The sequence below is a fragment of the Nomascus leucogenys genome, chromosome 21 (assembly GCF_006542625.1).
Source record: "Nomascus leucogenys isolate Asia chromosome 21, Asia_NLE_v1, whole genome shotgun sequence".
NCBI classification, from domain to species: Eukaryota; Metazoa; Chordata; class Mammalia; order Primates; family Hylobatidae; genus Nomascus; species Nomascus leucogenys.
In genome coordinates, this window is record NC_044401.1 from 33,506,617 (window position 1) to 33,650,795 (window position 144,179).

Consider the following 144,179-nt stretch of genomic DNA (forward strand, 5'->3'; position numbering starts at 1 on the left):
AGCACTATAGTATCTGGTCGTGCAAGTTCAATTTATTTCCAACTTGCATTAGATATCAACTAAGCACCATTTGGTCTGACAACCATGTGGGAGAAATGAATCCTTTTGAAATAATGAAAAAGACTATCTTGAAAAATGTCTGTATAATATCTATATTGCTACCAGGTGTTGCTCTAAAAGATGTTATTTATAGTGAAATATAATTGGGTCACTTCCAGTGACGAGAATTTAGTCTTCTTATTATCCTAGACACTATGGCTCATATCCTATTTCAAGTGTTGGCTGGACTTTCATGGTAATGCCTTCATAATGATCAGAAGCAATGGTTCAGTTAATGGGTTTATCAGTACGTTTGTAGATGCTGCCAAAATCTTTTGGCTCCAAATCAACTGCTGTTAACTGTGTCCAATTTCTTTTCAAATATACCATAAAATATAAAGGAGGAGAGCAATGCCATTAACATCTGAAATTATAAGGAATATATAGTATGACTGTACATGCAAAACTTTAATGTGCAATTGTTACCTAAGAAATAAATTGTCCATAGCCACTTATTTTTTTACAAATGAATCAAGGATCAATACATGTGGGAATAATTTGATCTTAAATAATCAGATAAAATAAAATTTGCTTAATATTTATTTAATATTGATGAGTTAATTTTTTATTGAATAAACAAAAAATTACCATATTAACCAAGTATTTTTATTTGTTAGTCATTTTAAAGAAGATAAGAAGTAAAAGTTTCACTTCCTTAGGTTTTATGAAGCATGGAGGATTGAGAACAGAGTCACAGGGACTTTCCACCAAAAGCGTAAGAGGTAATCATTCCTGTTTTCATGATGGATGCTTTAGAGACCAATCAAGAATAAAGCCTCTGATTTCTATAAAATATTTGAAAACAGAACCTTCTTGGAATATGTAACAGGTATTTATTTATTCAATTTGGACAAATAGAAAAGGAAACTCTTAGGGGGGATACTGGTAATAAGTTGCTATCTTAATTTTATCTTAGATCATTAGGTTTAATCAAGCTAGTTGCAAGAAAGGATGCCTTCTTTTTGTGCTTCCTGCTGATCTACTGAATCCCTGTAATCTTTTTTATGCCACAACTCAGTTGGAATCCTTGTCTGAAGCCGTATTACTCGATGCAGGAAAGGGCTTTTGAGAAAATAGGATAATGTTATTCACATAGAATCTTTGAACAATTTTTTTTCCAAGAGGGAATTATTGATTATGTCAGCATCCTTTACACTGCATTGCAAAGATTCAATGCGGAACAATGATTCATTCTATAAAGGAACACAGGACACGATGGCCCTGCCTCCCACCCTATTAGTACTTTAACGTTGAACTGTTTTGCCCAGCTGCTTTGACATACAAATCACCCCAATTGGTTTCTAACAAAATAAACTATATTAGTATGCTGCTGTCATATTATCTTATCCTATTACATTCACAAAGCTTATTTAGGTATCGAAGTTTGTGACCAGATCTCTTGATATAGGTTAATTGGAAAAAAGAAATCCAGTACTTATCCATGCTCTGGTTCAAAACTCGAACTTAAGTGTAGCTTACATGAGAGAACATATTTTTGTTGTTAATATAAAGTCAGCAACAGAATTAAAAAATAAGGGCACACATAATCTGCATGCCAGACATGGACACTTTTAAAGGTTAGACATTTCAAGAATGTTAAGTGTATGAGGTCATACACTGAATGAATAACCAAAATAAAATTCTATTGTGCATTAAAATGTTTACCATAATAGATTTTATGCAACATAGAAAGTTGATTAAAACCTGTTCCTGTGTATGAAATACACTGGTCAATGATGGTAATGAGAAAATTCAAAATAAGATTTAATTAGTTTTTCCACAGAGGATCTTATGTTTTTTATTAGTTATATGTTCATATAATTAAAACAATTTTTCAACCCTTTACTTTTCAGAATTTGAATCGCTGATATTCTCTCTCTCCCTTTCTCTCTCTGTCTCTGTCACTTTTTTTCATTTTTGGAGAGAGAGGATCTTGCTGTCACCCAGGCTGGAGTGCAGCAGCGTGATCATGGCTCACTGCAGCCTGGACTTCCCAGGCGCAAGCCATCCCCTCACCTCAGCTTCCCTAGTAGCTGGGACTACAGGCATGCACTACCATATCCAGCTAATGTTATTTGTTGCTGTTGTTAGTTTATTTTTTTGTAGAAATGGGGTCTCATTATGTTGTCCAGGCTGTTCTCAAACTCCTGGGCTCAAGCAATCCTCCCCTCTCAGCCTCCCAAAGTTCTGGGCAAGCCACCATGCCCAGCCTTGAATCACTGCTTCTCTAAGGCTCTTCACATATATTCTTTTTTAAGGAAATAAATATATTAATTTTCACATGTATACTTAGCTGTTAATAGCAATTCATAACAACTTAATATTGTATCATTAATTCCAGTAATGCTTTCTAAAACTGCCTTATCATATTAATATCCCAAGTAACTTAACTAAGAAATCTAAACAAATTCCCATTTCTTCTCAAAAGATATATGAAGGTATACAAAAGAAACCAAAATAATTTGTGAACATTTACCAGAATTTCACACAGAATGTTCAAGATTTAATGGCTAACTTGAAGAAGCAGCAGAGTGAAGGTAGAGCATTAATATAGAAGCCTTCTTCTAACCATGTGCTTGGTCTTGTAACGTGGATTAAGGTATTCCAAGGAATACTTTCACCACTATATTTCATTTGTGTCTGTGCCTGTGCTTGCATATATGAGAATATGGTAAAGATCCCAAAGACAATGGGCCAAATCAAGAACATGTTCTTATTAATCGATGAGACATGCATTCCTGAGACAGCCAACTAATGATTTTTTTTCAAGTATAAAAAGTTTATCTGGAATTATCCTTTATCTTTTTCAAATTTGACAACATTTAATTTTACAAAAGAAAAGTAGAATTTAAGTTTACTTGATATGTGTGATGATGCTTTAGAGAAAATGAGCTACAACCAAAATTGTATTCAAAATGGCTGCTGTTGTAATCATGTGAATTTGGCTCAAGGCTCTGCCTATAAGAAGACAGAGTTTAGATTATTTAATAATGTGCTAAATGCAGAATTGCTTGTAAGTTTTAGCCAGCTTGCAGACAAATTTATAGATTTCAGCAATACACAATATCTTTGGCAACAACTTCAAATCAGAATCTGGCTCTCAAAACTGTCAGATAATTCTCAAGTATTCTAAATGAATTCTCTTCAACTTGTTTTTGGGGATCACATAAAATCTTAGTTCATCATATTGAATTGTGGCTTCTACTGAAATTACAGATTTTCTCACCACATTCTTTATAAGCATCTTCATAGCCTCATTTATGGCCTAACCTAAGTTGTCTATTTTCTTTAAATACAATTCTTTCTTCATCCACATCTTCTCACCATGCATCATTCCATTATCATTTTAATCAAGAATGTTCATCTAAGAATCCATGTGTATTAAAAATAAGATTCAGTAGTCAACAAATGCAAGATGATACTTTCTATCAATCCCCCATTTGTGTACCACTTAGGTCAAAACATGACAGCTGATGTGACTTGGGCAGTACAGGCGGGTGTACCATAAAGGAATTGCAGCTGTGCTGAGCAATTGCTCCCTTTAGCATCCAGATGGAAACTAGTGTGGTCCTGAATTGATCCAGCTACAAGTTCCATTCTGGAACCCTACCTTAACCTGCCATAAACATCATCATTTTTGTGAGTGCTATGTGAAAAATTTGGAACATAATGTTTTAAATTCTTACTCATATAATTTTCATTCGTTAGTGTTTAAATATTTTCCTAATTTTTCGAATCCATATCTTTTATCATCCTAAATAAAATGTAAAGATCTCAAAAAATGGAGACAATTTCTGTATTTTTCTGTATGTGGGAAGAATATCATAAATTATATACTCATTACAGTTTCCAAATCCATTTTGGCTGAATGAATAGTATATAGATGAAAAAGATTGCAGTAGAAGTAAAATAAAAGCTTCATATTGCTCTTTGTATTCATAAAAAACATTGGGAATATTTAGTTATTTGTATATTTTTCTGACCTCGTGTCATCTGACGTTAATAGTAAAATATTAAAAGTTATTTATAACAGAGAGACAAAACAAATCCTGCAGTTCAGATTTCTATGTGTTTATGGTGATTTCTTAAAATAATTTATATATAGCTAATGCTGTTTAAGATTTTATAACGGGGCATTTTCCTTAATTGGTATCCTGAAATAGTTACCAATCATTATTCTACTTTGATAAACTGAAGAATCCTGCTTTCTCGTTTTCACTTCCTATGTGCAACTCAAACTAATTTACATTTTCAAAACTGGATTTATATTCCAGTTTCTGTAACTTTTAGTCTTAACTTTTACTCTCCATTTTAAAGATGGTGAGCTCTTTAATCACGTGAAAAGCTTAACTTCCCAATAACTCTCTTTAATTTCCATTATTTTTATTTTATGTAATACATTTTCAAAGATGAAATAGGAGGCCAGCCATAAGAATTGAATAGTATCAAGTCTGTTGAGATGCATTTAACACCTTTGTTGGAAATCTCAGTAGAGAGGCCTATCATTTGCCAGATATATAAACTGCCATTCTTTCCTTCACAGCGAGAACTACAAAATAGTTTCTTGTCCTGCTGGTGTAGTTGTTTCCTTTATTTAGTAGAAAAAATTAATATCAGGCATATTTGAAAGAACAGTTGATATGTGGCCAGAAACAACTTGGAGAGCTCCATGACTTCAAGAGATTTTGCTTTTTTCTACGTAGAGGAGTTACAAAATAGGGTATGAGTAGCAATATTTTATAATTGTTCTCTGCAGGTCTAGGATAGGAATTGGGAACTGGCTGCTACTTCTTTGGTAGAGAGTTATACTCAGCCAAAATATTTACCGTAGACGAAGCATGCCAATGAGAGAGTAAAATCCTAGAAATGTTATAAAGGACTTTAGCTCTCACGTGTTCTTAGTTATCAGACACCAATTTCAATTAGAAAAAAAAAATGAGTCAAAATTAACTCAAAGAGATATCCTGCAATGATCATCACAGAAAGCAGCATGTTGTCTCATGAATTAAAAAGGATCATGCTTTTGTTTTGCTTATATCTATTTTGCTTCTGAGAAGTTTTGGTTATTTTCCGTAACCGTATGAGTATAAACATCAAATTCGAAGTTTCCTTTCTACTATATAACATTGTACATTACCGGATCTTTTTTTTTTTGAGATGCTTGCTCTGTCACCCAGGCTGGAGTGCAATGGTGCAATCTCGGCTCACTGCAAGCTCCGCCTCCCGGGTTCACGCCATTCTCCTGCCTCAGCCTCCCGAGTACCTGAGACTACAGGCGCCCGCCACCATGCCCAGCGAATTTTTATTTTTAGTAGAGACGGGATTTCACCATGTTGGCCAGACGTGTCTCGATCTCTTGACCTCGTGATCCGCCCGCCTCGGCCCCCCTGAGTGCTGGGATTACAGGCATGAACCACCGCACCCGGCACATTACTGGACTTTTAAACTCGTTATTGAAGAGTTTCTGGGTACAGATAATGAAAGAAAGAATTGAAATGATTGTCTATTTGTAAATCCTGATCATTTTCTCTTGACTTTTTCTCACTTCTTCTATTGTCACTATTATATTCTTTACACAGAACTAGCCATGATTGAGGGAGATTGGAAAAGGGAATAATGAAAGGAAAGGAAGTGATATTTCACTAAATATAAAGGTGGGACAAAGTACATGTTTAAAGTCGTAGTGGGATGGAGGATGCCCTGAATTAAGGTTGTTAAAAATCAATAAATTCAAATCTATTAAGCAACCATGAGAATTGAATGCCATTTTTCATGAGACCTTACTAATTGGATTTTTAGAAAGGATGGTTTCTAAATGTTTATACATTCATTAATTAATTCAACAAATTATTTATTCACTTAGTCTTTATTTAGATCAGTTGCATGTCAGATTTTTTAAGATACTGGAAACAGAATGATAAAGCCATAGTGCCACAGGAAACTAATATTTTAGTGAGAGCATCTGAAATAAAAATGTAGTAAATAAGTAAACAAATACATAACATAATGATGGCTATAGGTACTATTAAATGAAAGTAACTGTTTCTTCAGTTAATTTGGAAGAGCAAATGTTTTCAGGAAGACACTATTTTCAATATCACCAAAAATATTAAATAACTTAGAATAACCTAAAATTATACAACACTATTGAGAAAAATACCTAATTAAGTGGCGAGATGCAACCAAACACATTGTTGCTTGATTTATGATCAGTTTAGCTCTACATAGCAATGGGAAAAAGAAGAATATTTCAATAACTCATTCATTGACAACTGATTATTCAGAAAAAAATGAAACTACCTCTAGCTCACACTGTACAGAAAAATATAATTTCAGGTGGATTGTACATCATCCATGTACATGGTATATCTACTCATTTTTTTTTTTTTTTTTGGATTTTTAGTAGAGACGGGGTTTCACTGTGTTAGCCAGGATGGTCTCGATCTCCTGACCTCATGATCCGCCCACCTTGGCCTCCCAAAGTGCTGGGATTACAGGCGTGAGCCACCGCGCCCGGCCTACTTATTATTTTTTAAATGATTTTCACATTGATATTCCATTTAATGATATATTTAGTGATATATTTTAATTGTTTTTATGTTTAAAACTTTATTAATGTTTATTTTATTCATTTTCTTGGATTTTTCTTTTCATATTTAGCAAGCGTTAATTTGTTTCTCTCTTCATCACATCAGCTAACCTATCGTTTTGTTTGTTTTCTTTTCTTTACTTTTTGTCTTACCTTTTTTTTTTTTCATCTCTATAGCCTCCCCCTAGACTCTGATTTTCCTCTAAAGAAGCAGCTCATTTACAGGTGGTTTGATGTTGTCTGCCCACAATGGTAAGGATGGGGAATAATGAAAACAGAGTCAGCTGGACTTGCCTTTCTCCTGCTTGTATAGACGAACAGTTCAGGGAAAGTCGATTATAGATTGGTTCGACCTCCTTTCTGAGCAGAGGAGATCAACAGCAGCCTCTGGTTTAAATGTTGCCTGGTTCCAATATTCTGAATAACTAGAGGCAGCTTTATTCTAAAATGAATACAACTCTAATTGCTTGTGCATGGACTACACCCTGGTAGTCCTAAGACTGCAGTCTTCATTGCTGCTTACATTTTTCCTTGTGTATCATGGCCATAATGATATTTAGCTTATGTTTTTTTGGTCTCTCTCTCTCTCTCCCTCTCTCTCTCTCTCTGTATAAATTACTGTTGTTCTCCTGGGAGGCTGAAGCAGGAGAATAGCTTGAACCCGGGAGGAGGAGGTTACGGTGAGGTTAGGCGCCATTGCACTCCACCCTGGGAAAAAAGAGTGAAACTCCGTTTAAAAAAAAAAATTACTTTCGTTCTTCCATTAAAAAGCTAGTATCAATTTCTCCTTTAGTTTAAAACTGCAGGCCGGGCGCAGTGGCTCACGCTTGTAATCCCAGCACTTCGGGAGGCCGAGGCGGGCAGATCACGAGGTCAGGAGATCGAGACCACAGTGAAACCCCGTCTCTATTAAAAATACAAAAAATTAGCCGGGCGTGGTGGCGGGCGCCTGTAGTCCCAGCTACTCGGAGAGGCTGAGGCAGGAGAATGGCGGGAACCCGGGAGGCGGAGCTTTCAGTGAGCCGAGATCGCGCCACTGCACTCCAGCCTGGGCGACAGAGTGAGACTCCGTCTCAAAAAAAAAAAAAACTGCAGATTTTTTCTGTTGATAACATCTTTCAGATACCTCAGCATTAAATAGTACTATATCAGTTATGTTTATGATAGGATTTGACATAGAATTGATATTGCATAAAAATACAGATAACCAATTTTTTCCAGTAATAATTTGGAAAATACACAATCCAAGAAATAAATAATAAATAAAGCTCATCTTTCAAATATTATCTATAGATTTAACTAACAATTTAAAATGGACTAGGTTATATATTTTGTGGCAAGGCATTTAATAACAAGTAATTTAAAATTTGAATTGTTGCCATTATACTTTATGATTTTCATTCTAAAATAACAGTCTAACCTTTTTAGCTTAATATTTATTATCTTGCCAGAAGTTTTCAATTTTTGGACTCATTAAGTTGATATAGCAGAGAACCTGACCTAAGCTAATATAGTCATTATCTATTTAGAAATTCCAAGTATAGTGTATGCATGCTTTCCTTCCTAGAATCATTTACCATTTCAAGTAGAGCCTTTATTTCATTCTTTATTTTCTAGGACTTCATTATCTATGCTAAGCCTGACATTTTCCAGATTGAAGATACTAAATTTGTCTTTTTTTTACCATCTGTGTTAATTCTTGTGCTAAAACCATCACTTATCACTTCGCCCTAATTAAATCCAACTGTACATATCATATCATTCAATGTCCTAATAATGCCTTCTTTCCTCCCTCCTTGACAAAACTAACTTGTATCTATCCTGAAAGTTACTCTAGCTCAATGTCTCCAATATAGATGAGCACATGTTGTAAAAAGGAGCTCCCTCCAAAAGGACTTTTTTACTTACCACTTTGAGCCTTTCTGTTTTTATCCATTGTGAAAAGTTTTAATTTTGAACTTCCTTCTCCTGCGTTTCTAATGAAAGGCATTACAGCTGCAATCATCTTCAACTTTTCCTTCTTTGCAGTTTGTTATCAGTGTACTCCTCAGTCATCTTTTATATATTTTACTTGGCCATTATTGTTGCTGTCATTAGTATACCATCTACATAACTCATATGTCCAAGAGGCAGTGTGCCTGATTTTTAATTTTATATGTATTATTTTATTTTATTATATTTCTGTGAGAAATGTAACTCACTTGTGAAGTGATTGTGTCTTTTCTATGTTTACTACGTTTTCTAGACAATTAACTCTCTGCAAATCAGAGGCAATATTAATCCTGCTCTAGTACCTCCAAGTCCTAGTCATTCAAGCATATTGCTGCTGACTGCCTGCTCTGATGTGCAAGGAATGATTCTTCTATCACCACATACTCAAATAAACAACTGCACTGATTGTTTGTGTATGGTTAAAAATTCCCCTCCTTCAGGTTACGCATTTTTGGAACTGTACCATTGTTTATATTATTCATTTTTACATTGACAAAGCAAGCTTGTAACTAAGTCGAATGTGACTCTACTTGTCCAGCACAGACAAATATTCAGCACAAACATTTTTTGTTTTGGTTTAATCTTAATACATTTTATTTCTTTTTTGCTCAAAATAATAATTTTTTTGGTTTACAAAGATATTGTACAGTAAGAGTTCCCATAAATACCTTAATACCCCCTCTTTCAGTTTCCACTTTTGTTAACATCCTGCATTGTTGTGATACATTTGTCATAATTGATGAACTAACATTGATATATTATTATTAACTAAAGTCAATAGATTACATTAGGGTTCACCCTTTGTGCTGTATTAGGTTGGTGCAAAAGGTATTGCATTTTTTGCTGTTAAAAGTAATGGCAAAAACTGCAATTACTTCTGCACCAACCTAATACATTTGATGGGTTTTGATAAATGTACAATTACATGTATCCACCATTATAATATCATACAGAATGGTTTCACTACTTTAATAATTTGCCTTGTTCCACCTATTTATCTCTTCCTTGGGAGCCTTGGAAGCATTTAATTTTTTTTCTGTCTCTAGAGTTTTGTCTTTGCCAGAATGTCATATAGTTAGAATTATATAGTATATGCAATTTCAAATGGATTATCTCACTTAGCAATATGCATGTAAGTTTCCTTCATGTTTTTGTCGTGGCTTTATATTTAATTACTTTTCCACTCCATTGTATGGTTTTACCATACTTTGTTTATGCATTCACATATTGAAGGACATCTTGGTTGTTTCCAGGTGTTGGCAATTATGAATAAAGATGCCGTAAACATTTCTGTGTAGGTTCATTTGTAGTCACAAGGTTCAATTCTTTGGGTAAATATCCAGGAGCACCACTGGTGGGTCATATAAGAGTGTATTTAGTTTTGTAAGAAAGTGCCAAACTGTCTTCCAAAGTGGCTGTACCATTTTGCATTTCCATCAACAAAGAATGTGAGCCCCTGTTGCTTCTCATCTTTACCAATATTTGATATTAGTATTTTGAATTTTAATCATCCCGATGGTGCATAGTAGTATCTCATTGTTGTTCCCACTTGCAATTCTCTAATGACATATGATGTGAGAATTCTTATATACTTATTTGCCGACTGCTTATCAATTTTGTGAGTTGTCTGTTCATATATTTTGCCTGTTTTTTTAAAAAAGGCATCTCTTGGTAAAAAAAAAAAAATAAATCTGCTCCTAAGCTCTTGCCCTATAAATCGTCCTGTGCCCCCACCACTGATTCTTCTATATTTTAAGTCTTTTTTTGGAAACTTTTGAATAAAATATTCCTTCTTATAATATTACTCTAAATGTATAACATATACATATTCATTTTTAAAAACCACATAAAATTTTACGTATACTTTATTCATGTAATGTTAACTACATATCGCTATATAGTTTATTAAATAACAGAAAACCCTATTTTTAAAAACTATTTTGTCTATAATGGCCACTTCAACCATTTGGTTTTATTCCATTTTGTTTCATGAGATATAATATGCATACCAGAATGTTAATCTTTTTATTGCATATATCTACAAGTTTTGATAAATCCATACAGACATGTAATCAGACCTCAATCAAGATACAGAATAGTTCCAATACTGGGCAAGATTTCCCTGTCCTATTGTAGTCAAACCCTCTCCCCACTACCAGTTTGATTTTGTGATACATTTGCTGTTTTTAGATACTAGAGTTTTGTTATTTTTAGGACAATATGTATGTAAAATCATCCAATATGTAGCGTTTTAGGCCTGCCTTATTTCACATAACATAATGTGTTGCAGAGTCATCCATATTGGTATGTGTATCTGCTGTGTGTTTTGTTTAGTTTCTATCAGATAAATTTATTTCATCTGTTTATCCATTCCCCGGTTGAGGGGCATTAAAATTGCTTTGGATTTTTAGCAATGAAAGTCTAAAACTGCTGTAAACATGTAGATGTAGGTTTTTGTGTACATATAAGTTTTTAGTACACTTTGATAAATGACTAAGAGTAGTGTATTGGTCCATTTTGCATTGCTATAAAGGAGTACCTGAGGCTGGGTAATTTATGAAGAAAAGAGGTTTATTTGACTCATGTATCTGCAGACTGTGTAAGAAGGATAGTGCTGTCATCTGCTTCTAGTGAGGGCCGCAGAAATCTTTTACTGATGGCAGAAAGCAAGGGGAGCCAGTGAGTCACATGGAGAGAGAGGGAGAAAGAGAAAAGAGGGGTGCCATGCACTTTTAAACAACCAGCTCATGTTTGAGCTAACATACCAAGAACTCATTATCACAGGGAGTGCACCAAACCATTCATGAAGGATAAACTTCCATGACCCAAATACCTCTCACTAGGTCACACTTCCAACATGGGGGGGTCACATTTCAACAGGAGATTTGGTGGGGACAAAAATCCAGACTAAATCAAGTAGGATACCTGGTTCAGGTAATAAAAGTGTATGTTTAATACAAGTTTATTAAAAACTGCCAAATTGGTTTTTAAAGTGACTGTCATTTTGCTTTGCTTTCAACTAATTGTGAGAGTATTAGTTCTCTAAACCCTTGATAGCACTTGGTATTGCCACTTTAATTATTTTTACTTTTTAAATTATAGCTATTCTAAAAAGTATGAAATAGTATCTAATTGTGGTTTCATTTTATTTTTTATTTTTAATATACTTTAAGTTCTGGGATACATGTGCAGAACATGCAGGTTTGTTACGTAAGTATACACGTGCCATGGTGGTTTGCTACACTCATCAATCTATCATCTACATAAGGTGTTTCCCCTAATGCCATCCCTCCCCTAACCCCTCACCCCTCGACAGGCCCTGGTGTGTGATGTTTCTATCCCTGTGTCCATGTGTTCTCATTGTTAAACTCCCACTAATGAGTGAGAACATGTGGTGTTTTGTTTTCTATTCCTGTGTTAGTTTGCTAAGAATGATGATTTCCGGCTTCATCCATGTCTCTGCAAAGGACATGAACTCATCCTTTTTTAAGGCTGCATAGTGTTCCATGGTGTATACATGCCATATTTTCTTTATCTGGTCTATCTTTGATGGACATTTGGGTTGGTTCCAAGTCTTTGCTATTGTGAATAGTGCCGCAGTAAACATATGTGTGCATGCGTCTTTATAGTAGAATGATTTATAATCCTTTGGGTCTATACCCAGTAGTGGGATTGCTGGGTCAAATGGTATTTCTGGTTCTAGATTCTTGAGGAATCCCCACACTGTCTTCCACAATGGTTGAACTAATTTACACTCCCACCAACAGTGTAAAAGCGTTCCTATTTCTCCACATCCTCTCCATCATCTGTTGTTTCCTGACTTTTTAATGATCACCATTCTAACTGGCGTGAGATGGTATCTCCTTGTGGTTTTGAATTGCATTTCTCTAATGACTAGTGATGATGAGGTTTTTTTCCTATGTTTGTTGACTGCATAAATGTCTTCTTTTGAGAAGTGTCTGTTCATATCCTTTGCCTACTTTTTGATGGGGTTGTTTTTTTCTTGTAAATTTGTTTACGTCCCGTGTAGATTATGGATATTAGCCCTCTGACAGATGAGTAGATTGCAAAATTTTTCTCCCATTCTGCAGGTTGCCTGCTCACTGTGATGATAGTTTCTTTTGCTGTACAGAAGCTCTTTAGTTTAATTAGATCCCATTTGTCAATTTTGGCTTCTGTTACCATTGCTTTTGGTGTTTTAGTCATGACGTCTTTGCCCATGCCTATGTCCTGAGTGGTATTGCCTAGGATTTCTTCTACGGTTTTTATGGTTTTAGTTCTTACGTTTAAGTCTTTAATCCATTTTGAGTTAATTTTTGTATAAGGTGTAAGGAAGGATTCCAGTTTCAGTTTATTGCAGAGTTTTACATATGAATGCTATTTGTTTAATAAATACAGGATCTTTCAGTTTATCAGTTGTTCTTGAGTGAACTTTGGCAATTTGTGTCTTTCAAGGAATTTGTCTATTTCTCATAAGCTGTCAATTCATAGGCATATAACTGCTCATAAAATATTTTAATTTTATTTATTTAATCTACAAGTTATGCAAGAATAATTCATATTCTGTGCTATTATTTATACTTGAAAGCTCCTTCACTGTTAGCTTGGGCAGTCTGGCTGGAATTTTCTCAATTTTATTTATCTTGTCAAAGAACCAGCATTTGGTTTCATTGATCTTTTGTATATTTTTTATCTATGCTCAGTTTTGTTGATTTCTGCCCATGTTCCCTCTTTTTCTACTTGCATAGAATCTTTATAATTTTTTTCTAGTTTCTTATGCTAGAACATTAGATAGTCAAGGGATTTTTTTTTCAAATATAAGCATTGAATGTTACAATTTCCCTCCAAACTGTTTTAGCTACATCTCACACATTTTAATATTTTCTGTTTATATTTTTATTTGATATGAACTACTTTCTCATTTTCTTTCTGAGCTCTTATTTAACCAATGGATTATTTCAATTATGTTGTTTAATATTCAAATATAATTTTACTCTGATAATTTTAAAATCTATTTTGAGTTTTCATATAATTCAGTAACATACCTTCTGGGTTTTAAATTTTTCAAACTTCTTATATCTCATTGTCCAGATATGGTCCATATTTGTGACTGTCCCATGTGCACTTCAAAACAATGGCTATTATGCTTTTGTCAGGTAGACTATTCTGATGTTATTTAAGTCAAGAATAATTGAAAGTGTCATTTAGATCTTTTATATCCTTAGGGGTTTTCTGTCTAACTTTCTATCAATTACTGTGAGAGGAGTGTTAAAGTTTCTGATATTATTTTAATGTTGTATATTTCTCCTTTAAGTTTTCTCTGTTTTTGCTTTATGCTGTATTATAACATCAGTTTTCAGGGATATATTCACTTAGGCTTTTTTGTCTTCTTGGGAAATTAATGCCATTCGATTATGTATAGAAATTCTTTATATTTCAGTAGTAATCTTTATTTTGAACTCTACTTTGCCTGCTATTAATATAGTTACTTCAGCATTCTCTTGATTATCATTTGTATAATATACATTTGCTTTTTTCTTTTTCTTAATTTTGTTTGAGACAGAGTCTCGTTCTATCACCCAGGCTGGATTGCAGTGGGGCAGTTGTGATCATGGCTCATTGCAACCTCAACCTCCTGAGTACAAGTGATCCTCTCACTTCATCCTCCCTAGTAGCTGAGACGACAGGTACACATCACCACACCTGGCTAACTTTTAAAAAATTTTTTAAAGAGGCGAAGTTTCACCATGTTGCCCAAGCTGGTCTTCAACTCCTGACACAAGTGATCTGCTCACTTTGGCCTCTCAAAATGCTGGGACAAGCTACGTTTTTCTATTGTTTTACTTTATATGTCTACATTTGTATATTAAAATTGGGTTCTTAGTAGACAATATATATACTGGGACTACTATTTTTATAAAATCTAAAAATTTCAGCCTTTTCTTTATGATGTAGTAATTAGACCACTTACATTTAAGATAACTATATGTTTGAAAGTAAATATGTCATCTTACTATTTGTTTTCTATTTTTCCTATCTGAATTTTTTCCTCTTACTTTGTAATTTTTGATTTCTCATGGCCATTATTAGTGTTTTAGAAAAAACTCTTACTCATAATGTGTTAATAATCGTTCTATGGTTTATAATATACATATATACATAACCACATTGTACATATAAAAAGTATTATTTCACTTTTTAAATAATGTGAGAAACAACTTATAATAACATTATACATAATAGTTAATTTTTATATTTGCTTGCACATTTAGCTTTCCAATGCTTTTCACATTTTGGTATAGATACCAACTTCCTACTTGGTCTTATGTTTTTCTGTCATGAAAATTTGATTTAACATTTCTTATGTAAAGTTCTGGTGATAGATTTTGTTAGCATTATTTTTCTATGAGAATATTTTTATTTTGGCTTCATTTTGGGATGACATTTCTACTGGGTAAAGAATAGCTTACCAGTTTTCTCATTTGAGTAATTTAAATGTATCTATTATTCTACCTTAACAGTTTTCTCATTTGAGTAATTTAAATATATCTATTATTTTCTGGATTTATGGTATTTGGCAAGAAGTGTACTGATTTTCTTATATTTGCTATTTTCTACAAAAATATTATTTGTTGGTCTATTTTTTATTTTTGTCTGACTGTTTTCAGATTTTCTCGTTGTGATTAAGCTAAACTTCCAGTTCCAAAACAGTGGCACAGAAGCAAGCTGGATTCATTCCCCCCACCAGAAAACAATGGGTGTGTGTGTGTGTGTATAATTTACATATATAGATAGAAGCATTTATGTAAAATTTATATAATTTATATCTATAGATATAAGTATATATGTAAATATATAATTTAGATAGATATAATTATAATTTAGATAGATATAATAGATATAAGCATTATGTAAATATATATGTGTGTATGTATATACATATGCCAAGATTATCACCAGCAATATCCCAGAACTGAAATATGAGGAGCAGATAGCTCCCAGGGCCACAGAGAAATGAAACAACTCCAAGCAGACAGGAAGCAATTTGGAGTTTAATATACATGACACCCTGCCCCTAATCTTAATCACATCAAGCATGCAGAAAATTTATCCCTGACTTAAGGTTTTTGCATTACAATAAATGAGATTGACACCTTCCCCATCATCTTGGTTTTCTGGTAGGAGACCTATCCCTGACTCAACCCACAGAAAACTGTGGGAGTGCCTCAAAGGGGAACTATCTCTGTGGATAGACAGAGAAAGTCTAGAGGCTGGATACCATCTGCAACACAGAAAACTCAGCTCTATAACTCAGCCAAAGAGAATGCTAAATCAGTGTGACTATTAAGCAGCACTTGTAAAGTATTTGTTCCACAGGTATCCTCAGTACAAACCCCTAGATGGCCTTTCCACACTACTGGAATATCCACTTTGGGAGCTCCCACATATGAAAATGGTGGCCTCAATAGAACTGATACAAGCCTGGGCTCAAGGAGCCATCTATTGCCAAAAAGAAGAGAGAAATCTAACAGAAGAAAATGAGAAGAAAAAAAAGAAAAAGAAAGAAAGAAAGAAAGAAAGAAAGAGAAAGAAAGAAAGAAAGAAAGAGAAGGAAGGAAGGAAGGAAGGAAGGAAGGAAGGAAGGAAGGAAAATTTTAAAGAATTTCTAACAAATATATTCAATAAAATCAAATAAGCCAGACAGAGAAGACTGAAATAAATAAATAATACAAAAATAAAAAGATATAGATGTATATCCACAAGAAACAACAACAGACAGGGAACCATGGGCTCCCCAAACAGACAAAGCAAGGAACCTCTGTCAGACCCCAATGAGGCTGCAATATTTGAACCTCTGACCAATAATTCAAAATAGCAGTTTTTGATTGAAAAATAAAAGGCACAGAAAGGCAATTAAAAATTTGTCAGATAAATTTAACAAAAATGTTGAAATAATTCTTAAAAATCAACCAGAAAGCTTGAAACTAAGAAATACATTTGCTGAACCTGAAAATTCCTTGGAGACTCTCAACATCACAATAAATCAAGCAGACGAACAAATCAGTGAGCTTGAAGTCTAGCTATTGGAAAATATACAGTTGGGGGGAAAATGAAGAATCAAAAGGAACCAAAATTGCTTACAAGGTACAGAAAATTATCTCAAAAGGCTAAATTTAAAAGTATTGGTGTCAGGCCAGGTGCGGTGGCTCACGCCTGTAATCCCAGCACTTTGGGAGGCCGAGACGGGCAGATCACGAGGTCAGGAGATCGAGACCATCCTGGCTTACACGGTGAAACTCCGTCTCTACTAGAAATACAAAAAATTAGCCGGGCGTGGTGGCGGGCGCCTGTAGTCCCAGCTACTCAGGAGGCTGAGGCAGGAGAATGGCGCGAGTCCCGGGGGGCGGAGCCTGTAGTGAGCCGAGATTGCGCCACTGCACTCCAGCCTGGGTGACAGAGTGAGACTCTGTCCCCACCCCCCCAAAAAAATATATATACATATGTGTATATGTATATATATATATATATATATATATATATATATATGTATATGTATATATATAGGTGTCAAGAGGGAGTTGAGATAGAGCGTAGAAAGCTTATTCAAAGAAGTAATGACAGAAAACTTTGAAGTGCTTGAGAAAAAGATTAATATCCAGATACAGGAAGGTCAGGTAAAAAAATATTAGATCACGAAAAGGCTATGACGAGGCAAAAAATACTCGAATCAGAAAGATCAAGAGCAAAGAGACAATGCTAATAATGTAAAAGAAAAGAAGCAAATAACATAACGGAGCTCTAATTCTTCTGGAAACAAATTTCTCAGTGAAAATCAAACAGGCCAGGAGGAGGTAGGACAATGTTTTCTGAGTGCTGACAGAAAAAGAAACTGTTATCCAAGAATACTGCATCCAGCGGAGTGACAGGTGAAATATGAAAAAGAGGTAAAGTCTTACCAAGATAAACAAGAACTGAGAGAATACACCACCACCAGATCCATCTTACAAGAAATGATTACTGGAGTTTTTCAGTTTGGAAGAATAAAACACTAATATATAAGCAAACAAGCAAAAAAATTGAATATTTAAAACCTAATAGAAAAGCTAAGTACACAGGTAAACCCGTTATGCTCTACTACTCTAATTGTGGTGTGCAATCCACTTATAACTTTAGTATGAAGCCCAAAAGACAAGCCTATCGTAAACTTTAATAGCTATAGAATCTGTTTAGTAATAAGCAATAAGAAAATGTGTAAATTGAGACAAAATAAAGTCAAAATGTAGAATAGATGAAGTTAAAGTATAGAGTTTATTGTTTTCATATATTTGTTTTTAATCTTTTCTTTCTAATGTGTTAATTTGTCATCTTTGTAATAAAACATTATTTTTATAAGATGTTTTTTGTAAGCCTCATGGACATCACAATGGATAACCTTATAATAGATTAACTGAAAGAAATGAGAAAATTAAAACCTACTGCTATAGAAAATCACCTAACAACAAAATTACTAAGAAAGAAAGAATGAGAGAACTTACAAAATGAGAACACAGGCAAGATAATGGCAATATTAAGTACTTATTTGTCAGTAACAGTAAATGCAAATTGACTCAATTCTCTCGTTAAAAGCCATGGAGTGGCTGAATGAATTGATAATAAAGCAACAAGATCCAGCGATGTATTACCTACCAGAAATCCACTTCACCAATAAAAACCCACATAGACTGAAAGTGAGGGAATGGAAAAAGATATTCTATTCATCAGGAACATAAAAAAGAGACTGGGTAGCTACAATTGTATCAGCTAAAGTAGACTACAAATAAATGACTGCTGAAAGAGACAAATAAGGGTATTAAATAATGATAATGCGGTCAATTCATCGAGACAAAATAACAGTTATAAACACTTATGTACACAACACCAGAGTTCCCAAATATATAAAGCAAATATTAATAAATATAAAAAGAGAGATAAACTGCAATACAGTAATAGTTGGAAATTCAACACCCAATTCTCAGTAATGGAGAGATTATGCAGGCACAAAATCAACAAAGACAAATTGGAGTTCACCTACTCACTATACCAAAAAGCATAACTGTCATTTATAGATTTCATCCAATTGCTGGAGAATACACATTCTTTTCACCAGCACTTGAAACAGTCCCTGGAATAGACACTATCTTAGGCCACACAACAAATCTCAACTAATTAAAAAATGTAGAGATCAAATCAAATATCCACTGTGGTCTTTATTGACCACAATGTAATAAAAATAAAAATCAACAAGAAAGGGAGCCTATAAAGAGACACCAAATCATGGACATTAAACAACACGTTCCTGAATAACCAATGGATCAATAAAAATATTAAGAGGAAAATTAAACAGACTGTTGAAACAAATGAAAATACAAATACAACATACCAAAATCAGTGAAACAGAACAAAAACATTACTAAGAGAGAAGTTTACAGCAGTAAATATTTATTTAGAAACAGTAGGAAGACTTTAAATAAACCACCTAGTAAAGGTCATCAAGGAACTAAAAAAGAAAGGCGGGGTGTGGTGGCTCATGCTTGTAATCTCAGCAGTTTAGGAGGCCAAGGCGGGCAGATCACTTGATGTCTGGGGTTTGAGACGAGCCTAGCCAACATGGCAAAACACTGTCTCTACTAAAAATACAAAAATTAGCCAGGCATAGAGGTGCCCACCTGTAATCTCAGCTACTTCGGAGCCTGAGGCAGGATAATTGCTTGAACCCAGAAGGCTGAAATTGCAGTGAGCCGAGATAATGCCACTGAACTCCAGTCTGGGCAACAGAGCAAGGCTCTGTTTAAAAAAAAAAAAAAAAAAAAAAAAGGGACTAGAAAAGGAAAAACAAACCAAACTCTAAATTAGCATAAGGACAATTTTTTTTAATGGAGCAGAAATAAATGAAATTGAGACTAAAACAACAATAGAGAAGACAGACAAAAATAAAAGTTGTCAAAGGCAATAAAATTGACAAACTTTACCTGGAATAACTAACCAACAAAGAGTGAATTCCAAAATAAACAAAATCAGATACAAAATAAGAGATTTGATAACAGATCACAGAAATAAAAAGAATCCTTAGAGACTATTATGAATAACTAACTATACACCAACAAATTAGAAAACCTAAAATAAATGAATAACTATACAGCAACAAATTAGAAAACCTAAAATAAGTGAGTAAATAAATGCCTGGGCACAAAACCTACCAAAATTGAACCTTAAAGAAGTAGAAAACCTCAATTAACCCTAATGAATAACATGATTAAAGCCTAAGGAAGTCTCCTATCAAAGAAAAGCACAGAACTTAATCGCTTCAATGCTTAATTCTACCAAACATTTAAAGAAGAATTAATACAAATTCCAGTTAATATTTTCAAAACTATTGAAGAGAAAGAAATACTTCCATATGCATTCTACAAGGCCAATATTACTGTGATACTAAAACCAGAGACAAGTACAAGAAAAAAAGAAAACTTTAGGCCAATATCACTGACGGACACATGCTGAGTCCTCCCGCAGACCCTGGCAGAGCGACGGATGAAAGTCCTATGCAGACACAGGTATTTTTACCTGATAGCCTGGCTAAGGGACCACACAGCTTGGCACCCTCCAATGAGAGTGCCGCATCGCTAACGATGTGAGTGCAGCCCCAGTAAGCTGGAGCCGTTTGTATTTATTTAGTACAGACTTAATGAAGAAGGCCTGGAGCAAGCGCAATTTGTCAGTAATTAACATAGCTGACTCCCCGAGTGGAGAGCAATCCTGTGCGCCAATGATCACAGGTTGGTTTCCAGAGACATAAGTAAACCAATTTACCTAGTAAGTTTCTTTACATTCCCTTGTTATCTACCCTTCGCCCTCTGCGTCAGGGTAAGAGAATTAGCCACCTTCAGCTTAAATTCTCTACTGAAGCTTTTGCAAACCCTCCTGGCCTTCCAAGAAGGTTTCCGTCTTTCCCTATAATTCTTCCCACCACCCTGACCGATCTCCTACAGACACAGATGCAAAAATCCTCAACATAATACTAGCAAATTAAATTCAATAACAAATTAAAACCACCATTCACCATGATTAAATGGGATTCATTTCAGGGATGAAACACTGTTTCAACATATGCAAATTAATAAATGTGATACATTAAATTAACAGAACTAAGAACAAAAATCATATGATTCTATCAATAGATCCTTAACAAGTATTTAATAACAAATCAACAACTCTTTATGATTAAAAAAATTTGACAAACTAGAAATAGAAAGAACTAACCTTAAAATAATTAAAGTCACATGATAAACCACAGTTAACATCATAATGAATCAGAAAAAAAATTGAAAGCCTTTCCTTTAAGATATGGAGCAAGACAAGGACGCCAACTTTCACCACTTTTTTTTCAACATAATACTGGTAGTGCTGGCCACAGCAATTAGGCAGGAGAAATAAACAAAGGGCATCAAAATTGGAAAGAAAGAAGTCAAAGTGGCTTTATTCACAGACAATATAATCTTATAGTTAGGAAAACCTAAAGACTCCACCAAAAACTCTTAGAAATGATAAACACATTTTGTAAACTTGCAGGATACAAAATCAACATTCAAATATTAGTAGCATTTATATATACCAACAGTGAACAATATAAAAATGAAATAAAAAGATATCCCATTAAAAATAGATATAGAAAATATAAAATACCTAGAAATCAATCTAGCCAAAGAAATGATAGATCTATACAAAGAAAACTACAAAATGAAAGAAATTAAAGAAGATGCACAAAAAGTGAAAGCCATGCTCATATACTGAAAGATTTAATATATTTAAAATAACAATCTGACCTCACAGTAAATTACAGATTCAATGAAATTTCTACCAAAATATCAATGACATTCTTCACAGAAATAGAGAAAGAACTTCTGTAATTTATGTGGAACCACAAACAATTGAAATAGCTAAAGCAATCCTGAGCAAAAAGAAAAAAGCTTTAGGCATCAAACAAACTGACTTCACAATATGCTGCAAAGCTGCAGTTACCAACTCAAAATGGTATTGTCACGAAAACAGACACATAGACCAATTGACAATTGACAACCCACAGATAAGTCTACGCAGTTTTACACACCAACTAATTTTGACAAAAGTGCCAAGAACATACAATGGGAAAAAGGCGATGTCTTTAGTAATTGGTGTTGGGAAAACTGGATAACCATATGAAAAACAGTAACTGGATCCATATCTCTCAAAATATGCAAAAACTTAATGAAAATAGTTAAAACTTATATTTAAGAGCTGAAATCATAAAACTCTTAGAAGAAAACCAGGAAATGTTCCAAGACGTTGATCTAGGCCAATGTTTTTTGTGTATAAACTCAAAATCACAGGCAACAAAACCAAAAATAGATAAATGGGATTACATCAAGCTATAAAACTTCTGCACAGCAAAGGAAATAGTAACAAAGTGAAGAGACGACTCAAGAATAAGAGAAAACCTTTGCAAACTCTCTAATTAATAAGGCATCAGTCATCAGAATATATAAAGGTTAAACAACTCAATAGCAATAAATCAATCAAATTTAAAGTGAGCCGAATATTTGAATATACATTTCTTAAAAGAGAAAAAGCAAATGGCCAACAGTTATATTTAAAAAGGCCATCACTAATTATCAGAGAAATGCAAATTAATACCACAATGAGAGGCCATTTCACCTGAGTTAAAATAGCTTTTATCAAAAAGATAAGGAGTAACAGATTCTGGCAGGGATGTGGAAAAAGTGGCAGCCTCACATACTGTTAGTGGGAATGTAAATTAGTACAGCCACTGTGGAAAACTCGGTGGAAGTTCCTCAAAAACTAAAAATAGAACTATTATATGACCCAACAACTCCACTACTGGGTATATAACCAAAAGAAGGGAAATGTATATATCAAAGAGATATAAGCACTCCCACCATTATTGTAGCATTATTCACAATAGCCAAAATATGGAATCAGCCTAAATGCTCATGAGTGGGAGAATAAAGAAACTGTGATACACACACACACATATGTATGTGTGTGTGTATGTGTGTGTGTTTATATGTGTGTATATATATACACACACAGAATGGAATATATATATATGTGTATATATACATGTGTGTACATATATATGTGTGTGTATATATATATATATACACACACACAAACACACACAATGTATGTGTGTGTATATATATATATATGTATGTGTATATATATATATATATACACACACAAACACACACAATGGAATATTATTCATCATTAAAAAGAAAGAAATCCTGTCATTTGCAGCCACACGGATGAGACTGCATGGATGGTGACCATTATGTTAAGGGAAATAAGCCAAGTGCAGAATGGCAAATACTGCATGTCCTGACTCATATGTGGGAGGTAAAAAAGTGAATCTTATGCAGATAAAGAGTAGATTGCTGTTTACCAGAGTTTGGGAAGAGTAGGGGTAAGAGTAGTTGAAGATAAATTGATTAACAGCTGCAAATATACAGTTTGATAAAACAAATAAGATCTAGTGTCTTATAGATAATTAGGGTGACTGTAGTTTTCATTAATCTCTTGTATATTTCAAAATAGCTGGGACAGAATAATTAAAAATTTGTTGTAGTATGAAAAGAAAAATATTTAAGGTGATGGGGTTCCTAATTACACTGATTTAATCTTTATAAATTATAAGAATATATTAAAATATCATACGTACCCTGACAATATGTATATCAATTATGCATCAATAAAAACAAATAAAGAAATATTTTCTGTTGCACTGATTTTCAGAATTTTGGCCATTACATGTCTTGGCATTTTGTCAGGTTTTTCTGCTTAATGTTCATTGACTTTCTTAGTCCTGTGAGTATATAATTCTTATCAAATCTAAAAAATTTTATTAATTCATTCTTCTAAGTTTTTGCCATCTCTCTTCCTTTTAGGGCCTTTTTCTCCGAGGTGATTGATGGTCCATTTATTTTTTCTTAATATATTTTCTGTCTTTATTTCATTTTGAGTAACTGTGGCTTTGTCATCAAGTTTATCCATTTGTCTCCAATTTCTAATATGTTATTAATAAGGTTGGTGCATTTTTCAGTTAAGATAATTATTTAATCTCTAGACTTCTCACTTAGGTCTTTGTTGTAGTTTCTGTGTATCTCATAAACATTTTAATGTCATACTCTGATAGTTTTTGTCATCTCTGTCATTTATGGGTCTGTTCACATTCATTAAAATTTCTCTAATTCATTGTTACATCATATTGCTTCTTTGCTTCCCTGGTAATTTTTCATTTAATGCTTAACAGTTTTGATTTTATGTTGTTACTTGCTGTATTTTAAAAAATTCCCATGTATAATTTTGGTCATTCTTTTGGTGCACATGACCCTTAGAATAAGCATATTTTTTCAGTCTTTGCCTTTAAGATTTGTTAGAATACATCCAGGGAAACCTTTAGTCTAGGGCTAATTTCCCCCTACCACTAACATGCTAGCTCTTTGCATATTCTACCCAACCCTCTGTATTTTATGAGGCCTTCCTATTTCAACTGGTGGTGCTACAAACTATTTCTAGTAATTTAAGAACTCTGAATTGTTCTCTCTCTTCTTTATGGTAATTCTTTCCCTTCATTCAGGGAGTTTTCTCTCACTGAGATCTGTACTTAGCCAACAACTTGATGAACTATTGCACATATATTTGAGTTTTCTATCTGTGTAGTTGCATCCTCTCTAGTACTCGGTCCACAAATTCTAGCCACCAAAGACTCCTCAAACTATGATCATTTTTTTTCTTTTTAGTTTTTAAAAATTAACATATAGTAATTATACATATTAATAAAACAGTCTTTTTTTATACATACAATGTTTAATGATCAAATTAGTGTACCTAGCATATACATCACTTCAAATTTTATTATTTCTTGTATTAGGAACATTAAAAATATTTTCTTCTGTTTGAAGATATATAATAAATTACTGTTAACTATAATGTTCCTACACTGCAAAACACTAGAAATTTTTTCTCCTATCTAGCTCTAATTTTGTTCCCTTTAATCAATCTTTTCCTATCCTCTTTCCCCTCTGCCTATAGTAAACATTTTCTACGCCCTAATGCTATGAGTTCAAGCTTTTTTCTTCCACAGTAGAGTGAGAAAATGCAATATTTACTTTTCTGTTTGTAGCTTATTTCACTTAACATAATTTCCTCCAGGCTCATCTTTATTGCTACAAATATCAGGATTTCTAATTTTTTATGGCTGAATAGTATTCCATTGTGTGTATATACCACATTTTCTTTAACCTTTTATCTGTTGATGGACAATTTGATTGATTTCATATCTTGGCAATTGTGAATAATGCTGTAATAATCATGGGGGCAAGTATCACTTTGATATATCAATTTTCTTTTACTTTGATACAGGCCCAGCAGTGGGATTGCTGAATCATATGGTAGGTCTATTTCTAGTTTTCGGAGGAATTTCCATGTGGTCCACCAAAATAACTTTACTAGTTTACGTTTTCACTAACAGAGTATAAATGTTCCCTTTTTTCTACACCCTTATCAGCATTTGTTATTTTTGGTGTTTCTGATATTTTTGCTGACAGTCATTCTAATTAGGATCACGTAATATCCCATTGTGGTTTTCATTTGCATTGCTCTTATGAATAGTGATGTTGAGCATTTTTTTCATATGTTTGTTGGACATTTTTATGCATTCCTTTGAGAAATGTCTCTAGATCAATTGCACATTTAAAAATTATATTATTATTATTATTGTTATCGCTATCATTTGAGATCCTTGTATATTCTAGACATTAATTTCCTGTGAGGTGAATAGTTTGCAAATACATTCTCACATTGTGTAGGTTGTCTCTTTACTCTGTTAATTGTTTGCTCTGCAGAAGCACTTTAGTTCGACATAAATCATTTTTCTGGTTTTACTTTTATTTCCCGTGCTTTTCAGACCTAAACCATGAAATTTTTTCTCACATAACTGTCCCAAAGCACTCCCACTAAATTTTCTTCTAGCGGTTTTATATAGTTTTAAATCTTGCATTGTGTCTTTAATCAAATTTGATTTTATTTTTGTATATGGTGAAATATTGGTATCCAGTTTCATAATTCTGCATATGGTTATCTAGCTTTCCCTGCATCATTTATTAAAGGGACTATATTTCTCCATTTTATGTTTTTAGTGTCCTTGTCAAAAATTATCTGCTGTGAAAACATAGATTTGTAGTCTGTTTCATTGGCGTATGTGTCTGTTTTTATGTTAGTGCCATGCTGTTTTGGTTACTTTAGTTTTATAGCGTATTTTGAAATCTCATAGTGTGATTGCTCTAGCTTTGTTCTTTTTGCTTATGATTGCTTTAGCTATTCTGGGTCTTTTGTATTCTGTATTAATTTTAGAATACATTTATTTCTATTTTTGTGAAGGATGAACAGTATGTTTATAGAGATAGCATTGGGTCTGTAAAACACTTGTCATTTTAACATTATTAACTGTTTCAGACCATTAACATGTGATGTCTTTCCTTTTTTTTTTTTAGTCCTCTAGAATTTCTTGCATTAGTATATTTTAGTTTGTAGAGATCTTTTACTACCTTAAATTTATTCCTAGGCTTTTTTAAGTTATTGCAAATGAGATTGCTTTATTTTTTTTTCAGCTAGTTGATGGTATATGGAAACACTATTAATATTTGTAGGCCGATTTTTTTATTCTGCAACTTAACTGAATGTGTTTATCAGTTCTAACAGTTTTTTGGTCGTGCCTTTAGGTTTTCCTATATATAAAATTATGCTATCTGAAAACGAGGCTAATTTTACTGCTTTCTTTCCAAATTGAATGTCTTTTATTTATTTCTCTTGCCTAATTGCCTTGGCTAATACTTCCAGTACTACATTGAATAAGAGTATTGAGACTGGGCATATTAGTCTTGTTCCAGTTCTTAGCAAAAAAAACTTTCAGCCTTTCTCCATTTAGTATGATGTTAGCTGTGGGTTTATTATAAATGGATCTTATTGTGTTTAGTTATGTTCCTTCTATACTTAATTCGTTGAACATTTTTATCATAAAGTTTTATTGAATTTTATCAGATGCTTTTTTCTACATCAACTTAGATGACCATATGTATTTCATACTTCATTCTATCTGAGCTATTATGTTTATTGATTAGTGTTTGTTGGAGCATTCTTATATCCTATAGTTTAATCCTTGTTAATGTGTTGTTCAATTTAATTTGCAACATTTAAATCATTTTAAATGAGCCATTAAATTCATTATTTGTTTGAAGTTTTTTTTCATCGATGTTTTTCAGAGATACTGATATTAGATCCTGGGGTTTTCTTTTATGGGAGACTTTTTATTACTGCTTCAATTTTGTTAGTTGTTATTTGTTTCTGAAGTTTTTCTATTTTTTCATGGTTCACTCTTGGTAGGTTGTATGTGTCTAGGAACTTATTCATATCTTTTTAGGTTTTAAAAAATTCTATTTATCAAGTTTTTCAAAACTTTTTGATTTGTTCATCTTTTGTATTATCTTGCTCAAGTTCATTGTTTTTTTCTCCGATCTTTACTATTTCTTCCCTTCTACTAATTTTGGGTTTGGTTTGGTCTTGTTTTCCTAGTTCTTTGAGGTATGGTGTGTCATTAAGTTGGTTATTTTAAGTCTTTCTATATTTTTATGTAGATGTTTATTACCATAAAATTTTCTTTTCAAACTGCTTTTACTGTATTCCTAAGATTTTGATTTTTTTCATTTGAATTTGTCTAAAGAATATTTCCAGTCTTAGTTTTTTTTTCATTGAACCATTCATTGTTCAGGAGAATGTTGTGTAATTTTTATGAATTTTCCATTTCCGACTTTCTTGTTACTGATTTTTAGTTTGATTCCAATATGATTAGAAAAAAATACTTGATATATATTTTATCTTAAAAAATTGTTAAGGATTACTTTGTTACTTAATATATGGTGTATCTTGGGGAATGTTCCATGTGCTGTTGAGAGAAAATTGTATTCTGCCGTAGTTAGATGAAATATCTTGTAAATATTTATTAGGTTCCTTTTGTCTGGAGTATAGTCTAAGACTGATAATTTCTTTAATGATTACATCTGTCTGGATGTTCTCTACATTAAGTGGAGAGATGGTGCTCCCTACTATTATTGTATTGCAGTTAATCGCTCCATTTAGTTCAATTCATTCAATTCATTCATGTATTTGGGTGCTCTAGTTTGAGATGCATATATATTTACAATTGTATTATCTTATGATATTGACTGCTTAATCATTATGTAATGACCTTTTTATTGTTATTAAGATAAAGTCTATTTTATATTATAAAACATATACTCCCACTCTTTTTATGCTTTCCATTTGTAAGAAACATCTTATATCCCTTCACTTACAGTCTGTGTCTGTCTTTATAGGTGATGTGAACTCATCATTTTTTCTGGCTGCATAGTATTCCATGGTGTATATGTGCCACATTTTCTTAATCCAGTCTATCATTGTTGAACATCTGGGTTGGTTCCAAGTCTTTGCTATTGTGAATAGTGCTGCAATAAACATACGTGTGCATGTGTCTTTATAGCAGCATGATTCCATCCCATTACTGGGTAAAATTACTTTTTATAAATGTTTAATTATGGTAAAAGTATATAATGTAAACATTTTTGACATATGAAAACAATGAAAGAAGAAATTTGCTGCCATAATTACAAATGTGAGTACATTAATTTACAACTCTGAGTGACATCTATCACATCATAGCTTAATTGATTCTTTCTTCTTTATCAATTGTGGTTAGGATATGGTATAATAAGGTGACTCAAGAGCTTACAAAAATTAGTTAGAATCAACATTTAAATGGTGTCATTATAGAAACAACCATGGCAAATTGTTTTTAAGGAAGAAGCTCAGGAGGTTTTGGAATTGCCACGTAAAATAAGGTAAACTTGTCTTTGGAAACTAAGACAAATAAATGAAAAATGTAATCTAAAAGATTGTTTGTATCTTGTTTAAAGAAATAATACATTACAGATTTGTGATTTTCATTAAGTTCAGAAAGACTAATTCATCGTACCAGTATTTTCTTGTGTTCATCCAGTATGGTAAAGATAAAAAGACATCTGATACATTCAAACTTTTTATTACCACAAAAGTCTACCAATTGTGTGGCAGAAGGGTACACTATATTTAATCAGGGCTTGTTGAGAGTAGTTTTTAATATCACTCTTCCTCAATGTATGCTGAAATATTCTGTATATTAATTGGGTTTCAAGTGACTAAGTCCATAAAAATGCTCCCTCAGACTGATAATGATAATTTTGGAAACTGAGAATGCACACTATAAGTGAATATATATTTTGCTTTAATGAAATTAGTAACTACCATTTAATAATAACTTCACAAGGGTCAAACTCTATATTATATTTATTACAGCACCACCTTATTAGATCATCAAAACAAATCTGTGAAACCCAATTATGGAAGTGAAAAATGAGCCTTAAAAGGGTTTAGAAACTGGCTCAAGGTCATACCACTATTAAATGTCTGAGAAGCAGAGGCTATTTGATCTTATTATATTAGGTTATTATAAGAAACAGTGCAATAAAGCTCATTTCATACATGCTTGAAGTATAATGTTGAAAAGTATGTATACAAAATCACAAAATATATTTTTGGTCTTATATATGATTGTAACCTTGAAAAATGCTAAGAGTGGATGTTAAATGTTCTTGCCACAAAAATATAACCATGTGACGTAGTGCATATAATTAGTTAGATTTAAAAATTCCCTGAAATACACATACTTCATTTTTTACATGATAGATACAATTGTGTCAATTTAAAAAAATTATTTAAAATAAAATTTAAAAAGAAATTTTTGTCACATCAGCATGAAAGCTTGTTTCTCTTGAACAAATGTAAATGGTTTGCTTTTAATTTTTGGAACTTTGGAAAATTAATCTTATTTTATTTCAGAGCCACATTTGTGAGATATGTTTTTATAATAAATTTGAACTTGTCATTTGAGGAAATAGGTGTTTTTAGGACTGTTGTTTATTCTCTATCTTTATTGGCCAAAATATTTATGCATTGTTGCCTTTCTAACAAATTCTGTTTCTCTAAGTTAGGTGGCACCCCGCAAATAGTGGAATTAGTTCAATATGTTCCCCAAAGTAAGTCAGGATATGGTCTAGCTTTTCAGAAGGAGAAAACTGCTATGCAACTAACAGCCATCATTTATGTCAGCTTTACCTGTCATGAATTCCAATCTATGTATCTCTTGACATTTAGGAGGGACCCTTGGAATATTGTACATGCCACATATTCTCTATTTTTGAAATACATTATGGTAAATACCTTCTAAACCCTGATAAGCATCATGGCCCTAGTAATAATACACCTAGGAAAGAGGAAACAATGAATGAAATTGTATCCCTGAAAATTCATATCCTCCTGGTTCCTCAAAATGTGAACTTATTTAGAAATAGGATCTTTTGCAAGTGTGATTATGTTGAGGTCATACTGATTTAGGATGGGCCCTAAATCCAGGGACTGGTATAATTTTAATAAGCGTAGCAATGTAACTCTCATAGAAACTAGAATAATAAGCAGAAGCTATTTATTGAATATGAGCTGAGAACATGGGCACTGCATGTTAATTAAATATGCCATTACAGATAAATGTTGAACATACAGATTAATTTAATTATTTGATTGCATGAAACTGTGATAGGCAGCCTCATCCACTCCACAATGGGAGACAATTGCAGATGGCAAAAGGACACTGGAAGACTGCCAGTTTTAAAGTTCTTTTTCCGTGGATGGCGCTGTAGCAGGGTGTGACAACATTTGTCTCAGTGATTCTTTTGTTCTGTGCTTCCATATCTGATAAAATCTACATTCTGATTGTTTTGGGAGGAATATTAACACATTTAATAAGTAAAATTTCATTCTTGGAGACCCAGAAATATTTTAAGTGACCTTGTAGATCTCCGTAATGATCCATTATGCAGAGTCTGACATTTAGTGTACTACGGAAACATTTGTGTAGTCTCTGACTTTTTTAGGGATGCTTTATAATATTTTTAATAGAATGAAAAGATACTCATCTTAAAGAAACATATGATAATTGAAATTATAGAGTAATTAGAATTAAACAACCTCTTTAATTTTAGCCTAAAACTAGCTCTGGAGCCTCTATGATTCTAAAACAATAATAACAATAATGATACTAGTCTTGATTCTATTTTGTTCAGAGATTCAAAAATGACTTCCTGTTTCCTTTTTTTATTAACTAAAGTTTAAAGAGCAGGTCAGTCACTATGCTGACTAACGCTATGAACTTTTTACAGTTCCACTTTACGCTTTTGGAAATTTGTCGTAATAATAGCAAGTTTGAGCTAGCAGTTCTGCATACACTCACATTCAGAGAAATGGAAAAGACTTATGACTGAGGAAAACAATGACCTATTACTAACACACATAGTGATATGTAGTTTTATTTCTCCCATTGGAGAAACCTGCAACTTCCTGCTAAATGGCTCTGTGTTCAGTACACATTTGCTGGACTGAGATGTGATATAATTAGAGCTATCACTAAATCATGATCACATTAGACCACTTTCTAGTGCCCCATCCAAAACTCAGTAGGGCAATTCCATCTCTTCTCTGCTGGTGGAGAGCCACCGTAATATCCTACAAGCCAGAGCTGCTCAGCTTCCTACTTGAGAACACTCTAAAAAGTGCTCTCTGATAAAGGAACAACTGGTACTTGAATGTGGGGATGCTTCCTGATGAGGAAAAGAAAGAAAGAAAGAAAGAAAGAAAAAGAAAGAAAGAAAGAAAGAAAGAAAGAAAGAAAGAAAGAAAGAAGAAAGAAAGAAAGAAAGAAAGAAAGAAAGAAAGAAAGAAAGAAAGAAAGAAAGAAAGAAAGAAAGAAAGAAAACTTTCAAAGGAACTTGAAGCAGCTTGGAGCAGTCTTTTATTACTCAGTTAGAAAGGCACATATGAGGAGACAAGCGAGAAGGAAAAGTTGATTTTAAGTAATTTTGGGAAGAAAATGTGAGTAGAGGGTCTGAGTATCTTAAAATGAGAAAGATTCAGTACCTGATGACTGAAGGGCTGAAAAATAAAATAGAACAAAAACAATTTGCTACTCAGGCAGAGTTTTGCATACAGCTGGAAGAAAAGAGTAAATTATAGAAACTGATTACTGAGGTTTACTTTTGCATCTCTCTAATTTGCTGTGTATTCCCACAATGAAACTGTACTTCTCCCTTTTCATTTTGTAATCCGTCCCGCCCCACTTAGACCTTCATCCCCAAACTCTTACCTTAAAATTCACACTCCCTACTTCAAAGTTCCAGAAATCAGAGTACAGTTGCCAGAGTAATGAAAGGGCTCAGGGTTTTAGAAATGTAAATGTAGCTGTAGTGTTTAAAGTGGTGTTGTAGTATGCAAATAACATTGCATGGGAATTTTAAGAAGACATACCTTGACACCCCGTATCACTGACTAATATTTCCTGGGATCCTCAGCTTTCTCATATGTCAATTAAAGATATTAATACTGGCCCTTTCTACTTCACAGAAGTGTTATAAGGCACAAGTCATCAAGATAGCAGAAGCCTTTTAAAATGACAAATTCTAAGTCAGGAAACAACAGATGCTGGAGAGAATGTGGAGAAATAGGAACGCTTTTACCCTGTTGGTGGGAGTGTAAATTAGTTCGACCATTGTGGACGACAGTGTGGCGATTCTTCAAGGATCTAGAACCAGAAATACCATTTGTTCCAGCAATCCCATCACTGGGTATATAACCAAAGGATTATAAATCATTGTACTATAAAGACACATGCACACATATGTTTATTTCAGTGCTATTCACAATACCAAAGAACCGGAACCAACCCAAATGTCCATCAATGATAGACCGGATAAAAAAAAGTTGGCACATATACACCATGGAATACTACTCAGCCATAAAAAAGTGTAAGTTCATGTCCTTTGCAGGGACATGGATGAAGCTGGAAACCATCATTCTCAGCAAACTAACACAGGAACAGAAAATCAAACAACACATGTCCTCACTCATAAGTGGGAGCCGAACAATGAGAGCATATGGGCACAAGGAGGGGAACATCACACATTGGGGCCTGTTAGGAGGTGGGAGGCTAGGGGAGTGGTAGCATTAGGAGAAATACCTAATGTAGATGATGGGTTGATGGGTGCAGCAAACCACCATGGCATGTGTATACCTGTGTAACAAACCTGCACGTTGTGCACATGTCCTAGAACTTAAAGTATAATTTTTTTTTTTAAATGACAAACACCATACAAAGATGAAGTACTCTCCAGGTGGGAAGGAGAGTAAAATTATATGCATGACTAAAACAAACTTTTTGAAAGGATATAAAACATAGTCATTGATTTAATAGAGAATGTGTCTTACCTGCAGCACATTTGGTTAAACACTTCGGCTTGTTTTCACCTCTACAGCCTCTCTGTGTTAAGTCCTGCTGACATTTTCAGGCTTTCACTCTAGGAAACAGGAGCATGCTTGCTGAATGGTCGCTATCCTTTCTGTACAGATGTTGACTCATCTGGAATGAATGCACTATAAGAAGGAGAATTGGGATTTTAATTTACTAAGCAGGGAAGAAAATTATGTAATTAGCTGATAAGCAGTTAAGCAGAAAAGTAACAGACGTAATCTTGTAGGGAACACATTGGAATCACATAAAACTTATAAATATTTTCTTACATAATTTCTGAATTTAAGAAACCTGCACTCTGCATAGACTTACTGAATTATATTCCATAAAAATGGAACATAGGACCTGCATTTTTCATTGTTTCTTTATATTTTATATTTATTTTTATAATCCACTTTTTAATTTATTCTTTTATGTTTTATTTTTTGAAGACAAATTTGAAAATTTATTTTTATAAAACAATGGTAAAAATCTAAAAGCATGTCTTCATAATCCAGAATTTTCAGAGTTAAGACACCATTTTGTAAGAATTTTACAAAAAAATTATGTAGAAGTTAGTAACAACAATGGGAATATCATATTTTCATAAATATGATAACAGTCTTGCATATGAGTTATATTGCCCACCTGTAGAAAAGCAAATGGCAAGCCCTAGTGGTCTGACTCATTACATTTAGTATATACATGAGCCAGAAGTTGTAATGTCTAAAGTTCAGCGAGATGTATATATTTCTTATGCCTTAAGGTTTTACACACTAAACTCTTTCAAGCTCACACTATATTGTTTTTAATAAAATTATTGTGCCACTAATAAAAATGTTCAGCATTTTTTATAAAGCTTGAATTTCATTTTGAATACACTTAAAAATTTTACAATGAGTCTTCAAGTTTCCTTTTAAATGTGACTTGGTGCTGTTTGTTGTTTTAATATCAATGGCCTGAAATGTTCCATCATTCAAGAATACATGCAGCGTGATGGAGAATAGTTAGACATCGAAAAGAGAGGCTTGATCTAACTCAGAACTCACATCAGTGGTTCTCAGAGAATCACTGCAAAGACTCTGGGGAAGACTAGTGCACTCATTCTGATGCTATTTTTATTTAGCCCTACCTTACTTCCAGAGATCAGAAACTGATGAGAAATGCAATTGCTTTGGAGTTCAGTGTCACAGCGTTCTGACCCTGAGAGTTGAAGGCTCAAGTTCTAATGAAAGTGTGTGTCTCTGTGTGTTATATTAACATTATTTAGACCAATGGATATTTTTAAATGGATGGCAATAAGTTAGTGCAGGAAACTCATCATGACGATTAATGTTGATTTTATACGGCAGATGTTTGCTCAGTGCCAAATAAATCTGTTCAATTTACCCCATGTCTTAATGTACCCTATCTATTATTTACATGTGAGTACATGCACCACTGAGGAAAGGAATAGCAAGGGCATGGCAGCGGTATGTCAAGACAGCTGGTGAGGTGATTGCTTACAAAATCAAAATTCTTGGCTGCAACTCAAGATTGAAAATAATTTAGGTACAAGAAACCTTCTCTGTTTCTTTCTTTGTTCTCCTTGCCTTGCATGTAAGACCTTCAGCTATAAACTTTCTGATTATCTGCACTGATAATCTGAATTAAAATAATATGACATAATAAAATTATTTCTAATATGTTCTAAATGTTCTCATTATCAGTAATATGCATAACTCACCAAGTACTTGATAATATTTGTACATAAAGCATTATTTTTACAATAAATTTCTGAACATTTTCAACTCCCAACTACTTGGTGCAAATAGTTTTGTGGACTTTCTTTTATTTGGACAGTGATTGTCATACAGATGTAAACTAGAATCTAGAGCTTCCATATCAGAAACTGCAGATGAGTAGGTAGACATATCAGACAGGATAATATTTTAAAAGATAAAAAAAGCCTAGGGGGAATTACAAAGGGTCATAAAAAGGTAGTATGCTGACCTTAATTATTTCTATTTTCTTTTCCTCTCATATGCCAGCTATTTCTTCCACCTGCTAAAACTGTCTCAGAATTTCTCCAAGTCCAGGTAAAGTGTCTTTCTTTATCCTAGACAAAACAGATGTACAAACTGAGAAAAACACATTAAGCTTCTTTGTTTCTTTAACATCTTGGATTCAATTAACTTCTAATAACATTTATGAAGACTTCTACAAACAGAGTCTTGTGCTGTCTTGAACGGTAAGTTGTAAGCCCATGAGTACTCAAGTATGATACAGATTGTACTACCTGCAAGATGGAAGGTATTGTTATCAAATAGGGAGCTGTTCCTGTGATAATGGAAAACGGGGATCTGAGGAAAAGGAATTTACAAAATTTAAATTGGGTAGGATAAAAATACCATCGAGGCTTGAATATCTAGTGCTGATTAGAGAAGGCAGTCCTGGTTTAACGGTGCATTAAACCTGCCCTGAATGCATCCTAGCCCTTAGGTATCAAGAAAATGGTTAAACTGGATCAACAAAAAAATAGCCAGACAGAAATGAAGAAAACTACAAGGCCTTATAAGATCTATAAGTTTGAAATTTTGCCCCAGATTAATTCTGTCATTAGAATGGAAATCTCTTCAAATTTAACCCAGACTTTAAAATATTGCTGCTTTGAATTATGAATTATCAAAGCAGTCAATTTTGATAGCAAAACTCAAAGAGAAAAATGTACATTTTTCATAAAGCTGAAGAATATTATATTCTCCAGACACTTATTTTTCTCACAAAGTATTAATTCCTGCAAGAGGGTTTTTGGAGACTTTTAACCTGTTTGGGTTAACTCTTCACTAATGTAAAAAGCATACACATATGTGTTCAATTTATGGATCTGAGACTTTTTTGTTACTAAGAGAGATAAGACTGCGCCTCTTCAAATTTCTTTAGCTTGCCAGAAACACTTAATTCAATTCAGAGACGTGAATATTACATCATTTGGAGCAGTTTTATTAGCTTATCGAAAATGGGAATGCAATGCAATATATCTTAATTTAGTCTAGCCTTTCTAATTGCAAGATGATTCTTTAATATATTGTATTTTGAATATTCTAATATATAAAACTGTGTTCTCTTCATGGGAGGTTGTAATTATTTATTTCAACGAGAATTTATCATGAAAGTACTTTTGAGCTTTTCAACTAACCTACCAAAACTAAGTCCTAACTCTCACATGCAAATTTGTAAAACATGTTAGAACATGATGCAGATTCTAAAAGTCTTTTTTGTTTTTGCTTTATTATTAGAATTTAAAAACAAATTTCACCAAAGTGCCTGGCAGCCATGAATCTAGAAGTGGATTAGTTTAGCACTGCCAAGGTATTTCATGTTCTGTGACACCACTTTTCACCTTCCACTGCATCATCAGGCTGGCAAGAGTGATCTGTGAAAGGCTCTTCTGGTGATATTGGTGGAGCAGTGTATTTCCATTGAAATCAAAAGCCTGAAGAGGGAGCATCAATATACATATGTTTCTTTCTGTATAAAGCAATTGTTATCCTATTACATAACAAAATCTAGTTTTGATGATTTAATCTTACCTTTTACGAAAGAAAATCAAAAATTGTTTTGTTATTTGATGCGCTGCTTAATTTAAAAAAAGCACTTTAGATTTTGCATCATGAAGCACTTAGGTATTTTCAGGAAAGAGCCTACATTTTGAAATCATTTTTATCTTAAAACATTTAGTATTAATGTGTATCTGTACAATTATAATTAGTAATTTTCAGCCATGTCCAGTACCAAAAAGTTCACTTGGAATCTGTAAAAATGGATTTGCATACAATTCCCTACTGACCAGCAAACCCTTCTTTTTTGTCTTTATCAATTAATAATTTTATTTTTAAATTAATAATTAATTTTCTTAATAAAAAATGGCATCATGTTTCTCTTTTTACTAAAGTGTATTTCCACCATTAAGAAAACAGTTAGGTAGAATAAATAGTCAAACATTTTTAGCACAGCTCCAGTCATCTTTTAAGCCAATTATACCCTATACAGCTACAGTTAAAGGGGCCTGGGGGGCTTACTCAGCATCCTTCATTATGAAATCTGCAATGATACTATGAGTAGTTGTCTTCCAGTGTGTTCTGATGAGAACAGCAAGGAAATTAAGAAAGAAGTTCACACATGTCAAGGCTGTTTTCCTCATATATTGCTTGAGTACAGCCTTATTTACTTGTCCTTATTTTTTCAGTGCCTCATTTTATACCAAAAATTCATTTTAATCTACGATTTTAAAAAGATTTTTATTGAAAGCTGTTTTACTTCACCTATAAGTCAGAATGATAAGAAGGCATTCCCTTTTATTTTTACTTCTACCCTTCTAAAACATTATGAAACAATTCTATATTTTACTATGATGCGCTTTTAAGTCAAAAATTACTTTCAGAGAACTACTAGAAATATGTATAAATAGGAAGTTTCTACTCATAAAACTGATAAATGTTGATGAGGTAAAATTTAAACTTAATGAAAAAAGCTTGGAAATACGAAAACAAAAAAACTACTTTTTAATTTATCTTTACCTCAATAATTAAAATATATTTATACTGTTTATTGAATAAGTAATATATGTTTATACAGTATAAAATGAAACATCTCAGCAATATTAGTGCTCAATATAAGCACTTTTGGTTGTTTCATGGGTTTATCCTCTTTAATGGCTACTCTGTTTTACATTCCTAACAGTGTACAAGGTCTCTCGTATCTCCACATCATCACTAACACTTGTTATTTTCTAATTATTTGATAATGGCCTTCCAAGTAGGTGTGAGTTAATAATCTCATTGTGCTTTTTATTTGTATTTCCCTGATGAATAAAATGTTCAGCATCTTTTCATATACCTGGTTTGCATTTTCATATTTGAAGAAGCGACTTTTCAAGCCCTTTTCCCATTACTTTAATTGAATTACTTGGATTTTTATTATTGAGTTCCAGGAGTTTATTTTATATCATAGATACTCCTAATCCCTCATTAGATATATAGTTTATAAATATATTTTCCCATTCCATTGGTTGCCAATTCATTCACTGGTATTTCCTTTGCTGTGTAGAAGATTTTTAGTTTGATGTTTCATTTGTTTTTGTTTTTGCAGCTTGTGTTTTTAGTGGCTTTCTTTTTTTTATTTATTTATTTTTATTATTATACTTTAAGTTTTAGGGTACATGTGCACAACGTGCAGGTTTGTTACATATGTATCCATGTGCCATGTTGATTTCCTGCACCCATTAACTCATCATTTAGCATTAGGTATATCTCCTAATGCTATCCCTCCCCCCTCCTCCCACCCCACAACAGTCCCCAGTGTGTAATGTTCCCCTTCCTGTGTCCATGTGTTCTCATTGTTCGATTCCCACCTATGAGTGACAACATGCAGTGTTTGTTTTTATGTCCTTGCGAGAGTTTGCTGAGAATGATGGTTTCCAGCTTCAACCATGTCCTTACAAAGGGACATGAACTCATTATTTTTTATGGCTGCATAGTATTCCATGGTGTATATGTGACACATTTTTTTAATCCAGTCTATTATTGTTGGACATTTGGGTTGGTTCCAAGTCTTTTCTATTGTGAATAGTGCCACAATAAACATACGTGTGCATGTGTCTTTACAGCAGCATGATTTATACTCCTTTGGGTATATACCCAGTAATGGGATGGCTGGGTCAAATGGTATTTCTAGTTCTAGATCCCTAAGGAATCGCCATACCGACTTCCACAATGGTTGAACTAGTTTACAGTGCCACCAACAGTGTAAAATTGTTCCTATTTCTCCATATCCTCTCCAGCACCTGTTGTTTCCTGACTTTTTAATGATGGCCATTCTAACTGGTGTGAGATGGTATCTCATTGTGGTTTTGATTTGCATTTCTCTGATGGCCAGTGATGATGAGCATTTTTGCATGTGTTTTTTGGCTGCATAAATGTCTTCTTTTGAGAAGTGTCTGTTCATATCCTTTGCCCACTTTTTGATGGGGTTGTTTGTTTTTTTCTTGTAAATTTGTTTGAGTTCATTGTAGATTCTGGATATTAGCCCTTTGTCAGATGAGTAGGTTGCAAAAATTTTCTCACATTCTGTAGGTTGCCTGTTCACACTGATGGTGGTTTCTTTTGCTGTGCAGAAGCTCTTGAGTTTAATTAGATCCCATTTGTCAATTTTGGCTTTTGTTGCCATTGCTTTTGGTGTTTAAGACATGAAGTCCTTGCCCATGCCTATGTCCTGAATGGTATTGCCTAGGTTTTCTTCTAGTGTTTTTATGGTTTTAGGTCTAACATGTAAGTCTTTAATCCATCTTGAATTAATTTTTGTATAAGGTGTAAGGAACGGATCCAGTTTCAGCTTTCTACATATGGCTAGCCAATTTTCCCAGTGCCATTCATTAAATAGGGAATCCTTTCCCCATTTCTTGCTTTTGTCAGGTTTGTCAAAGATCAGATAGTTGTAGATATGCAGCATTATTTCTGAGGCCTCTGTTCTGTTCCATTGGTCTATATCTCTGTTTTGGTTCCAGTACCATGCTGTTTTGGTACCAGTACCATGCTGTTTTGGTTACTGTAGCCTCGTAGTATAGTTTGAAGTCAGGTAGCCTGCTCCCTCCAGCTTTGTTCTTTTGGCTTAGGATTGACTTGGCAATGTGGGCTCTGCTCCTGAGTGACTGTTGGGTACATAATGAAATGAAGGCAGAAATAAAGATGTTCTTTGTAACCAACAAGAACAAAGACACAACATACCAGAATCTCTGGGACACATTCAAAGCAGTGTGTAGAGGGAAATTTATAGCACTAAATGCCCACAAGAGAAAGCAGGAAAGATCTAAAACTGACACCCTAACATCACAATTAAAAGAACTAGAGAAGCAAGAGCAAACACATTCAAAAGCTAGCAGAAGGCAAGAAATAACTAAGATCAGAGCAGAACTGAAGGAAATAGAGACACAAAAAATCCTTCAAAAAATCAATGAATCCAGGAGCTGATTTTTTTAAAAGATCAACAAAATTGATAGACCGCTAGCAAGACTAATAAGGAAGAAAAGAGAGAAGAATCAAACAGACACAATAAAAAATGACAAAGGGGATATCACCACCGATCCCACAGAAATACAAACTACCATCAGAGAATACTATAAACACCTCTATGCGAATAAACTAGAAAATCTAGAAGAAATGGATAAATTACTGGACACATACACCCTCCCAAGACTAAACCAGGAAGAAGTTGAATCTCTGAATAGACCAATAACAGGCTCTGAAATTGTGGCAATAATCAATTGCTTACCAACCAAAAAGAGTCCAGGACCAGATGCATTCACAGCTGAATTCTACCAGAGGTACAAGGAGGAGCTGGTACCATTCCTTCTGAAACTATTCCAATCGATAGAAAAAGAGGGAATCCTCCCTAACTCATTTTATGAGGCCAGCATCATCCTGATACCAAAGCCTGGCAGAGACACAACAAAAAAAGAGAATTTTAGACCAATATCCTTGATGAACATTGATGCAAAAATCCTCAATAAAATACTGGCAAACCGAGTCCAGCAACATATCAAAATGTTTTTAGTGTCTTTCTAAGAAATCATTGTCAAGACAAATGTCATGGAGATTTCACCCCGTTTTCTCTTAGTCGTTTTACATGTTCAGGGCTTACATTTAAGTTTTTAATTTACTTTGAATTTATTTTTGTATATAGTTAGAGATGAGGATTCATTTTCATTCTTCTGCATAGTGGTGGGAGTATCCAGTTTTCCCCCCACCATTTATTGAAGATTGTCTTTTAATTATTGTGTGTTCTTGGCACCTTGTCAAAGATTGGTTGCCTCTAAATGTGTGGATTTAATTCCAGGCCTTTCTATTCTGTTCCGTTGGTCTATATGTCTGATTTTATGCTGTTCTATACTGTTTGGATTACTGTAGTTTTGCAGTATATATTGAAATCATATAATAAGATGCTTCCAGCTTTGTTCTTTTTGCTAAAGATTTATTTGGCTGTTTTGGGTCTTTTATAGTTCCATATGAACTGTAGCATTTTTCTACTACTTCTGTGAAGAATACCATTAGGATTTCAGCAGAACTTGCATTGAATCTGTAGATGACTGAGCAGTATAGATACTTTAACAACATTGTCTTCCAATCCAAAAACATAGGACATCTTTCCATTTATATGTGTCTTGTTTAATTATTTTCAGCAATGTTTTGTGGTTTTCAGTGTAAAAGTCTTTTGCCTCCTTTGAGGTTGTTGTAAGTATTTTATTATTTTTGATGCTATTATAAATGATAATATTTTCTTAATTTCTAACTTTTCTTTTGATATAGTTCATTTTTAGTGTATATAAATATAGCTGATTTTTATATATAGATTTTGTATCCTACAGCTTTACTGAATTAGGTTATCAGTTGTAACAGGTTTTTAAATTTTTTTGTGATATCTTTTGTATGTATAACATCATGCCATCTATAAAAGGAGATAATTTTACTTTGTCCTTTCCTATTTGGATGCCATTTATTTATTTATTTATTTATTTATTGCCTAATTATTCTAGTTAGTACATCCAGTACTGTGTTGAATAGAAGTGATGAGAGTGGGCGTCCTTTCCTTGTTTGTAATAATAGAGGAAAAGCTATCAGTTTTCTACCACTGAGTGTGATGTTAGCTATGTGCTTGCCTTTGTTATTTTGAGGTACATACTTTCTATACCTAATTTGTTGAAAGTTTTTATCATTAAAGGATGATAAATTTTGTCACAGCTTTTTCTACACCTATTGAGATGATCATGTCATTGTCATTCTTCATTTTGTTAATGTGGTGTATAACATTCAAACATTTCTTTTGATCTGTTTTTTTTTCTTCATCTTCTGCTTTTGGTATTACATGTGTGTTAGAGCATTTGATATTGTCCCACATATTTTGAATGTTGTACACTTTTTTAAACTCATTTTTTTTCTGTTTTTGTGTCAATATGGTTAGTTTTGTTGATATCTTCACGTTTACGAACTTTCTGCTCATCTGTGTTAAGCCAACTAATAATTTCAGGAAAAACATTCTTCATATCTATTATTGTTTCATATTTCTAGTACTTCCTCTTAACGTTTGCTTATATTCTTTATAGCTCTGCTAAAATTATGTATCTGATATAGTATATTTTCCATTAGAACCATTAACATATTAACCATACTTATCTTCAATACTCTGTCACAGTATCTGTGCCATATGTGAGTTTGGTTCAGTTGATTGCTTCATCTTTTCACAGTGTTGATTTTCCTGACTTTATGTATGCTTGATAAATTTTTGTTGAAATCTGAGTATCTTCTATCAGACAGTAGAGAGTTATTCAACTAATTTATGTGCTTGAAATGGACACTCCTTTCCTTCTGCTGTAATGAGATTTCAGTTAATCTACACAGCAGTCTAACTAGGTTTGAGTTTGTGGTTAACAAGGTTACTCTCAGTGCACCATAGACTTCAAATGTCTATAGCAATACTCCATCCTATTTTTCTTTGTTTATGAGACAGAGTCTTTTGTTTTTGAGACAGAGTCTCGCTCTTGTCACCCAGGTTGGAGTGCAATGGCACAGTCTTGGCTAACTGCAACCTCCACCTCCTGGGTTCAAGCGAGTCTCCTCCCTCAGCCTCCTGAATAACTGGGACTCCAAGCGCCTGCCACCACACCCAGCTAATTTTTGTATTTTTTGTAGAGACGGGATTTCACCATGTTGACCAGGCTGGTCTCAAACTCCTGACCTCAAGTGATCCACCTGCTTCAGACTACCAAAGTGCTGGGATTATAGACGTGAGCCACCGTGACCGGCCTCCATCCTATTTTTCTTGTGACTTCTTTTTCGAACCTGAGAGTTGTGCTGAATATCTCTTCCACCCTCAGATTTAGGACTTTCCATTGAACTGAAGCACATAATCTGTTTCCAATTTTTTTCTGCTCTACTAGAGAGGAGGAAGATTCAACACATGAGACCATTTTATAGAAATCCAATATTCTATGCTAATGAAAATTAAGGAATAATATTTATTGTGCCAGATAATGTGTGTCCAAATCATTTGAGAAACTTGAACAGTTTCTTTCCCACCCAAGTCCACCCATATAAGGCAAGTCCCTTATGTATAAATTTATAATGTATAAACTTATAATGTATAAAGTTATACATTTATACCCATCTCCCAAGTGTTCGCACATAATTACAGATTATAAGAAGAATGATTCAATTCCAGATTTGTTTTCTTCAAATGGGCATAGTCTTCCCAATTTCCCATATACAATCCTGCTTTTGAAAAGTTTAGAAATGTGTTATAGTATATATGACTGTTAAGAGGATAGAAATTACTGCCTTTCATAGGCAGCTTAACTTGGATTCATAGGAAGAAGTATGTGTGTGTTGTGAGTATATGTGTGTAGGTGTCTGTGTGTATATGAAATAAGATATAATCACTAATTTATTAATAAGTAAGAAGGTAATATTTTAACAGCCTTTTTTTTTTTTTTTTTTTTGAGACGGAGTCTCGCTCTGTCACCCAGGCTGGAGTGCAGTGGCACGATCTTGGCTCACTGCAAGCTCCGCCTCCCGGGTTCACGCCATTCTCCTGCCTCAGCCTCTCTGAGTAGCTGGGACTACAGGCGCCGCCACCACGCCCGGCTAATTTTTTGTATTTTTAGTAGAGACGGGGTTTCACCGTGGTCTCGATCTCCTGACCTCGTGATCCACCCGCCTCGGCCTCCCAAAGTGCTGGGATTACAGGCGTGAACCACGGCGCCTGGCCTAACAGTCTTAAATAAAAAATAAACAATTGTTTTATATTTAGAAATATCTATGTTTGTAACATTGGTCGAAAACGAAAATTTTTAACAAACAAGTGATATTATAGTTCTACCCAGTGGCAAATAATGACCTGTGAGTGAATGAGAATCTGAAAGACAATATTTCAAAACACTTTTCTACATGTAAGACTAATTTTAAGACCAGGGTGCCACTGTTTTTCAAAAGAAAAGATAAATGTGCAAATATATATTAAGAAGATATGCACTTGAAAAGCATCTATTTAATTTTTATAATGCAAAGAAACTATATTACACAACATAATGAGGAACTATGCTTGTCTCTATTCTTCAGGCTTTGACTAAACTATTCTGCTAACAAGATACTGATATGTTGCATATTTAAACATATAAGGAAAATGTTATATCTTCTGTCTTGATGCCATGTTATGTTGCTTGTTATCAGTGTTTATAAGATTTTAATAAGAAATCACTTTCCCATCAGCAGAGAGGATGGTTTATAAACTGGGATGAATTTAATTCGCATCAGTTGGTCATTGTGGCATAAAAACATAGATTACTTATTTTGAAAGAATTTGTTTACAGTAAAAATTCATAACTACCTGCTTATAAAATTGTACCAGTTGATTTAAATTTATTTTCTCCATATGTGGAAAAAAACTCCACAAATTATATATTAATCATAAACCTAAAATATAGGCTTTGTAAACCTATATTTTAGGTTTATGATTTAAGGCTGTTTTGGAACTGCTGCTTTGATGTTTGGTTCTGTGTAATTTGTTTTGACAACTCTTTTAATGTTGAAAAACATGCACTTATATTGGCAATTTGAAAGATATTATGAAATCTTCTTATAAACAAAGAATCTTCCCCCAAAAATGTGCATGTGTGTTGTGTGTATATGTGTGTAGGTGTATGTGTGTATATGAAATGAGATATAATCACTAATTTATTGATAAGTGAGAATATTATATTAACAGCCTTCAATAAAAAGAAACTATTATTTTTTTATTGAGAAATGTCTATGTTTGTAACTTTAGTTGGAAATACAATTTTTAAGAAGCCAGTGATATTATAGTTCTACCTAATGGCAAATAAGCTTTGAGTGAAAATATTAACCATTAGTTTTAAATTTAATTTTTTCTGAAGATTAATTCCAAAGCATGTAATTATTTTTCAAGAAAATAGGCTTTATGTTGGTTCTTAGTATTATCTTTACATTTATGATTTAATAAAAAATAACATAAAGAGAGATATTTAAGGCACATTTGGAAAATATTATTGATATTGAACATTAGTTTTATTTAATGATGGATATATGTTCCACATAATTTTGTGCTGTCTGGATCTTAATTTCAGTAAATTTTAAATATACATACGATTAACCCTGAAAAATGCTGAATATGTGTCTCAAATACATAGTTTCAAAGTTTAATATGAATTGGAGAATAATCAGTTATGGTATAGAATTACATTTTTCTATTTTTAGGCAAGTTTTAAGAATTCAGCATAACATTAAAATGTTTTGGCAAAATAACAAGATTTCAACAAATGCCCATTTAACACAAATATTTTGGCATATAATCTTTAAATTTTGGAAGCATTAATACACAAGCACATAGATTTAATCATATTCTTTAAAAAATTAATATCAATATTATTGATAAATATTAATATTGTATTATAAATTATTCTATAATAAAATATAGTTTCATTAATTATACTAATATAGCTGTATTATTTGTAATATAAATAATAATACAAATAACATTATAATTGATATTAAGAATATTAATCTTAATCTTAGGAAGAGTTTAAAATCTCCTTACTCACTACTTCCTTTTCAGCACTGGATGACAAAATAAGCCCCAGTTTGCCTAGGTTCTAGGAAACAATCAGAGGGCCACTTGTCCTGAATGGAAGATGTACCAAAGGGAATATCTTGGTAGTATGAGAAGGCTGTCTAGGGGCTCATGTTCAGGAAACCTCTGAAACAAACCTCCTTTAGCATGATGCTATGGAACTGCCATTTCAATTTGATGTCTCCTTTGGCTAAATCACAGAGTAGAGTTTCCAAGTCTGGGGCTAGTTGCCTCCCCTTGCTTCCTTTGTTTCTGGCTGTCTTTGGGGATATTGCTTTCTTCAGATACCCACAATGCTTTCTGTGGGTTGAAGTAGAGATAGGTGTCCTGCCAGGCAACCCAAGATGATGGGGAAACTATTTGTCCAACTTAATATTACCTTTTTAAGTTAGAAACTGTGAGTCAGAGGAAAACTTTCTGCACTCTTGGTGATGGGTAAACTTGGAAGAGAGGCGTCATGGATATGGTAGTCCAATTCTCTTAGCATCTGTTAGGTTTTTTACTTCTCTGTACCATAGGAATTGTCTCCTTATATTTGAGTATTTAACTTCTAGGATATTGCTGGTGATAATGTCAACATTGCACATTTGATTTTGGTTTTCTGTGGGAAGGATTGAAGACAGTTTGCCTCTATATTACAGTTTTAGAACAAGGAGTCCTCTTTATTACATATTCCTTTTCAATATGGTGAGCAAGTAGCACTTTTTATTGTATATATTTATAAGGTACAGTGTGATTTTTGACATATAAATGCCTTGAATAATAAATAAATCAAGCTAACACAGAAGTTTAATATTATGAATTCTTCCCCTAATTACTGCTCTAATAGAATCAATAAAAGCTTACAAAATTGAATTTTTATTCAGTTCAAAATATTTTCTAATTGCTTTTGGAGTTTTCTTTTTGACCACGCTGTTATTTTGCAATGTGGATTTAGTTTTCAAATATTTCTCTAGTTCATGGAGATATTTCTGTTATTTATTCCAAGTTTAATTTCATCATTGTTAGAAAAGTTTGGATAATTTGTTATTTTAAACATGTAAAGACTTATTTTATAGTTTACAATATGATCCATCCTTATAATTATACTGAGTACACTTGAAAACAATATGAACTCTTGGTTTTGCATAGTATCTTCTGCAATTATCAGTTAGGTCAAGTTGTTCAAATTTTTGATATGCTTAATGATTTTCTTTTCATTTATATAAATTTAAGGGCTATGAGTGCAGTTTTGTTACAAGGATATATTGCATATTGGTAAACTCTGGGCTTTTATTGTAAGCCTCACCCGAACAGTGTATCTTGTACCTATTAAGCAATTTCTCATCCCTCACTCTCCTCCTAGACTCCTACCCTTAAAAGTTTCCACCCTCTATGTCCATTGTACACCTTATTTTGCAATTCTATCAGTCTCCATTTCTTTTAATTTTAAACTCTGTCATTGGTTGTATAAAACTTAAGAATTTCATATGTCTGTTCAATAAATTGACTACTTTATCAATCATAAAATGATCTTATTTAACTTAATTTCCTTTCACCTGAAATCTACCTATGGTGGTATTAATATAATAACTCCAGATTTCTTTATAAAGTATTACTTAAAAATAAATTTTATTGTGTATAAAGTATATAAGATACTGTGATATTCAAATACTGAAAAATTACTATAGTGAAGCGAGTTAACATACAACATTGCACTTTGTTCTACATATTTTTGTAAGTGTGTGCGGCAATAATAGCTATAATCTATTCAGTTAGTCAAAATCCCAAATATACTACATTATTGTTAACTATAGTCCTCATATTGTAGCTTAGATCTCTAGAACTGTTTATCCGACATATCTACTGTTTTATATTCTTTGACTTACATTTCTCATTTCTTGCCACTCCCCTACCATGCCCATGGTAACTGCTGTTTTATTTTCTCTTTATATATTACTTTTTTTAAAAATGCACTATTTTTCTTCCTGTGTCTGGCTGATTTCATTTAGCATAATGTCTTCCTGGTTTATTCATGGCATGTCAAATGGCAGAATTTCCTCTTTTTATAAGAATAGTGTGATGGTTAATATTAGGTGTCAACTTGATTGTATTGAAGGATGTTGGGGTGATTGGACCCAACACCAGGTCATGGGGGTGACGAAGTCCAGCGGAGTCAAAGGAATGAGAAAAGACAGTTTGAGAGAGAAAGTGGGACCAGGGGACCATTGCTAAGTATGGAGGCTGCGAAGGCCCTGAGCTCTGGAAGCCCAGATTATTTATTGGTGATCAAACAAACAGGTGGTGAGATTGTGGGGTTGAAAGGGAGCATTGCAGTAAGCACATGATTTACAGCTGTAATGGTTTAGCATATGCTCTGCTACATGAGATGATGGAGAGCAGGTTCTTTTAACTCAGGATACAATCAATCCTGCGAGAGCAAGGAGCAAGGAGCCAGCAAGTCTATTCCAGAGTCACGAGCCCTGGATTCTATCCAAGCCACGAGGGGTTTTATGCCCTGGGCTTATATTATGGTGTGTCAGGGTAGCCTTCCACCCTTTAGCACAGAGCTTGGTGTTCCAAAGGCCATGAGGGGTTTTAGAACCTGGACCCCGGACATGTTCCAAGACTCTCTTACATTATGTCAGACATACAAGCCCCGCCTCAGCTTCTCCCAACACTCAGCTTTTCTCTCAACAAAGGATGCCTAGATAGCTGATTAAAGTATTGTTTCTGAGTGTGTCTGTGCCAGAAGAGATTAGCATTTGAGTCAGTGGACTTGGAGAGTTAGACCCACCCTCTTTCTGTGTGGGCACCATCCAGTAGATAGCCAGTGGTAGAACAAAACGAGTGGAAGAAGGTAGGAGTTAAGCTGGTTTGCCGAGTCTTCTGGTTTTTATCTTTCCCTGTGCTGGATGCTTCCTTCCGTTCTTCCTGTCCTTGGACATCAAACTCCGGGTTCTTCAGCCTTTGGACTCTTGGACTTAACACCGGTGGTTTGCTGAGGTGGGGTTGGGGGGTCTCATGTCTTCAGCCACAGACTGACGGCTGCACTGTCGACTTCCCTACTTTTGAGGCTTTTGGACTCAGACTGACCCACTTCTGGCTTCTTTCTCCCTCAGCTTGCAGATGGACTGTCTATGATGGAACTTCACCTTGTGATCAAGTGAGCCAGTTCTTTCTAATAAACTCCCTTTCATATATACATATATCCTATCAGTTCAGTCCCTCTGGAGAACCCTAATACAGATGGATTATATAGATATGTTATATATTTACATAGTTACATATATATGATTAATATAATACTTTTTAATGTTCTAACTTTATTTCTTGTTTATTTAGTCATAACTTTTGCTATCTGAGCGCTTGGTATAATGTTTACAGTATACACTTCATTGTTTTAAATATTTCAGCACAAGAGATGCATGAAAATGCTTGATATTAGTTGTAATTCAAACACTATAAGTTACTATTATAATATAATTTTGACATAAAATTGCTTTTTTCTTGTCTCATATGTGCCTGTGTATGTGTGTGTTTGTGCGTGTTTGTGCATATTTCAGTTTCACCATTTCTTCATCTATTGGTGGACACTTAGGTTGTTGTTATGTTTTGGCTATCGTGAATAAGACTGTCGAGAACATCGGGGCACAGAATTATTTAAAGGCAATACTTTTATTTCTTTTGGATACGTACCCAGAAGGATTGCTGGATTTTATGGTATTTCTATTTTTAAACTTTAAAAGACCTTCCCTTCCATACTGTCTTGATAATAGCTGCACCAACTTAGACTCCCACCAGCACTGTTCAAGGCTTCCCTTTTCTCCACACCTTTGCCAACCCTTTTTAACTCTTGTGTTTCTGATAACAGCTATTTTAATGGATGTGAAGCAGTTTTACACAGTACTTTTGATTTTCATTTCACTGATGATTAGTGATATTGTGTATGTTTTCATATGTACCTGTTGGCAATTTTTAGGTCCTCTTTGGAAATAAAACTATTTATATGTGCCTTTGCTCATTTTTTGCTTTTGGGTCATATGAGTTCTTTATAAATTCTGGATAGTAACTCCTTATCATATATATGGTTTGTACATTTTTCTTCAAATCTACTGATCACCTTTTCATTTAGCTGACCATTTGCTTTGCATTTTGTAGGTTTGTTTTTGTAGACTACCATAGTACCACTTGCTTATTTTTGTATTTGTAGCCTGAGTTTTGATACAATATTCAAAACATTATTGCTAAGGCCAATGTCAAAAACCTTTTCTTCTATGCTTTTTTCTAAGATTTTTATGGTTTCACATCTTAGGTTTAGATACTGAATTCATTTTGAGTTTATTTTTGAGTATGGTGTAAGATAGTAAAATAAGGATCTAATATTATTTTTTTAATATGAATATGCATTTTTCTCAATACAATTTATTGAAGATCCTAAGCTTTCCCTATTATGTCTTCATGATGCCTTTGTGGAAAATTTGTTGAATACATATATGTTTGAATTTATTTATGCGCTTTCTTATCCATTCCACTGGGTCCAGATGTCTTTTCATTTGTTTTATCACAACATATGTTTTTCCATTCTTCTACTTTCTATCTTTACACTTAAAGTGTTTGGTTTTGGCAGCATATAATTTAGTCTTGCTATTTAAATCTATTTTGAAAATGTATGCTTTTTAATTCTGGAATTAATGCTATTTATATTAATGTAGGTTCTGTAAGGTTAGATATGAATCTATTGTCATGTTTTTGTTTGCCAATTCCTTATTTTTTTTAATCCTCTTCTGCTTTTTAGGATTAGTTGAATATGCTTTTAATGTTCAATTTTTTTCTTGTTCACTTAGACATAACTTTTGTTGCTTGAGTGTTTACTATAAAGTTTATACTATAGGTCTTATTGTTTCATATTTTTACTGCACAAGAAATGCATAAACAAGCATACTGTTACTTGTAATTCAAACAACATTGCCTTTTAAATGACTAGATCCCAGAGAACTACAAACTACCATAAGAGAATACTAGGAACACCTCTATGCAAATAAACTAGAAAATCTAGAAGAAATGGATAAATTCCTCAACACAGAAACCCTCCCAAGACTAAACTAGGAAGAGGTTGGATCCCTGAATAGACCAATAACAGGCTCTGAAATTGAGGCAATAATTAATAGCTTACCAACCAAAAAAAGTCCAGGACCAGATGGATTCACAGCCGAATTCTACCAGAGGTACAAGGAGGAGCTGGTACCATTCCTTCTGAAACTATTCCAATCAATACAAAAAGTGGGAATCCTCCTTAATTCATTTTATGAGGCCAGCATCATCCTGATATCAAAGCCTGGCAGAGACACAACAAAAAAAGAGAATATTAGACCAATAAATCCTCAATAAAATACTGGCAAGCCGAATCCAGGAGCACATCAAAAAGCTTATCCACCATGATCAAGTGGGCTTCATCCCTGGGATGCAAGGCTGGTTCAACATATGAAAATCAATAAACGTAATCCAGCATATAAACAGAACCAAAGACAAAAACCACACGATTATCTCAATAGATGCAGAAAAGGCCTTTGACAAAATTCAACAGCCCTTCATGCTAAAAACTCTCAATAAATTAGGTATTGATGGGACGTATCTCAAAATAATAAGAGCTATCTATGACAAACCCACAGCCAATATCATACCAAACGGGTAAAAACTGGAAGCATTCCCTTTGAAAATGGGCATAAGACAGGGATGTCCTCTCTCACCACTCTTATTCAACATAGTGTTGGAAGTTCTGGCCACGGTAATCAGGCAGGGGAAATAAATAAAGGGTATTCAATTAGGAAAAGAGGAAGTCAAATTGTCCCTGTTTGCAGATGACATGATTGTATATTTAGAGAACCCCCAGCATCTCAGCCCAAAATTTCCTTAAGCTGATAAGCAACTTCAGCAAAGTCTCAGGATACAAAATCAATGTGCAAAAATCACAAGCATTCTTATACATAAACAACAGACTAAAAGAGAGCTAAATCATGAGAGAACTCCCATTCACAATTGCTACAAAGAGAATAAAATACCTAGGAATCCAACTTACAAGGGATATGAAGGACCTCTTCAAGGAGAAATACAAACCACTGCTCAGTGAAATAAAAGAGGACACAAACAAATGGAAGAACATTCCATGTTCATGGATAGGAAGAATCAATATCATGAAAATGGCCATACTGCCCAAGGTAATTTATAGATTCAGTGCCATCCCCATCAAGCTACCAATGACTTTTTTCACAGAATTGGAAAAAACTACTTTAAAGTTCATATGGAACCAAAAAAGAGCCTGTATTGCCAAGTCAATCCTAAGCCAAAAGAACAAAGCTGGAGGCATCACACTACCTGACTTCAAATTATACTACAAGGCTACAGTAAACAAAACAGCATGGTACTGGTACCAAAACAGAAATATAGACAAATGGAACAGAACAGGGCCTCAGAAATAACACCACACATCTACAACCATCTGATCTTTGACAAACCTGACAAAAACAAGAAATGGGGAAAGGATTCCCTATTTAATAAATGGTGCTGGGAAAACTGGCTAGCCATATGTAGAAAGCTGAAACTGGATCTCTTCCTTACACCTTATACAAAAATTAATTCAAGATGGATTAAAGACTTACATGTTAGACCTAAAACCATAAAAACCCTAGAAGAAAACCTAGGCAATACCATTCAGGACATAGGCATGGGCAAGGAATTCATGTCTAAAACAACAAAAGCAATGGCAACAAAAGCCAAAATTGACAAATGGGATCTAATTAAACTCAAGAGCTTCTGCACAGCAAAAGAAACTACCATCAGAGTGAACAGGCAACCTACAGAATGGGAGAAAATTTTTGCAACCTACTCATCTGACAAAGGGCTAATATCCAGAATCTACAATGAACTCAAACAAATTTACAAGAAAAAAACAAACAACCCCATCAAAAAGTGAGCAAAGGATATGAACAGACACTTCTCAAAAGAAGACATTTATGTAGCCAAAAAACACATGAAAAAATGCTAATCATCATTGGCCATCAGAGAAATGCAAATCAAAAACACAATGGGATACCATCTCACACCAGTTAGAATGGCGATCATTAAAAAGTCAGGAAACAACAGGTGCTGGAGAGGATGTGGAGAAATAGGAACACTTTTACACTGTTGGTGGGACTGTAAACTAGTTCAACCATTGTGGAAGACAGTGTGGTGATTCCTCAGGGATCTACAACTAGAAATACCATTTGACCCAGCCATCCCATTACTGGGTATATAGCCAAAGGATTATAAATCATGCTGCTATAAAGACACATGCACACGTATGTTTATTGTGCCACTATTCACAATAGCAGAGACTTGGAACCAACCCAAATGCCCATCAATGATAGACTGGATTAAGAAAATGTGGCACTTATACATCATGGAATACTATGCAGCCATAAAAAAGGATGAGTTCATGTCCTTTGTAGGGACGTGGATGAAGCTGGAAACCATCATTCTCAGCAAACTATTGCAAGGACAAAAAAACCAGACACCGCATGTTCTCACTCACAGGTGGGAATTGAACAATGAGAACACTTGGATACAGGAAGTGGAACATCGCACACCGGAGCCTGTTGTTGGGTGGGGGAAGGTGGGAAGGATAGCATTAAGAGATATACCTAATGTAAATGATGAGTTAATGGGTGCAGCACACCAACATGGCACATGTATACATATGTAACAAACCTGCACATTGTGCACATGTACCCTAGAACTTAAAGTAAAATAAAATATATATAAATATATTTTAAAAATCAAAAGAAAAGAAAGAAAAGAAAAAAACTGCTATTTTCAAATTATCTGCTCTACTTTACAGTTTTCAAACTTAGGTATAAATCTCTAGACAACATATAGTTTGATTTGACCTAACTGATGTGTGTTTTTGAAGTGTATTTCCTTTCATTATGATATAATAACTAATTGTAATACAATAAAATACATTATATATGAAACAATAAATAAATGACTATTATGGTATAACTTTTAAATAAAATAATTGTTTTTTGTATTATTGGTCAAATTTATTCAGAAACATCACCACATCTATAGAAAAAGCTAATTTACTAGGCAACTTAGTATTCTGTAATAGTAGTTGAGGTCATTTTTTTTCATTCAGATAAAAAACATTAAGTCATCATAAAATTTTAATACTTCTAAGCAGCAAAATTCTGTGTGGTAGGGCAAGTCAGAATATTTATCTTCTGTTTTCTAGAAACATTTCTGTAGCTGATGATGGTTAAGTATATGAGAACAAATGAAATTCATCATTAACACATCTTATTCTATTATAATTACAGATAAGATATTGAAATATTTCTGCAAAGCACTTGCTGATGAATAATACATTGAATAAGCAAGGCTTGCATTTGAATGAGCTTTGCAAATTTGCTTAACTAAAATATTTTTTGATCCCCACACATATTAACACATCTTAGTAGATCCCACTCTAGGTTGTAATGAATTAGTGTTTTCTCAACTACTTTGAAAATATTTTTTTCTGTAGTTGTTCCCAGATTATTCATAGAGGTTCATTTCTAATTCACTTTTAATTTTGGATTGACTCTTTGGATATACAACAATTGAGAAGTATCAGAAATATTTGCCAGTTTATTAAAAGCCAAAGCAAACAACTTGAAATTGTTCACCTTAATTTTAGCAGATTATTGATGTTGTCCCCAACATTCTAAAATAAAAAAAAATTCCTGCAATGGCTCTCATTGGAAGGCTCATAGTCCTTAAAAAGATTTATTTTCTCTGGCTTTTCTAAGCTACCATGATTTAATTAACTAAGCATCAGTCAACGACTTCCTGGCTTGGCTAACAACTCTGGCACTTAGAATACTGGTTACATTTCCTATTTATTTATTTATTTATTTATTTATTTATTACACTTTAAGTTCTAGGGTACATGTGCACAACATGCAGGTTTGTTACATATGTATACATGTGCCATGTTGGTGTGCTGAACCCAATAACTCGTCATTTACATTGGGTATATCTCCGAATGCTTTCCCTCCCCACTCCCCCCACCCCACAACAGGCCCCGATGTGTGATATTCCCCTTCCTGTGTCCAAGTGTTCTCATTGTTCAGTTCCCACCTATGAGTAAGAACATGAGGTGTTTGGTTTTTTGTCCTTGCTATAGTTTACTGAGAATGATGGTTTCCAGCTTCATCCTTTTTTATGGCTGCATAGTATTCCATGGTATATATGTGCCACATTTTCTTAGTCCAGTCTATCATTGATGGGCGTTTGGGTTGGTTCCAAGTCTCTCCTATTGTGAATAGTGCCACAATAAACATACGTGTGCATGTGCCTTTATAGCAGCATGATTTATAATCCTTTGGGTATATACCCAGTAGTGGGATGGCTGGGTCAAATGTTATTTCTAGTTCTAGATCTTTGAGGAATCGTCACACTGTCTTCCACAATGGTTGAACTAGTTTACAGTCCCACCAACAGTGTAAAAGTGTTCCTATTTCTCCACATCCCCTCCAGCACCTGGAAATTCTTAGATATTTCATTTTTACTTTTATAATACTTCAATTGTTGTTTTTATGTTAGTTGAGAATACAGTGAAGGATGCTTAGTCTGGTAATATCAGCATATATTGTATTCTTTTAGTACAGATACAGTGATATTGCATAATGAACGCAAAGGTTTGTTATAGAATTGAATGATAAAACTATACACACTCTTATTTGCCATAAGAGTATGAGATTCATAGTCCATATCTCTCTCTCTCTCTCACTCTCTCTTTTTATGACATGATGATTATAAATTAGTAATATTTTTGTCAAGTAGTCAATTTAGTCAGGTATAAAGGAATGCCTGATGTTGGGTAACTTACCAAATAAAGAGGTTTATTTGGCTCACAGATGTGCAGCCTCTTCAAGGGACATGGCATCAGAACCTATTTCTCATGAGGGTTTCCAGAAGTTACTCATGACTGAAAGTGAAGAGAGAGAAAGTATGTCATATGGCAAGAGGGGAACAGAGGGGGATGAGAGGTTTCAGACACTTTATAACAACCAAATCTCATGAGAATTCATTCAATCCCACAGGAATGGCAACAAGCAATTCATGAAGGATCTGCCTCCTATGACCAAAACTTCTCCTACCGGGCCCATTCTCCAACATAGGAGATTATATTTCATTACTTTACATTACATTTCAACATGAGATTTGGAAGGGACAAACATCCAAACTATAGTAAGTAACAAATAGAAAATAATGGTATGGTGATATGCATAGTACAATAACATCACTCAGTTATAATTACATTACTGATATATGTAATGTGCTGATCAGCAATACAAAGTAATAAGAGTATTATATATGGTCCCTGTCACAGGATTTAATGCTGCTTTTGTAATACAGATGTAGCTATAGACAATACATGAATTAATGAACATGGTTGGATTCTTAGGAAGATATTTTCGATCACTGGAATTTGTAGTTCGTATAATTTTCACAAATAACACAATATTATTATTTTAAATTATTTTTAGCCATTTATGATATCTATAAACTATATTTGCTCATGAGCTATGGAACAACAGATGATGGGACAGTTTTAGCCACCAGGCCTTAGTTTGCCCAGCCCTACTTGTACTTAAAGTAGGTTCTTGTATATAGCCCATAGTTGGGTTATTTCTCTATTTTTCAACTTGACAAACTCTATTTTAATTAATTTGTTTATACCAATTATATGTAATGAAATCATTTAAATGTTTAAAGGAGGATGTAAATCTTGTCAATTGTTTTCTATTTTTTCTGCCCGTTATTTTTTTTTGTTTTACTCTTGCTATTTTACTACTTTTTCTGCTTCATTTTGAGCAAATTGTCTTCCAAAATTCCATTTTATCTCAGCAATTGTTACATTATTTATAACAATTTTAAAATATATTAATTTTCCTATAATTTGTAACATACGAATTTAATCACAGTCTGTTTTGTAATAGATATATACGACTACATATGTAGCAGAATGACTTTTGAGTAATATGTATGCAATTCTTCTCTCTCATCTTTTGTACTAGTTTGCCATATATTTTCTTTGCTAAATTTTGTAAACTTGAAATACATTGCTACCATATTTTTCTTTAGTGAGATAAAAATCTTATATAACCTTGAAATATTTATATAATCTTTTAGAACCATAGACAAAACTATGTCTTTTATATTTATCTCCTTTTTAGCCACTTATGAAGATCTTCATTTCCTTGAGTAGTAAGTTACCATTTCTAACAGGTAATGCTCTGTGGAAGCAGAACCAGTATAATGGGAAGGGCAGTGTGAGTAACTGCTCAGAAGAACAATGATCTTTCCAACTATACTTTGAATAACAATGAAAATATGACTACTTATGGTAACCTTTTGCTGTATATCTAGGGAGATCATTTTACTTCTGGAAAAGAAGAATTATCCTTTCATGCTAATTATCCTAAAATACAGGTAGGTAGCTTAATTTATTGGGAAAAGAAAGAAATTTACACTGGCTGGCAATACAAAAATTAAATGCAATTTATTTGACCTGCTCACTATTAGCATTTACTGTGAAGCGAATTAAAGGTAGAATATGGGAATATTTCAACCTCCCCTTGTAAAAAAACAAGTTTATTAGTTACACAGAGCCTTTTACCTTATATTCCAGCAAAATTTTATGAAGAATAAATAGTCAAGAAAAGAACATTGGTCTTTGTGCAGTCACATGCCAATAAAGTGATTGTCTAATTTTTACCATAAATACTTTTTATTCTTACAATTTAGTGATGTATTATTGTCCAGAACTTAAGGCATTTTATTCTAAAGAGAGAGAGAGCACGGTGGAAGAGAATAACACAAATCCATGTTTCTGAAAAATCAGGTTGAGAACGGTGCATGTGGATTTGGGAATAGAAGAATCTGCATGGATAGGTTGGTGTGATTCAAGCAAACTGCATCCTGAATGCATGTAGACATATATGGAAAACCTAAGGACCTGTGGTAGAATCTGTTCATAAGCAAATAAGGGTAGCAACAACATATGAAAATGTAAGATCACAAAGTGTTATAACTGTGGGGACCTGCTACATCTAGTCCTACCTCTTTCTTCTTAATGTTTGTGTGTTAGTAATAGAATGGTCAACAAATATTCACGAGCTCACCCATATCTTCTAATATTTACGTGACTAGTTGGAGGTCATAATGTGTTAAATTTTGACAAGGAGCTATGCACAGAAATAATGTTACTAGCCAAAGTAAAAATAATCTAGCACACACCTTTTCAGTTGTCTCTTCTAATATATAGTTCTAGTTGTTCCAGATTCTACAGGAATAAGAAGGTGAAGCTTATGTCAGTTTAGTGCTCTGTGGGCCTGTGTGGCACAGAGCCTCCATCCAAAATATATGAATAAGTAACATAATCAATAAATTAATCTCTATTGTGTTAAGCCACTGCAATTTGAAATATTGTTTTTACTGAAGTGCAAACTTATCCTATACTTATGAAAATATAAATGAAGAAATAGTGACAAAGAGAAGAAAATTATAATTTTTTTGTTCAGTTAGTAAATCTTCAGGTGATTAATCAGAAAAAGTGATGCTTTTTAAGAACGACTTCATTATAAATTTCTCCACTGAGAATAATAATTTATTATGTTTTTAAGTATGCAAAGTTTATAAAATTAAATAAACATCTTTGCTATCCATAGATGATGAACCATAATGCATTCTAGATTTGCACTTTGGAGTATCTTTAGTGTAGTACAACTGACTCTACTACATTCTCCTCTAAAGTGAATTATATTTTCTGTCATTTTTATTAAAATGTTGCTGGATTCTAATTTTTTGAGGATAAAAAGATGGAAAAGTAAATACTCAGGCTATAACATCTGTAGGAAATCAGAAATATTTGTTATTAAGAAATACTTTGTAAAGCCATGAACTGTCTTTTAACTATTACTTTGCAAATATAAAACACACTCTCTTTAGGAAAAAAATGAGAATACTGAAGATACTCATAGAAATAACACTAGTTTCAAATGATTTCATAAATATTTGCTATGGTTTTCTCGTATGCCCAGAATAAATGGCTTTTGAAAATAATAGTTGAAGTGAGGCTAAGGCATTTAATCATTCTGAAAACCTATTTATTGTGTACATATCACATAGCAATAGAGATGATTTCTATTATAGCACAAACCAAAACACAATTAAAACAAATGATTTTCTTCTTGAGAGTTAGAAATTCTTGCTACCCCTTTATTTCTAGAGACTTCTTCCTGTATAGGGGGTGAATTTTGTAGGGCTAGTGTGTGAAAAAAATTACTGAGATTTCTGCAGCCAGCAATTCAGGCAATCTCATATCCTTGAAAAGACAGTGCAAATGAATTCTGTGATAAAACCTATTCCTGGGGATTGGACATGACAATTGTAGACTACACAAATGCTTGCAGCTTTCTCTGGGGCTTCAGGGTGGGAGCTAGTCTGTAGCCTTCAATGGGAGTTAACCTGCATATCTAAATTTTGTAATACAAAGTAATACCTAGATAAACAGGATCCCAAATAAGAATGGATATAATTTCTATGTAAATTGGATATCATGGCATGATATTCTTCTCTTGTTACTTGGCTTGTATAACTAAGAAATTGTGTATTCAGTAATAATGAAGGAATGATCAATAAAGACGTCCTCTGCTTTTTCTAAAATTTGCCTATAGATAGATACAAATTGAATAGGCAATTCTCATTACACGCTGAATTTCATGAATATAGCAAAGCAATGTATATCCTTTTACACTCATAAGCAAGTGAGTATTTTGAAGGTTAGTTGCATTCAAGACATAGTAAGAACTCATTTTAGAATATCCCTTAATGATTTCAAGATGTAACAAAAGTGAAATCAGCAGATAGCTTATACACTATTTTTTAAGATGCTAGTTATGCCTTATGATTGGCAAAATTCAAAACATTCATAAAAATTTCTTCATGCCTCAAACAGCCTTTAGGTTTGGAAGAAATTAATTTATAATTTAAATTAAAAATAAGGTTTGATAATTTGCAAAATTGTGAAAGTTCTTTTTTTCAGTTTACTTGATAATGAATCAAAATTTAGGTGTGTTTCTCATTTTAAACCTTCTGTCTCCAGTGTTTGTTTTTATGAAAGAAACACTTCTTTTGTATTTCGCCAAATTTGGATTGGCATTTTAAGAATGACTCTATATTGAAACCACAATTGTGGCATTCCTTCACAAAGTGTATTATTAGAAAGAAATAGGGAGAACCTTACTATAGGAATCACAAGACTGTATTATTTAATATTGGACAAAAATCTCTTAATTTTTATACTGTTTGTATAGCTGTTGAAAAATACTTACCTTCCTATTTTGAAATATCCACAACTAATTTTCATAATTTATCAGTACATGATATCATTATGCTCGATAAGCCTGGCTAATTGATACGGGAAAGTACATTTAATAAATTCAGGTCTCACGTGACTTGCCCACTACTTGCCTGTTACTTGCCTTCATATTATGAAACCAGCCAATTCTCTCCTCATACCTATCTCTAGTTCAAGGGGAAATTCCATCATGGGTGGGGAAGAAGATTTTCAAAGGCAGGATATTATTCTAGCATATTTAGATCAAAATATTCCTCCATTAACTAAATTCAATGTGCTGCTCTCACTCTATTCCTAATGTCTAGTAGATATTTTTAAATTTTATTCTTTAGTATCTGCTCCTCTATATTTGTCACATCTTTTCTGGACTTTTGCCACTGACTTCTTTCTAATTACAATTTTTATCAACTAATGCCATCCATCTAACAATTCTCCACATTACTAACAAAGAAACCACTCTAAAAAGCAAATTTGACTTAAAAACTTGTTAAAAACTATCATCAGAGTGAATAGGCAACCTACAGAATGGGAGAAAATTTTTGCAATCTATTCATCTGAAAAAGGGCTAGTATCCAGAATCTACAAGGAACTTAAACAAGTTTACAAGAAAAAAACAAACAATCCCATCAAAAAGTGGGCAAAGACTACGAGCACACTTTTCCAAAGAAGACATTAATGCAGCCAATAAAGCTATGAAAAAAAGCCCATCGTCACTAGTCATTAGAGAAATGCAAATTAAAACCACAAGGAGATATCATCTCATGCCAGTTAGAATGGTGATCATTAAAAAATCAGGAAACAACAGGTGCTGGAGAGGATGTGGAGAAATAAGAACGCTTTTACACTGTTGGTGGGAGTGTAAATTAGTTCGACCATTGTGGAAGATGGTGTGGCGATTCCTCAAGGTTCTAGAACTAGAAATACATTTGACCCAGCAATCCCATTACTAGTATATACCCAAAGGATTATAAATCATTCTACTATAAAGACCCATGTGCATGTATGTTTATTGCAGCACTATCCACAATAACAAAGACTTGAATCCAACTCAAATGCCCATCTATGTTAGACTGGATAAAGACAATGAGGCCCATATACATCATGGAATACTATGCAGCCATAAAAAAGGATGAGTTCATGTCATCCCATCACTTTGGGAGACCAAGGCAGGCAGATCACAAGGTCAAGAGATTGAGACCATCCTGGCCAACATGGTGAAACCCCATCTCTACTAAAAATACAAAAAGTTAGCTGGGCTTGGTGGTGCATGCTTGTAGTCCCTGCTACTTGGGAGGCTGAGGCAGGAGATCGCTTGAACCTAGGAGGCGGAGGTTATGGTGAGCCGAGATCATGCCACTGCACTCCAGCCTGGTGACACAGCGAGACTCCGTCTCAAAAAAGGAAAGAAAAGAAAAGAAAAGAAAAGAAAGAAAGAAAGAAAGAAAGAAAGAAAGAAAGAAAGAAAGAAAGAAAGAAAGAGAAAGAGTTCATGTCCTTTGCAGGGACATGGATGAAGCTGGAAACCATCATTCTTAGCAAACTAACAAAAGAACAGAAAACCAAACAGCATCTTCTCACTCATAAGTGGGAGCTGAACAATTAGAATACATGGACACAGGGAGGGGAACATCACACACCAGGGGTTGTCACGGGATGGGGGGCTATGGGAGGTATAGCATTAGGAGAAATACCTAATGTGGATGACGGGTTGATTGGTGCAGCAAACCACCATGGCATGCGTATACATATGTAACAAAACTGCACGTTCTGCACATGTACCCCAGAACTTAAAGTATAATAAATAAATAAATAAATAAATAAATAAATAAATAAATTTAACTTAAAAATGTTAACACCTTTACATGGCTTTTGTTTACTTTAAATAATAAAACTGGATCTTGTTTCTTATTATGTACAAAAATCAACTCAAGATTGATTAAAGACTTATATGTAAGACTTGAAACTATGAGTTGTAGAAGAAAACCTGGGTAAAACTCTTCTGGACATTGGTCTAAGCAATGAATTCATCACTAAGACCTCAAAAGAACAGGAAACAAAAACAAAAATAGAAAAATTGAATTAATTAAATGAAAAACCTTCTGTACAACAAAAGAAATAATCAACAGAGTGAATAGATAACCTGCAAAATGGGAGAAAATACTTTCAAACTACGCATTTGAAGAGGGAATAGGGAATCTCGAACTTATACAGAACTCCCAACAACTCAACAACAGCAATGAATTGAAATAAATAATTCCATTAAAAAGTGGACAAATGACATGAATGGATATTTTTCATTTAAATGGCCAATAGGCATATAAAAATGGTTAATATCACTAATCATTAGAGAAATGCAAGTTAAAACCACAGTGAGATATCATCTTATACTAGTCAGAAAGGCTATTATGAAAAAGTCAGAAAAACAACAGATGGCAAGAATGCAGAGAATAGGGAACACTTATTGTTGGGAATGCAAGTTAGTACAACATCTATGAGAAATAATATGGAGATTTCACAAAGAAGTACAGATAGACCTACCATTCGATCCAGCAGTTCAACTACTGGTTATCTACCCAAAGGAAAAGAAATAATTATATCAAAAAGACACTGTCATTTGTATGTTTATCACAGCACTATTCACAGTAGCAAAGATAACGTATCAGCCTAAATGTTCACCAATGGATAAATGGATTTTAAAAATGAGGTAAATATACACAATGTAATTCTATTTAGCCATAAAAAAATCATGTCTTTAATTTAAAGAGAAGAATCAGTATGACTATCTTCTGGAGTTAGGCAGATGACAGAATAATCAGATTTGTTGCAACTAACTTGTTTAGTAAATTTCATAGATCTGTGACGTAAGTTGGATTGGTATGGGTAGGATAATGTTACGGATTATGGCTCCTAAGTTCAAATGTCCTATATGATGTTGATACTGGAGGCCTTTATCTTAAATGAAACAACTCAGGCACAGAAAGATGCCTGATGTTCTCACTGATAAGTGGTAGATAAATAATGTGTACACATAAGCGTAGAGTGTGGAATTACAGGCAATGAAGACTCAGAGGTTGAGGAGGTGGATGAGGTAAATGATGAAAAATTACTTAATGTACACAATGTACATTATTCAGGTGATACATAACCTAAAATCTCTGGCTTCACCACTACATTATGCATGTATCAAAATTATACATGTACCCCATACATTTACACAAATAAAACATAACCTCTAATATATACCCACATATTAAACTTGTTGAGAATATGATTTTAAAAAATTTAGAATGGCACACATGAACCCTTGAGAAATATCCCTTGCCTATACCCTTCAGCTTTATTGCATATATGCTATCCCCTCAATTTTTCCCAGGTAGCATATTGTGTTAACATACAGGATGTCTAAGTGCATGAGCCATGATCACATTACCCTACCCATGCCAACCCAACTGCCATTATACATCTATGAAATCTACTAGAATAGTTAGTTGAAGGAAATCTGATTATGCTGTCAGATTGTCTACCCCAGCAAGACCACATAACTATCTATAATTTTGTTTTTAAAATATAGGTTATTAATTTATGATGTAATACTAAACTCAAAACTTCTGTGGAAAATTCTGTTATTGAATAAAAAAGTGTTGTAAGATCTGTCATTTAAAAAGTTTCACTCTTACCCTGAAGCTTCCTTCTCACATCTCCCTCATCTCTCACATTATTCCCCTAAACTTTTAAGTAAATGGAGAGAGGTAGACCTGCCAAACTAGCCATACACTCAGACACTAGCTTGAAAATTGGGAAAAGTCTCTTACTGTCAAAAGGGATATATCAAGGTAAACAGGAGATTGAAATAGAAAAAGAAAAAATAGGAGTAGTTATTTTTTTTTGCAGATTGTGTGTGTGTGTGTGTGTGTGTGAAAGAGAGTACATAGTATAAGGCAGAAGCAGGAACTTATAGCATTACCAGATAAACTCCGCTTTTAAATGAAGAATTCAGGCCAGGTGCCTTGGCTCACACCTGTAATCCCAGCATTTGGGGAGGTGGAGGCAGGAGGATCATGAGGTCAGGAGTTCAAGACCAGCCTGGCCAACATGGTGAAACCCCCTCCCTACTAAAAATACAAACATTAGCAGGGTGTAGTGGCGGATGCCTGTAGTCCCAGCTACTCGGGAGGCTGAGGCAGGAGAATCGCTTGAACCCAGGAGGCAGAGGTTGCAGTAAGCCGAAATTGTGCCACTGCACTCTAGACTGGCCAACAGAGTGAGACTCCATCCCCACGCCCCCGCCCCCCCAAAAATGAAGAGTTCAAAATTAATTGCTTCCTTTATGAGGTGGTGTCAAAGCTATAGGCATTTATTCTGCTATTAGAACATGCATTCCCTCACTTACTACACACCTCAAAATCTCAGCCCTTGGCATTCTTGCCTTCTTTCATTGCGCTTTGCACGGGAATCCATTTATTCCTGTAGTTTTAAGTCAGTTATTCAATCTTCTCTATAGTGCAATACACATATTTGTGGTAAGCATTGTGGATATCCCTATATATTTATAACATGCATGTGCCAAGTGATCCTCCACATGGTATATTTTCACCTGCCAGTTGCCTTCTTCTTTCTGATGGGCATGATCACATCCTGCAACTTTCCTGGCTGAGCACGGTTTTGCTTTATTTCACATAGACACACACACACGTGCGCACACACACACACACACACAGAACATTAAAAGCATCTAATTTGAATGAATCTCTGCCATGAAAGAAAATTGTAAAAATTGCAAAGTATTTGCAAAGTTCTGTTACCTAAACTATAATAAAAATAGAAATTTAATTGCAATTTGTATCATATACAGTGTTAATTGTTACATTCTGGGCATTCTGAGTTTCACAGATATGAATTAATTATCTTCTCATTTGTGTTGTTTTTATTCTATTTTTGTAAAACAGAATATATCTGTGGGGGGATATTTGACAAAAAGACTGCAATTCAATGTAACAAATGAGGTCACAATGTTAATGAAATATTTTATGCAGTAGCTGGCAGTTTCAGCATATATTTCTAGTTCACACAAGGTAACTCATCCAAACAATAGACACAGACTTTCCAAATATTTTACATCTAAATAGCAATCCAAATAAATCTGTCATACAAAATCATGCTGCTGAGATACTGGTGAAGCCCAGTGCTGTTTTAAAATTAGGCATTTATTAAAAATAAAACAAGTTGGGACACAACAAAAGTAATAACAGTTTGTTTATACATTTTAAAAAGTAAAAGCATTTTGGTTTATTAGTTTTCTTGATTTCCTTTGCTTAAGGAATATTCTACTTGCCACTTTCATTTTTTTCTGAGAATTTTATTTATAAATATGTCTGCTTCACTTTTTTTTCGTATGTGGTTGTGTCTATTTAAAAAGGCAGAGACATATTGTTTGATAAAAAATGAAGTAAGTTTTGTTTTTTTGTTATATTGCTGACTTTATTATTATCTAACCCATTCTCTTTCTTTTTTTTTTTTTTTTTTTTTTGAGACGGAGTCTCGCTCTGTCATCCAGGTTGGAGTGCAGTGGCGCAATCTCGGCTCACTGCAAGCTCCGCCTCCCGGGTTCACGCCATTCTCCTGCCTCAGCCTCTCCGAGTAGCTGGGATTACAGGCGCCCGCCACCACGGTCGGCTAATTTTTTGTATTTTTAGTAGAGACGGGGTTTTACCGTGGTCTCGATCTCCAGACCTCGTGATTCGCCCGCCTCGGCCTCCCAAAGTGCTGGGATTACAAGCGTGAGCCACCGCGCCCAGCCTAACCCATTCTCTTTCTAAGGAATAAAGTTTACATACTATCATGTATGTGAATTATATCATGGTGAAAAAATTAGAGGGTAACAGTCAACAAAAAAATTGTACTAATTAGAGGCACACAGATTGTTAATGAATCTTCACTTCCAAGGATTTTGTATCTCGTTACTTTCTGCTCTTGGATAGCTTATCATGTTCTATCTGAGAGTTTATCTTTAGAATTTGGATTATTAGAGAAAAGCAATATTAATTGAAATTTCCTATGTCCTCCTTAACCATTAATTCTAATCTTATTTCACAATATACACATGGTATGAAAAATTTAAGAGTAAAGTCCCTAAGACACTACAGCAAGCTTGGAGTCCTCTTCCACATGTACCTCAGCCAAATCTCTCCTCAAAATAGTGAATCTGTATGTAATCTTTCTTGCATGTGAGCCTAACCACTGACCAGATCTAAGAAAATCACTTTCTGGGGACACAAAAATGGTGCTTCATGATAAATAGAGAAATTCAGTTTTTGAGATAACTGTTATTATACTATTGGCATGGTATTTTAATGTCTAATTATCAAACAGCTTGTACAAAAACATTTAAATAATTTTTAATAACTGTTATTCTGATAAATTTTAGTAGCTACCAATAAATTAAAATCTTATATTTATTTGCCAGGTGTCCTCATTTAAATACATAGATACAAAATGTTTTAAAGTCTAATATAAGCAAAATAATAATTTTGGATAACATGACTTGATCTGTAAAATTTTCATTGTAACTATTCTAGTTCATATTGACTTTTTGTCTCTCCTTTGTTTGTACTCCTCATAAACTTTTAAGTAATCTTTTAAAAATGATAAAGCATTGGTGTCTCTCTTTACCAGATAACTTCAGAATCCCCCCATAGATTCTCATAAACACCAGCAAAACAGCTCTAGAAAAGAGAAGCAACATGTGTTAATTGTGTCATTCCACCTACTTCTTTATTCTTATCAGGTCCTTCACCTGCTTTTCATTAGGCTGCCCTGATTTCTTTCAGATGCTAAATGCATGGTGCAGTGCTTATTTTCATGGCTGGACTGAATCACATATTTCTATATAATTAAGAAAAGTAGTAATGGATCAAGAAAATCCCTACTAGTAACACATATCATTGGGACACATATATATTTAATAAAGTTTTAAATGGGATTCTTTTTCTAAAATCTAAGCTATCTATAAACTTGTTTAGTGATGCATTTGAGAAGTTATTATAGCCTAAGATGAAGTGATTATTCTTTACTTATTGTATGAAGTCTACTTGTTTCTAATTCAAAGGAAGGTCACTTTGATCAAAATCTATTTAGTAGGCCGGGCGCGGTGGCTCACGCTTGTAATCCCAGCACTTTGGGAGGCCGAGGTGGGCGGATCACAAGGTCAGGAGATCGAGACCACAGTGAAACCCCGTCTCTACTAAAAATACAAAAAATTAGCCGGGCGTGGTGGCGGGCGCCTGTAGTCCCAGCTACTCGGAGAGGCTGAGGCAGGAGAATGGCGTGAACCCGGGAGGCGGAGCTTGCAGTGAGCCGAGATTGCGCCATTGCACTCCAGCCTGGGCGATAGAGCGAGACTCCGTCTCAAAAAAAAAAAAAAAAAAAAAAAAAAAAAAAAAAAAAAAAAAAAAAAAATCTATTTAGTAATTTGATACTACATATTAGAGCCAAAAGGCTAGATTCTCCTTTTTTTTTTTAATTCTACAGCACAGTAGACCAGATATTCAAGGAATTGATGTTCTAAATGTCATTTCATTATTCTTTAAAGGTAAGAATATTGTACCATATTAAATAATATATCACACTCACTTAAATATTAACCAATGTGAATTATTTACATCTACTAGTGAATGTCTTTACATAGCTAAAATGTGGAAATTAGAAATATTGGTGATAAAACCCTGAGATATTAGAAAGAAAAAACGTTATTAGATGAGCAAGCTCTGCTTGGAGTTCACCATCATTATCCAGGGAAGTTGTGAGCTCTCTAAAATGTGATACGTCTTGAGGAAGCTATCTCGAACAAGTTTTTCTGTACCCTAAAACTTAAAGTATAATAATAATAAAATTTAAAAAATAAAAATAAAAGAAATACTCATTTGCATAAACTTTCAGGTTTTCCTGCATGTCAAATACAAGCATGAATGTAAATTTATAGAGAATTTCTTCATTTCTTATCCTAATATTGACAGCCTATTACATTGAGATACTGTTTGAAACTTGCTGTGATGTGTGAATTTTTATAAAATCACATGCCTTTGTGAGAACCCTCCCGTCTGTCAAGTTACCCCTCCAACCACTCAACCCAGCATCATTCACCCAGCAATGGAAGTTGTATACTAAATATGAATGGCTAGGGTAAAGCTTATGTAAATTCAGGGAGATCTCAGTAAGTCAAGAGGAACTTTCTCTTCAAAACTGAAGCTTGGACTCTAATTTATGAATTTTATTGGCATTTGGTCAAACACCCATTTGCGATTGTCCCATTTGAAGGAGCAATGATAAACATAAAAGGCTACTACCCGATATACTGACCATGAGCATAGAGCTTGCAGTGAGACTGAGTTTGAAACTAACTCTGTCGTCAGCTGTCTGATTGGCTTTAAGGCACTTAGAATTTCTGAATCTATGTTTTGTTATTTGCAAAATGAAGGTGATTATAATGATATTTACCTCATTGTGTTCTTTTAACAAATAAATTAGTTCACATATGTAAGGTATCTTTCACATACCATAGTTAGAACTGTTTATGGGTTAGCCATTTTAACTATATATTTAACCAAAAATATGTGTTCTTACTTTTCATTTTCTTTACCAAGCAATTTAAAAGTGATATTGATGTTACAGACTGAATCCATTTTTTAATTAATTCATATGACCATCACTACTCTTTGGAAAAGAAATGGGTTGACTACAGGATGAAGAACTCTTAAACTATAGTAAAAGTAGTTATACCCCTTACTGTCTTTGATCAGATATTCTTAAAGGAGACTATGTTCAAATAAAGAAACAAAAAAAAATGCAGTCCACATGAAACCAAGTTAAGTTTGCTAACATTTTGCCATTTAGTACTTTAATTTATTTTTATCTAGGTTAAGTCTCATTGTAATCTTTATCTGTTTTAAATAGATCCTAATTTAACAAAATTTCAGATTTAAAGTGGTATCCTACTTATTTTTCTCTTATTGCATTAATGAAGGAGTTATAAAGCTCAGTATTTTATTATTATTCCCAGGGTATCCCATTAGAAACAATATGACAAAAAAGCCTGTCATTTATTTTTCTCACTCATTGGTAGCCTTTCAGAATGTTTGCAATCTTTTGGAACATTTTTGTATTGACAATTCTTTTGTAGCTCTTTAACCTTTAAAAGAATTATATCTGATTATTATATGTAGAATTAGCATAAATTAAATATATTTGACTGTTAATTATTTTTAAGGCAAATGTACTATGATTTTGTGTTTATGCATATATTATTTTATGGAACTATTTATCTGTTTATTTTTACTAGCAATTCGTCACACATTTGCAGGGAAAGAAAGTGAAATCCTAAATAAGAAAATTTCATATTTGATTTTTTAAAATTCTTTTGTGTTCTTTCTGCACTTTTGCAAACTTTTTCTCTTCCTATTGTAAAATAACATGGAGCTGAAAATCTGAGCACCCACGCTTGAAAGTCATTTTGATTTTATATCTCTTACTGAATATTGTTACTTGTCCTGGTGTTTCTCTTTTTCTGATATGTTTGTTAAAACTGTTTGGCTGAAATAGCTAACAGAGCTTACTACTACTGTTATTTCCTTTCTACATACTACAGTTTGTTGTTTATAGTTTCTTTTTCTTTACTTATGTATTTTAATTTTGAAAGTTTAATTTTTAGCTTACTTCTCTTTTTTTTAAATGGTGCTTTATTAAGTAATTTGTTGCTTGTGTTCTTAGAAAGCCTATGCCTCTTCTCACTTTCATGTCATATATATTTTGTTTTAAAGATACAATTTTTGTAAGACACTTTTAAATGCATGTCAAAACAATCAAAGGTAAACTAAAAATAAATTGTACAAATTTAATTTATGTGTTACATGTGATAGTTGGATAAGTCTTTAATATTTTTGGTATTCATTCTATTTCTTTTGTAAATATAATTTACCTTAATTGTTTCAGTGCCTTGTATTGCAAATACAAAATATTTGCCATAAAATAATTATGAAAAAAAATTGACTCTATGAAGTTTGGCTAACACTCATAATTCATTGTGCATGAAATACTCTATGAATCCAGATGCAATCAGTAATTATTATGGGAATAGTGACTCAAGAATAATTCTTGATTTGAAAATTGTCTTAATTTTATTGTTTTCTTTTAGCTCTAGAAATAACAGCAATTATGCACAGAGACATGAAGCAAATGCAAAAGTTAGTTAAAAAAAGGAGATATATTTCTGTGTTTATTTGCTTTTGCTTAAAACCACCACTCACTAAAATTCTATTTTTTCGCATTTAAAATAGAAAAATATGATAAATTTTATTTAGCTTTTCGATAATTAATTTTAAAACAGTAATAGAAACATAAATGTTTGATTTTTCTTTTAAATCATATGATTTAGTAGAATATAAAATGCATTAGAAAAATGAGCAGTTAAATATATTAGATAGTATAAAAAGCCAAAAAGCTGATAAATAGTAAAATTGGCACACAAAAAATATAATTTTAAACACAGCCATGAATTTTGCTTATAATATTATGGCATTTCATTTTGTTTTGTAACACTTTCTGAAACATTTTCAATATTAACATTATAATAAAAATTAAATCTAATTTTAGAATTTGAGAATAAAACATGTAGGTAGTGGACATACTTCTTAATGCTTTTTTTTATTACAATATTTTAAAATTCAGTAGATTTGGGTTTCATTTATTATTTCCTGGAATCATTTGGCCTGAATAAATGAGTTTAGGATTCATTATGCCCTCTTTAGGTAACTGTTAGATTTAAAACAATTAAGTTTGTTGTTTGCATATGCTGCACATTTCAGACAATATTAGAGTCTTGCCATTACTTCTGGAAGTATTTCTAGCGTAGCTTCTCATCAGCACCTGTGGTGTCATGTGGGGCGGTGTTATTATAACTACTTCCCCAGTTCTCCTACCCAACACTCTAACACCTTGAAGTGTTTTGGAGTGTTATTATGAAGCCTTTTCTTTTTAGTAATTTATGTTTCACAAAGTTCTTTAGTCACATAAAAGAACTATATGGTTTATTTATGATGTCTGCAATTACTTGAGAAAAAAACCCAGAAAACTTTTATAACAATAGTAATTTCTAGACATAGTGAAATGCATTTAACAAGAAGAAATAAATGGGTCATATCTATTCGACTCAAGTTTCTTCTCTGTTTTACTTGTTAAGACTATTACCATGGTATAAAATATGACAGAAACAACTCTTTAAACTACTTTCAACTGCATTTAGTTTTACAAAATGTGAATATGATAAATTTTAGCAGTGACTTATATTTATATCTAAAATACAATATATACATTAATATATAAAGTTGAGAAGGAGTATAGAGAAAGTCTAGTGGGTTTGTATTGTCTTTTTTCTCTACCTTATTACATGATTATTGTTCCATTTCAACGAAAAAGTAGTCACTTTATTCCCTACGATTCATTAAAAATATTGAAAAAGCATTATAGTACAGTCCATAGTAATGTTGGTGATATTATGTCAAAATTCGATGTAGCATTTAATGAAATAAATTGAGTAAATAAATAAATTTATTCAATGTCTTAAATAGCTGCAAAAGTTGCTTTCCCATAATATATTAAATCAAGTATTTTAAATATTTGATTTGCCTTTAAGATTTGGCTATTCAAATCAAAAACACTGGCTAACATATTTGTATATATGTATGTATTTACACATTTTAAGATCAAAGGCCTTGAGGTGGAGTTGATGAGTCAAATTATACACAGATTTAACATCATCTTGTTTATTGTAAAATTGCCTTCTATATGTCCCACCAAATTACATTCCCGCTGTAGATTATTTCTACATCAGCATTGAAATCTCTAATATTTTCTTAATCTAATAAGGAAAACAAAGTTTTATTTATCTCTATTTTTTAAAGATTATTAAGGCAAAAATTATTTAATTCTTCATAACCTTTTAAAAATTTAACGTGATACCTATTTATATGGACACTACTTTCACAACCCGTATTTTTCTCACTGATTTCAGAAAACAATTTAGTTTTTATTCTCTTTCACTCTCTCCTTCTCTAACTCTCTTTCTCCTCGGCTCTTGCCCCTTCATCCCCTCTTATCTGTAGTGTCCTTTCTTGTTTGACTGAGATTTTCGCTTCTGACTTTATATGATGGGTTTTTGATTACCAGAATACTTTTGGATTACTAGAGAATATTGCTCATATTATTTTTCTTTGTTTCACAGAAATTTTACAAATCTTTTCATAGTTCTGTTTATTCCAAAGACTGTTCTGTCATTTTGAAAATTTCCTAAATTAAAGTAATTAAACAGAGAGACTTTGAAAGTTTACTGTATAACTAGAAAATATCTATATTCATTCATATAAGGGAGAATTATAAAGTACATATCATTTAGGACAGGGTTTGCCTCTTGCTTTTACACAGTTTTTCAAATTTTATTAATTTTTTACTAAACTCCAGTAAATGTTATAGTTTTCTGGATAATCGTTTTAATAATTACATTCGATATTTTCATGCTTAGTTAGTCCTGAGATTGAATATTCTTCTTTTAAATATATATATTACACTGAATAATAAACAATATTTCCAAACTAGCAAAAATATGTAGGTATCATTGTTATCTCAGTTTATCAGATCACAAAGCTAATACTCAAAGAGGTTAACTATATATTCATATTACACAGTTGATAAGTGGCAAAGTTGTATCTTGAACCCAGTTTTCTAGGAACCCAGTGTCTAAGCACTTGCCACAATTGACTCTGTATATTTAACTTGTAAATAGTCACTTTTCTCAACTATATCTTATTAATAATTATATGTATATATACACACAAATATACCCATATATTTATTTATATGTATATATTTAAGCAAAAGCACATATGCATAAATTTTATTGTTATAATTTCCTAATACACAAATAATTTTCCCTTGCCAATCCAAAGATTTGTACAATTTATTCTTTTTCTCCTCTAAATTCCATTGACTGGAGCTTTTAGAAAATGTTAGAAAAATATAGTGTTGATGGCATGCTGCCCCATCTGAGTTCTCACTTTCATAGGAATGTTCTTAAAGCTCCACCATTAATCAAAGTACATGTGTTCTATGGCACACAGTTACATGTATTCCTATTATACTGATTGTTTTTAATCAGCAAAATATATCCACTTTACCAAATGTTTTTCCTTCATGCATCAAGATATTCATACATTTAATATGTTTCCTAAATTTTAGATATCATTGCATTCCTAAAATGTATTCTATGTGACTATGAAATTTATTTTTCTACTAGATTGCTCCATTTTAATTGTGATTTTCTATTTGGAATGTTTGAATCAATTTTGGTGTTAGATTACTACATGCTATATATTACTTTCATGTGCTCTCTTCATCAACTTTCAGTTCAACATAAAGAGGATTTAAAAAATACAAGAAGATTTTCAACTTTTGCCATCAGGTGGAATAATGTAAATGACATGTTGATCATATTTACATTTCTAAATTCGTATTTACATTTTGTCCATATTATCTTAGGCTTCCTTGTGATTTATTCTGTTGAAGTTTTTAAAGCTCTTTCTTTTTTATATTATAATAACTGTTTTTTTCACTTATAATCCATTCATAACTAATCTTATTCCTTTACTTCCTTCTCTTAATTTATTTGTTTTACATGATCTTTTAAAATGTTATTTTTAGTCATTTGTATTTTAATTCATCCAAGTTCAGTAATGAGTGTTTTTAGGACTATACACTTTCCTCTGAGTACATAGTTGGCCCACTACCCTACATTTAATATTTAGTATTCCCCAAATTGATGTAGATGGATTGGCAAATGGTTGCCAAGAATTAAATGATACACACCCACTGCCTGTTTGCTAAATAAAATTACATTAGAGCACAGACACATCCTTTGTTTATTTATTGACTATGATTGCTTTCATGCTACAATGACAGAGTTGAGTAGTTGGAATAAATTTCAAATAGCCCTCAAAGACTAAACTATTTTCCATTTATCTTTTTACAGCAGGATACATCAGGGGAAACTAGATCAGCCAGAATGTGGCCTCAGCCTCAGCTGTTGAAGAGGTTCAGCTTTAATCCTGCTAGTAGGCCTGGAGTATAAGTTGCATGGCAAAGTTGCCCCCACACTGGAGAAAATTTCACTGCTTTTTTATCCAAATGTAAATCTGACATTTGAAGCATAAAGTCTTTCTATTGAGAAAGGAAGCTTAGTTTCACAGAAGAGGCAACTCCTATTTGGGTGAGAAATATTCTCCAGAGAAAAGTGCTCTTTTAAAATCTATGACAGTTGGTGAATGGACATACTTGCCTAAGAAAAGGTGAGCTGGGGGAAACCAAACAGCATCCACTAGAATCCATCATGTGCTTCAATCTGACCGGCTTCCTCCTGACATTAGGCTCACTTTATCTTGTCACAGCTTCACTAGGATTCTGATTTGTCATACTTTCTGCAAAAATGAATAAATTAAAATTTAATTAGATGACCTATAGCTTCCACTCTAGTTGTTTCTAAAACTATAACTGATATTATCCTTCTTTTTTTCTACATATTTAAATATTATTTCCTCTTAGCCAACACTGCTGGTCTGGGTAGCTTGACTGGTGATGTGATCTATGCTTTCATCCCTGAAGGATTTTGAATATTGAATTAGCATACATTTCTCAGACAATGTTTGCTATATTTGTATATTTTACAGTAGATTATCTGAGTGTCAAACATATAATTTTCCACCTTCATTATTTTGCAATAGTCCCATGATCTCACATTGACTACAGTGAACTACCCCTCCTAGTATGACAGTCTTTTTCTGTGATTCTAGTTTACTGATGCAAAGAGCCAAAAGTTACCATGAGGACTATCATTATGTCCGTTCTTGTGATTACAGTCTAAAGTTGCAATAATGAAAAGCAATGTTTCTCCAAGTAGAGTACTCAGTGTTGCTGAATGGGACAAATCCTATTTGCACTGTTTTGCTTCTAGATTCATTTATTCTATCTACTGTGGATAATGATCATATAATTGCTGTTTATCTACCATATTTTAAAGGATATACCCTATTCTTTCAAGATGTCATTCCAAAGTAGAATTTTCAGATATGCTTTCAATGCTTATTCCACTGTTTATGTGGTTGGCATATTTTTTGATGATGTCATATGAAGTAGGACCAGTGAATCCTTGAGTTTTGCACCCAAACCACATTATTTTTTTCCATAAAGAAAATATTTTGCTCAAAAATTATGCTTGCAGGATCCTATTTCACAAGTTTATTACTTTATTTCATATTTTCTTATAAGAAATTGTGATAAGTCAACTACCATTTTTAACCCTCTCCGGAACATTTTCTAAGGTATATGGTTAATTAGGTACCTTTTCTACCTTACAGGTTTAGTAAAAACACAAATTTACAGTTGTTTGCAACTATACAACATCTTTCCCAACATCTTCCTTGACTCTTTTCCTGCTTTTGCATGCCAACTCTTTGCAAAGTCAAGGCCACTGTTTAAGTTACTCTCTGCCAGCACTCCATTTCTTGGTGCTCATTTCTATATCTGTTACTTGTTACAAACCACTCCAAAACTTAGTGAATTAAAAGATTAAGCATTTATTAAAGCTCATTATTCTGGGGGTATAGGATGACCTAGCTGATTTATTCTGGAGTCTTATATGTGTCTTTGGTCAGAGCGAAGGTCAAATGACATATAGATCACTTAGAATGGCCTTTAATTTCTGTCAAGAAATGGGCTTTGGCTAGGTCATTGTTGTTTGTTATTCTTCCAGATGGTTTCTCATTCTCCAGCAGGCTGATTCTAAAGATGTAAGAAAAATGAGACAGCACAACCCCCGATGTGAAACTACTTTCTTATGTCTTCTTGCATTATATTTGTTCTTAGAAAATGTGTCAAAATATTTCTCATGGCCAATACAGATTAAGGAATTGAGAAATACATATTATCTGTTGATTGATGAGAGTGGAAGGATTTGTGACAAATTCTTTAATCTACTACAAGAAACCATGCCATTTCCAATGCCTAATTCATAGCTTTTATATCTTTAACAATAGCTACTCAATTAGTAAGCTCACTAAGAAAGCACTATGGTGACTGAAGATAGAGGTTGGCTGATATCCATTGGTTCAGTCATTCTATTGACTCTACTGTGTATTGCCCAACGTAATTGATGTCTCTGCTTTGCATTAACATGTAATATGAATATTCTCACTCGTTAGATCTACTCTTATTAATCCACACATATGCTTCTTTCTAGACATTCCTATATGCAATCTTCCAATCTTGCTACTTCCAGGTGCCCAAAGAGTGAATTCAATTTCCATTGCCAGTGATTTTATATATATATATGCCTTCCTTGAGCCAATTCCCTCTTCAGTTGTATGTGGACTAACACACATACAATTATTGGCTCAAATACTGTGGATCCTCTTCCACTTAGTCTTGAATGGCTTATAATCTGTGATGACAAGCTCCAGATTCTTTTTTTTTTTTTTTTATTTGAGACGGAGTCTTGCTCTTTCGCCCAGGCTGGAGTGCAGTGGCGCAATCTCGGCTCACTGCAAGCTCCGCCTCCCGGGTTCACGCCATTCTCCTGCCTCAGTCTCTCCGAGTAGCTGGGACTTCAGGCACCCGCCACCACGCCCGGCTAATTTTTTGTATTTTTTAGTAGAGACAGGGTTTCACCGTGGTCTCGATCTCCTGACCTTGTGATCCGCCCGCCTCGGCCTCCCAAAGTGCTGGGATTACAAGCATGAGCCACCGCGCCCCTTTTTGTGGTTTCTCACATGGAAACTTTCTCTAACATACATATCTCTAATACCATGGGATCTGCTGGGTCATATAGTCCTAGACATGCTGGAAAGACCCTTTTAGCTTCATAACTTCTAAAAACTAGCAGCCTTCAGTATCACCTGATAAACGTATCTAATTTGCCATTCCTAATTGAGGAATGTTTTATTAAAAATCAATCCTGCAAGCATTACATTCTTTTATTAGTAGCAGTTTGTGCAAGATACACTATTATGTCCTTTATTTTGCAAGTATTTTCCAGACCACTACTCACAAAAATTTTCTTGCATAGTATATCCCTGAACTTTTGTAAGGTTTACTTTCCATTCTCTAAAGCCCAAACGCATTACCAAATAATCTAAATAATTTGTGGATTTGTATTTATTTGGTCTGATTTCATGGTAGTATCAATAACATGTGTCAATGTAGTATTCTGCAGAATGTCCTGATGGTGTTGATCCCATCAGAATGTATTGTGACAAAGAAATAGAAAATTAAACAAGCACTGGGATAAGACTTTGAATATATATTGTTGTCTGTCACATGTGAACAAATTGGATCTGATTCTTATTCCTGACTATTATTAATAAAAGAATGCATTTGGCTGGCATGGTGGTTCATGCCTGTAATCCCAGTACTTTGGGAAGCTGAGGCAAGAGGATCACTTGAGCTCAGGAGGTTGAGGCTGCAGTGAACCATGATCACACCACTGCAGTCCATCCTGGACAACAGAACAAGACTGTCAAAAAAAAAAAAAAAAGAAAAAAAATTACCAGATCAATAGTTACACAAGTACTACAGGCTGTAGCAATATCACATTCAGCACAACAGCTGAAAGTTGGGTATAATTTGATTAATGATATTATTACTAAATTATTCTGCCATTCACTATGATTCATTAAGGTTTTTCAAGGGGAACATAGAAGTATAAAGCCAGTCATTTATTTTTCAATAAACAAACATTTATTAAGATCCCACGATAGGTCAGATATATTGTTACAAATGAATAATCTAACTCTAAAAACCATTGAGATAGTTCCTACCCTCACACACTTATGCGTACATGCTAAATATACATATAAAAAAAGAATGTACAACTGGGTATAGTCAGTACTCTGATATGGTAAGAACAGTAAATAAATTAATACAATTCATTTTATTAAAAAATACATGAGGATAAAATTTACGTAAGATTTAGCAATTTAACCATGTTAAATTGTGAAATTTGACAGTTTGTAGTATATGCAGAATGTTGTGCAATAATTACTACTATCTTCCAGAATATTGTTATCACCCCCAAAAAATATCCTACACCTAATAAACACACACCCACTATTCCTTCTACTCCAAGCCCCTGCTATTATTAATCTAGTTTCTGCATGTATAGATTTGACTATTCTGGATATTTTATGTAAATGGATCATATAACATGTGGACTTTATTGACTGGCTTTTTAACTTAGCATGGTTTTAAGCTCATCCACACTGTAGCATGTATCAGTACTTTTCTTGTTTTGGTTAAATAATAGTCTGCTGTATGGATATACCACAGTTGTTTATCCACGCATCATTTGATGGACACTTTGATTGTGTCTAATTTGGGACTATTATTAATAATACTCCTATCAACATTTGTATACAAGTTTTTATGTAAACATATGTGTTTAATTCTCTTGGGCATACACCTAGGAGTGACATTTCTGAGTTATCTGATATAACCTTACTTTTAGCTTTTTGAGAAATAGCCGTACTGTTTTCCACAGCAGGTGTACCCTTTTATATTCCCATCAGTAATGTATAAACATTCCAATTTCTCCACATCCTTGCCAGCACTTCTATTCTCTTCTTCCTCCCTTTCTCCTCCTCCACCTTTTTCTCTTCCCTTTGCCTTCTCCATCCTTCTCCTCCTCTTGTTCCCCCTCTCCTCCTCTTCCTTCTTTTATTATCTTCTTCCTCTTGCTATCCTAGTGGGTTTAGAGTAGTTCTTGGTTTGAATTTCTTAATGACTAATGATATTAACCATTATTTCAGATGCTTATTGACTTTATATATTTATGGAAAATGTCTATGTCCTTTGCTCATTTTTTAAAATTATTATTTGAGATAGAGTCTTGCCCTGTCGGCCAGGCTGGAGTGCACTGGCATGTTATAGCTCAGTGCAACCTTGAACTCCTGCATTTACGCAGTCTTCCCACCTCAGCCTCCTGAGCAGCTGTGGCTGCAGGCACACACCACCACACCAGGCTAATTTTTTTTAAGGTATTTTTGTAGAGACAGGGTCTTGCTACGTTGCCCAGATTGGTCTCAAACTCCTAGCCTCAGGCAATCCTCCCACCTCAATGTCACAAAACTCTGGGATTACAGTTGTAACCCACTGTGCCCAGCTGCATTTTTGAAATTAGCTGTTTATCTTTTCGTTGTTATTTATGAGAATTCTTTACATATTCTGGATACTAGACTTTTATCAGATATATAATATGGAAATATATTTTTAATTCCATGAGTTGGCTTTTCCATTGCTTCATAGTGTCCAATGATGCAAAAATAGTTTTTAATTTTGAAGTACAGTTTATCTATTTTTTTCTTTATTGATTGTGTCTTTTGTGCTATGTTTCAACAACCACTGGCTAATTTAAAGTGTTGAAGATTTACATACATATTTCCTTCTATGAATTTTATATTTTCAGCTCTTACATTTAAGTCTTTGATCCATTTTGATATAATTTTTATATATGACATAATGTAGAGGTCCAAATTTAATCTTTTACTTGTGAATATTCAGTTGTCTCAGCACCATTTATTGAAAAGATTATTTTTTTCTCATTAAAAGTTTTTACCAATTCTCTTGAAAATCAATTGACCATAAATATGTTGTTTTATTTTTGAGTTCTATTTCACTCATCCATGTCCGTCTATGTTTATGATAATACCACACTGTTTGATTAGTGTAGTTTACTAGTAAATTCAGGCATTGAGAAGTGTGAGACCTCCGGTTTTGCCCTTTTTAAAGATACTCTTCATTCTTCTGGGTTCCTTGCAATTCTCTATGAATTTTAGAATCAGCTTTTCATTTCTGAAAGAAAAAAATGACAACAGGGATTTTGATGGATTTGTATTTAATCTGGAGATCAATTTGTTAAAAATGTTATTTAAACAATATTGTCTTAGATCAATATACAAAATCAGTTGCATTTTCTACAATTACAATGAACAAAATTGAAACATAATTAAGAAAACACTTGGGGGCTGAGGCAGGCAGATCACGAGGTCAGGAGACCGAGACTATCCTGGCTAACACGGTGAAACCCCATCTCTACTAAAAATACAAAAAATTAACCGGGCGTGGTGTCGGGCCGCCTGTAGACCCAGCTACTCCAGAGGCTGAGGCAGGAGAATGGCGTGAACCCGGGAGGCAGAGCTTGCAGTGAGCCGAGATCGCGCCACTGCACTCCAGCCTGGGCGACAGAGCCAGACTCCGTCTCAAAAAAAAAAAAAAATTGTCTTTTAATATACAAACATATGTCTAAATAAATATGTCTATTTATTTAGGTCATATTTAACTTATTTTGACAATGTTTCATAGTGTTCAGTGTAAAGTCTTTCACTTTCTGGTTACATTTATTACTAAGTATTTTATCCTTTTTATTCTACTGTAAGGAAAAGTGTTTTCTTAATTATATTTCAATTTTGTTCATTGTAATTGTATAAAATGCAACTGATTTTGTATATTGATCTTGTATTCTGCAACTTTGCTAAACTCATTTTTTAGCTCTTACTTTTTTATTAATTTGTTAGGGTTTTCTAAGTATAAGATCACGGGTTGTATAAAAAAAAATTCTTTCTTTTTTAAAATTTTATCAACTTTTATTTTAGGTTCCAGGGTACATGTGCAGGATGTGCAGGTTTGTTACACAGGTAAACATGTGCCATGGTAGTTTGCTGCACAGATAGACCCATCACCCAGGTATTAATCCCAGTAACGATTGGCTGTTCTTCCTGATGCTTTCCCTTCCCCCATCCTGGACAGGCCCCAGTGTGTGTTGGTCCCCCACATGTCCATGTGTTCTCATCATTCATCTCCCACTTATAAGTGAGAACATGTGATGTTTGCTTTCTGTTCCTGCATTAGTTTGCTGAGGATAATGGCTTCCAGCTCCATCCATGCCCCTGCAAAAGACATGATCTTGTTCCTTTTTTATGGCTGCATAGTATTTCATGCTGTATATGTTACACATTTTTATTCATCCAGTCTACTGTTGATGGACATTTAGGTTGATTCCATGTCTTTGCTATTGTTAATAGTGCTGCCGTGAACATATGCATGCATTTATCTTTATACTAGAATAACTTATATTCCTTTGGTAATATACCTAATATATTATATAGTAATGAAATTGCTAGATCAGATGGCATTTCTTCTTCTAGATCTTTGAGAAATTGCCACACTGTCTTCCACAGTGTTTGAACTAATTTACATTCCCACCAACAGTGTAAAAGTGTCCCTATTTCTTGGCAGCCTCGCTAGCATCTGTTGTTTCTCGACTTTTTAATTATCACAATTCTGACTGGCTTGGGACAATATCTCATTGTGGTTTTGACTTGCCTTTTCCTAATGATCAGTGATTTTAAGCTTTTTGGCATATGTTTTTTGGCTACATGAATGCCTTCCTTTGAGAAGTGTCTGTTCATGTCCTTTGCCCACTTTTGATGGCTTTTTTGTTTCTTTTATAAATTTGTTTAAGTTTCTTGTAGAATCTGGATATTAGACTTTTGTAAGATGGATACATTGCAAAATTTTTCTCCCATTCTGTCGGTTGTCAGTCAACTCTGATGATAGTTTCTTTTGCCATGCAAAAGCTCTTTAGTTTAAATAGATCCCACTTGTCCATTTTTGCTTTTGTTGCAATTGCTTTTGGCATTTTTGTCATGAAATCTTTGCCAGTGCATTATGTCCTGAATGGTATTGCCTGATTTTCTTCTAGAGTTTTTATAGTTTTAGGTTTTACATTTAAGTCTTTAATCCATCTTGATTTAATATTTGTATAAGGTGTAAGGAAGGAGTCCAGTTTCAACTTTCTTTCTATACAATTTGAATACGTTTTATTTTCTTTTTCAGCCTTTTTGACCTGACTAAAACTTTCAATATAACAATGAATGGAAATGGCAAAAGCAGACATCCTTGTCTTGCTTCAGTTATTAGGGGAAAAGCTTTCAGCACTGCACAATAAAGTATGGTATTTTATCTGTGGGTTATTCAGTGTCTTTATCCAGGTGAAGAATTTATTTTTTATTCTTGACATGTGGAGTTTTTAACATGAAATAATACAGATCCTGTTAAATTCCTTTTTTGTGTCTATTGAGATAATAGTTATTTTCTTTAATTCTGTTAACACAGTGTACTACATTGATTTTTATATAGAAAATCACTTTTGCATTCCTGGAATAAATCACATATGATCATAGTATGTAATTATTTTAAAAGGTTTCTATATTTGGTTTACTAGTATTTTCTTGAGAATTTTGGCATCTATATTCATAGAAGATATTGCTCTGTTTTTTTTTTCCTTGTGTTGTATTTATCTTTCTTTGATATAGAATAATACTGGCCTCACAGAAAGAATTAGGAAGTGTTTTCACCACTTTTGTTGTCTGGAAAAGTTTGAGAAGGAATGGTGTCAATTGAACATTTGATAAAAATCACCAATTAAAACGTCTGCTCCTGATATTTTTTGAAAGTGAAAAATTTCTAATTAAATCTTCTTACTTGCTATAGTTCTAGTAAGATTTTCTATTTTTTCTTGAGTTTTATTAGTTGGTGAATTTCCAGCAATTTGTGTATTTAATTTAGATCATCTGATGTTTTGACATACAATTTTTATAGTATTCTCTGTAATTTTTTTAATTATTTCTGTAATGTTAGTAGTAAGCTCTATAATTTCATTCTTGAGCATATTAATTTGAGTATTCAATCTTATTTGTTGATCAATTTGGGTAAAGATGTCAATTTTGTTGATCTTTTAAAATAAGCAATCTTGGCATTTTAGAAGTTCTCTATTGCTTTACTACTCTTTATTACACATAATTATTTTCTGATCTTTATTATTTCCCTCCTTCTGCTACTTTTGGACTTAGTTTTCTCATCTTTTATATTAGGTTATTAATTTGAGACTGTTCTAGGTTTTTAGTGCAAGTATTGACATTGGACCCTGTACTCTATATATCCCATAAGTTTTGCCATGTTTTGTTTCCATATTCCTTAATATAACAATATTTTCTAATTTCCTTTGTGATTTCTTTTTTGATCCATTGGTGTTTAAAGAATGCGTTTTAAATTTTCACATAATTTTGAATATTCTAACTTACTTTCTGTTATTGATTTCTACTATATGTTTATGACAGCTAGTAAATATAGTTTGTATGATTTCAGTATTTTAAAGTTTATTGAGACTTTTTGTGGCCTAACAACTGGTCTCTCCTGGAGAATACTTCATGTGCAGTTGAGAAGAATATACGTTGGTTTGTTACTAAGTGGAGTGTTCCCTATGGAACACTGCAGGGAATACTGTCAGTTAGGACCAGCTGGTTTACAGTGTTAAGTCTTTTATTTCATTTCTTATTTTCTATCCAGTTGCCCTATCCATTATTGAAGGTGAGGTATTTAAGTCTTATGCCATCACTTTTAAACTGCCTATTTTTTCTTTCAATTCTGTCAATATTTGCTTTATTTATTTTGGAGCTTTGTTGTTAACAGCTTATATGTTTATTATATTTCCCAGATATATTGATTCCATTATTTTAAAATAATATTCTTCTTTATTTCTTCTTCCACTTCTTTATCATAACATATATTAATTTTGATATTAATATGGCTGGTACATCTCATTTTTGGTTGCAGTTTGCATGGAATGGCTTTTTGTCATTCTATTTTTAAACTATTGTGTTTTTAAATTTAAAATCAATATCTTATAAAGCATATAATTGAGAAATATTTTCTCATTTAGCTCATGTCTGCCTTTTTATTGGAAAATTTAGTCAATTTACATTTAGCACAAATAGATAAGGAAATATTCTGTCAAATGGCAATTTGTTTGTTATATGTCTTATGTCCTTTGGCTTCTCAATTCCTCCATTGCTGCTTTCTTTTGTGTTAAATAATTTTCTAGTACATCATTTAATTTACTTCTTTGTTTCTTTTACTATATTTCAGTTATTTTATTGGTGGTTATCCTAGGGATTACAATTAGCATCTTATAGCAATTAGTTAATTTCTCTTAAATATATAGTTTGGGTTGTATTTTCTTGTTTCTTTGCATGCCTTATAATTTATTTGTTGAAAACTAGACATTATGTACTCAACTCTGGAAGTAGTTTTTTTCTTTTCTCAGGGTTTGTTGTTGCTGATTGTTGTAATTGCGTGTTTAGTGACTTTTCTGACAAGATTTGAAAATTCTGTATGTTTCATCATGTGTGAACTTGAAGTATCTGATTCATTAGCTTAAGGTTCAGCTAGTGATTGAACAGATTTTTTTATTTTAATTCTTAGAACCAAAACTAACCACGCCCCCCTTAGCCTTTTTTTGCAAATCGTGTGTGTGTGTGTATGTGTGTGTGTGTGTGTCGGGGCATTCCTTTAGCTTTATTCAGGTGGTTTATAACTCTACCTTACCCTTCGCTGCCTGCCTACATAGAGCTTACATTACAGCTAAAAGTAGAACTTTGTTTTCATTACATTCTCCCTGGGTACCCACCTTAGCACAAGGAGAGATCAGAGTTAGGCAATATAAAAGTAATTGATTCTTTCCTCCATGGAACCACCAGGCAGGCCCAAACAACTACCCTTTTTAAAAAATGTATGGTGAATGAAATCTGTTCTACTGTCTATAATCAATACCTGTACTGGAAATGGCGGCTGTTTTCTTCAAGACCATTCACTGACTTGCGGTGTGGAAGATAGACCAAGGTAGGTTGAAATGCCAAAAGCTCACTCTTCTTACTGAGAGATAACTGGTTTTTCCTTGAATAAGCTTTCACCTAATTGCTGCAGTTTTTGTGTTAATGTCCAGTATTCTGAAATAGTTGATTCTGAGAATTTTAACACATTTTGTTGTTGCTTCTATGGAAGGACAGATTTTTTTTTAGCGTTTCTTACTTTACCATTCTTACCATGCCACTCTCTTTAATTTTCAAAGTTGCTAATGTAAACAGAGAACATATTAGATTTGATACTCCCTAAATATTGCTGGTTTCTTATTATTTCTTAAGTTTTTCTGACATACTGATATGGTTTGGATCTGTGTCCCTGCCCAAGTTGTATGACAGATTGTCCCGATTGTCGTTCCTAATATTGAAGGTGGGGCTTGGTGGGAGATAATTAAATCATGGGGGTGGGTTTCTCATGAATGGTTTAGCACCATCTTCTTGATGATCTTCTCATTATCATGAGTGAGTTCTTGTGAGATTTGGTTCTTTAAAAGTGTGTAGCACCACTCTCTCACTCTCTCTTGCCCAGGCTCCTGCCATGTAAGACGCCTGCTCCTGCTGTGCCTTCAGCCATGATTGGAAGCTTCCTGAGGTCTTCCCAAATATACTTCATGGTACATCCTGCAGAACCATGAGCTAGTTAAACCTTTTTACTTTATAAATTAATCAGTATCAGCTGTTACTTTACAGCAATGCAAGAACAAACTAATACACATACTTATTATTCAAATTCATTGTGGCTCACTATATATAATAAAGAGTAACTCAGAATCTTCAATTTATTAATTTTAATGCTTGTATGCAGAATATTTTATTTCAAGAGATTCACTACTATAAAACTTGTAAACATTAAATCTAAATGGTAGATGTTTGATGTTTGACTCAGATAGTTTTAATGCCATTTTGCATGGTCTTTGTGGTACAAATGTGTTACATATTATATAGGGTGAGTTTAATTTTGTCTTTGAGTGATTCAAAAATTGACCAACAATATTTGAAGGATAGTATTATTCATTCTTCAAATGTAGACTCTAAGAAAAGGGGTGGAGTAAGTAACTGTTTCAAAAGTAATACCAGAAAGAACTGTGAAGGAAAGGAGGATAGAGACAACAAGAAAGGGAGGAAAAGCAAGAAAGTACATGTATGAGTGATTTAGTGATGTGGGCAACCGGGGTTCAACCCCACTGGGAACGTGGAAACCTTGTTAAGCATGTCTTAGAATCATACTGAAGGGTGAAAGGGTATTTATCCACCAATCCTCATTGCATAATTTTGAAATATTTCTCTGGTGCTTTAAGTCTCTGGTATTTCTGAGCTGCTTGGAGTCCAGGCAGAGCATTCCAAAGGCTCTCAGAGAGAGTCACAGGAAGTTGTCAGCCTATATGAGGGCAGCCTGTCATTAACGTCTGAGATGGAATAAAGTGAAATGGGTGGGACTAAAATTACACCACTAATAACATTTTTAACACTTTAATATTATAAGATTAGGAATACTCAATATTAAAAATAATAAACAATATAAAATAAAAATTTTCTATTTGAACAGTTTTCCTTCAGTGCCATCTAAGTCGTTATCTTCAAATTTGATGCATCAAGGAAATTACAATTATAAGAGACTTTGACAATATAATTAAAGTTAATTTGATTCTAGTAAAAAACTCACGCCAGAGGTTCTTGCTAGATAGTCAATGCTAAAGTTCACCGTGTGGGAAAAATGAATACAATTAAAATGATACTGACACTTCAGTTTAATTACATAACACAAATGCTTCCATCAGATAACACAAGCTTTCTGGTGATGTGCAAAATAATTTTAACATTTTAATTTTATAAAGATTTTCCCAGGCAAGATGGCTGAATAGGAACTGCTCTGGTCTGCAGCGCCCAGCAACACCAATGCACAAGGCAGGTGATTTCTGCATCCAACTGAGGTACCCAGTTTATCTCATTGGGACTGGCTAGACAGTAGGTGCAGCCCATAGAGGGCCAGCAGAAGCAGGGTGGGGCATCGTCTCACCCAGGAAGTGCAAGGGGTCAGGGAACCCCCTCCCCTAGTCAAGGAAAGCCATGAGGGACTGTGCCATGTTGGACAGTGCTATCCAGCCCAGATACGACACTTTTCCTACGATCTTCGCAATGCGCAGGCCAAGAGATTCCCTCAAGTGCCTATACCACCAGGGCCCTGGGTTTCAAGTGTGCAACTGGGAAGCTGTTTGGGCAGACACCGAGCTAGCTGCAGGAGATTTTTTTCTTTTTTCGTACCCCAGTGGCACCTGGAACACCAGTGAGAGAGAACCATTCACTCACCTGGAAAAGGGACTGAAGCCAGGGAGCCAAGTGGTCTTGCTCAGCAGATCCTACTCCCATGGAGCCCAGAAAGCTAAAATCCACGGGCTTGAAATTCTTGCTGCCAGCACAGCAGTGGGAAGTCGGCCTGGAACACTCAAGCTTGGTGGGGGGAGGGGCATCCGCCATTACTGAGGCTTGAGTAGGTGGTTTTCCCCTCACAGTGTAAACAACACCACTGGGAAGTTCAGACTGGGCAGAGTGCACTGCAGAACTACAAAGCCACTGTCGTCAGACTGCCTCTCTAGATTCCTCCTCTCTTGGCAGGGCATCACTGAAAGAAAGACAGCAGCCCCACTCGGGCTAATAGATAAAACTCCCATCTCCCTGGGACAGAGCACCTGGGGGAAGGGGTGGCTGTGGGAGCTGCTTCAGCAGACTTAAATGTTCCTGCCTGCAAGCTTTGAAGAGGGCAGCAGATCTCCCAGCACAGCACTGGAGCTCTGCTAAGGGACAGACTGCCTCCTCAAGTGGGTCCCTGACCCCCATGCCTCCTGATGGGGAGACATGTCCCAACAGGGTTCGACAGACACCTCATACAGGAGAGCTACGGCTGGCATTAGGTGGGTGCCCCTCTGAGACAAAGCTTCCAGAGGAAGGAGCAAGCAGCAATATGTGCTGTTCTGAAGCCTTTGCTGGTGATACCCAGGGAAACAGGGTCTGGAGTGGACCCACGGCAAACTCCAGCAGACCTGCAACAGAGTGGCCTGACGGTTAGAAGGAAAACTAGCAAAAAGAAAGCGATAGCATCAACATCAACAAAGAGGACAACCACGCAAAAACTCCATCCAAAGGTCACCGACAGCAAAGACCAAAGATAGACAAATCCATGAAGATGAGAAAAAACCAGTGCCAAAAGGCTGAAAATGCCAAAAACAAGAATGCCTCTTCTCCAAAGATTCACAACTCCTCACCAGCAAGGGAACAAAACTGGACAGAGAATGAGTTTGACGAATTGACAGAAGTGGGCTTCAGAAAGTGAGCAATAACAAACTCCTCCAAGCTAAAGGAGCATGTTCTAACCCAAGGCAAGGAAGCTAAGAACCTTGACAAAAGGTTAGATGAATTGCTAACTGGAATAACCAGTTTAATGAAAAACATAAGTGACCTGATGGAGCTGAAAAACACAGCACGAGAACTTCGTGAAGCATGCACAAGTATCAATATCTAAATCAGTCAAGCGGAGGAAAGGATATTAGAGATTGAAGATCAACTTAATGAAATAAAGTGTGAAGATAAGATTAGAGAAAAAACAATGAAAAGGAATAAACAAAGCCTCCCAGAAATATGGGACTTTTTGAAAAGACCAAATCTACATTTGTTTGTGGTACCTGAAAGTGAAGGGGAGAATGGAACCAAGTTGGAAAACACACTTCAGGATATTATCCAGAACTACCCCAACCTAACAAGACACGCCAACATTCAAATTCAGGAAATACAGAGAACACCACAAAGATACACCCTGAGAAGAGCAACCCCAAGACACATAATTGTCAGATTCACCAAGGTTGAAATGAAAGAAAAAATGTTAAGAGCAGCCAGAGAGAAAGGTTGGATTACCCACAAAGGGAAGCCCATCAGACTAGGAGCAGATCTCTCTGCAGAAACCCTACAAGCCAGATGACAGTGGGGGCCAATACTCAACATTCTTAAAGAAAGTAATTTTAAACTCAGAATTTCATATCCAGCCAAAATAAGCTTCATAATTGAATGAGAAATAAAATCCTTTACAGCAAGCAAATGCTGAGGGATTTTGTCACCACCAGACCAGCTTTACAAGAGCTCCTGAAGGAAGCACTAAATATGGGAAGGAAAAACTGGCACCTGCTACTGCAAAAACAACCCAAAATTTAAAGACCACCAAAACTATGCAGAGACTGCATCAACTAATGGGGAAAATAACTAGCCAGCATCATAATGACAGGATCAAATTAACACATAAAAATACCGTAAATGTAAACAGGCCAAATGTCCCAATTAAAAGGCACAGACAGGCACATTGGATAAAGAGTCAAGATCCATTGGTGTGCTGTATTCAGGAGATCCATCTCATGTGCAAAGACACACATAAGCTCAAAATAAAGGGATGAAGGAAGATTTACCAAGCAAATGGAAAGAAAAAAAAAAGCAGGGGTTGCAATCCTAGTCTCTGATAAAACAGACTTTAAGCCAACAAATATCAAAAAAGACAAAGAAGGGCATTACATAATGGTAAACGGATCAATGCAATGGGAAGAGCTAACTATCCTAAATATATATGCACCCAATACAGGAGCACCGAGATTCATAAAGCAAGTCCTTATAGACTTACAAAGAGACTTACACTCTCACACAATAATAGTGGGAGATTTAACACCCCACTGTCCATGTTAGACAGATCAATGAGATAGAAAATTAACAAGGATATTCAGGGCTTGAACTCATCTCTGGACCAAGCAGACCTAAGAGACATCTACACAACTCTCCACCCCATATCAACAGAATATACATTTTTCTCAGCACCACATAGCACTTATTCTAAAATCAACCACATAATTGGAAATAAAACACTCCTCAGCAAATGCAAAGTAATACAAATCAAAACAAACAGTCTCTCAGACCACAGTGCAATCACATTAGAACTCAAGATTAAGAAACACACTCAAAACCACACAACCACATGGAAATTGAACAACCTGCTCCTGAATGACTACTGGGTAAATAATGAAATTAGGGAGAAAAAACTAAGTTCTTTGGAACCAATGAGAACAAAGACACACATACCAAAATCTCTGAGACACAACTAAAGTAGTGCTTAGAGGGAAATTTATAGCAGTAAATGCCCACAGGAGAAAGTGGGAAAGATCTAAAATCAACACCCTAATATCACAATTAAAAGAACTAGAGAAGCAAGAGCAAACAAATTCAAACGCTAGCAGAAGACAAGAAATAGCTAAGATCAGAGCAGAACTGAAGGAGATAGAGACACAAATAACCCTTCAAAAAATCAGTGAATTCAGGAGCTGGTTTTTTGAAAAGATTAACAAAATAGATGGACCACTAGCTAGACTAATAAAGAAGAAAAGAGAAAAGAATCAAATAGAAACAATAAAAACTGATAAATAGACACAATAAAAAATGATCACCACTGATCCCACAGAAATACAAACTACCATCAGAGAATACTGTAAATACATCTATGCAAATAAACTAGAAAATCCAGAAGAAATGGATAAATTCCTGGACACACTCTCCCAAACTACACCAAGAAAAAGACAAATCCCTGAATATACCAATAACAAGTTCTGAAATTGAGGCAGTAATTAATAGCCAACCACAAAAAAAAAAAAAAAAACCAGGACCAGACGGATTCACAACCAAATTCTACCAGAGGTACAAGGAGGAACTGGTACCATTCCTTCTGAAACTATTCCAAACAATAGAAAAAGAGGGACTCCTCCCAACTCATTTTATGAGGCCAACATCATCCTGATACAAAAACCTGGCAAAGACACAACAAAAAATGAAAATTTCAGGCCAATATCCCTGATGAACATTGATGTAAAAATCATCAATAAAATACTGGCAAACTGAATCTAGCATCACATCAAAACACTTATCCACAATGATCAAGTTGACTTTATCTCTGGGATGAAAGGCTGGTTCAACATATGCAAATCAATAAATGTAACTCATCACATAAGCAGAACCAATGACAAAAAACACATAATTATCTCAATAAATGCAGAAAAGGCCTTTAATTAAATTCAACAGCCCTTCATACTAAAAACACTCAATAAACTAGATATTGATGTAATTTTCCAATGGCAGAATGTTATTATAAAGGCATACCACAATTTTCACAATAATTTCCCTGTTTCTTACTTTTTAAAAAATTTTTATACACTTCGGAGGTACAGTGCAGTTTTGTTACACGGATACATTACTTAATGATGAATTCTGGACTTTTACTGTATGCCCACGACCGGAGACATTCAGAGCTGAGTTCTATAAGATGCGCAAAGAAGTAACGGTACCAATCCTACCGAAACTCTTCAAAAAATCAAAGACGAGAGGACTACTTCCTAACTCATTTTCTGAAGCCAGTATCACCCTGATACCAAAGCCAGGCAAAGATAAAACAATAACAGAAAACTACAGATCAGTGCCCCTGATGAACATGGAAAACAAACAGCTTCGACAAAATACAAGCAGACTGAGTCCAACAGGACATGAAAAGGATAATGTGAGTTTTATTCCAGGGATAGAAGTATGGTAAACATATGCAAATCAATAAATGTGACTCATCACATAAACAGAATTAAAAACATAAACCATATGATTATCTCAATAGATGCAGAAAAATCATTTGATGGAATTCAACATCTTGTAATGATAAAAATTCTCAACAATCTAGGAACTGGAGCAACATACCTCCAAATAATAAAAGCTATACAACAAATCCACAGCCAACATCATACTGAATGGGGAAAAGCTGAAAACATTCTCCCTAAGAACTGGAGCAAGAAAAGGATGCCCACTTTCACCACTCTCATTCAGTGTAGTGCTGAAAGACCTAGGCCAGACGAATAAATTATTCTCTTTGACTAAGATTTATTTTTATTTTATTTTATATTTTTACATTTTGTCAAAAATTTGTGAGAAATATAACAGTGGTTTTAAATGTAATTTGAAGGCAAATATTGTATTCATAAGGGCTAAAATATGAATTTATGGATGTGTTTTGATCTCTGTGAATATATATACTAATTAGACTATTATTTTATCATGCATATTACTTATTAATAACCTGATATCATACTTTAGTATATTTTCAGGTTAGTATTTTCCTTTTCCCAAAATTAATCTCAATGGAATAAACAGGAAATATACTCTCTTTTATTCATCCTTTATTAGCTATAATACATATGTTCACACATGAGAAAGAGAGACAGCTTGCTTTTTGTCCTGCCACTCGCCTTAATCCAACCCTTCTTGCTAGGTACATACTGACTGTTAAGAAACTAGTCAGCTACATCATATTAGATAAGTGGAAGTAGAGTTAAAATATAATAGAATTCTAACTAAGAGATATTTTATGTATTGAGAATATAAAAAGAATGAAATCTAAACTATAAGGAAATATAAAAATTGATACATAGATTAATACATGTTATTCTCATCTAATTGCTATGAGAGGCCTGATAATTGTTTTTTCATTTTGTATTACATTATTTTGTAAATATTTAGACTTGGTGATACTTATTTTTCTCACAGAGGACTCATAACCCTTAAAGGTGCAATGAAGATAAAGTAATGTATTTTGAATTAATATAAAATCAATTTATACATAGATATGAATATATTAACAAATGTCAGTCAATTTATATAAAATTAGGCAGCATGTGTTTTTTTTTGCTCTTCACTTCTTAGGATGGTAAATATGTAAGTGAAATAACTGCATATATTATTTCATTTATACAAGATAACTTCCTAATATCTTCACTATTAGAAGAATACTAACTAGATTCTCAATGTTATATCTTTTACATTTTATTCCTATTTAAATAATAAGATTTTTAACATAAAAATATGGGAAACATGCTCTTGTATTAACTATAATATTTTAAATATATTAGAATTACCAATATGCTTAAAACATCCAAAATTATAAAATATATGATTTTGAGGAGTGGATTATTAAATTTGTTCAAAGATATTAGAAAACCTCCAAGTAGGAGAAATAAAGTCTGTATTTACAATGAATCTATACCATTCATTCCATACTATGTCAAAAATATATGTTTTTAAATCAGTGATTTATACTTGTTGTTCTGCTTTATTCAGTCTATTTACCCTAGCTCTGTCATAAGCTCTCCATCCAATTTGAAATAAAGTACTACATCATAACATCTTCTGATATGTTTTTGGTATAAATTTACATCGCTTAAGTGCCTAGATATTTATTTCCTCCAGACCACTAGAGTTATTAATTAATAATAGCACAATGGAAGGAGGACTTTGTGTTATAGATCCACAGTTTTGAGGTTGAATTCAAAACATCTGATTATCTGTATTTCAGATCCAGACCAAACCTAAGCTAGTAATAGATAATATATTCAAATCAAATAATACACATTTAAGTTATTTTGATGTTGTATATATAGATGCAGAGGATTCTGGCTATGTTGACCAAACACCCTCGTTTGCTTGGGACAGTACCCTGATAATATCTGGTGTTCTGGTGTAATGATTAATAGTATTCGTTCTCCTTCCACTCAACTACACCCCGACTAAAATAATTAATTATATGTTTATGTAAACTTGAGCATATTTTCTCAAAACTCATTCTTTGCATTTTCATTTTCTGTGCATCCTCCTTTAAAGAGTACTCCTTTGTACATAAATTGACTACATTTTTGACATTTGTATTTGTGACATGCACACATTAAAATAGATTCCAGAAAAATCATTTATTTATAATGTCTTACAAACTTTAAAGATAACTTATACAAAATAAATTACTCTTAATGCCGATAGTTTCTATACTTTTATAAGGAAAAATAAGACCTATATAAAATCAAATTTCTTAAAATATTAATCATAAGAAAATAAGTATCAATATTGAATAATAAAGTTGTATTTACAATTCAATCCATCTTCTCCCGATGAAAGTATACTCTTCATTTAGAAGGTTTAAAAAGAGACCCACAGGAATTTTTCAATTTTTGTTGTTTCCTCTAGACACGTTACTGGCTGGCAAACACATTTAAACACATTCAGCACAGTCAAACATATGGTAGGATGTGTATGCTTTTAATATATGGACATGGCAAGTATTCTTGAAGGGTTCTCAGCAGAGACTTCCTCAAAGAGAAGAGTTGCCAAATGTAACAAATAAAAGTAAAATATGAATACTTTTTACTATAATTATGTTCCAATTATTGCACATGGCATACTCATACTAAAATATTACTTTTTGTTTGTATGAAATCTTAATTTCACTTGACATCCTACATTTTTTGTCTTCCTGCTGAGGAGGTAAGCAGTTGAGCATGGAAGAGCAGTTGAATTAAATGGGCCAGAGATGAGGAGGCTGCATATTTCATAGTGATAGTAAAATGTAAAAACTTTACCATATAACTTACTTAGAGTAGGAAGCAAATGTAGAATTGGAGGAGAGAGAATTATGATAGGAGAGACCCAAATCAGGTATATATTCTGTATGTCATGGAAAAAAGTCTGAACATATTGTTGAATACATACAGTTAAGAAATCAAAGGAGAGACGTGCTGGAATTTAGATCATTCTGGCCACGATGAGGGCAGAGGAATTAAAAGGGTATTGCTCAAAATAGAGTGGCCACTTAGAAGTTTGGAACACAGAAAACAAAAAATAAGTAATCATATGCAAAAATGATGAGAGATGGTTTTAAAGATGTATAGAAATAAGGGATCACGTTTTTATTTATTATAGAAACATAAATTATCTGGCTTCATTTACCAAATAGATACAGAGCAATAAGTGTGAGGAGAAAACAATAAAAAATCTCTTCCAGTTTTCTTGTTCAGACAACAGAGGAGGTAATGGTGCCATTAACTGAGCTTTGGAAAGTAGGCAGAGGGTAGTGCCGCGAGGACACTAAAGAACTCTGAAGTATGGAGTTGTATGTATTGTACTGGAATTTGGTAACAGGAAAAGCTTGATGAAAGTAAACATTTTAGAGCTATTGGCAAAGAAATGGTAGCTGAATTCACAGGAGAAGATGTAATGATTTTATAAGCATGTGTAGTGTGGAAAGATATCAAATATATCACAATGATTTTACAAACCTAATTTACCCTTAATAGTTTAAAGTATAAAAAATTAAGCCATTGTATGTTTAAAGGAATCATCTATGAACAAAATTTGTATATTCTTATTTTAAACAACTTTACAAGGTAGATGTTATAATCCACAATTTCCAGATGAGAAATTCAAATTAGTTGAGAATAAACAATTTGACCAAGGTTGTGCACCAGTAAAAAAGTAGAGGGACAGAGATTTTAACTTAAGTCAATATGACTCTAAAGCTTATAATGTTTTGATTATAAAATTAATGAATTTAATCTCTATTAAAATAATACTATTTAAAATAATGTAATATTTGGAAAATAATGAATAAATAAAATAAAATTTTACCTAATGCTTGAGTCCAAAAGATTTAAATACAGATTACAATTTTTAAGGTAATTGCTTTCATGTTATATATAGGAAAGTTAACAATAAAATATGCCATCATTTACTAAAACCAGTAAAATACCATGGACCAAAATTTTTAATGTTATCAAATTTGGGATCAAAATAATATAACACTAAAATACAAGAATGACAGTAATCAAAATTAAAATAAAAATAAACAAATATAAAGAAAATAGATCTGATGAGGTAAGCAACAAGAAATAATACAATAGCAGAATGTCAAATATGTCAAGGTTATTTCAACCATAGCCACCAACCTAGGCAGGATAATATGACTTATAATTGAGGTGACAGTGGGTCCTAACTTGCATGATGCCCTCTTGGCGCTTATGCCTGTTTTTCTAGTGTAATTATTAAGAGTTTAAGAGTGTCCCATTTCCAGAGGATCTTATGTTGGCTGATAAATCATACTGTGTCCTTACTTATGAGACATCTTGGTAATATGCCAGAGCTAGAAGGAGGAGAGGTAATTAGCCATTGTCACACAGAAATGTTTGAGTCCAATTCTGTCTCTCCCCCCGCCCCAATATTTTCCAATCAATACCTATCTACAGATCCCATAAATGTAGGGATATATCTATAGATAGATCCTGTAACATCCCTATCTATTTAGGTACTTCTCTAGCTATACGTATTATTTGTTATTCTCTCTTTTATCTTGTAGTTTCCAATTCTAGCATCAGTAACTGTGTGCTGCTCAAACTCTATACTAACTGCTGGGGTTGCAACACAGTATTTCTTTTAACTATCACAGTATACATGGATGTTGGTAGTGTTTTTGATGAAAAGATCAGGGAACGGACACTCGGGATGTTTAACTGACCTACTGATTGTAGAGATCTTAAGCGGGAAAGTAGGAGTTTAAACTTAGGTACCCAGTCTGAGTAGCACCGATTTCATCACAATATCTCGAGAAATTTGGTTGCCATCTTATGCTTAATGAGAATAAAGTAAGAAAATGGAATTCTTTGTAGACTCTTTAACAAACAAGGTGTAGTTGAGAATTAGTGTGCCCAGCGTTTTAAGAGAGAGTGATGATACAGTGACTTTGCTGACATTTCATATATAGAAGCCAGAAATAGAACCTGTGCTTAGCAGCTTCTCCATACGCTGTAGGACTGAACAGACACTCTGGAGTAATGATCGACCAGGTAGTATTGGTCCTTGGAGACAATAAGCCTGTATGAGGAGCGTTTTTGTTTATCCTAGTGATTGTGGGATATTTGAATTTTACAAGTTGGCAAGGAATGCAGTCTTCAACAATTCCAATACAAAGAAGAACTGTCCCTTGTCTCATATATGTTTTAATACATCACCAGATATTCATAAAGATAAAAAATATATTCATAATGAGCTAAATTTAGAAGTTAACTTTATTCACATATGAACTCATTTTTTAAAATAATTTTAATATACAGTAAGTCTCCAGAATATGCAAATACTAGCAATGTGGAAATAAGATTTTAATTTGTTTTGTTCAGGAATTTACTTAGCATGCCTTCAATTTGGGTTACCATTTCATTGACAGTATATCCTCCAGTGGTATTTAATTACCACTAAATATTCAATCAGCTACTTGTATATGTTGATTTATAGGTCATGCACCTGACTGCTTCACCATATCTTCTAATGCCGTCATGTCTGAATATTTACATATTGAAACATATGTTATTTTATTACAAATGAGTTTTCTTTTATTTTTCCTTTCTATTATAGTTACGGTATTATATTGATCTTTTGAAATTATATTTACAGATAGGCTATATTATCTATGACTTTCATTTTAGGGTAATAAAAAAGGCATTAAAATATTATTTTTAATGAAAAGATGTGTTGGGTCTGTGAAAAATACTTCTTCATAAGAATAGAGGCATATTTCTAGAAGGAACAAGGAGGGTTTTGATTCATAAGCTTTATAAATTGTGAGGAATTTATACTATGACCAATCTTAAAATGAAAATTAACTTATTACATCATACTCCACTAATGGAGTAGGTTAACTTTTCAAAGGGCTTTGAATACTCCACTTATTCCTGCTCACAATCTCAATATTCAAGAAGATGAGTGGATTTTTTGAGAAACTGAGATACTTCAGACATTGCCTACATCATATCTCTGTGTTACACCATGCAGGTCCCTCCCTCACAACTAAAGAATTTATCCAAACTGTCAAAAAGTTTCTCATCTAACTGTCCTCAGATATCCATCCTCTTTAGGATTTGCCTCAGCTCAAAATTACTTTGTGCAATGACATATCCTCTGCACTGACAACCTGTGTTCATTGACTTGTAGATACAGGGTATAGAATCCAGACCACTTGGCTCAAAGTTACAAACTCTTTGAAGAGCAAACTCAGTTCATCTCTCTGTGTGGTGTCACCTGAAGTCTTATTGTTATCTGTGCTACAAGTCCAACTCTCTGCTCAATCTTGTTACACTCTCCTCTCCCCAGGAATATCAATTCCAGGAGTGCTAAACTCCTTTTTAGCTTCAGCTTTCTGAGGAAGCCAACCTGTAATACAGACTCTGAATAAACAGGGATGAAGGAGTCCAGGATTACAGGTATATGTCTAGATAAATAGATAGATGGATGGATAAATGGATAGATAGCTCATCATTGTTAAACTGATATCATTAATTATACTATTTAATCACTTCATGCTAGAGATGAGGCAATAGTTCTCTAATCTTATGTTATTCATCCACAGCCACGTGGCCAGTGATTGGCAGAAGCCCAACGATCCGAGCTTTCAAACACCCAAACCAAGTCTTTCTTCCACAAAATACATCTATTGGATTTACACTGACAAAATCACTTTACTAATTTGGCGAAGTATTTGTATTGTTTCTCAGCTTTAATTACCATAATATTTTCAGTATCCACTGTATAGTGTATTTTCAGATATTTTGATAATCTATTTCATATAACATTGAGTCATTTCATAAATGTGCTCTATTAATTATTGAAGTATCATTTATTTAGAGACAAAATTATCTCTTAAATATGACCATATTAAAAATAGGTATGCCTAGGTTTGCTTTTGTCTTCCTTTTCATAAGGATAATCTACATTGTCATAAGCACACATTATAATTTGTGCTATATAACGCACATTAATATTATAAAATATTATTCATAAACATTTATAACCCCACTATTCCAATTATATGTGGCTGCAATTTCTCATTTTTAGTTTAGAGTATATGGAAAGTTTTTTTTTTCCTTGTCCCAAGACAATTTTAAAGATGTACTCTTTCTGTTCTCATCTCTGTTCTTTTTTTCATTTCCATCCGACTAGTTTCTAGTGTTATCAAACAGGACCACAACAGAGCTATCCTTCATCTTTTCATTACCTAATGTAAGTGGAAAGGCAAAAACCACCTGCACCTGAAACAACAAACAAAAATTAAAAAAAAAGAACAGAAGTCTTGTAGATGAAGTTTTATTCTCATGCCCTATGATATAAAGAATCATTCAAATTATATGATTATGAAATTATCTACTCTTTGCAATATAGTGCTTGTGATTGCTCTTTATTTACTGTATTTTCCTATAGAGCTTACATCACATAAACACAAATTTTAGGAGAATTATGCATGCCATTGGAAATGCCTCTTTTCTTCTATGTACAACTTCCAATGATATATTGAGCTAGACAAATAAGGATTGGTTATTAAAAATGAGACAATAGGACCCTTCGGCTATAGCAGATATGGAAATAGCAAATGCATCTAATTGATAAGCTGTTTTTGACAAGGGCATGTGTTCTGCATGGTTTTAGGATTACACATATGTATTTTAAAGACAAGCAATATACATTTTCAAGTTAGCACAAATAAAAATATGGCAAATGTCTACATAAATTTCAAAACCAAAGCAAAAAATATTTTGATATACTCAATATATATTTAATATATTCAATATATTTCATATAACCTCAATGTATGTTCTCTATCATATTTTCAAATCATATCTCACATTCCTTCCTTATCAATAATCACTTTATTTTAATCTCTGATGCATTTTAGACATGAGTAATTTTCATTTTGTTCTTAATATACATTCTATTTAATGCATTTTACAAAATTCTGTTAAAGAAATTACAACATATTTTGATTTTATGAGTATTCAATTCACAATTTCTCAATATTTTCTCATCATTTATTTTAGAATGATGTATCTAAGCATTCCAAGTTTAGAATAGTCTGGCCTCAAACCTTTGCCAAATAAATGCTAGTCTTATATATTAAGATTATTTTCATGAAAGTGATTCTACTCAAAATAGCTTAATTTAAAGAAGAAAGTTAATTTGCTAATATAACTGAAAAACACAGAGGCATATTAAGCTCAGGTATAGTGTGATGCAGCACTCAATCATCACCGTCTAAATTTATGTCTTACCCCATTTCTGCTGGGTTAACATAACCTTTTGGCTGATTAATGTTTTGGTTATAAAAATAATTTCATCTATTCCAAGACTACTGCCAGTGGTAATTATCAAAATATACTTTGGTATTGGTGTTTTACAGAAAATAATAGAATTATATCCAAGCATTCCCAGAAAAAATTAAGACATCTACTTTATTGAATTAACTTATGTCATATATCCACTCCTAAGCCAATCACCACTATGACCAAAGAGAAACTATTTTTATTGCCTTGTAAATTTTGGTTGACTACTGTCATGAGGAAAGACATGGATTCCATATGAATCATGTGGCTGAGAATCTGGGGAGAAGAAATTTCCTAAAGAAAATACTTTTAGCAAGAAAGGATGCTGTCCATCAAACAGTAGATAGGCATTATTTCCTACAGTAACCCTATTCTACTATTACCAATGTTATTTTATCACTGTCTCTTGAGAATTACACAAGTATTTTCATTTAAAAAAACTTTATTTTAGGTTTGGGGGTGCATATGAACGTTTTTTATAAGAACATGTGGTATTCAGATTTCTGTTCCTGCATTTGTTTGTTAAGGATAATAGCCTCCAGCTGCACCCATGTTCCTGAAAAATACATGATCTCGTTCTTTTTTATGAATCCATAGTATTTCATGGTGTATATGTTCAAAAATGTTTTTAATCCAATCTGTCATTGATGGGCATTTAGGTTGATTCCATGTCTTTGCTATTGTGAATAGTGCTGTAATTAACATTTGTGTGCATGTGCCTTAATAGTAGAATGATTTATATTCCTCTGAGTATATACCCAGTAATGAGATTGCTGGGTTGAACAGGAGTTCTGCTTTTAGCTCTTTGAGGAACCACAACACTGCTTTCCAAAATAGTTTAACTAGTTTACACTCTTACCAACTAACTGTGTATAAGCTTTTGTCTTCTCTGAAAACTTGCCAGTATCTGCTATTTTTGGATTTTTTAGTAATAGTCATTCTGACTGGTGTGAGATAGTATCTCATTGTGGTTTTGTTTTGCATTTCTCTAATGATCAGTGATATCGAGCTTCTCTTTCATATGCCTGATGGCCACATGTATGTTTTCTTTTGAAAAGTGTCTGTTCATGTCCTATGCCCACTTTTTAAAGTGGTTGCTTTTTTTTTAAGTTTATTTATGTTCCTTGATATAGTTTGGCTCTATAGTTGCTTGATATAGTTTGGCTCTGTGTCCCCATCTAAATCTCAAACCAAATTGTAATTCCCAGTATTGGAGGAGGGACCTGGTTGGAGGTCACTGAATCATGGGGGTGGACTTCTCCCTTGCTGTTCTTGTGATAGAGCTCTCCTAAGATCTGCTTGTTTAAAACTGTGTAGCACCTTCCCTCATCTTCTCCTGCCAGACATTTTAAGGTGTGCCTGCTTCCCCTTCACTTTCTGCTCTGAGTATATGTTTCCTGAGGCCTACTCAGAAGCAGCAGTCTGTACAGCTCACAGTACCGTGAGCCAATTAAACCTCTTTTCTTTACAAATTAACCAGTTTCAGGTATGTCTTTATAGCAGTGTAAGAACAGAATAATACAGAAAATTGGTATCAGAGAAGTCGGGCCATTCCTAAAATATGCAAGCTACTCTGAAACTGGGTAACAAGCAGAGGTTGAAACTGTTGGGAAAGCTGGGAAGAAGACAGGAAGATGAGAGAAAGTTTAGAACTTCCTAGGGACTTGTTGAATGGCTGTAAACAACATTACTGATAGTGGTATGTACAATTAAATTCAGGTTGAGGTGGTCTCAGATGGATATGAGAAACTTATTTGGAAGTGGAGTAAAAGTCAATGTTGCTATGCTTTAACAAAGAGGGTGGCAGCCTTGTGGCTCTGCCCTAGAGATCTGTGGAACTTTGAACTTGAAAGAGATGATTTAAGGTATGTGGTGGAAGAAATTTTTAAACAGCAAAGTGTTCAAGAGGAAGCTTGAGTGCTTCTGAAAGTCTGTGCTCATCTGCACATGCAAAGAAATGACCTGAAATTGGAATTTGTATTTAAAAGGAAAGAAAAGCATACAAGTTTGGAAGATTTGCAGACTGACCATGTGGTAGAAAAGAAAAAAAAAATTCAAGCAGGCAGCAGAAATTTGCATAAGTAAAGAGGAGCTTTATTTGGTTATTAGCCAAAATAAAGGGGAAAATGCCTCCAAGACATTTCTGAGACCTTCATGGCAGCCTCTCCTATCACAGGCCCAGAGGTCTAGAAGGGAAGAAAGATTTTAATGGCTGGGCTTAGGGCCCTGCTGCTCTGCAGAACCTAGTATCCTAGTCATTCCAGCTCCAGCTGTCTCAGTGGCCCCAGATAAATATCAGGCCACTGCTCCAGAGGGTGCAAGTTGCAAGCCTTGGTGACTACAACATGGCATTAAGCCTCCAGATGCACAGACGGCAACCTGCAAGCCTTGGTGAATTCAACATGGCATTAAGCCTCCATATGCACAGAGGGCAAGAGTTGAAGCTTGGAAGCCTCTGCCTAGATTTCAGAGGATGTATAGAAACACCTGGATGTCTAGACACAAGTTTGCTGCAGGGGTAGAGCTTTCATGGGGAACCTCAACTAGGGAAATGCAGATGGGAAATGTACGGTTGGAGCTTCCACATAGAGTCTCCACTGGAATACTGCCTAGTGGAGCTAGGAGAAGGCCACCATCTTCCATACCTGAAAATGGTAGATCTACCAACCACTTGTACTGTGCACTTGGCACTGAATGCTAGCCCATGAAAGCAGCTGCAGAGGCTGTACCCTGTGGAGTCACAAGGGTAGAGCTGTCCAAGGCCTTGTGAGACTACCCCTTGCATCACTGTGGCCTGGATATGAGACATGAAATAAAAGGGTATTATTTTGGAGTTTTAGAATTACTGACTCCCCTGCTGTGTTTTAGACTTACATGGCACCTGTAGCACCTTTGTTTTGGCCATTTTCTTCCTTTGGGAAAGGAAATATTTACCCAATGCCTATACCCACACTGTATAATGGAAGTAATTAACTTCTTTTTGATTTTGCAGGCTTATAGATGGAAGGAACTTGCCTTGTCTCTGATGATACTTTGTACTGTAGACTTCTGAGTTAATGCTGAAATGAGTTAAGACTGTGGGGGACTTTTGAGAAGAGATAATTGTCTTTTACCATGTGAGAAAGACATGAGATTTGGGAAGGGCCAGGGACAGAATGATATAGTTCGCCTCTGTGTAGCTACCCAAATCTCATGTCAAATTGTAATTTCCAGTATTGGAGGAGGGCCTGGTGGGAGGTGATTGAATCATGGTGGTGGACTTCCTCCTTACTGATCTTGTGATAGAGTTATCCTGAGATCTATTTGTTTAAAAGTTTGTGGCACCTCGTCTTTATCTCTATCTCTATCTCATTTTCTCTTGCTGACCATATAAAGATGTGCCTGCTTCCCCTTTGCCTTCCGCCATTATTGTAAGTTTCCTGAAGCCTCCCCAGAAGCAGAAGCCTGTACAGCACACAGAACCATGAGTCAATTAAACCTCTTTCATTTATAAATTACCCAATTTCAGGTATGTCTTTATAGCAGTGTAAGAACAAACTGATACAGTGCTATACATTAGACCTTTGTCAGATGTATGGTTCACAAATATATTCTTCCATTCTGTAGGTTGTCTGTTTACTCTGCTGATAGTTTCTTTTGCTGTGCTGAAACTCTAAGTTTAATTAGATCTCATTTGCCAATTTTTGCTTTTGCTGTAATTGTTTTTGGTATCTTTGCCATGAAGTTTTTGCTCATCCCTATGTCCAGGATGGCATCGTCTAGGTTGTCTTGAAGGGTTTCTTTATGGTTTTAGGTTTTACATGTAAGTCTTTATCTTGAGTTGAATTTTGTATATAGTATAAGGAAGGTGTCCTGTTTCAGACTTTGCAGATGTCTAGCCAGTTATCCCAGGATCATTTATTGAATAAGAAGTTTTTCCCACTTGTTTTGGTCAGCTTTATTGAAGATCAGATGGTCATAGGTGTGAAGCCTTATTTCTAGGCTGCCCATTCTGTTTCATTGGTCTGTGTGCCTGTTTTTGTACCAGTACCATGCTGTTTTGGTTACTGTAGCCCTGTAGTAAAGTTTGAAGTTGGTAACATGATGCCTCCACTTTGTTCTTTTGGCTTAGTATTTCCTTGGCTATTTGGGCTCTTTTGTGATTCTGTATTAATTTTAAAATAGTTTTTTTTTTAATTTTTGAAAAATGTTATTGGTAATTTGATATGAATAGCATTGAATCAATAAACTGCTTTGGGCAATATGGACATTTTAATATTGATTCTTCTGATCCATGAGCATGGGATGTTGTTTCATTTGTGTGTGTCATCTCTTATTTATTTGAGCAGTGTTTTGTAATTCTCATTGTGGAGACCTTTCACTTCCCTGGTTAGGTATATGAAAAAGCAAGATCCATTGGTATGCTGCCCTCAAGAGACCCATCTCACACATAATGACAGCCATAGGCTCAAAATAAATGAACGGAGGAAAGTCTATGAAGCAAGTGGAAAACAGAAAAGAGCATGGGTTTCAATTCTAATTTCAGACAAAACAGACATTAAACCAACAAAGATCAAAAAAGACAAAGAAAGGAATTAAATAATGGTAAAGAGTTCAATTCAACCAGAAGACCTAACTGTCCTAAATATACAAGCACCCAACACAGAAGCACCCAAATTTCACAAAGCAAGTTCTTAGGGACCCACAAGGAGACATAGTCTCCCACAAAATAAAAGTCAGAGACTTCAACACTCCACTGACAGTATTAGACAGATCAAGCCAATATCCTTGATAAACATAGATGCAAAAATTCTCAACACAATACTTGCAAACCGAATCTAGAAGCCCATCAAAAAGTTAATTCACCGTGATCAAGTAGGCTTCATCCCCAGGATGAAAAGTTGTTCCAACATATGCAAATCAATAACTGTGATTTATGACATAAAAAGAATGAAGACAAAAAAAAAAAACCACATTATCTCAATAGATGCAGAAAAGTCAATAAAATTCAACACCACTTCATGTTAAAAACTGTCAATAAACTAGGTATTGAAAGAATATACCTCAAAATAGTAAAAGCCATCTATGACAAACCCACAGCCAAATTCATACTAAATGGGCTTGAAAACTGGCAAAAGACAAGGATGCTCTCTCTCACCCACTTCTATTCAACATAGTGTTGGAAGTCTTAGCCAGAGCAATCAGGCAGGAGAATAAATAAAGGTCATCCAAATAGGAAAAGAGGAAGTCAAGTCCCAACTTGAAGATGACATGATCGTACATCTAGAAAACCAATAATTTCAGCCCAAAAGCACCTTCAGCTGATAAACAACTTCAGCAAAGTTTCAGCATACATAGTCACTGTACAAAAATTACCAGCATTCCTATACACCAACAGCAGCCAAGCAAGAACCAACAAAGGAAGACAATCCCATTCACAATTTATTCACTCTTGATCTCCACTCCTAATGTCTTGAAATCAGCCTTTTCACATAGCATAACTCTATGCTTTCTTGGATTTTCCAGTTCATGGTTGTCATTCTGCTTTAGGTGTAGTGGCATGTATTTGATAATTACATTGTTTTATTTGTCACATTCACTGTTATATAAATAATTCACATTACTTAACTTGCAATGTGTAAGTTGCCAACCCCCCATAACTAAAATTTTTAGACCTAAGATCAGAGAATTTGAATTTATTCTTTAGACATCTCTCAAAATATTCAGCCCTATGAAATCTTATGCCAGCTTATGCCCAGTAAAGATACTAACAAATTTGTTCTGTTAAGTTGCATTATTTCAGATGCCAAAGGAGATACTACATAGAAGGTTAAACTTGATAACATAATTGTCTTGTTTAGATCCATTAGTATCATATTTGGCACTACACATGAAAAACATTAATAACATATTTGTATAAATAAGAATTTCCTTTTCTGGAACTTTTACAATGAAATTTTATTAAATGTATCCTGTCTCTTAATGTTTTTTTTAAATGGAATTCTAACAAAAGGAGTAATATACTTCTATTCTACATCCATAAGAAAACTAATAAGTTATTGAGTTTGGTACGTCGAAAGAACTTACTCTAAAACATAAAACCCAATACAATAATATATCAAGAAAGAAGAGACTTAAGCTGAAGCATATGCTTACTAAATAGATAATGTATAAAATCACAACACCATATTATTGCACTGTGTCATTACTGACAATTATTGATAAGCTAAGGATAGGAATAATGCTAGAAGAAGAAAAACTAAAATCACGACAAAATTAAAATTAATGTGCAATTTTTAGAGACTCAGTAGAAACAAGTGTTAATTGAAAATCTTGTGCAAAATAATCTCAGGAGCATTTTCAAAAATAAAAAATAGCTAAACTTGTAATTAAAATTTAATAATCATTAATTATTGAAAACTATATTTAAACGATATGAAATAAAGTACAGATTCGTACATTATATTTATATTTTGAAATATATATGAAAACAGCTATAGTTTCTCTATTCATAATCTTATCTTTTTCCTTTGGAGAAAAATTTCTCATACTTTTGCCATCTGTATGCCATAGAATAGACTAAATGACAGCAAAATTATTTTCTAGTTTAGAACATTTTTGTATAACAATACCTCTAAATGAGGAATAAGCTGAAGGAAATGGAAAAAAAAAAAACTATTGGCTATATATGTACTAATTTTACCCCAAAGACTATGTATAACATAGAATCATTGTCATCAAAAGTTTTACTTAACATTTATGAGTACTATTTTTCCTTTCTCTCAGAACAACTAGATATCTAGATTTAGTAACAGCAAACATTTAAAGAAAATCACTTCAACTTAATATTGAAAGCTATCAGTGGCCCTTCTCCACACAAACAGGACAAAAAAACCTTCCATAATGACAAAAATAAATTAGCAATACCAACATTTCTAAAAGTAAACTATGAAAGACAACTAAAAAAATTAAATAAGCACAAATATGTACTGTAGCTTACAACTATGTAAACCTTTTGTGTGTATTATCTTAAGTAATAGTCATTTAAACTAGTATGTGAAATTTGTGACAACTCATATGTTGAACAGTTATCAATGTGCCCAAAGTCATACAGCCTGTGTATATTGGAGAGTTGAGTCTCAGCAAAGAAGACAGCCTATTTCTTATGTTAATTTGGAAATAGTTGAATTGATGTCTTCTGAGAGATATATAACTTTCCAAAATTCAAAATTTTGGTTTTTATCATTACTTAGATGAAAATATATAATTGACAGATAAGTGGTCAGATATTTTGTAGAATTTTTCATTAAAAACTTCTAAATTGTTCCTTTTTATTTTTATTTGTATTGAGACCAGGTCTCAACTCTGTTGCACAGGCTTTAGTGCAGTGGCATGATCATGGCTCACTGAAGCCTCAACTTCTGGGACTCAAGCCTTCTTCCTGCTTCAGCCTCCTGAGTATCTGGAGCTACAAGTATGTCAAGCCATGCCAGGCTAACTTTCTTTTTTTTTTTTTTTAGAGATGGGGATTTACTAAATTACCTAAACTTGTCTCAAATTCCTGGGCTCAGGCAATCCTCCCACTTCAGCCTCTCAAGGGGCTGGGATTACAACATGAGCCACCATGTCTTGCCAAATGTCCCTTTTTATATACACATACTAATTCAATATAGTTTTTGAATTTGTGAATGAATTTGTACTACTCTTATTGCAAATTGTATTATGATCTTTGAATTTGCATGTCATCATAAAGGTTTTGTAGTATTTGTAAAATGTCTTTCCACTGACACTAGCATTATTTGGCAGTATTGTTTTTGCATTCTTCAAATTATTAATAATGCTTAATTACCTGTGAACAAATTTTTCCTTTATTGTCTTAGATAATTGTGAACTAGTGTTCTGCTCTAAAGCAATTTCTTTGATGCACTATCTGCATAGACATAGACACCTCATACCATCTGTAGCCAGTTTCCCCAATATATTTATTTTGTGTCTATCACTAAATGCTAGGTTTTGATTATCATAATTTTTGCTGATCAAAGATAATATGTTTTCTCAAATCTCCATTTCTGTGCATGAGCAGTAGCTAGCAGCCTGTTGCTTCTCTATAGTTTTTACAGTTTTAGTGTAATTTGGTGACTGATGTCCATTTTCAAAGATACACATTACTCAGTAAAATATTTAATGAGATGTGAAGTATTTGCCAATGCCTGATAATTTAGGAAAGTGCAAACATTGTTGCACAAGGTATTCTTTCAGAGATGACTACTGTGAAGTTTGAGGTGGAATGGAGATGTGTAATCACTGTCAGTGGTGTCATTTTTTTATATAATGAAAGAGTATAGAGAAGATGTTATGAAGTATCATAATTAGAAAATTCTTTCTGACTCTATTGACAAGCCATCTTTTATAAATGGGAGCAAGAGTCCTCCTGGAAATTGAGATGTCTAAACTCTAATTATTTTAGGGAAATAAGGAAGCTAATAGGAAGCCAATAGAGAATTCAGAAAAGGGTGAAGTTAGTGAAACTATAATAAAAAATACTCTTATGTGTATGCTTTCAAGATAAGCCACACAAACCACGTTACACGTTTAATGTCATATCAGGGCACATATTTAAAACTCAAAAAATAAACTTAGTAAACAGCAAAATGTTTATCAGGAAAGCATCATATCTGTAGAATATACGATTATATGGAATAATGTATTTAAAACTTTGTAATTGAGATGTCTCTATGCAGAGGCTGAATTAGAGTTCTAGCTCTATTTCAGTAGCATATATAGTTTGCAAAATAGTTTTAGTAGACTTTATATTATTTTATGTTCACTGTTATTGTATAGCCTTGATTAGGGTATTTAACATGTATGAACCTTTGTTTCTTCATCAGCATGACGGAAGAGTAATAACATATTCTCTACACAAATTCCAGCATGAGTGACTGACACAAATGAAGATAAAACAAATGAAAATATTTTATACATTATGTAATCATACAAAATGCTTATTACACTAGTTACGTAAGTACAAGTGTACTTAATACTATATTTGCTGAGGTAAAGTAAAACAATAGTATTTAATTGAAATTAAAGAATGTACTGCCATAAAGGTCCATAGATAGAATCCTTGTAGTCTACTTTCTTTCAATATATAAATCCAAGCAATAGTTACTGAATCTTAGCTTCAACAGCAGTAATGGAGATTTTCACTTATTTTCTCTGAGGCCTTTAAAACATCAGCTTTGCCGTGGGGTACAAGAGTCTCCGAAGCCCTCCTAAGTAGCTGCTCACCCATTTGTGGCCAGAGGTGGGTTTTGGTATCTTTCTCTGGCCCTGCTATTTTTGGCTCCAACCACATTCCTAGCTGCTGGCCCCAACCACATTCTTGCAAGAACAGCCTTTGACATTTGATATCTGTACTTGGATAGGCTGTGTATTTCTTACCTAAAACACAGGTAGAGGCAAAGCAAGATGGCCGAATAGAACCCTCCAGAGATTGTACCCCTTGGAGGAACACTAAATTGAACAACTATCCAAACACAAAAACGCACCTTCATAAGAACCAAAAATCAGCTCAGCCACGGTGAAATGAAACACCAAGCAGAGTCCTGAAGTTCCCAGTCCAGTCCCTAAATACTGGGTGACATTTCTAGGCATACCCTGGGCCTAAAGGGAATACATTGCTTTGAAAAGAGGTAACTAGTTTGGGCAGTACTCATTATCTTCTCACTAAGGAGCCCTTGAACCTTGAATAAACATCAGCAGTAGCCAGGCCTTACTCACCATGGACCTTGGGTGAGGTCTAGTACTGTGCTGGCTCCAGCACATTTGAAGCTGCAGTGGCTATGGGGGAGACTCCTGCTTGAGGAAAGGAGAGAAACAAGTAAAAAGGACTTAGTCTTGCAACTTAGGTATTAGCTCAGCTGTGGTAAAATAAAGCACCACATAGGTTACTAAAGTTCCATGTCCTAGCTCCTGGACAGCATTTCTAGACTCACCCTGGGCCATAAAGTAACTTGCCAGCCTAAAGAAAATGACACGAGCCTGGCTGAATTCACCACTTGATGACTAAAGAGCCTGTAGTCCTCTAACAAACATCAGCTAGTAGCCAGGCAATACTCACCACAGGCTTTGGGTGTGACCCAGTAGTATACTGGATTCAGATCTAACCCAGCACAGTCCTGGTGATAGTGGCCACAGGGGTGCTTGTGTCATCTCTACCCCTATTCCAGGCAGCTCAGCACTGAGAACAAGAGACTCCATTTGTTTGGGGGAAAGAAGGGAAGAGAAGACTCTCTGCCTGATAATTCAGAGAAATCTTGCATATCATATCCAAGACCACTAAGGGAGTATATCTATAAGTCTGTAAGATTCGTAGCATTACTCAGCTTTGAGTGCCCCTCAATCCAGATGGGGCTGCAGTGACCAAAGACTTAGCTCACACTCAATACCCTTTGAATACTTTGAAAGCCGTCCCAAGAAGAATTGAAACACTCAAGCCTGGACTGCAAAGACTAGAATAAATGCCTGCCTCTTTGAGGTCCATACATTGACAAACATCCACAAGCATGAAGACCATCTAGGAAAATATTGCCTCACCAAATGAACTAAATAAGGCCCCAATAACCAACCCCAGAGTGACAGAGCTATGTGACCTTTCAGATAGAGAATTCGGAATAGCTGTCTTGAGGAAGCTCAACAAAAGTCAATATAAAGCTGAGAAGAAATTCAGAATTCTATCACATAGATTTAACAAAGAGATTGACATGATTTTTAAAGTCAAGCTGAAATTCTGGAGCTGAAAAATTTGATTGATGTACTGAAGAAAGCATTAGAGTCTTTCCACATCTGAAATGATGAAGCAGAAAAAAATAATTGGCTTGGCACGATGGCTCATGCCTATAATCCCAGCACTTTGGGTGGCCGAAGCCAGACAAATCACTTGATGTCAGGAGTTCGAGACCAGCTCAGGCAATATGGCGAAACCTCATTTCTACCTAAAGTACAAAAAATAGCTGGGCTTGGTGGTGGGCACTTGTAATCCCAGCTAATCAGGAGCCTGAGGCATGAGAATCACTTGAACCTGGGAAATGGGGGTTGTAATGAGCCAAGATCACGCCACTGCACTCCAGCGTGGGTGACAGAGTGAGACTTGGCCTCAAAAAAAAAAAAAAAAAAAAAGAAAAGAGAAAGATTGGTGAGGGTAAAGACAGGCAATTTGGGACAACACTTAGAGAAGACAACAGATAAAAGTATAAAGGAAGGATAATGAATGACTATAAGATTGAGAAAATAAACTCAAAAGGATATATCTAAAAGTTATTGGCCTTAAACAGGAGGTAGAGAGAGAGGGAATTATGAATAAAACATTTATTCAAAGGGATAATAACAGAGAACTTTCCAAATCTAGAGAAATATCAATATCCAAGTAAAAGAAGGCTATTGACACCAAGCAAATTTAACCCTAATAAGGCTACCTTAAAACATTTAAAACTCAAACCCCCAAAATCAAATATAAAAAAGGGTCCTAAAAGCGGCAAGAGAAAAGAAACAAATGACATGAAAAAGAGCTCTGGTATATCTGGCAACAGAGTTCTTGGTGGAAACCTTATTGGACAGGAGAGAGTGACAAGACACATTAAAGTGTTGAAGAAAAACAAACATTTATCCTAGAATAGTATATCCAACAAAAAGGCCCTTAAAACACGGAGAAATAAAGACTTTACTAAACAAACAAACCTGAGAAGTTTCATCAACACCAGACTTGTCCTACAAGAAATGCTAAAGAGACTTCTTCGGTCTGAAAGAAAAGAACATTAATTAGCAGTGATAAATCATCAGAAGGTATAAAACTCACTGGTAGTAGTAACTTTACAAACACAGAATATAACACTGTTATGTTGGTGTGTAAACCACACATATCTTGAGTTAAAGATTAAAAGATGAAACCAAAAAAAGTAATAACTACAACAACTTTTGCAAGACATAGATAGTGTAATAAAATATAAACAGAAAGAACAAAGAGTTAAAAAGTAGGCAGATACACTTAAAGTGTAGAGTTTTTATTAGTTTTCTCTTTGTTAGTTTTTGCAATCAGTGTGAAGTTGTCTTCAGTTTAAAATAATGGGTAGTAAAACATTATTTGCAATCCTCATTGTAACTTCAAATCTAAAAAAAATCCTACAACCAATCCACAAAAAATAACAAGCAAGAAATTAAAACATAGCAACAGAGGAAATTATCTTAACAAAAAGAAAAAAAGGAAGAGAAGACCACACAACAACCAGAAAACAAATAGCAAAATGACAAGACTAAGTCCTTACTTACTCATATGTATCCAATACTAACATTGCATTTAACATTAATATTAATATTATAATATCAATAACATTATTAACATTAATATTAGTGATACATTAAAATAATTAATATTAATAATATTAATGATACATTAAAATAATATTAATAATATTAATAGTAATGATATTGTAATAATATTAATACTATTAATAGCGATGATATTGTTAATAATATTAATACTATTATTAGTAATAATATTAATAGTAATAATAGCAATACTATTACTGTTAGTAATGATATTAAAAATATAGCAATAATACTAAAATACTAAAAATAGCAATACTATTACTGTTAGTAATGATATTAAAAATATCATTACTAACAGTAATAGTATTAATATTATTAATATCATCATTATTAATATAATACTATTATTATTATTGATATTAATACTATTATTAGTGATGACATTATTAATAGTAATATATTAATACTATTAATAATAATGTTAATATTATTATTAGCAATAATAATGTTATATACAGTAATAACATTGGCTGTAAATGAGCTAAACTCTTGAATGAAAAGATACAGAGTGGATAAATGAATAACAGAAAAGCAAGACCCAATGATTGTTGCCTACAGGAAACACACTTCATCTATGAAGGCACACATAGGCTGAAAATAAAGGGATGAAAAAGATATTCTATGCCAGTAAGAACAAAAAAAGCAGAAGTAACTATGTTTTTATCAAAGAGATTTCAAGACAAAAGCTATAAAATGAGGCAAAGATCATTTTATACCGATAAAGAGGTCAGTTTAGCAAGAGGATATAACAATTTTAAATATACATGCGCCTAACATTGGGAAACCCAGTTATATAAGGCAAATATTGTTAGAGCTAAGGAGAGAGATAGATCCCAATACAATAATAGCTGGAGACTTCAAAATCCCACTTTCAGCATTGGAGAACTCGTACAGGCAGAAAATCAATGAACATCAGATTTAATCTACACTGTAGATTAAATGGACTTAATAGATATTTACAGAACATTTCATCCAATGGCTGCAAAATACACATTTATCTACCCAGCACATGGATCATTCTCAAGGATAGATCATAAATAAGTTTAAAAAGTCTTAAAAAATGAAAAAAAATTGAAATCGTTATCAAGAATCTTCTGTGACCAAAATGGAAAACAGAAGTCGATAACAAGAGGAATTTTGGAAACTATACAAACACACGGAAATTTAAACAATATACTCCTGAATGACCAGAGGGACAATGAAGAAATTAAAAAGAAAATTAATAATTTTCTTTAAGTAAATAAAAATGGAAACATAATATACCAAAACCTATGGGGTAACAATAAAAGTCGTAGTAAAAGGAAAGTTAATAAGGGCCTACATCAAAAAGTAGAAAAATTTCTAACAACCTAATGATGCATCTTAAAAACTAGAAAAGCAAGAGCAAACCAAACCCCAAATTAGTAGAAGAAAAACAAAATGAATATCAAAGCAGAAATAAAATTGAGACAAAAAAGAAAAAAAATCATTGAAATAAAAGGTTTATTTTTTGGAAACATAAACAAAATTGTCAAACCTTTAGCTAGACTAAGAAAAGAAAGAAGATGCAAATAAATAAAATCAGTAGTGAAAACGGAGACATTACAGCTGATACCACAGATATCCTAAGGATTATTAGAAAGCACTATAACAACTTCTGCCAAGAAATTAGAAAACCTAGAAGAAATAGATACATTACTAGACACATATAATCTACCAAGGTTAAATAATGAAGAAATGCAAAACCTGAAGGGAGTGATAACAAGTGAAGAGATAGAAGGCATAATAAGATGTCTCCCAGCAAAGAAAAGAACTCAAGGACATCACTTGAGTGAATTTTACCAAACATTTAAGGAAAAACTAATATCAATCCTACACAAACTATTCTGAAAAATAGATGAGGAGGCAATACTTCCAACCTCATTCTATGAGGCCAATATTTCCCCGACACCAAAACCAGACAAAGACACATTTAAAATGAAAATTAGAAGCCAATATTAATAACACTGATGCAAAAATTCTCAACAAAATACTAGCAAATCAAAATCACCAACACGTTAAAAAGATCATTTATCATGACTAACTGAAATTTATCCCAAGGATGCAAGAATGGTTCAACATATGCAAATCAATCATTCTGATACGTTATATTAACAGAATGAAGGACAACATTATACAATCATTTAAATTTATGCTGCAAATTATTTGATGAAATTCAACATCCATTTATAGTCTTTAAAAACTCTCAAAAAACAGGGTATAGAAGGAACATACCTCAACACAATAAGAGCCACATATAATGGACCCTCAGTTAGTATCATACAAAACAGAGAAAAGTCAAAAGCCTTTCCTATAAGATCTGGAACAACAGAAGGATGCCCATTTTCACCACTGTTATTTAGCATTGTACTGGCTGTCTAGCTAGGGTGATCAAACAAGAGGAAGAAATAAAGGACATCCAACTTGGAAACAAAGAAGTCAAGTTATCCTTCTTTGAAGATGATATGATCTTATAAGTGGAAAAACCTAAAGATTTCATCAAAAAGCTATTAGAACTCGTATAAAAATTCAGTAAAATTTCAAGATACAAATTCAACATAGAAAATTCAGTGAACAGTCTGAAATACCATGATGACAGCGAACAATCTGAGATAGATATCAAGAAAGTAACCCCTTTTACAACAGCTACAAATAAAATACCTTGAAATTAAATTAACCAATGAACTGAAAGATCTCTACAATAAAAACTATAAAATATTGATATAAGAAATTAAAAAGGACACAAGCAAATGCAGAGTTAGTCCATGTTCATGGATTGGAAGAATCAATATGTTTAAAATGTTTATACTATCCAAATGAATGCATAGATTCAATGCCATTCCTATCAAAATACCAAAGATATTTTTTAGAGTAACAGAAGAAATAATCCTTAAATTTATATGGAACTGCAAAAAAAAAAACTCCAGAATAACCAAAGTCATCCTAAGCAAAAAGAATCACATTACCTGACTTCGAATTATACTATGCAGCAATAATAACCAAAATAGCATGGTACTGGCCTAAAAACAGGCACATAGAGCAATGAAACAAAATAGAGAACCCAGAAATAAATGTATACATCTTACAGTGAACTCATTTTTAACAAAGGTGCCAAGAATATAGATTCAGTCTTTTCAATAAATGGTGCTGGATATCCATATGCTGAAGAATGAAACTAGATCCCTATCTTTGCAATATACAAATATCAAATCTAAATTGATTAAATACTTAAATCTAAGACTTCAGACTATAAAACTTCTAAAAATAAACCTTGGGTAATCTCTCCAGGAGATTGGTCTGGGCAAAGATTTCTTGAGTAATACCCCACAAACACAGGCAACCAAAGCAAAAATGGACAAATGAAATCTCATGAAGTTAAAAAGCTTCTTCACAAGAAAGAGAACCATCAATAAAGTGAGGGAACAACCTACAGAATGGGAGAAAACATTTATAAATTATCCATCTGATAAAGGACTAATAACCAGAATAAAAAAGGAGCTCTGACAACTGAATAGGAAAAAAGAAATCTAGCGATTCTACTAGAAAGTGGAATTAATCTGAACATGGTTAGAACATGCTCCTGTTTGCCTTTTTTATGTCTTCTTTTCAGAAATACCTATTCAGATCTTTTGTCTACTTTTTAATAAGATCATTAAATTGTTTTTTTCCTATCAAGTTGTCTGAGGTCCTTATTTATTCTGCTTATTAATCCCTTATCAGATGGATAACTTACAAATATTTTCTCCCATTCTGTAGGTTGTCTCCTCACTTCACTGATGGTTCTCTTTCTTGTCAAGTATTTTAACTCCATCAAAAAGTGGGCAAAGGATATGAACAGACACTTCCCAAAAGAAGACATTTATGTGGCCAAGAACCATGAAAAAAGCTCCTCATACCTGGTCATTAGAGAAATACAAATCAAAACCACAATGAGATACCATCTCATGCCAGTTAGAATGGCAAACACTAAAAAGTCAGCAAACAAAAGATGCTGGAGAGAATGCGGAAAAATAGGAATGCTTTTACATTGTTGATGGGAGTGTAAATTAGTTCAACCATTGTGGAAGACAGTGTGGTGATTCCTCAAAGATCTAGAACCAGAAATACCATTTGACCCAGCAATCCCATTACTGGGTATATGCCCAAAGGATTATGAATCATTCTACTATAAAGACATATGCACACATATGTTTATTGCAGCACTATTCACAATAGCAAAGAGTTGGAACCAACTCAAATGACCATCAATGATAGAATAGATAAAGAAAATGTGGCAACTATACACCATGGAATACTATGCAGCCATAAAAAGGATGAGATCATGTCCTTTGTAGGGACATGGATAAAGCTGGAAACCATCATTCTCAGCAAACTAACACACGAACAGAAAATCAAACACCGCATGTTCTCACTCATATGTGGGAGTTGAACAGTGAGAACACATGGACCCAGGAGGGGAACATCACACACCAGGGCCTGTCAGAGGGTTGGGGGGTAGGGGAGGAATAGTATTAGGATAAATACCTAATGTAGATGATGGGTTGATGGGTGCAGCAAACCAACATGATACGTGTATGCCTATGTAACAAATCTGCACGTTCTGAACATGTATCTCAGAAGTTAAAGTGTAATAATAATTTAGAAAAGACAAACAGGTATATAAAAAGGTGCCAAACATCATACAGCATCAGATAAATCCAAATCAAAACTATAATGAGTTATCATCTCACCTAAGTAAAAATGTATTTTATTTAAAAGTCAGGCTATAATGAATGCTGGCAAGGATGTGGAGATAAAGGAACTATTATACGATGTTGGTAAAAATTTAAATTAGCATAACCACTATGGTGAACAGTGTGCAGGTTCCTTAAAAAACTAAAAATAAAACAACTAAATTATCCAGCAATCCCAATACTAGGAAAATACATAAAAGAAGGGAAATTAGCATATTGAAGAGATATCTGCACTCCCATAGTTCTTGCGGCACTATTCACAATAGACAAGATTTGGAAGCGACCTAAGCGTCCATCAACAGATGAATGGATAAAACAATGTGGTACGTATATACAATAGAGTACTATTCAGTCATGAAAAAGAATGAGATTCTTTCATCTGCAACAACATGGATGAAATTGGAGGTCATTATTTTAAGTGAAATAAGACAGGCACAGAAAAACAAACTTCATATATTCTCATTTTGTGATGTCATTTTATAACTAAAAATTTTAAAAACTGGACTGTTGTTCATAGAGAGTAGAAGGATGGCTAAGAGAGGCTGGGAAATGTAGTGGGGTGGGGGACGGGAGGGTTCAGATGATTAATGGGTACAAAAATACAGTTACATAGAATAAATAAGATCCAGTATTTGACAGCACAATTGGGTGACTGCAGTCAACAATAATATATCCCAGATTCAAACATAACTAAAAGAGAATAATTGGAATGTTTATAGCAAAAATGAATGATACATGTGTTAGATGATGGATAGCCCATTTACCGTGATGTAAGTATTACACATTGTATGTTTGTATCAAAATATCTCATATTCCATAAATATATATACTTACTATATACCCATGAAATTAAAAATTTTAAAAGTGCTGTTTTTGACATTTAGAACAGATATAATCAATTATTCCAAAACACCTGCTATGTACCAAGTACCATGCGATGTGATAATTGTGTAAGACTGGGGATAGAAAGTGAAGAGAGACATGAAAGCAAGAGATGTAGGTATCTCAAAAACACTGAACGGTCAGGCAAATGTAGAAGGTCTTATTTGCTCAACTACAGGTCTATGAATAAACAATGATCCCTGAATGAGTCATAAAGTCATATCAAATGTGTTGGAAATTAGTGATTCGAGGCAACTGCCTTGGGCTAATAACTGCACCCCTTATTATCTCTTAACTCCTTTGTACTTAGTTTCATAACAGAATGAGTTTACATACGTCCCAAATAAAATTTCACTGAAATCTGCCCACTCACTCGCCAAGTCTTGGTGCAAAAATTTGATATGCCAAATAGGGGAAACAATAGAATAATCAAAATAACATGAAATTCAGCAATTATTACATAAATTAAGAAATAAGTTTTATAGCTCTGCAACTGTGATCAATCATAATTTGTTTCAATAGGAAAAAAAAAAACCTCCTTTACTGAGTGATCACACATAAAACCTAAATTTTTATCAAATTGAAATCCTATTTTACACTCCTTATTCTCTGCCCCCTAACAGATGACAAGAGGGCATTCATACAATTTGCCAAGAACGTAATAATTTCTGGGATGTCCTGGTCACCTATTTTGAGGCAATGGATATTGTTGCAATCATACTCTTTTCACTAGATTTATAAAATGCTTGACACAGACAGAAAACTCAGAAATACACTTATGGTTAGCTAAGACTATAGATCAATGAACAGAAGTTGGAGGAAAGTTACTGGCAGTCACCAAGGACATTTACCAAGATTACTGACACTTGCCTCAGCTTCCATATAAAGGTGGATTCTAGTAAAGTTATGCGATTTCTCCTACAACTACTTCTATATATAGAAATCTAGAGAACAAGTTTTGTGGAGAATATAAATTACTGAAATTATTTCTGCCTTAATACCAGTGAAAGCTAAATATTGGGCTGTTCCTGATTAAATTTAAAAAAAGCAATAGCCATCTTTCTTGCATTCTAAAATAAGTGGATTCTCATTTTCGTGCCTTGGCTCATTGCATTAAAATCTGTACCTTATCCTCTGTAGACTCAAATGAGATTTTAGAGTATATTTTATCTTTGAGTCATATGAAGGAAGAAAATAATTATTTTGCATTTATAAAGATAATTGATCAAATAAGTTTTGAATTCCCTTTCCATTTTGAGTCTAAAAACGATGCCTTCCCAAGTGACCAGGTAGATTTAAAGAGCCCTGGTGCACAAGGCTTACAAGTTGCCCACATAAAAATGAAAGCACAGTATTCTTGAACTATTTGAAAATAAATTGAAAACAAAATATATGCATATTTATGTATATATACACACACCTATTTCTAATACCTCTATTTCTATTTTAGATGTGTGTATAAATATGTATATTTATATATACATTATATATGTACATATGTAATGGAAATACACATATTAGAACCAATGCTACAGTAGAATGTTTCATTGGCTAATTCAACTTAGGGAGTATCTTGGCAGGTTACACTGTGTGCAGTTTTCAGCCTGTCTCTAGATTCTCTGTATTCTAACTATATTCTAGCTAATACATGCTACTTGATGGCAAGGGCTATTGTCAATTTGACTTTACTTTTATAATGCCAAGTGGAATCTAGTTTATACTTTTTTGCAATAAATTAGTAAATCCACAAACAAAGAGAGTACTATACATGAAAATGTTCCTTCTCTCAAAAATAGCTACACCAGGAGTAGGCAAGATTTTAATGAAAAAAAAAACACATAATAAATATTTTGGCTTTAGAGGGCCAGCTACTCAACTGTGTTATTGTGTGATGGTTAATACTGAGTATCACCTTGATTGGATTGAAGGATCCAAAGTATTGTTCCTGGGTGTGTCTGTGAGGGTGTTGCCAAAGGACTCAAACTAATATTTGAGTCAGTGGACTGGGAGAGGCAGACCCACCCTACAGTAAATACATAGTAAATATTTATTTAAAAAATATATATATATATATATCCATACACATTTGATTAAAAATCGGTTGTTTGAGCAATGACAGTAAATACATGGTGAATATTTATTTTAAAAAATATATATCTCTCCATACACATTTGATTAAAAATCAGTTGTTTGAGAAATGATTGCAATAGCTAAAAGTTAGAAACATATGGGCTGGGCGCGGTGGCTCACGCTTGTAATCCCAGCACTTTGGGAGGCCGAGGCGGGCGGATCACGAGGTCAGGAGATCCAGACCACGGTGAAACCCCCTCTCTACTAATAAAAATACAAAAAATTAGCCGGGCGTGGTGGCGGGTGCCTGTAGTCCCAGCTACTCGGAGAGGCTGAGGCAGGAGAATGGCGTGAACCCGGGAGGCGGAGCTTGCAGTGAGCTGAGATTGCGCCACTGCACTCCAGCCTGGGCGACAGAGCGAGACTCCGTCTCAAAAAAAAAAAAAAAAAAAAAAAAAAAAAAGAAACATATGTTTACGGATATGACAGAGTTGATTAGCCTATAAGATCAACTCCAGCACACACTAAATAAATACTGCAAATAAACAATAGGAGGAAAGAAAATGAAAGAGTGAGAGGATGAATTCAGGGAGAGAATATAAGGGAAGCAAAGAAACAGAAAAGAATGGAAGCAGAATTAGAAGAATTATGACGGAATAGTATGTGAAATTCGTAAGATTCCAGCATAAATAGAATGATGAGTTTTTATAGTAAATTGGGATTTAATAAAATATTATATTCTTTATTAAGAATTGAAAAGTGTACCACTTTTGGAACAGTAAGAGACTGAGATTGGGATATCAGAGTCCCCGAGGTGAGTTTGTTAGCATGAATTATCATCTTCGGCCCATCATAACTCTGCCATATTAGAGGCAGTGCTTGTACACTAACTTCCCCCATTAGAACTCATTCTTAGTTAATTCTTCTGCTACAGTAGCCCTCTTCTGTAGACTTTAGGTCTTGGTATTTCTTCTGAGTGGCTCTTAACCTTGTCCAAGTATTGCTGTCAGCTCTGTTATCTTGTTTAGCTGTTATTTAGGCTGGGTGTGCACACATTTCTTTTTGAACCGTAGATTAATTAGGTTTGGCTAGCCTTCTCTACCTCATGGGAGTATGATTTAAGTGACAGTGTGTGCTCTTAGTTTTCTAGTTGGAAAAACATCTGTAGAAGGTGTATTATTTCACTAATATGGACAAAATTTGGAGTTTTGTCCTAGTGGCTAACTAGATCCTCCTATGGTTCTGGGCTGCCTCAAGGTAGTTGGTTCTTAGATCAGTGTCCATATTTCAGAATAATTCTTCTCCATTCCAACTCATTGTACATGTTTTAAGCATAAAATTTTATATTAAAAGTGGTAGACTATTTGAAGGACATATTTTTGAAGAGCATCTTACAGAATTCTCTCCATGATAACGTTTCAGGTATATTTAGCTTTGGTGGATCCTAGTAATCCAGGATTCAGATAGGAATGAACAATTTTCAGCTCCCAAAGTGCACAATAGTGACAACTTCTAGAAATACTTTTCTTTTTGCTGAAGGTCTTATTGAACTGAAAACTGTGCAAAAATTAAGATTGTACTCTCCATCTCCTAGATTTTTAACTCATATATGATATTGTATCCATTGTTTCAACATCTTATTTTTAATCAAAACTTCAAAATTATCTGAACTAAATTTTGCCACAGAGATCCCTCATATGGTCCACCCTGATTTATCCTGATAACAGTTGTAGTGAAATAACCGTTCAGACTCGGAGGTCGAGCAAGACCTGTAATACATCTTTGTCATTTGTCATTTCATCATTTGCTACTAAAAAGTAATCCAAACTTGATAATTTATATTAAACTTTTAATGCACTAAATTACAATAACACATGCTAATGTTGCCATTTTCATTTTCTTAAATTTGCTACTTCTATATTCCATCTATAATTCCTTGCTTTAGAGTCAATAGTCTGGGTTCTTATCATGTCTTAGATAATTTGGCTCTGACATTCTCAATTTAGCTTTTATATTTTCAATTTATCATTACAGCTCAATGTAGGTTGATGTTCTTTCAGGTGATCTCCTGACTATTTTTTAATTCTTTTGTCTTTCCTTAGAACTTCTAGGACCAATCTAAGTGATGGAACCTGCATTGACATCTAATCTCAGGAACTTCAGTTTTGTATTATGCCTTTGAGGTTTGCTCTTCAATTTGTTTTTCATGTCCCCTTTGGTCTTGATCCTCATGATAACTACTAAAGGTCCAAATCACTGTACAAAGCATATCAATGAAAGCTATTGAAAAATCATCCTAAGAGGACTTTCTACACATTTCAGGTTCTATAGTGATACTAGGGCAAGATCTACCCAAGAGAAGGTAATTTTCTAGGATGCCAATGCTGTACCCTGTGTCTCGAATTTAGAACAATGTTTCATTTCTGAGGTAGAAATGGAATAAAATGGCATAGAATGGGGAAACAGACTGGTCATAGTGAAGCAAGCTAGTAAGGCAATTTGTCCTTAGGTTGGTAGGAAAATATGATATGTGTGAAAACCTACACGTGTTTGTGATATATCAGATTATTAGATAGAGTGTCAAACAGCACATATAGTATTGAGTTCTAAGTCTTGTGGGTGTCAATAAATCTATGATATACTTTTTGCTTTTAAACAGACTAGCACAGGATATTGGATAACTGGTGAATTATAATAGTTCTGCAGGTTGGGTTATTCAATAAACACGCATCCAATAACTGAGGGGAAAAATCATTAAGCAGAATGTAGCAGAGGATTCAGTTTTCTTTTTTTTTCTCCCGGGATTTTCTCATTAATTTTAGTGGCAAGGATGTTTACAAGCACTATAGTGCAAAATAATCAGTGGATAACAGTTATTCTTCCTGTCTGAGAAATGATCTCTCAAAAGAGGTGTACTTGATATTGGTACTGAAAGTTTAGTAGGGGTGGCATGCAGAATTCAGAAACGTTAGGGGCATCAAATAAAAAAGTATAGCATGGTAAACTTCTAAACTTCCTACATACGATATCCCAATACTAGAAATACATGTTATTCTTTCCAAAATATTTGTTTCTCTTTAGTCAAATTTATGCATCCTAAATTTTTCTTTGCAAGACATAGCTTAATTCTCCCTTCCTAACAATGTTGCTAGATCTCCACATTACTTTGAAGAGTGTGCTCAATTTTGCACTATTTTGTTTTTCATGGAATCTTTCACAATTATTCTAGAATGACCTTATATTCATAATTTTACAAGCTTTAACAGCTAACTCTTTTGTATTGATCAATATTGACTTTATTTCCCATATTAGTTATCTCAAATTAAGATTTGAAATACTTCTACATGCTTTAATTTTCCTTTACTTTTCCTTTCTTTATTATCCCATGGCACCTATTAGGCATATATAAACAGTAAAGGTTTAATTCAGTTACAATTGTCATCAAAACATTATTATGTTAAATTTTATATTTAAAAAGATTGTATAATTTTGATATTTTAATACTCTAAAATGAAATAATGAGGTACTTAAATAAATATTGAAAGCATCATTTGTGTTGACCATTTCTGTCTTAATTTTCTGTTTTAATCACCAATGCAGTATCAGTAGAAATTTTAAAAATATGTTTTTTTACCATATTCTTTTTTTAAAGATGAGTAACCTAAAAAAACATAATTTACTATTGTAACATGGGAGGTAGAACCCTAAAATAGGCCTTCTGATTTGCCTAAATTTATCAAAAGAACACATTAAAGTTTATAAGATACCCTAGATTAAGATCCACATATAGGTAGATTTCTAAAGAGCATCATCCCATTTTTAATGGTCTGGTTCTTAGTAGAATGAATAATAACGTGACCTGAAGGTGAAAGAGTTGAGAAGTCACTTGCTGAACTAGGTTTTCTAAATTTGGACATTTTGCAATGTCCTTTGAAACTGATGTAGCAAGAGATCAATTTGGTGATATTCAACTTTTTTTTTTTAATTCTTTCCCTCAGAATGGCTGATAGCGAGAACCAGAAGAAGTCAAATCTGAACCACTGCAATCAAAAATGTTCAGAAGCCTGGCTACATCTGTCTCCACTTTCTAAAACTGAAGTAAATTTCATAAAAAGTTCTGAATTTCAAATGATCAGTAATATTTACTATATACCTACTATGTTTCCATTTTCATAGTTTACATTGTGAAGGACAGAATGTTTCAAAACGCATAGATGATATATACTCTGCAATATATTTGACTTTTTAAGGCTAGCTATATATTGAAAAAAATACAATTATTGCATAAAGTGAAGATTAAAGGCTCTTGTTTTTCACTTCTTCAATCCACGCCTTATGTCACATAGCTTTGCAAAGCTCTCATTTTGTCTCTGGTCTTGGTTGCATGATTGGTTTTGGTTAATGAAATTCTAGAAGGTATGCTACAAGCAGAGGCTTAATAAAACGTTTGCATATTTCTGTTTGTGCTAGTTTCTCTGCCACCACCATGGGAAGGACGTACACCACCTAGACTGTTATAAGCAAGATGCACACACAGCAGTCATATTTTACTCATGTGAGGCTGGTGCCCTGTTAGACAACCAATAGCTAATTGAACTACAGATGTGTGAACAAGTCCAGTTAATAAGAGCAGACATAGATATCCAACTATCTTAGATTTATTCTCTTGTTGATGCTACTGAGGTTAACTTTTTTATAGAAAACACTACTATGACATCACTGTAAAAGTAATTGTACATCGCACGCTGTATAGTACAAATGGTACTGAATTATGGTCTAAGTTTTGTAGAAGAGTATAAAGTTTAGATTTGTAGGAGAACTGAATCAGAAAATACATATCATGATTCGGCACTTAAGAATTTTTCGAGTTTTCTGCCACTATTTTGCCCCTCAAAAATTCCAACAGAACATCTTTAATACAAATAGTATGTGTGAACTCTAATCAAAGAGTTAGATAGTTAAAGCAATTGTAAATGGCCATGATTGTGTAAAATACACATTTATACAAATACACATACAACATGTATACATGTGCATAGCCAGACACATGTCACCAAATTTTCAGTTAAAAAAGAATTCCCTCTATTTTCAGACATAATATCAGAAATATTTATTATATAAAATCTTTGCAGTTGCCAGTATCATCTTCCTATTTCTGAAGAGTCTTTGGGGTGAGAAAATAGAGATAAGGAGCTAAAATTTGTCCTGAACTAGTCCATTTAGCCAATTGCCTCTCTGATGCCTAATAATCTGGTTTTAGTAACATTCTCCAGTGGCCACCGTCTTCTATTGTTTTTCTTTCTTCATGTTCAGGGGAAATGTGTGTGTGCGTGTGTGTGTCTGTGTGTGTGTGTGTATCTTCTTTTGATTCTTCTTCATCTAACAGAAACTCTCTCTAAGAATAACGTACCTGAATCCTCACCTATTGTGATAAACATATATGTTCCTAAGTATGGCTATTTTACTTTTTTTTTTTTTCTTTAGACAGAGTTTGTTCTTGTTGCCCAGACTGGAGTGCAATGGCATGATCTCAGCTCAATGCACCTATGCCTCCCAGGTTCAAGCGTTTCTCCTGTCTCAGCCTCCCAAGTAGCTGGGATTACAGGTGCCTACCACCACTCTCGGCTAATTTTTTGTGTTTTTAGTCAAGACGGGGTTTCATCATGCTGGCCAGGCTGGTCAGAAACTCCTGACCTCCGGTGATCCACCCACCTTGGCCTCCCAAAATGCTTGGATTACAGGCATGAGCCACCCAGCCCAGCCAAGCTATTGTTACAATTTTATATAAAACAATGTAGCCTTCTCTTTGTTTTCCCTTTCTGTCCCAGCAAGCTATTGTTACATTTTTATATAAAACAATGTAGCATTCACTCTGAACGAATTTTCATCCCAAATATTAATGTTAATATTGTAGGACACAGATTATATATCCTACATATATTTGTAATATCTGGATTGCAAAGGCTTCCGATATTTTGCAAATAACACATTTAGGAATTGTATTTTATCAGACAGTGTGCAACATTCTGGATATTGAGTGTTGACCAAAACTTTCAAGTAAGCAGGATGAATAATCTCTAGAGATCTGCAGCTCAACACTGCATCTATCATCAAAAATAATGTCTCATTTAACCTTTCGTTGAGAGTAGATTTCATGTCAAGTGTTCTAACTATGATAAAATAAAGGTACAAAGAAAAAAAAAACTGAAAGGAAAGATAAGTGGAAAATACCAAAAGAAAATTTAAAAAAAATCACACTGAAATTTTATCAACCAGAGTTACAGCCATTAGTGCATAAATTCCATGAGAGCAAGTCTCAGGTCTTTCTTGTTTATCACTGTATCTGTAGTAAAGAGCGCAGTGCCTGGCACATGGTAGCAATAATAAGTATTTATTAAAGAAAATAGTCCGGGCACGGCCACTCACGCCTGTAATCCCAGCACTCGGGAGGTCGACGCAGGCGGATCACGGTATCAGTAGATCGAGACCATCCTGGCTAACACGGTGAAATCCCGTCTCTACTAAAAACACAAAAAATTAGCTGGGCATGGTGGCAGGCGCCTGTAGTCCCAGTTACTCAGGGGGCTGAGGCAGGAGAATGGCCTGAACCCGGGAGGCGGAGCTTGCAGTGAGCCCAGATTGCGCCCCTGGACTCCAGGCTGGCGACGACAACATGTTGATAGTTGGTTGAAAAAAAAGTAACATCTTTATTGAAGAACAAATTATTTGCAGATTTGTTCAAATTCTTCAAATGCTTCCACTCACTCAGTGTTTTTACTTAAAGAAAAAGAAACTGAACCAAAGAGGTCCAAACATTTGTTTGTATCTTAGGGTTTATGAAACGGCTTACGTAAAAAAACTAAGAAGTGCTCCAATAACATGCCTAGTTTAGGTGTATTACAAAGTTTTATTAAAAATCCTTAAGAGTCGCACAAGTATATTAAAAAATATATATCTGAAGAGAATGGCATTCGTCCACTAACGGTTGCTCCCAAGGAGAGGGCATTTCTTCACCGCCTCTGCTAGTCATGGGTGAACTCTGCTGTTAATGGTCTGTGAATAGCATCATGGATACTCCCCTGGGGACAGGCCTAGTTGCTAATAACTTCTACCATGCAAATATGCTCATTGACCTACAATGGGGATGAAAGTGCAGCCTTCTGGCGCTGTTTGCAGCAATTAAACTCAGTACCCGGGGTGGATAATTTCCACTGTAAGAACAGCGAGTGTGGCTAATGCTATTCTCTGCCTTTGTCTCACATCTTACAATTCTTACTGCCTTTCCCCTTAAACTCCCAGTGTCAAGTGACTTCTTCTAGTGAGGTTTTCTAGCACAGTCAATGTGTCTATATTGTCACATATATAAAATTAGGCAGTTCAGAACATAATAAGACTAATGGCAATAGAAGGGAACTTTTCTGTACATTAATGCCTGTGTTTTTGATGTAGTTTTCACTAGAACTGTGATGGTGTGTAGGTGGAAACGACAGCCTAATAGCGCTGTATACGGGATTTAAATTGGAAGAGAGCCAGGGAAGAAGTTAAAGAGGCGTTTTTCTTCCAGGCACATGCACTTACTAATATTCCTCCTTGAAGTATGCTAATACAGCATGTATTATTTATTATTAAGTATGTATCTGATTTTCAAAGTTTGATAAAGTGATAACACACTGCAAATTCCAATCCCAAATTAGAGTAGAATAAAAAATATGACCAACACCACCACAGAAATTTAAAAGTGTAAGACAAGAGGGTATCTGTTTCCTGATTCATAATTTCTTTTCAGAAATCACAAGGGTGTAGCACAAAGACCCGTTTTGTATTTATTTGTTCTAACTCTGCCTTTTAAATGCCAGAAATTGTGTGTGTTTGTGTGTGTCGCACATATTATGCAATATGTGCCACAGTATGCAATATATGTACATGCATACACATATATATTATCAGAGCTTTTATTAATGCAGATAAATCTATATTTTTAAAATAAAAAACAAAACAAGCATTAGCTTTATTGTCTAAAAATATCACTGTACCTGAAACCTATAAAAAATTATGTTTCATTGAATGCTTTGAAGAGATGTAGTTGCATTTTCCTTTAACTGTATTTGATATTGTTGCTTTCTGATATTTGTAAAATGGTGTATGTCATAAAAGTACATTACATATTTGCTAAACAAAAAAGTATTTAAGTCTATTGATTTTTGCAATTAGTAAAATTCAGATAAATCAGGAAACAAAGAAAGCCATCTATGTTCTTGAATACTTGAGTGGCCATTAATAAAGGCCTAAATCTTGGTTAAAGTTTTAACTTTCCCTAAGAAGAGCCAAACTGCATTTCCAGAATTGCTGTTAGGAGAAGCTGGTTTTTTTTTTTTCCTAATTGACAACAAATAACATTGATGTTCATTTTTTATCAATAAACTTTTAAAAATATATTTTGCAAAAATGCTTGAGGTCATGCTGTCTATGAATTCTCTGAAGAAACTGCCTTTTATTCTTAATTAAGGCAAATTATCATTCTTTATATTTTATCTATATCATGTACCAATCTAGAATTTTTTTTATATTTATTACATTTATTGTTTTCTACTCATGCCTCATGAAGACAGGATTTTGTTTACTCTGTCAAATTTCATGTCCTGGAAACTCGACCAATTTCTGGCACATGAGTGCTCAATAAGTATTTGTAGGAATGAATGTGTCAGTGAATCTTCTTGGATCTTAATTGACTTTTTAGTTCATATTATAGACGCTATGGATCTTATGATATGACCTCTTCTTTTTTTTACTACTAGAGGCTTAAGATCAAATACTTGTTCTACATTCCATAAATACAGAGCACAAGTTAAATGTATTTTGAACGTCATAATGTCATTACTTTTCTTTATGTCTTAATTCCTGCAAATACTTAATATGCCTTTTTAAAATTTTGAATGCTGCTTAAGACATTATTTATAAACCAGAAAAGGAAGGGGAAAAAAGGTAAAAAGGGAAGATAGGATACTAATATGACAAATGTGAACAAAAGAAGGTACAGATGAAGAAAAAAAAGAGGAAAGAAGCAAGGAAGGAATAAAATAAGAAAATATTCTGCAAAAAAAAGCAAGAAAAATAGAATAGAGAGAGATAGGAAATTTAAATGGGTGAAATTTTAGAAGAGAATAAAATAAGAAATGACCTTGGTGGTGAGAAAGAAAGAATAGATTTGGGAACAACACCTTTACTGGAAAGACTGAAGCTGCAGAATAAAAAACAAGTATTCCTTGCCCCAAAATACTATATAATAGATAAATACAAACTCACCATTACTCACTGTATTTTGCTGAAAATTTGGAAGGCTTGTGGAGGCTTTTAGCACTCTCTCCTCTCTACCTCTGTCCCCCCTCTCTCTCAATAAATGGATAAATGAGATGACATGAAATGATTTACATTTAAGTGGTGAATCTGACACCTAATTTAGTAATTGTTTTAGTTCTGAGCAATATTAGAAATGATTTAGTTATTTTATGCTAAAACTAGAGGGGTAAAATTATTGGCATAAAGCAGGTCACTTCTGGAGTGAAGCAGTGAGTGAAAAAAAATATGATCTTATAGCCATGAACTATTGGGGTAATGGAAAGAGTTAAAGCTGTCTCCAGGTACAGCCATCAATACCTTATAGGAACAATGAGTCATAATATTTTTGAAGTCTTAAAATACAGTGAAATAGCAGGATATTCCAAAGAACTGGAGTTGGTTCCCCCTCAGAAGTCAGGGAAAAGAACAATATGGGCATTTGGTGAAATATAGTTACAGGTTAACAAGAAACACATACACTCTTCTCTAAAAAGCCTTACTTCAAAATTTTAGACAAAGTGAGAGGTGTTTTTTTGTCTTTTGCTTCCTTATGTCAGGTCTCCTCTTTCTGAAATCTACTAAAAATAAATGACTTAGTGGGAACATATACTTACTGAACTCATATACTACTGTACACAAGCATGTCAACACTACATCAACCCACTCCTTTTTCCTATTGGCCTTCTCTGGATGATTTTGCATCATAGTACATAATGGTGGTGAATAGTTAACTTTCTTGACCTTCTATTCCCTGATCTTGGATGACTGACTATTATGAACCACATCTTGCCTTCTGCCTTCCAGATGGATTTGAACAAAGAACAATAATGGCAGCTGACAAGAGCATTGGAGGAAAGCAGAACAGATTATTTATTTACTCACTCATTTCTGGGTTTTATCAGTGTCCAAGATGCTCTTTGACTATGGCTCCTATTAAGTGATCTCTTTAATACACCTCCTCTCACTGGGCTCTAGTAACACCACTTCTTCCCCTTGCCTCCTACCTTCAGGAGGTAATGACTTTTTACGATTGTTATTGCTTATATGCCTCGGTATCCCTTGTTGGTCACTATACCCACCCAGCCTTCAGCATTTTACTAAATATTCCCAATTAGTTTGTCTTCCCATAGTCAACTTCTACATCCTTCCCGAATACAGTGATGCTATATGCCAAAAATTAGTTCTGATCTTATGACTTCAGTGACATGTAAAGCTTACAAACTGGATTTGGAAAGCAATGCAGGAAAACACAACTGCATTTTCAGTTTCATAGAATCATCAGGAAGTGAAAGAAAAATAATACTGTAGTTTTACAGTAATTTGAAAATAACTTTACACATCATAGTTTTCCATCTAAGTAAAAAGTGTAAGATTATAAATGTGATTTTCTGCCTCCCGACTGTGGTAGACAAATTTAAAGCAGTTGTATTTTAATACAACTAAACATGTACACAAGTATATGGTTTTAATAAGTAATGCTTTCTACTGAAATCCACTTTCTTTTGATTTTAAAAAAATTTGATACCTACCATCTAATAATATGTGAACATTTTACTGATCTCTCTTTACTTCACACAACATTTCAGGGACAACTCAGAGTCAGAATTCTGTCTCTCTGTCTCTCTCCGTTAAATATTAAATTGAAACCCCTTAACAAGTACTGAGAAGAATGTTATCTAGGCTCAATCAATGATAACATCACAACAGAAATCAATGTGCCAACACATTGCCTAACATGTTAGTCAGTCTCCTGTATTTGCTTCCCTCCTGTGGTCTACAGTAACATTCCCCAATTTGTCCTTGGCTATTCCTCCTGTGATTCGGAAATATAAGACCTGGGCTTGAAATTTGGTGTTAATCTTATCAGCTTTGTGATACTGAGCTATTTATTTTATGTTTCTGAGCTTTATTTTCATTAGCTAAAAGGCAATGAGAAGAATAAGGTACTATATTTATAAAAATCTAAATAAAAACACACACCATATGCACAGTGTTATATAGTGATTAGTTATCTCAATTATTTTATTTATGGAAAACAAATAAATTATATGACAATGTAGAGAAAAAAATAAATTGTTAGAGAAAGATGTTTTCTTTTAAATGGCTACTAAGTTTTTTACAATTATTTGAAGAAATTTTAAAATTTGTACTGAAAAGTAAAATCATGCTTTGAAATATGAAGAATACAGAATCTTCTGAGTCCTCTTTTATATTTTATATTATTTATTTTTTGGAATTTATAAAACAGTTTTTTAATTTTAGAAAAGATTTCTGCCATTATTAGAAACTATTATATCTTCCTTTTAACTCACCTTAATAAATACGGGTATCAGTATAAATACTGACTGAGAAGACATTTATTTCTCCACTAGTTTATCTTTTTTTTCTTGAAATAAATTTCTGTCTCCAATAAATATCAAAGTAAATAGAAATTTAAACCCATCCTCAAGTGAAAGGACTCAACAGAGGGTCAAAGAAAAAATCATGAGCAGTCTGGTTGTTTGTATTTTATACAATCATTAAAGATTTATTAAACCTCTTAATTTTATTTTGAGAGGTAGCAGCGATTATGGGTAATAAAACCAATGGCATGTCATTTGAAGGTGAGGTTTTGTGTGGAATAAAAGCTTTACTGGGTATTGAAAGATAACCTGACCTAGTAATGATGAAAAACTTTCAAACAAAGGAGGAGCAAAGTGCAAAAGAGAAGCCTGAGGATTTAAAGATGCTTTTGAATTTTTTCAGAAAAACAACGAAAACTTTGTTGTGTTATATGTTTGTTTTTTTAATGTTACCAGGTAAGAACAAAAAAGAACAGAGGCTTCATTATTTATAAGAAATGAACATGTAATGAATGCTTCAGAAAATAATCTCACTTAATACATGAGACATATTTTTGGTTTAGGATTCAAACCTGTGTAATTTAAAAACAATCTGTGAAAGGTGGTTTTAAAATGGTGCAGAAGAATAATTTTCATTGAAGCAGTAGACTATATTTAAATCCAGAAAATACTTTTTTTTTTCCACGTATGCCAGTTTTAGGATGAATTAGTTTTAGTCTGTCACTTTTTATTCTCAAAGATTTCTTTGCTCTTTTATAACCCTGCCTCCTATCCTGCCCTGTCTCCCTCCTCCAACTACAGACAATACTAACATGTTCTCTGTCACTGCAGATTAACTTCAATCTTCTACAATTTTATATAAATGGAATTGTAAACTGTTGTAAAAGTTAAATCAAACTTGAAGTGTCAGTGGCAAATAGGGATGCTGCTTGGAGCCTTTGGCAGCCCCCTAGAGGGAGTCACAGCACATGCCCTTAGGATTTTGGTGCAAAGCCCTGACATATTCACAGATAACGGCTCTCCTGTTGAGAAATAGTTTGGGCCTGCTACTAGGCTATTCATAAATACTGAACGCTTAGTTATACGCCACCAAGTTACCATACAATCTGAGCTTCCCATCTTGAACTGTTTGTTATCTGACTCATCAAGCCATAAAGTTGGGTACACACAGCAACACTGCATCACCAATGGAAGTGGTGTATTTATGTGATCAGCCCACAGCAGGCACTGAGAACACAAGCAAGATACATTAAAAAGTGGTCCAAGTACCCATGGTTTCCACTCTTACTACATTGCCTTTATGAGAGGGAAAGAAGACTCCAGCTGGGTTTGCAGTTGGTTCTACATAATATGGAGCACCATCAGAAAGTGGATGGCTACAGCACTACAGCCCTTTTCTGGGATATCCCTGAAGAACAGTACTGAAAATAAATCTTCCTAGTGGGTAGAATATTAAGCAGTGCACCTCATTGTTTTGAAAGAAAAATGGCCAGGCATGAGATGATATACTGACTCATGAACTGTGGCCAATGGTTTGGCTGCACGTTAACAGACTCGGAAGGAATATGATTGGAAAATTGGTGGCAAGAGAATGTTGGGAAGAGGTGTGTGAATAGCCCTCTTTAAGTAGGCAAAACTATGAAGATATTTGATTCCCATGCAAGTGCTTCCTAAAGGGTCGCCTCTACAGAGGTGGATTTTAACAACCAAGAGGATAGAATTACCTGTTCCTTTGATACCAGCAGCCTCTTTCTCTAGCCATCCCTGTAGTCACCCAATGGACTCATGAACAAAGTCCTAGCCATGGTGGCAAGGATGAAGGTTATGCTTGGGCTCAGCAACACAGGCTTCCCCTCACCAAGGCCAACCTGGCTCTCAGCACTGCTGGTTGCTTAATCTGCCAGCAGCAGAGACCAACAGCGAGTCCAGATATGTCATCTTTCCATGGCATAATCAACCAGCTATCTGGTGGCAGGTTGATTACATTAAACAGCTTAAATCATGGAAAAGACAACGTTTTGTCTTCACTGGAATAGACACTGTAGATAGGGATTTGCCCTCTCTGCACACAATGCTAATACCAAAACTACCATCTGTGAACTTACATAATGACTTACATGCCATTATACTATTCCAAACAGCATTGCTGCTGATCAAGAAGCTCATTTCACAGCCAAAGTGTGGCAATAAGCTCATGCTTATAAAATCCACTGGTCTTAACATGCTCTCCATCATCTTGAAGCAGCTGTCCTGATAGAATAATAAAACAGCCTTTGAACACTCAGTGACAGCACCAGTTAGGTGGCAATATCATGCAGGGCTGGAGCAAGCTTCTCCAAGAAGCTGTGTATGCTCTGAATCAGCATTCAGTATGTTTTACTGTTCCTCTGCTAGCCGAAATTCATGAGTTCAGGAATCAGGTGGTAGAAAGGAGAGTGGCAGCAGCTACTATTACCCTTAGTGACCCATGATTACAATGTATGCCTACTGTCTCCAAGACCTTACACTCTACTGGCCTAGAGATTTTATTTCCAAAGGGAGGGATACTTCCTGCATGAGACTCAACAGTGATTTCAAATAACTGGAAGTTAAGACTGCCACCTGGCCACTTTGGATTCCTTCAGGAATGAAGCTGTGGGTCATCCCCCACGTAAAGAAGCTCAACCAGCTGAGGGGTTTGCTGAAATCCAAGGAACTACAGAACAGGTAGTGGAAGAGGGTGTTGCAAATACCAACTACAACCATGTGATCAGTTACTGGAATGAGGACACTAATTTTCACAAGTATTCCTTCTTATTTTGTTATGAACATGTTTGTGCATGTATATATATGTATCTGTGTGTTTATATATACACATATATATACATACACATATAAAGAGATACGTATATCTCTCAAATAGTTTTGTTTTCTTTTTTCTCTTATTCACTTGTCATATAGCATAATTTCTAAGTTTCAATAATTTTACATCATAGTACTTTAGTTATGCGGTATCAGGAAGAGTAAACATCACTCAAGGAATTTACCTATTCTTTGGGGAAAGGGGTCAGTGTGTTTTTATTTGTGCACAGGATATTTGTATCATATTAGGCAGAATTATGACCTTGTTAGTATCTTTATTGGGAGATCAAGTATGGTTTAAGATGCATATTAGTGCCAAGTTGATAAGGGGTGAACTTGTAATAGTTATTTTTGTATGACAACTTGACTGGATTACATGATACTAGACATCTGGTTAAATTTTTTTTTCTGGGTGTGTTGTTGAATGTTTCCAGAAGTGATTAGCATTAGAATGGGTAGCATTAGAATGGGTAAAATAAATTGCCTTCCAATTTGTACGGGCACCATCTAATCTATAGAACAAAAAGTTGGAGGAAGAGAAGATTCACTCTTTTTCTCTGACTGACTGCTTGACCTGAAACATAAATCTTCTGCCCTCAGGGCTCCTGATTCTCAGGACTGCCAACTTGGACTGGTGTCTATAGCCTAGGCTTTCCAGCTCTCCAGATTTTGAACCATACCAGCAGTTTTTTTCAGGTTCAGCTTGTAAAGGAAAGATGATGGAACTTCTCAGCCTCTAGAATCATGAAAGCAATCAATACTTTATAATTGATCTATCTTTCTAGCTAAACTATTTATCTATCATCTATCTATACCCCCGAACACACCACACACACACACACACACACCACACACCACACGCACACACTCACACCACACACACATACACCACACACACACACACACACCACACACACACACCACACACACACACACATCTTCTATAGGTTCTATTTCTCTGCAAAATCTTGATAAATACAACTATATAATCATTTCTCTCGTTTCATTCTCATAGTGTAATTATTTTAAGATTCCTTCATGTTGCTTCATGGATAAATAGTTTATTACCTTTTATTGATGAGTAGTGTTTCACTTTCGAGTTATGCTACAATTTGTTTATTCATTAACCTGTTGATAGACATTGGGGTTCTCTACAGTTTTTAGCCAACAGAAACAAAACTACTATGAACATTATTGTCCAGGACTTTGTATGGATATAAAATTTAATTTCTCTTGTGTAAATACTGAAGAGTGGAAAAGTTGGGTTGTTATTAAGAAAATGTCAAACATTTCCCCTAAATTTGTTATACCATCTTATATTTTCATCACCAGTGCTGAAGAGGTAGATCTTGATTTTAAGCTTTGTTAGGAATGGAGAAAACATTTAGAGTTCCTTTTGCCTCACTACAGAGGTAAAGTACTTCTGCATACTCTATATAATTCCCCATAAATTATGAGGTTTACTTTTCTGGCTGATGAGTAGAGGAACTATTTTTCTGGCTGATGAGTAGAGGAACTATTTTTCTGGCTGATGAGAAGAGGAACTATTCTTGACCACATGAGGCCTCCTGTCATTGTTTCTTTTTATTCTTTTTGAGTAATTTTATTTTCCGCTGGCTTCAGATACTTTCATAATTCATGCGATAATTCACTATTCATACTTGAGGACCACTGAAGATGCCCAGAACTAACTCTCTGTGTGTTTCTTTCTTTTCCAGTACTCTCTTCTTTGACATATAACACCTTGTGACCCTCGTGCTAAATGCTCCATCTCTACAACTTGGACAGACCTCTGCATTTGGCCTTGATTTTACCCCTATTAGCCATGGTCCCCAGACTTTCTCTCCTTAAGAAGTTCTGATGATTACTAACTCACATGTGTTGTTTCTGGCAGAAATTGAAATTCCTGTTACTCCATCTTGCCTAGAAGTCTCTATATTTTTGTCTGCATTTTTGTGTTATTCCATTTTTTTTTCTATTTCTGTCACCTACTATAGGTTTTGGTATGATGTGTTGATCTAGGAGTCTTGAAAGTCAGAAGAATTAAAGAAGAGACCACACTGTCTTCAAGTATTCACCTTTTAAATAACTCCAACACTTGCATTAATACACATATTAATAGAGCAAATACACTGTGCAAGCCTCTATGAAAGTCTATACAAAGGATAAAAAGAGAATAGCTCTTCTTAACTATTCAAGTACTTTAATTCTCACAACAGCATATCTACTATAGTGGATTATGCCCTGACTATATACTAGAAACATGCAGTTGACTTTTAAAACTTCTTGCATATTGGTCCTGCCCCTGAAATTAAATAAGGATCTCTGGGATTTAGAGACGAGCATTAGTATTCCTAAAGCACTCCCAACATAATTAATTCTAATATACATGAGAACTGCTGATCTGGACTGATACATTGTGAGAGATTGTGTGTGTGTGAGCATGAATGTATTGGTTAATTCAGTCTTAAAAAAATACAGTATTAGAAATCAGGAAGATTCCAGACATCCTGTAACCTGATAGAAACATGCAAAATAATAAATTCAATTCCTTATTGAATATTTGAAAATAATGTTACATGAGATGAATTTTATAAAAGCAGGTAAGATTTTCTCTGAGTCAAATAAGAGGAAAGCATGATCAGAGAATGGCATGACCAAATACAAAAGCATCAAAATCTAGAGACTGTACTCAATATGATCTGTATCCTAGAAAAATTAATGTGTCTGTGTACAAGTTTTGTATTTTTATATATGTGCACGGCAGGAGTAAAGGACGTAAGAGGCAATGAATGACATGGTTTATTGGTCCAAGCTGTAGAGAATGTTGTTTTTTTTTTTATGTTTAGGAGTTTTACTTTATTATATAGGTAATTGGGAGTTATTTGTACACAAATTAAATTGCATAAATACAGATTAATGCTCTGAGTGTTTTATATTATGAAGTCTTTCAGGCATGAATGTAGTTTGGGATCTATTTCTACTATTTTATTTATAATTCCAAGGCATTGAGGTTGTCTAGATTTCACAAGAATGTGCTCAGTTGAATAATGTATGTAGAGCAAACTACATTTTAGTCTTTATATATCTAGTCAAAGATATATATATCTTTATATATCTAGTCAATCATTAGGTAAATAGTAATTATTGAGCTATTTATAACATTTAGCTAAAAACCATAAAATATATCATGTTTTTCTTGTTGTATAGAATAATCTAGTGAATATTTGAAAAACTAATACCACAGTGTCAAATTGCTATCATTAATATCTATTTCATCATGCAGTTGGCATTCTTCCATAAGTCCAGTAATAAAATGTAAATAATGAATACACAGGTAAAATTCTAAAATCAATTGAAGAACTTATTTTAGGTAAATAAATAATGTGTTACTGTAATGTGATGGGAAAATAAATAATGTGTTAGTGTAATGTGAAGAAAGAAACTTTATTTGGAACTGTGCTTTGCTGAATATGCTAGCTTTCACTTCATTAATTTGTAATCTTTGTTGGGTTGAAAAATATGATGAAATAAACAGTGAAATTTAGTGACATATGTTTGTTACCAACATAAATTATACCTAATAGCATGCAGTGGGATTAGATATTCTCTCCAGCCAGGTTGTAGAAGAATTAGTCTAAACACCCAAAGGTAAAATCTACCCAGAAGCAAGAATTTTAAAGTGAAAGAATCACCTAATTAGGCTAATAGTGACAATTATGTGTGAGTGAGTAGGACATTTAATCTAATTTTCTGTTTAATATTGAGAGTGGTAGCAATTCTGAGTACACTATAAAACTTAGACAAGAAGGTGAAAATGAAACATGTTCAAACTCACTGTTTGATATAACAAAATCTATAAAAGAAAACCAAGTTAGATAAGCAAAATAATTTAAGATAAATGAAAATAAATGCAGCTTTGTTTTTTAAAAATTAAGATTTTTAACTATGGCTCAATAATGACCACCAAGGACACTTAAATAAAATTGCACTATTAATCAAGAATTCTTTGGTAACAATCAAGAAAAATGTAAGCCAATATACTAAGGAAGAGTCAATAAAAAGAAAGTTGCATACTTTCACTTCCACTTTTTTCAAATATGTAAGCACATAATAAAACTTCAATTTACACACAGTATATTATACCTTGAATTAAATTATTCTAAAATTTTTTTTATTTTGCTTTTCTAACTTAAGTTAATGGGAGTAGGTTTAGAAATAAAATCTCAAATACTCCTTCATGGCAGAAAGGATTTGGAATGAAGGGAGAATATATAATTCATAAATGAAATTAAGAAATCCATGTCTGAAACTGTATATTTTACTCCTTTGGGCAAATTGTAGTTATGCCTTGATAATGATAATAAAATTCTCTGAAGGAGCATATCTTTGAGATGATGCAAAAATATAGCTTCGAGGAATGATTACACATTATTTATGGCGGGGTAGCTATCTCAAGACTTCTTACACATGTAACATGGATAGGTGACTATGTCTGTCTTACTGGTTATCTGAATTTTGGCTTATTATTTTTCTGCATGCCATAAATCTTTCTATAAGATATCAGGATATAAGGAACACATTTTTAGTTTTGTGACCCATAATCTTTTGTTGCTTCTCTAGCATATACAATGAAAAATTATTAAGTAGTTAACTGGTTGGGAAAAATTCATATCTTTCTTTCTTTCTTGTGTGTAAGTAGCTATAAAAATAGTAAACAATGGTTTGGGCAATCTATTGCAATTTTTTCACTATAATGTGTATATCTCATAAAATATTTCAGTATAAAAATCATAGATATATTTTCTTATGTGTAGAGGGCTAAATTGGTTGCTAATAAAAAGTCTGTTCGAGTTTCTTAGTTCTTCAAAATTTGTAATCCTAGCCTGATGTGTGATTTCAGCCCAAAAACTAAAATAAAATTTTTAAAATAACAATACAAACTTATACACACCCACACACACACACACACACACACACACACACGCACATACACGTATATAAGTTTTGGTATCCTATTATGGACACAAATATATAAAAGTAAAACATTCTGTACCACATTTAGTATAAGTGATCTTCCAGACAATTAGATAATTCACATGTAAATTTCAATATTCTGTTTGAATTGTTTTTACAATTTTATGTTATTTTAGCTTACTTAGGTATGAATAGTCTTACAATATACTATTACTTAGTCTTAAAATTTTCTTTTTTAGGGCCAATTTATGTTGAATTAAGCTAATATCTGAAAATAATGTCAATGTAGAAAAATACAATGGTTTGGTTATGTGTTTTCTTACATTATTAACAAAAATATAAGCACTTAGATTGTTATCGAACCAAGATATTAAAAAATCTACTACATGATCTCACTCATAAATGAAGACAGAAAAAAATTTATGAAATACAGGAACTAACCACCACATTTCAAAATGATAAAATATTGTCAAAATATCTCAATGCAGAAATGCAAAGGTTATCCAATATTAGAAAATTAGTTAACTACTAACCAATTACGTGAATATAAAGTAGTTTTCACAGATGAAAAAAATGTACGTAATGAATTTCAGCATCCATTTGTGATCAGAAATAATGAGATAAGAATAAGAATAGATTGGCGTTTTATTACTATTAAAACAAGAGTCAGCTTTATAGTAATTGACGTAAGAAACACATTGTAGTCAGGAACAATACAATGATCCCCATTTTTACCAATGTTTTAAAATATTGTTAAAAAAAGCTAGCCAAATCAATTATGTACAAGAAAATAATAAGTAGTATATAAGTGGGATGGGTAGAAAATATAATTGTTTAGAAATTGTATAATTGTAACGCTGAAAATGTTTGAAGATGGTAACAGAATTTAGGAATATAGGTCAAGTTCAAAAGTAATGAAATCTCTATGTATGATCAGTGTCCAAAATGAAAATTAAAAAGAGTAGTTAAACTTCTAGCAATAATGGACAAGGTTAAGATGGACTAATCCTGAGAACAACTATTAAAGCTTGAAAAAAATAGGACATATATGATTGAAGACAGCAGAGAACTAGCAAGATAATGAAGAATAATGGACTTATGTTCAAGGAAAGGTAACCCAGCAAGATAAGATAATCTGAGCATCTGAAACCACCTTGAGGACTTACTGTGTTGGGGAGGGAGAAGGGTGAACAGGGAGCAGTTGGTGAAGTGTTGACCCTATTCTGATAACAATGCCTGTGAAAGCATAGAATAAAAAAAAAGGAAACACATCACCTTACAATACAGTCCTAAAATTATTTTTTAAATTATAATCAATGACATATGTGAGTTTTAAAAAAAACACATTCTGTAAAAATAAAACATCAAAATAAAAGCTAGCTTAACTTCAAAGTAGTGATGAATTACAACTAACTCAAGGACTAGCCGACTTTATAAAAACAAAACAAAACAAAACAAAAAACCACCAACAACAAAAAAATAAGCGAACAGATGGAAAAACTTACACTACAAAACATTAATCAACTGAGAGATAATGCAATATATTAATAATAGATAAAGTAGATTTCAAGAGTATAACTGATTTTCTTTAGAAAAGAGGGATATTTCCTGATGATAAAATAGTGACTCTACCAGAACAATATAGCAATCCTAAACTGCCAAGCTACTAATAACCCCAAAATATATAAAGAACAAAATGACAGAATTAAAAGGAAAATGAAACAAATCCACCATGGCAATGGAACATTTCTCTGCCCCATTAGCAGTGATTTATATGAGTAGCATCAAGAAAAAGACACAACACTGATTTTTTAAAACGAGTAAAATATTTGAGCAGGAATTTCAAAACTGAGGACATTAAATGACCAATAAGCACATGAAAGGTTCTTAGCCTCACTAGTATAGGCTAAATGCAAATTAATAGCCTATGTATTAATACCACTACTTCTTACCCATCTAAAAGGGAAAAAAATTCTAAAGACTTAAACATGCCAAGTGTTAGGGAGGACATAAAACACTCAAATGTTCTTAACTGCCTGAGAAGTATAAACAGCTGCAACTACATCAGGAAATTATTTAGGAGTATTTACTAAATGTTAAAGTACACATGCCCCCATAAGCCAGTATTTCACTTGTAGGAAGGCACTAAACAGATATATGTATATAAGTGCACTAAAACATGTGTACACAACATTTCAAAGTGATGTTATTTGTTATAGTTTCAAGCTGCAAACAGTTTAAATGTACATCAACAGAACGATAAATAAATGAGCCACTGCTTCCATAATAAAGGTGAATCTCACATATGAACTGTTGCACAAAAGTAAGAAAAACACAGAAAGTAAAATATGTATGTTTATATTTATATAAAATTCAAAAACAGAACAAGAGAATGCATGGCATTACAAGTCAGAATAATGTTTCTTTTGAGAGAAGAGGATACAAGAGCTGAACATTTTTGACGTTTATCTGTTTATTCATCTATGTTTAATTGTGAACCGCTTTATAATGATATAACCTTTCTTTAGCCACAGAACTGGTATATATGAACAAATTTAATTACTGTTTTTAGTGCTTAGTTCAATTGCAAAAAGCATTTCATTTATTGGGACATTTCACATTGACTTTCCATCTTTACTATGTACACACAATTATCAAGTACCTACTGTGTATAAAGCCCAGTTCTAGCACTGACGATGGTTATTTTTCCAATGAACAATTTCAGAGGGGTGATTTAAAAACGTCGATTTGTGCCTGTGGTCTGTGATACAGTATTTTTTCTTGACTAGCTAACTATGAGCTCCTGGCTTTTCTGCTTTCATTGATTATCTAGCATCCTTGAATGAAGACTAATGATCAAACAAGAAAGGCAAAATGGACAAACATGGAGAAAACTAGTTAAAGGAAAAGCCTACATGTCTTATGTCAGAATTACTCTTCCAGTCTAGTTCTAGATGGTGTCTATGAAGCACGTGAAAGCACAATTGTCAGCATGTGCTGATTCAGTTGTATCCCTGATTACAAGAATAAAAGCATGCAGTTAAGAAAGGTTGTGCCCTGGAGATTCTGTTTAAAGATTGGCTATTCCTTGCCGTAGATTTCAAGACTTAAAACTGAACTTGAAATTTAAGTAATGGCAAATGTACAAAAATTAAATTTTGGAACAGGCAAAATACACTATATATATATTTGCTTTATCAGTAGTGGTAGTCAATAAAATATCATCTGAATAGGATCCACATGGAAATAGCCGCTAAACAATAAAAGCACCATATAAGACACTATTTTGTCTAAAATGTTATTTCAGTATAAAAGTCCAAATATGTTAAATCATCACTTAAAGACATTCCTGGGGCAGATGTGGCATTTGAGAAATTGCAGCATGACTTGCTTTTGGAACCTGCCACATTTGATTTTTAGTCTTCATTAACTAGTTTTCCTATGGAATTAAAGAATATGAAATATAATCTTAATTTAATGATGGTAAGATTTTTTAAAGGAAATGTTTAATAGGCACCCTACTGAATTCCTGCATTGAGAAAAGGAAGCAATGGATCACTTTTAAAAGGTTATTTAAGCTTTTAAAACTCACTCTCTCAATTAAAGAACAGTCATTCACTTGAGCTTTTACTTTCCAGTAAGTCATATTTATATCATTTTATGGTTAAACTTAAATGTTTTAAAGTGATCTTCTTTCCCCTCAGAAAAAGAGTAGATGACAGAACAAAGTATATGGGGAAGTTTTTTAGGGTGCTTTTCTATATATATATATATATATTTTTTTTTTTTTTTTTGAGACTGAGCCTCACTCTGTTGCCCAGGTTGGAGTGCAGTGGCATGATCTCAGCTCACTGCAACCTCTGCCTCCCAGGTTCAAGTGATTCTCATCCTTCAGCCTCCTGAGTAGCTGGGATTACAGGCACCTGCCACCACGCCTGGCGAATTTTTGTATTTTTAGTAGAGATGGGGTGTCACCATGTTGGCCAGGCTGGTCTCGAACTCCTGACCTCAAGTGATCTGCCCACCTTGGCCTCCCAAAGTGCTAAGATTACAGGCGTGAGCCACTGCACCCAGGCCTTTTCAAAATAATTTAATGAACTATAAAGTGTTCTATCAGAAGTATTATTAATTTCAACTCTTCATATATTATTGGAAATATATTGTTTAAAGATAACATATTTTACATTACTGTAAATTGTAATTATAATACAATATCCCATTATATGAAAGATATTGTGAAAATATACAATTCTCACAGAAATTCTAATGTTAATTTAGTTATAAGACTCGAATTTATAAATTTAACTTTACAATTGAACACATTAATTACCACACGACTTTATAATATCTGATATTACGGTGGTAATATATTTTTCTTAATCTTTTAATAAAGACAAAATAATATCATGGCTTTCTCACTACTTTGATCTTTTTAGGAATACAACACAAATT